Source organism: Ictidomys tridecemlineatus, unplaced genomic scaffold, assembly GCF_052094955.1.
Source record: "Ictidomys tridecemlineatus isolate mIctTri1 unplaced genomic scaffold, mIctTri1.hap1 Scaffold_83, whole genome shotgun sequence".
NCBI classification, from domain to species: Eukaryota; Metazoa; Chordata; class Mammalia; order Rodentia; family Sciuridae; genus Ictidomys; species Ictidomys tridecemlineatus.
Genome location: NW_027526085.1, coordinates 429,319 through 572,892, shown reverse-complemented (window position 1 = coordinate 572,892; position 143,574 = coordinate 429,319). Strand labels below are relative to the sequence as shown.

Sequence of the window (143,574 nt, the reverse complement as noted above, 5' to 3'; positions counted from 1 at the left end):
GACCAGGAATTGAATTGCAAATGGGTAAGAGTAAAGATCTGATATTTAAAAATAAATATTTGACTTATTAAGAAAAAAAAATGGCATTTAAAAAGTCATCCTACATGGTGGGAGATCTTTGCTGGGAGGACTAGGCCTTGTAAAATAATCTGAAGGCATCTCAGGTTTTCCACACTTTAAGAATGTTTGATGTGGCTTTGACATGAAAAACTAATCAAAGAGCAAATTATTTTTCTCTATACCTATAATACAGACCAGTTGTCTCTTAAAGAGATAAAGAGATTTAAAATCTCAATCCAGATCCCTTCCTCTGCTAAATGTCCTCCAACAGCCTTCCCTTCCCCCCAGCATTTTTATAACTAGTATTTCTAATATTTTTACTTACAACTGTCATTTCATGTTAACAATAGCCAAATATTAATTTAGTAACATTTATTTAACTACCTCCTATAATAACCTAATATTAAGCTAATGCATAATATAAGCCACCTTCACACATAAATTTTAGAAATCGACATAATACTACACTATGATATAAAGAAGAAATAAAGGAACATGTGCTTCAGTAGGTTGATTCTCTGGCAGGCACGTATACTAGAAGCTTCTAGAACACAATAGTGAAGCACTTAGTGTGTGAGCCCACAGACAGAATTTTATCATGTGCATAGTGACCAACATAGTTTATTCAGATGGGTGTTGTGTGTTGGGGACTCAAACACTTTGAACAGGAGAGTGAACAGATCTTGGTAAAGTTCAGGAAAATCAGAAATACAATCAAGTCTCAAGCCTCTACTTGTATGATACCAGCATTCCTGGTACCTTCAAGTACATTAAAACTCCTAAGATACTCAGTTTTGTACATAAAATGGAGTGAGGGGCTCAACTTATACTGCCCAATATGGCAGCCTTGGGTCACTAGCCACCTATGGCTATTGAGCACATGAAATGTGGCTGGCTGCTCTGGTTGGTCTAGACCTGGGACAAAAAAGAGAGTACAGTCTACCTCATTAATGATTTTTACATTGATTTAAGTTCAAGTGTATACATTCAGAAAATATTTTAGATATACTAGGTTAAATGAAATATATTGTTAAGATTTGTTTTACCTGTCTATTTTTACTTAAGTAGTTATTTGAGAAATCTTGAAATCATGTATGAGTTCACATTGATGGACAGTGGTTCTGATGTTAGCTGAGCTTAGTGGGACTCTGGATCCCAGGTCATCTCCAACCAAAGCATCCTCAGATGGCTCCATAACATCTAGCCCAGGGCCAGAGGTGCGGCACCACCCATGCTGAGAAATGTTACACCTTGGAGCTGCCTTTTCCTCCTCCACCTTTTCTCACAACTCCTGCCTCACACCTGTGTTTCTGAAGCCCTGAATTCCTTGGGGGACTCTGAGTTTGCTCCAAAGTTGCTTCCCTCTTGGACAAGGTTTTGAATCCCACTGGTGAAACCACAAAGAATGAGGCCCCCTAAGAAAAATCCTCCCCCCTTCCCAGGACCCTCTACTAGTTGAATGTAGTATTAATCAACCAATGCATTGTTGAGTTACTATCAGGATGTGAATTGAGCATTATTAACAATTAACAAAAAACTTTCTTCTTGGGTTATTTCCCCACTTACTTTGTGACGTCACTGAAAGCTGAGACTTTAGATACTATGATTTCCAGGTGTTTAAGAAATCGTTATGGTTGGTTTGTCACAAAGCTATCAAAGTAACATTTTTTTAAAAAATAAAGACCTCTTGCAACACTCCCTCTTTTTAGCCAGACATTGGGCTTCATTGCTCCCCTCCCATCATGAGGTTAGTTCTCTGAACCTCACCTCATTCTTTCCTAACTCTTAAGGATTCTTACCAAATGCAATGGGTAGAATTATTTTCAGATGATTTCAGTTCACGAGTTCGACATTAACGGAGCGCCTACCTTATGGTTCTCAGTTTTAAACAAAACCCAGCCTCCCCAGCTTCACACGGTGAATTAACTTGTATGAAAACACATATAAGAGAGCACAAAACCAACCTATCGAAAGAAAAATGTTTTTGGTTTTTTTTTTTAAACCGGACATGCCACAACTCATGTCAAAAGCTCAAAGCCCAAGCAACTCGCGTACAAAGCTAAAGGAGGTCCTCCCCGTGAAAGTTAACACCCAGGTTTCCACCAGAACCGGGATAACGGCCGGAGGCCCGAGGGGGAGGGGCGGCGGGCGCGCCCCGCGGACGTCCACCGCGCACGGGGCACCGCTGGCTCCTGGCTCAGGGCTGGAAGTGAGAGCGCCCTTCCTTCCCCACCGCGTCCCTACCTTCCCGGCCTCGGGTTACGCCACAGCTGGCAGCCAGACTTTTTCAGGTGGAACACCGAGGCAGCGCACCGCTCGCTCGACCTTCCAGCCTCGCAGGGGCGGCGTTCCGGGAGCAGGAGGGAGGCCGCGGCGCAGACGCCCAGCCTCCGCCGAGCGACCTCCCCGCCCCCTCCAGCTCCGCTCCGCGCCGGCAGACGGCGCCCCCGGGGCTAACTCTGCCGGGGAAGAGGAAGCGACGCAGCGAGAACAGGCTGTGTGGACCGACGGGGGACGGAAGAGACTGTGTGTGCTCGCTGGCAAGGCCCTCTCACCTTCCCTCTGCCGAGCCCAGCCGGCTCCAGTCACTTGAGGAGCGCACAGGGATGCCGCTGCGTAGCTCTCCGGAGTGGGGCGGGCCGCGCGGCGAGAGAGCGGGGCCGCGCCGGCAGGAAACCATTTCCCGGCCCAATCTGATACACTCAGTACACCCTTTCCCCGTCCGCAACGCGACAGCGGTCTGCGCCGCTCCGGGATTGGGCGAGCCTACCTGTCAATCAAGTGCTGTGCTGGATGTTGAGGGAGCTGAGGCTGCGCTATGGTAAAGACAGAGGTTGAGGAGCCCTGGGCCTGGTGGTGTCTAGCGGTTTGCCTCCCCGACCCCACTGGCTCTGACCTTAATGCTCCTGCTTAGCGCTGCTGCAGAAACTCCACAGCAATACCTGACTGCGTCCGGTCCGGAGTTCAGCCCTAAGTGCCTTGGTGGTTACCTCCTGATTTGTGCACCTGAACAGGATCCTCCCAGCTGAAGATTCGTAGCGGGAGGGAGCGACAAAGAAAAACAAACTCCTGGAAATGGAAAACATTTTTTGTAAGACTTATGCTTAATTTGAGCCACAACTAAAATAAACTGAGTCTAAGGGTCCTCAAAGCGCCCTTGTGCGTGTTTTCCACTCTCAGCTTAACAGCCCGGTTAAAAGGACTGTTACCCTCCGATCTAGATCTGCCCATTCTTAACAGCCTGGCTCCAGCCACCTGCTGGGACATCAGTAAATTGCCCCCGCCCCCCATGGACACACGCACACCCCACTACTACAGTCCCATCACCTCTACCACCAAAAAAAAAAAAAAAAAAAAAAAAAAACTTGCTTCATTCCTTCCTAAAGATCTTTGTGATTTAGTTAAGGTGTCGCTGTTCGGGGAAGCCTGCAGGATTAAGAACCTTTCTAGGAACAGGTATTGCCCCATCTGAACTGTAGCCCTTCCTAGATTGTAAACTCCATTAAGTCAGGAACAATGTCAGTTCACTTTTCCCCAGTGCTCAATTCATGACATGTGGTCAATATTTTTGTTGAAGGCATTAATATATTTTCTTTTCTTTTTGATCTTGGACCTGACTGTAAGTCTCAAAAGTTCACAGTTTTCTGTGTTCAAAACTATTCACTTGAGTGCTAATGGATATATGTGGTTAACTTGCCTTATGTAGGATCACAAGGAAAAGCAAAGATTAACTATGGCCCCTACCTAGTCTCAAATTTGCTAGGACAAGTAGACTATAAAAATGGAAAGTAACTACTGTGTGTGTCTACATTCCATCATTAGTATCCAAATTGAATAATGCCTGTGAATTTTGGATTTAAGGGTTTAAAGTTGAGGGTTATCATACCTACCATGGACTGAATTATATCCCTGCAAAATTCACATGCTGAAGCCCTAACCCCCAATATGACGATATTTGGAGATAAACTATATTTGGCGATAGACCTTTAGAAGATATGTAAGGTTAGGGCGGGGCATAATGGCATTGGCCTGTAATTTCAGCGGCTCAGTAGGCTGAAGCAAGAGGATAGGGAGTTCAAAGCCAGCCTCAGAAACTTTGCCAGGCCCTAAGCAATTCAACGAGACCTGTCTCTAAATAAAAATACAAAATAGGGCTGAAGATGTGGCTCAGTAGCCAAATGCTCTTGAGTTCAATCCCTGGTACAAAAAAAAAAAAAAAAAAAGGAGGGGAAGCCAGCGGTATAGGGATGTGGCTCAGTGATTAAGTGCCTCTGGGTTCCATCTCTAGTACAAAAAAAACCAGTAAGGTTAAATAAGGTCATAAGGATGAGAACATAATCATATAGGATTAGAGACTTCCGTCTTTAAAAATAAAAATAAAAAAAAGAACCAGACATGTTCTCCACAATGTGAGAACACAGACAGAAAACAATCTTCTGAAGCCTGGAAGAAAGCCCTCACCCAAAATCAACCATGATCTTGGACTTTCAAGCCTCCTTAACTGTGAGAGAAAAAAATTCCTATCATTCAAGCCATCCAGCCTGTGATATTTTGTTATGGCAGCCCAAATTAACACATGGTTTTCTTGATACACTTTATGAAGTTTATGGGTTGAGATACTATTATAAATTTTGAAGAAACCATTGTTCAGAAGTTAAAACTAGTTCTCCAAAATAGTGAACTTAGCAGAATGTGAGTCAATTTCAATTCTAGTCCCAGATTCAGCAAGTGATGGAAGCAGAAGGTATGAATACAAAAAACAAGAAATAAAATACAATACTTAACTTCACACTAATTAACCCAGAAAAAAATGTGTAAATCATAAATTTAGGTTTTATTTTGGAAGAGAATCTGTATTTTGAAGGAGCCAATGATCTAAGTAGACCCTTTACAAGATTTTGATCCAGATCTGTTGGCTATTATATGCCATCTATTTAAGCAATAAAAGATGTTTTGGGGCTATGTATGGGGTGGAGTCTCAGTGTAGAGTGTTTGCCTAGCTTGCACAAGGGCGTGGTTTTGATCCTCAGCACCATAAAAGAAAAGAAAAAAACAGCTCCAAATGAGCCAGAGGCTCAAGGCCAGTCACCAGAACTTGGTGAGATCCAATCAAAATAAAATATTTTGTTTTAAAAAACACTAGAGGCTAGTCACAGTAGTACACATTTATAATCCCAGTGGCTTGGGAGGGTGAAGTAGGAGGATCACAAGTTCAAAGCCAGCCTCAGCAACTTAGCGAGACCCTGTCACAAAAATTTTATAAGGGCTGGGAATGTAGCTCAGTGGTAAAGCACCTCTGGGTTCAATCTCCAGAACCAAATAAATAAATAAAAGAACTGGGGATGTAGTTCAATGATGGAGCACTTTGCTAGCATGTGCTAGACCCTTAATTCCCTGTACTGCCAAAAACAAAAAGACAGATGTGCATGTGCACACACACACAAGCACACATACACACACACACGCAATATATATACACATATATATATATATATATATATATATATATATATATATATATACACGCAAGAGGAGTTGAAGAAAAGGAAACAGTGAAAGAGAGAAGCATAGATTGGAAGGATAGATAGTCAGAAAGTCTTGTTTGAATTACATTTAGAAGAAATAAAGTCGTGTTCTTATGAGGTAGAAGTTGTCTAAGAGACTTAGTTTCACACACTCTTATCTTCCCAGCTTCCAAACAGGCAAGTGGCTTAAGAATCATCCTTGTTAATTAGTGCTGAATGGACCAGAGACTAACTAGAATTAACCAACAACAAACTTGGGTCAAAACTCAATGACCTGGGCTGGGGATGTGAATCATCCTTGTTAATTAGTGCTGAATGGACCAGAGACTAACTAGAATTAACCAACAACAAACTTGGGTCAAACCTCAATGACCTGGGCTGGGGATGTGACTCAAGCGGTAGCATGCTCGCCTGGCATGTGTGCGGCCCGGGTTCGATCCTCAGCACCACATATAAACAAAGATGTTGTGTCCGCCGAAAACTAAAAAATATTTTTAAAAAATTCTCTCTCTCTCTCTCTTTCTCTCTCTCTGTCTTAAAAAAAAACTCAATTACCTACCCAGGTGTGATGATACATGCCTATGACCCCAGTGATTCAGAAGGCCAAGGTAAGAAGATCATATATTCAAAGCCAGCCTGGGCAACTGTGTGAGACACACAAATCAAAAAGTGGCTGAAAATACAACTCAGTGGTAATGGATGCTTGGGCTCAATCTCCAGTACCACACACACACACACAAAAAAAAAAAACTTGATGACCTATTGACTGGATGTAGGTAGCAAATATCTAAGATAAAGACATGCAGACAACTTCCTTCATTAATCCCAAAAGAAAGTATCACAGAAAACAAGGAAGTGAAAAGTGAACCTTCATGTCTCAAGACCTTTCCCAGGAAATTATTGAGGGCTTATTGTCAAAACTAATTGGAGAGAATAACTGTCAGACATAAGTATTTAGGGAAAAAAAAGTCCTATGTACCAATTAGCAAGGCTGGACTATAAGGTATAGAAATTACAGACTCCTGGTACTAAATTTAATTTTTAGATTCAGCACTGTTATGCTTTTATGGTAATTAATATAATAAAAATGTGTTAAGGGTTCACTCAGTAGTAGAGACTACAGTAGGTACTGGATATCTAAAAAACACTTAAAGCACTTTATAAGTGCTCGCGCCAGTGTCAGAAATTGAGATTTAAGTAGACATTATTATAACAATAAATAACAATATATGTGTATAAGGAGGACATTAAGACCCAAGAGAACAAATTGTGATCAAGCTAGTGAGACAATTAACTAGGCAAAAAGAAAGATTTTCTACTTAATAAAAGGCACTAAACAACACTATTTGCTGGAGAAGAAGATGATTAGAATAGTAAGCAATAGGTTATGGAAGTCAAGAACCTTAATGTTTATCCTAAGGACAATAAAAAGTCATTGAAGGGCTTTCTTTCAGTCCTTTAAAACTTCTCAGGACTGAGTATGTAGCTCACTGATAGAGAGCTAGTCTCATGTGCACAAAGGCCCCAGGTTCCATCTCCAGTATTACCAAAAACAAAACCAAAAAAAAGTCACTCTGTTATTTTTTGGCCTCCAATGTGTCCGCTGAGAAGCTAATTGTAATTCTTGACATTATTTTCCCTATATCATGTGTTTTTCTCTGGTTGCTTTTAAGATTTTATTTCTTTATCTTTGTTTATCAGCAGCCGTACTGATAATAGTAGTTATACAGTTATCAACAGTTACACTGTCTGTAGGTATTATTTCTCTTTGAATTTATGCTGCTTGGGGTTTACTTAGTTCCCTGGATCTCTGAGTTGGTGGGTTTAACTTATTTTCTTTCCTTCTTTCTCTGCTTTTTTCCTCCTTTATTTCTTTTATCAAATTTGGAAAAAGAGTAGTCAATATTTTTACTGCCTCTGAATTTTTTTTCCTGCTTCATTCCCTTTCTTTTCTTCTTCTGGGACTATAGTTACAATTATACCAGATTTTTTACTTCATGTCATTCAGACCCTGTTCTCAGCCCCACACTCCCTTTAAATCTTTTTCTGTCTGTGCTTCAATTTGCAAAATTGCTATTGAGAACCAATGTCTAGTAATCCTTGAAAAATTTAAATGTTGACATTTTCCCAAAGTACAGATGCCTTATAATTAGTGACTGTGAATTCTTTGGAGGAAGATTTGGAGACATATTAATCATGAAAACAAAAATCACAAGATATTATAACAGAGAAAATTTAATTTGGGCTGTTGATGGACAGGAAAAAAGAGAACATGGAGTAACCCAGAGGTGATAACTGCATGGAGCAGCTACCACCCCTATGGCCAGGGAAAAGGATAATCAAAGTTGGATTATCAAGTCTCAGAAGCTCAGAGGAATGAACCAGAGGAACCACAGCTCATACCCCTGAGAAGAGGCTATCAGGCTACTATTTTTTTTTCTTTTGATCCTGCTACTTCTGGGAGGGATTTGATAAGGCTAGTAGTTTGCAGGGAGGGGCAATGCCAAAAGAAGCTCAAGGCTAAATTCAGTACCTCCTTGCTGAAGCAAAGAGTGCTTGCTAATGGCTTGGGTAACAGTGACAGAAATTATAAGCAAAGGAAGTCCCTTCTCCCCTTTCATTTTCCAGTATCCCTCTAGGGTCCTTCATTGCTGGAACTTAGGAACACCAGCTAACATAGGAAATTTGTAGATTGTAGGTCTGTGCCATGGCATTCTGCAGGAAAGTATAGAGAGGTGAGCTAAGAGAATTTGCAGCTAAAAGACAATAGTTTAAAAAACAGGCCCATTTCAACATTTGTGCAGAATTAATAGTGGTGCCATTGCTGGCCTAAAATAAAGTCAATGCTTTTATAGACTTTGGGCCCTTTTGAAAAGGATCTTAGGACACCATGTCAATTTTCTGCTATATTATGATTTTTGTTGGTAATCATCAAAAGAAGTAACTTTGCTGGAGCTCACTTATATACCTGCCATGAAATCATGAACAAGGGCAGATTTGAGAGATAGCTAAGGATAAACAGATCCTGCTCCAATGTTAGGTCTCCCACCATCAGGCACATGAATTATGTAAAGCTGGCAAGAATTCAGCCTTCTCCCTATATCTCTTTCCCATGCATTGCCTAATGTGGCTGTAGCAAGGGGAGGACCAATTTCCTGTTCTAACATTGGACCCTTGTCATTGAAAACCAGCTCCTTTCCTTTGTTCTCTCATTCTTGCTTCAATTCAAACTCTTTTACCCACCTCTGTCATCTCTAGTTTTCTAGTGCAAGTAGATGACAAAATAGCACTTAGTGTTCAACATTTGACCCTATAATATTCTTTTTGCAAATGAAGATTTTGAACATTGAAGGGTTTTGTTGAATATTTTTTTTAAATATGCATGTAGTTCTTTTTGAAACTAATAGCTTTATTAAAGTATAGGGAAAGAGCAAGGACACAATAATAACAGACTTTCTCTTCCTTGTAGTTTTTTTTTTGAAAGAGAGAGTGAGAGAGGGGGACACAGAGAGAGAGAGAATTTTAACATTTATTTATTTTTTCTTAGTTCTCGGCGGACACAACATCTTTGTTGGTATGTGGTGCTGCTGAGGATTGAACCCGGGCCACATGCATGCTAGGCGAGCACGCTACCACTTGAGCCACATCCCAGCCCCCTTTGTTGAATATTTGTAAAACTTTGGATGTGATCATTTTTCAAATTTGGGAGCTTGTGGGACCACAGAAGTTTCACCTGAAAAAGTCACTTCTTGGGGCTGGGGTTATAGCTCAGTAGTAGAGCACTTGCATATGTGAGGCACTGGGTTCAATTCTCAGCACCACATAAAAATAAATAAAGAAAAGATATTGTGTCCATCTTAAAAATAATCTTTAAATATACAGGGCACACATAAATTATCATGAGAAATAAACACATGCATACACATATTTAATCCATTCTTTCTTTAATTGAAGTTACATATAATAATTTATAGTATATAAATACACACAACATATAAATGCCTACTGTATGCTATTCTGGACATTGGGGCTAGAACAGTGAACAATTAAGAGTCTTCAATAAGACAAGGGCTGGGGATATAGCTCAATAGGTAGAGTGCTTGTCTTGTATTACAAGGCCCTGGGTTCTAGATAGGGAAGAGGGGTGGGAGGGAAAGGGAGGGGGCAGGGGATTAGCAAGGATGGTGGAATGTGATAGACATCATTATCCAAAGTACATGTATGAAGACACAAATTGGGTGTCAAAATACTTTATATACAGAGATATGAAAAATTGTGGTATATATGTGTAATAAGAATTGTAATGCATTTCACTGTAATTTTTTTTAAAATCAATAAAAAAGAGAGTCTTCAATAAAACATATTCAGTTGCATGTGGTGTCAAAAGGCATGTGATCTGACTTGTTCATTAGCATAATACTTAAACACTCGTCCAGCAGCTGGTTCAGTTATCTGGGTCTTTCCCAGTTTCCTTAAAAGCAGAGCCCAGGGTTCAACTGTAAGAAACATGGAGTATTTTATTTTATTCATGTGTTTTGGTACTAGGGATTGAGCCCAGGAGTGTTTAACCACTGAGTCACATCCCCAACCCTTTTAATTTTTTGAGACAGGGTCTCGCTAAGTAGCTTAGGGCCTCGCTAAGTAGCTTAGGGCCTCGATAAATTGCTGAAGTTGGTCTCCAACTTGTACTCCTCCTGCCTCAGCTTCCTGAGCCACTGGGATTACAGGTGTGCAGCACCATATCTAGCAACATGGAGTATTTTAAAGCGACAGCTATAAAGGGAGCAAGACAGACAAGGGGAGGGCGCCAAGCAAACACCTGATGTTAATTAAAATCAAGACTTGGCCTGGTGTGGTATGTGGAGGGAAATCTTGTCTCTGAAACACAAATTGAATTACAGAGTTTTTTTCTGCCTTGAGTCAAGGCAACTGGCCTTTTGTAGTTCCTTATCTGTCAGTCTTCTGGAGATGGAGGCACCCCTGGGCTCTGGAGCTCTCAGCAGCCAAAGGCAAGTCTCATAAACAGACATCATGCCATAAAAAAAATCTAAAATCTGCCAAGCACAGTGGCACACACCTGTAATCACAGAAGTTCAAGAGGCTGACACAGGAATATCACAAGTTCAAAGCCAACCTCAAAGGGCTGGAATTGTGAGGCTGTGGCTCAGTGGTAGCATGCTTGCCTAGCATGTGTGAGGCACTGGGTTCAGTTCTCAGCATCACATATAAATGAATAAAATAAAGGTCTATCCATCTAAAAAAATTTTAAAGAATTTGGGGAATGTGGCTCAATAGTTAAACATCCCTGGGTGCAATCCATTGTACCAAAAAATCTCCAACAAACAAATTTAAAATCTGGTTATGCATTTGGGGTTGCCCTTTTGCACCTCTGTTCTTGCCATGAGAAGAACTGTCCCCAGGTAACTATTGCCCTGGCAGCCTGAGACTAAGAATAAACACATATGGAGCAAATTTGAGCTCCATTCTTAATAAGGAGTCAAGAACAGGTGAACCTACAGCTTGAGGCAGAACCAGTCAGCCAAATCTAGCCAAGATCAGCCAATTCCCAGATATAAAAGCAATAATAAATGAGTTTGGAATAATTTGCTATGCAGAATTATGTGACTCTAACTCACTGATTTATACACTGAGAATTTCTGGAGTATTCTAACCTGATAATGTTATTGCACACTTCATACACTTACTAAAACTCTCTTGGCCTTTCCCGCCATTCATAGTGGAAACTGTGTGGCGGGCAAAGTTTGTGAATTGGGTCTCATAGTGTCCTAGCTGTTATGAAGTTCTACCAGTCTCATGAATTTGATTCTCCTCAGGGCTTGCTCTAAGAATCTTTTTTTTTCTTGCCTTATTGGAGATTGAACCCAGGGGTCCTTCACCCCTGAGCTACATCCCCACAGCCCTTCTTGTTTTTTTTTTTTGTTTGTTTGTTTTTAATTTTGATACAGGGTCTTGCTAAGTTGCCAAGGTTGGCCTCAAACTTGCAATACTGCTGCCTCCACCCCTCACGTGATTGGGATTATAGGCATGTCCCATTGTGCCTGGCTAAAAATCAATATTCCTCAAGCCCATGGCTCAAACCCACTATGCTAGTCAGCTCATTGTCACTGTAACAAACATCTGAGATAATTATCTCATAAAGAGAAACGTTTTTTTCTTGGCTCACAGCTGTAGAGGTAGTCCATGATCTTGGCCCTGTTTCTTTGGGGCATGTGGTGGCACATCATAGTGGGATCATGTGGAGAAGCAAAACTACTCACCCTCATGGGTAGGAAGTGAAAGAGAGAGAAATAGGAAGGGCTGGGATCCCACTATTCCCCCAATGACCTTAAAATCTCCTAGAAATTCCTCTCTCTCTCTCTCTCTCTCTCTCTCTCTCTCTCTCTCTCTCTCTCTCTCTCTCTCTCTTTTTTTGTACCAGGGGTTAAACCCAGGGCCACTTAACCACCAACCCACATCCCTAGTCCTTTTAATTTTTTAAATATTTTATTAGAGACAGGGTCTTAGTGAGTTGCTCAGGTCCTCATTAAGTTGTTGAGGCTGGGTTTGAACTCATGATCCTCCTGCCTCAGCCTCCAAATGCCTAGGATTACATGCATGTGCCACTGCACCAAGCTGAAGGTCCATCTTTTAAAGGTTCTAAACCTCCCAATAGTGCCATGCTGAAGACAGGCCTTTAACACATGTACCTTCAGGGGACACTGAAGATCCAAACATAGCACTCATCAAGGTGGTGTTTACAGACAGAAGTTGCTGAATTTTGGAACCTAATAGCCAACCGATTGCAACCACCTTCTTTCTGCCACAGGCCAGAACAAAACCATTGCACTTTCTGTACTTTTCTGTTCTGGAAACCAATGGACAACCTCTCTTTTTTTCTCACCATTCTGACAAGGTCTATAATTATTAAATTATCAAATTGTGGGACCATTGTTAACCATGGTGAAAGCAATTCCAGAGGAGTAAATCAGAAATAAAATTAATAGATTCAGCAAAAATGACAGGTGAGGGCTGGGGGGTGTGGCTCATCTGGCATGCGTGTGGCCTGGGTTCGATCCTCAGCACCACATACAAACAAAGATGTTGTGTCTAATGAATACTAAAATAAATAAATAAATAAATATTTAAAAAATTCTCTTTCCCCCGACCCTCTCTCTCTCTCTCTCTCTCTCTTTTTTTTTTTAAAAAAAATGACAGGTGAGGAAGAGGGTACATTAGCATAAGGTTTTCTGTCTAAAACTTGCCCCTTGACTCTCTCCCTTCACAACCTGGACTCTTTTAATTTCATTCTTCCTCTCACAACTAAAATTAACAAAGTGTTCTACATTTTGCAAAGCTCTTTTTAGGCAGAAAAAAATTCATTTAATTGTCACTTCTAAAAGCTAAGTAAGAAAACCACCTGACATTAACAGGTAATTTACATAAATTATCTTATATTTTGTTCTCAAAGTCATGAAGTATGTTTTACAAAATGCTAGGTGGTCTCCATTTTTTCCAGTGGAGATTAAGAGACTTTGAGTGATATGCCTAAGGTCACCCAGTGGGTTAACAGAGTGAGATAATCAGGAACCACCAGGGTAGGACACAAGGCTGGAACAACTGAAATAAACCCATGGGCACAATAACCTGTCACTCTTCATAGCATATGTCCTTTCCTCTACCCTTGTGTAGAGGAAAGACCCGCTTAAAATCCTCATAAAAACCACAGAAGATAAATGCTTGCACATGATAAAATTGTAACTGGGGGACCACTCTTTCTCCCCACCAAAAAAACCCTTTAGCTTCCCTTATTTCTTGTCAACATAAAAATCACTAATTTTGGAGGTCATACAGCAGGCTGAGACATTATTAGTCTACCACTAACTTTGTTGTAGTTAACACCTCTGATATGTGGATTATGATGATAATGGTTCCTTAGGTCACTTTTTAGGGACTTGAAGGCTACTTTTGCTGAAGAATATTGACTCTTGGTTTGGGCCTGCAGATATCTGGTGGGTGATTGGAATGGGATCTCTGTCATTATATATGTCTGTCTCTTTTGCTCTCTTAATTTTTGGATTAGGCTGTGCCTGTAGACATGTTGATTGCTTGTTGGACCTGGTGTTTTCTTCTACCACACCCTTGTGCCTTTATTGTAGGTATTGCAGCCTAAGCACCCAAAGTCCTTCAGCTCTATCATAAGACCCAGATCAAGGTACAAGTCTAAGATGTTTGCATAGGATAATGATGCCAGCCACAAGAACCCCAAGAAAGTTGATTATGACTTCCTGGTGGTTCAAATCTTATATAAGAACAAACATCTTTTGGAACTTTGCCCCTGGCTAATGGAAATTACCAAATCCTAGCCCACCCCAGCGAATCAATAAAAGCTTGTATCTTCCTTTGTTTAGAGTGTAGCCTGGTCCTTTGATCAATGCTATCTCCCTTTAGCCAAGCCCCAATTAAAGACTTGCCTCTATATTTATGTTCACTTGACTCTTTCATTTCTATTGTCACCAAGTAAAAAGTTTCTGTCTCTGGTATCAGAAGAATTGAACCAGGAATGAGGACTCCTTAATATTGATTAGTCTTCTTACCTCTGCATAAAAGGATTTCCTCCCAAACCAAGGTGTCCAATTCTCTTCACTATTCAGTAGTCACAGAATCTTATTTCCTTACTTCAGAGGACAGATTAAGTGAGATTAATGTGCCAGAAGATCTAGGATTGGAATCCAAACCTTGTGACTCAAGTTGAAGGCATGTTCCAGAGTACCAGGCTGCCCCAGTTCTTGGCAGTTCTTGTCAAGGGAAGAATATTTGTTTTACAAGGTCAGCCACACACTGTAAAAGAAATCTTGCCTGGTGACCATCCAGTGTATCCTCATTTACACATCTGGAGTATCCCTAAAGACTCCCGTCAGCTTTGGAGCACACCAAGTTCTGTGACCTTTGTCATGTCTCCTTGGAGTGTCAAAGTGATCATGTGTTCCACTCAAAACAGAATTTGGACAAAATGGGGACCAATTTCTGTGCTGACCTGGTCAGTTCTGCACCCAACAACTTGCTGAAAGCAGCCTGAATGCCTGCTGCCTGTACTTGCTCACAACCCCTGTTGGCACTGTATCGCATCCATCTCAAGGAGCCAGCAGGCTACAGGCCAGAAGATCCCATTAAGGAACATGAAATGTGCCTTACTGCTTCTTTGTTGCTGTCAAGAAGATGAAACTAACTAATAAAGAATTTTTGGAAGTAGAGAATAGTGACTGAACCAAAAGATCAATAGAAAGCATCATTTTTTTAAAAGGTGATATAATCCAAATTTTAAGAAAGAAGTTTCAAGTTGTTGCTCAGTTGGCTTTATGAGTGATGCCTCTTTCCTTTCTCAACACCCCAAAGTCTGAAAATGTTATTTCTGAGTATTTCCAAGTATTAGGAATATTTTTGTGGGTCTATTTAGCAAACCATTAGAAATTACAATAGAACTTTAAAATTTGGAATTGGAATTTCCTTTTTTTGGTACTAAAGATTGAACCCAGGGATTCTTAACCACTAAGCCACTTCCCAAGCCCTTTTTTGTACTTTTTTCTTTAAGAGACAGGGTCTCCCTGAGTTGCTTAGAGCCTTGCTTTGCTGAGGCTGGCTTTGAACTTATGATCCTCCTGCCTCAGCCTCCCTTGCCGCTGGGATTACAGGTGTGCTCTACCACACCTGGCCCCGAAATTAGAATTTTCAACTATACTGTTTTTTTTTATTACAATGCCAAAGGCTACCTTTTTACATCTAGACTGCTGAGCCAGCTCTGTTGAGATTCTCCTTTGTGAATGTTAGGGATATGATGATCCACCATTCAAATACTCCTTCAATGCAGGATTATTGTTCCAGCTGCTAGGAATGCTGTTGGCAGATAATTCTTCAGCCATCAGCTTCTTCAGGGATTGTCTCATTAGTAGAAATTAGCCTCTCTCAAGGTCATAGTGTTTCAGAGCTAGCCATTTCCAATAACTAAAGATGAAAGAAATAAAATCTGGCCCCTTAGCCCAACTTGGGAAAACTCTGAAGGGCTATTTTCACTCCAGAACATGTCATTACCACCCAAAGTGGGGGTAATGACAAAAGTTAGGTTTCCTCATGGTATTTGTTGTATATTCTGTGCATCTTGACAAATGTATGGTGATATTATATACAATATTATAGTATCATGCAGAGAAATTTCACTGCTCTAAAAATCCTCTGTGCTCTGCCTACTCATCTCTCTCTCATCTCCAAACTCTGGCAACCACTGATTCTTATTACTGTCTCCATATTTTGGCTTTTCCCGAACATCATATGGTTGGAATCAAACAGTATGTAGCCTTTTCAGATTGGCTTCTTTCACTTAGTAATGTGAATTTAAGATTACATCATGTCCTTTCATGGCTAGATATCTTATTTTTCTTTGGTGTCAAATATAGTTGCATTGTTGGGATATTAAAATTTATTATCCATTTATTGACTGAAGGACATATGAGTTGCCTCCAAGTTTTGGTAATTACGAATAAAGCTGCTATCTGTGTGTAGGTTTTTGTGTAGACATAAATTTTCAACTTATTTGGGTAGCTACCAAAGAGTGCAATTGCTGGATCATATGGCAAGAGTATGTTTAGTTTTATAAGAAACTCCAAACTGTTTTCTATGGTGTTCCTTCCAATAATAAGTGAGGGCTCCTGTTTTTCCACATCCCTTCTAGTACTTCATCATATCTGTGCTTTGAATTTTGTTCATTCTAATAGGTATGTAGTAGTATCTCATTGTTATTTTTATTAGCAAGTCCCTAATTCCTTAATATGATGTTGAACATCTTTTCATATGATAAACAGGTGGCTTATTTGCCATATTTGGTGAGGTATGTACTAAAGTCTTTGACTCATTTTCTATTGAATTTTTTATTCTCTTATTATTGAGTTCTTTGTATATTTTAGATAAAGTCTTTTATTAGATATTTCTTTTGCAAATACTTTTTTTCAATCTTTATTTTCACAACAATGTCCCCCATGAAGTAGAAATTTTTTTATTTTAATAAAGTCTAGCTTTCATTGATCATAGCTTTGATGTTGTATCTAAGAAAGTCTGTCCTGCTCAAAGTCATCTAGGTTTTCTCCTATGTTGTCATTGAAGAATTTTATAATTTTCTGTGTACTTTTAATGGCCCATTTTTTATTTAATTTTGAGAATATAAAGGTCTGTGTCTAGATTTATTTATTTATTGTGCATGTGGATCTTGTTTCAGAACCATTTTTTGAAAAGACTATCTTTGTTCCATTGAATTCCCTTTGATCCTTTGTTAAGGCTCAGTGTGGGGTTGTTTCTGAGCTCTCTGTTCTGTTCCACTAATCTTTTTGTCTATTCCTTCATCAGTACCACACTGTCTTGATTACTGCAGTTTTGTAGTATGTTTTGAAGTTGTGTAGCACCTGTTCTCTCTGATTTCATTCTATTCCTTCAATGTTGACTATTCTGGATTTTTCTCTTCATATAAACTACAAAGTTAGTTTGTCAATAATAACAAAATAACTTGCTTTAATTTTGGTTGAGGTTGTGTTGAATCTATAAATCAAATTGGGAAGAAGTGTCATCTGGGTAATATTGAGTCTTTCTATCCACATGTACCAAATGTCTCTCCACAGTTTTCTCACATATACTTTGTTAGGTTTATTCCTATATTCCTTTTTTTCAGGGATGGGGTGTTAATGTAAGTGTGTAATGTAAATTAGTTCCAGAAGCATGTTTCATTTGTTTGCTTTTGTTTTTTATTTGTTTTATGCTTCTTTTGGGTTTCTACACAGACCTGTCATCTCGGAACAAAACCAGGTTAATTTCTTCCTTCTCAATCTGTATACTACCTCTTCTTTCTTTCTCTCCTTTCTTCCTTCTTTTCTTTCTCTCCTCTTACTACATTACCTAGGATTTCCAGTAAAGTGTTAAAAAGTGGTGGTGAGAGAGACATTCTTATCTTGCTCCTAATCTGAGGGTCAAGTTTCAAGTTTCTCATTATTAAGTATGATGGTAACTGTGGGTTTTTGTAGATGTTCTTTATCAAACTAGGAAGGACACCTTCTATTTATAACAAGTGGATTTTGGATATTTTCAAATGCTTATTCTATATCTATAACTGCCTACAAATCAATAAGGGAGACCCAGAAAAGGAAATCCCGCTGACATCTTGTATCATACTTCTAACCTCCAGAACTGTGACAAAATAAATTTCTCTTGTTAAAGACACCCAGTCTATCCAGTCTATGCTGCTTTGTTGTGGCCACTCTAGAATGTAATCTTAAATTCTTTTCAGCTTGTGATGTACCAATTCATTCATTGGTACATTGTTAATGTCTTAGTTGCAGCAATATGTTATCTTTGTTTATGTCAACATATAACATCAAATCATCAGGAAACTTAAATACAGCTGGGTGCAGTGGTGCATGCCTGTAATCCCAGTGACTCAGGAGGCTGAGGCAGGAGGATCTCAAGTTCCAAGGCAGACTCAGCAACTTAGCAAGGCCCTAAGCAACTCAGCGAGATCCTGTCTCTAAATAAAATACAAATTAGGGCTGGGGATGTGGCTCAGTGGTTAAGCATATGGGTCTAATTTCCAATACCAATAAATAAATAAATAAATTTTTAAAATTAAATACAGACATTCTAATAAATTCTACCTCATAGAAGTCCCACCATAAATATTTTATAAGTGTATTAGATATTTATAAATGCAAATGTTACATCATTAAGAATATTTCCAACATTCATGGATCAGAGCAGAATTACCTGTCCAGGAGCAGTGGTGTGAACCTTTAAAACCAGTGAACTTGAGAGGCTGAAACAGGAGGATCAAAAGTTCTAGGCCAGGCTTAGCAATTTATCAAGACCCAGTCTCTAAATAAAGAATAAAAAGGGCTGAGGAAGTAGCTCAGAGGTAAAGCACTCCTGGGTTCAATCCCCAATCACCCCTCCCAAATAGAATTACCTGCTTACCAATGATTATGTGTAATGATCAGTAAAATATTCTGCAGACTAACATTTGGGTATATACATTCCAATCCATATTCTCAGTACCTATACACTTCCATTGCCAGGTTCTGTCCACAATTTCACATAGTGATGCATCCTATAACTCTGAATCTTCATTTGATTAAGCACTGTGGACAATAGGGGTTTCCCTAGAAGCCACTGCTAACCAGGACAGCAAGTAATACTGTTTATGGAGCTCACTAAGGGGCACATGAATACACCTCACTAAATGCAAACTAAATGCATCCCCAACTCAACTTTCCTTTATTTTTTTAATATTTATTTTTTAGTTGTAGTTGGACAAAATACCTTTATTTTTAAATTTATTTTTATGTGGTGCTGAGGATTGAACTCAGGGCCTTGCATGTGCCAGGCAAGCGCTCTACCACTGAGCCACAACTTTCTTTTAACTGAATCCCCAAAGTGCTTTTGAGCACCCTGCACAATTCAAGAAATGTGACAGGAGAATTTCAAATGGAAAGAGAAATTAGTCTTTTATTTTTCAAGGTTTACCACAATATAGGACTATAAGAATACTACTGGGGTTCTTCCTAAAGTTCTTGAAGTCCTGAAGCTTGTGCTTTAATAGTTTTACAATAAGTCAGCCTTTGGCATTGTAAGAGTCTCATGCCTGATGCTAATCAGGAATTTACAAGATGGTCCTCTGTGTTAGCTTTTTCTCATTATAACAAAACACATGCACACTTAACTTACAAGGATGGAAGTTTTATTTTGGCTCATGGTTTTGGAGGTTCCCATTCACAACTGAGCAGTCAAACTTCTTTGAGCCTCTGATAAGGCAGCATATCATAGCAGAGAAGAATGTTCACCTCATCAGCCGGGAAACAATAGAGGAAGAAAAGGCCATGGTCTCACAATCCCCTTCAAGCTCATGCCTACAATGTCTTAAAAGCCTCCCACTAGACCCCAAGTCCGCTGTAACTCACAATAAACAACACCAACCTGGGGACCATAACTATAACACAGAGATCTTTGGGGGCTTTATACAAACTATAATATATTCTCACCTGTTTTCTCCTACCATCTCATGATGGTCTTTTCTCACTCAGATCAATGTTATATTCCACTATAACAGTATCCAAATCAATGGATATGTCAAGAATTTGTGCCTTTGTCTCTACCCACAGCCTCTTTCTGGTTGGGTTTATCAGTCTTCCCTCTGAACCTTTCTAGTTTGCATCCTGATCATCCCTCACAATTCTCAAAATAGGATGTGACACCTTTGTCCCTCACTTTCACACTTGAACAGACCCTGACAGGAGAAGAATCATGAAGGAGTCAGAGTCGCTGTGACCAAGAATGGGAAACTAGAAACAAAACAGAAATAAAACAGCTCAAGTCACGAGGAAAGCCTGGCTGGGTTTAAAATATGATCTTCTCTTATTTATTTTATTTTTAAATTAATCTCATGTGTATAAAAATAATGTAGTCAGGATTTACATGGAAAATAAGAATCTTTCTCACTCCAAAGACCTAATCCTTTACCCCAAAGTTAATCATTAACCACAGTTCAGTGATTTCCTGTGTGTGTATTTGAAGGATTAGTTTTAAGGGAGAGATGATCACTCTGGCTTGAGACATTAAGTTGAGAATAATGATGATACAGCTTGGTGGCAATGTTCCAAGAAACAGTTAGATATTTTAAACAGGCAATTGGAAAAGTGAGAACTAACAGGTAGATCTAGACACTTTTATTTTTTTGCATTGCTAATGGTGTGTGTGAGAGAGAAATGAGAGGTAGTGAGTAAAAGAGGACAATTCTTATCTATAGGGAACACCAACATTTAGGAGACAACCAAGGAAGTAAGTCCCTTGAAGAGACAAAAGCAATAGTCAGTGAAGTGAAAGAAATTGAGAAATGCTTCTTTGTTTTAGTAGCATTGGAAACTTTGCTTCCCTGAGAAAATACAATATACAGATAGCTAGCAGCCAGTACTTCTAGCAACAAGAAAACTTAGAGCAACCATACTGTTTTGGGCGATATTTTATGGTAAAACTTTCTGTTCCTTGCCCTTGGTCACTAGTCCCCTATTAATTTCTATGTGCTAGACTTTGAGCCTTTTTTCTCTCTAGAGATGTGAAGACTATAAGCTCTCCTCAATCCTCAGCTTTTCTTTACTTTTTCTTTTTTTAAGTATATTTTTTTTAGTTGTAAATGGACATAGTGCCTTTATTTATTTTATTTATTTTTATGTGGAGCTGAGAATTGAATCCAGTGTCTCACACATGCTAGGCAGGCACTCTACCACACTGAGCCACAACCCCAGCCCACCTCAGCTTTTATTTTCTGTTCTACCACCATTGCAGAATGTCATATGGTAGAAAGACTCCTAAGGTGGACACATATGGTCCCCAACTCGTAGTATTCAGAGCTGTGCATAATTACCTGCTTTGAGTGTGAGCTGAACTTAGTGATTTGATTCTATGGCAAAGATTATGGGATGCCACTTCTATGATTGTAACAAGGGTCATAAATTTGGTTTTCCTAGCTGATTGTCACTATTGAATTTTGGGTTGACTTTTAAAAAATGTTTTTATTAGTTATAGATAGACACAGTACTTTATTTATTTTTTTAATGTGGTGCTGAGAAGTGAACCCAATGCCCCACACATGCTAGGCAAGTGTTGTACCACTAAGCCACAACCTCAGCCCCGGGTTGACTGTTTTGATGAAGTAAGCAGCCAGGATGGAGAAGCAAGGAACTGAGGTCAGCTTCTGGCAAAGAGCCAACAAGGAACAGAAGCCCTGAGATTAATAGCCCAACAGGAACTGAATGTCGCTAACAACCACTGAATGAACTTAAACCTTCAGATGAGAGTACAGACCTCAGACCAATAGTCCAGGAGAATAATGCTGAGACCCGAATTGAGACAGTGGCTGAGGGAAGAGAAGAGCAGTATATACAAAACAAGACTAGCTGGACTTGATGATCAACAGGATGGTGGGGAATGACAGAGAGGAGTTGACCAGCGCCCCTAGGTGGAGAGTGGGAATGTTTGCTAAGCAGTAGTGCTTAGGGATGAGGCAGGTTTGGGGAGATGGCTTGGAGTGTATGATTATGTTCTTAAGCTAGAAAGAAAAAGTTTATATTTTCCTTGTCTGTTCAAAAGCATATCTGCTGGAAAAATGTGCAGGGGTAAAATAAATCTGAAGCTGGCTCATGGGTGCATGAAAAACAATCTACATCTACAAAATAGGTAGGTCATTTAAATTGACTTAAAGAGAAGATGGAGGGAGAGAGGAAGAGGGAAGGAAGGAGGATAAAAGGAAGAGAGGAAAAAAATGAATATCGTGTTTAGACAATGGAGCTGAGCTCTGTGGTACACACCAGAAATCTCAGCTACTCAGGAAGCTGAGGTGGGAGGATGTCAAGTTCAAGGCCAGCCCTGGACAATGTAGTGTGACCCTGTTTCAAACTAAAATAAAGTTTCAAAAGGACTGGGAATAAGCTCAGTGGTAGAGTGCTTTCAATGGTAGCATGAACAAGGCCCTGGGTTCAATCCATAGTACCACAAAAAGAAAAAGAAGAAAGAGAAGAAGGAGGCGGAGGAGGAAGTAGAGGAATAAGAAGAAAATAGATAGAAGTGAATGCAAATACAGCATAGTAATTTAAAGCAAATGGAACAGGGGGAGTCTGGGCAATACTCAGTTGAAGAAGGCAGTAGCTAAAATTTTGTTGTTGTTGTTCATTGAACCCAGGGCCTCACAAATGCTAGGCAAGCATTCTACCACTGAGTCACATCCTTAGCACTTTAACAATTTTCTTACATTGAGATAGGGTCTTGCTAACTTGCCTAGGCTGACCTCAAACTTGGGATTCTCTCTGCTTCAGCTTTCCAAATAGGTAGGATTTCAGGCATGCTCTACCTCACCAGGTAGCAGCTAGAAATTTTAAGGGAATCCTGTGCCCTTGCCACTAGAGACCCTGAGCCAGCCTGAACTCCCAGCTACAAGGATAGACCTATTCTATAGTAAGAGGCTTAGGACATTTCACAGTAGCAGTATCACCCAGAGCAGGGTTATTGTGGAAGAATCTGCAAACCAGACAGGTAAGAAAATGCCAGAAAATGGGCCCAATTTTAGGAGAAGCATTCAAGTAGGTTCCGATAAACTTCTATGGTGCAAAACTGCCTTGGCATCACTGGTTGAGGAAGGAGAAATGGGAACAGAGCAGACCTTGTAAAATTAAGTGAACAGCACTTACTGCACTCAAAATACACTCGCTTCTGCCACCTCCTCATCCCACCTCTCCTTTCAAGTGTGAATAGCATCTGTGCTCTGCAACTGAGTCCTGGCCTTAGCAAAATGAATTAGGAGTGAGTTGCTGGTATACTTAACAACTAGATCCTAAGGACAGGGTTGGGGAGAATTACTGATTTGCAGCACTTGCAGTTATCCATCATGTAAATAATCTAGACCTCCGCTTGATGTCATAGAATACAAAGTGGGGAAGAGATGTGCACAATTAGCTTTTATGAACTTGTGAAAGCCAGCTCCAGCATGTCAGGGTAAGGCACTATAAAACATTTTGCTGAACCCAATCATCTCTTGAAATTCACATTGCTTATTCTTCATATATTCTAATGGTTATAGTGAACATCTGTTGCTCTTTGCACAGTATACCTCAACTTCTTTGGTTACTTCTCTTCCCTTACTGCTAGGAACTTCCCCTGCACACACTATTTATGGTGTTTCTCAGTGAAACCCCTTGACCTTTGGGGTAGATTCAAGACTCAGGCTAAGATCAGTAAGTACTGTTCACTTAATTTTACAAGGTCCAAATTCTTAATTTTACAGGGTCAGATTCTCTCTGCTTTGTAGAAGAAGACTGAAGTCAAATCATCATTTAATGCAAGCTTCCCAAAAGAGGATATCTGAGATATGTTGGCTCCTGCTGTTTGTGACAACAGTATGTTCCTAAGTTCCTTCCACTCTGTGAGCTACTATGATTTTTTTCTATAAGTAAAATGTTATTGTGAAAATAAATAAAATGGTATTTTAATATTCTAGCTAGAATTTCAGTCAAAGGTCATGTCTTGTTAAAAAGGAAATCAGCAAGTACCAACTATAAGCTCCAAGCAAACTACAAGTTTCTCTATATAATTAGGATTGAAAGTGCATGTCTTGTGTTTGCACTCCTGAAATTATTCCACATTCCATGCTTGCAAAAACATTGAGCTAGATAATGCACACTCTCAAAAGAGGTGTTTGGACTGGCATGCCACCAGTTGGTCCAGCCCGCTTTCTTCCCCTGTTGCTGCATATAAGCAGAGAGGGATAGGAGTCCTTTTGGCTGCTGTCTCAAACTTAAAGCCTCACTTTAAGCTATAGTTGAGAATGACTTTTGGATTTCATGAGCAGTGTCACAGACAATTTATTTCTTTTTTTTTAACGTTTATTTATTTATTTATTTTACATGGTACTGAGGATCAAACCCAGGGCCTCACAGCTAGGTGAGTGCTCTACTCCTGAGCACAATCCCAGCCCCATTTCATTTTCTTTTTCTTTCTTTCTTTTTTCTTTTTTTTTAGTTGTAGATGGACATAATACCTTTATTTTATTTGTTTATTTATATGTGAAGCTAAGGACTTTTTTCTCCAATCCAGGGCCTCACACATGCGAAGCAAACACTCTACCACTGAGTCACAATCCTAGTCCCGGCAATTCATTTCTTATGGAACGACCATGGATTTGATTAAAAGGACAATGTGTTATGTTAAAGTAACATTGCAAAATTGAATTTGCAACTGTTTCACTGATTATGTTGGCTGTTGGCCATTACAGCCATGTCCTGCGTTTGATAACCCGGTTGTGTGCTTCACACATTGATGTATTCTGGTTGCCTGTTGACAGTTGAGTAGCAGCATATTCCCTCTGTCTTCTTAAATCTCACCAATTAATGGCTTTTAGAAATGTGAATGGAAAACTTTTCAAGTTTCTACCTTTAAATTTATTGTGTAAATATAAATTTAGCCTCTTTTGTCAGATACTCAAATGTTTAATATAAAACAGTAATTAAAGTATATAAAACATAGTGATAGGAGGAGAAATACTGATGACAAAAAAATTACAACAAAGTTCTCCTTGTTTCTACTTCATATCTATTTAGGCATCTAGTTCAGGCTGCAGACTCAGTGCAGACAGCGCTGTCTCCTCTGTGTATATCCTTAAAGCCTGGGCCAGGGGAGCAATATCCATCTACTTCTGAGTGGAGGACCACTCTTTCTCCTCTGGCTATACCTGTGCAACTCTCCACACTATGGAAGGGTTTCCACAGACAAGTCCATCAATATGTATGGGTGACTCTAGCAATTCTCTCACCTATGTAGTTCCTCTCAAGGGACTAAGCAGAGGAGCCTGCCTACCCATTTCCACCCCAGCATAGACTTTGCTGTTCTTTTGGAGCTGGGTTCTTGATGGCTCATTCATACTGCCATTGCCCAAGACCACAGCTGCAGTCACTTGTGCTGGCTCCTCTAAGTGGACTATTCTGGCTCTGAGCACATGCTCTAGTGCTTCCTTGAGTAAGAGCCTTCTTCCCCTCTGTCAATCACTTGACTCAATAGGAAAAAAGGAAAGATTCCATCTTTTCATTACTTATAATTGTCAAACACACCACTGAATATTACTGAAAGAAGTGACTGTTATGATTCTAGATAGGCATGACTGTCTACTGCCTTGACAACCACCAAAAAAGAAAGAAAAAAGTCTGGTTCTCCTTTTGTGCCTCTTTCTTAGTAAATGATTTTACTTTCCATTAAGTAGCACCAGTTAGAAATTCCAGAGCAATTCATATTCAAATTATCTTGCCTCTGGGAGGTCAGTTTACTGCCAGATCATCTCTTGAAACCACGTACTGTTTGGTATCTCCTCTAATAAAATACTAGTCCATGCTAGCCTGATCTACATCAAAAAGACTTTTCCAGAAGCCAGGTGTAGTGGTGGTACATACCTGTAATCTTAGCAACTCAGAAGGCTGAGGCAGGAGGACGGTAAGTTTGAGGCCCACCTCAGGAATTTAGTGAGACCCTCAGCAACTCAGCAGGACCCTGTCTAAAAAATAAATAAATAAAGCCAGGCAGGGTGGCTCATGCCTGTAATTCTAGCAGCTTGGGAGGCTGAGGCAAGAGGATCACAGGAGGCTCAGGTAGTGGTTTGAGAGGCTGATGCAGAAGTTCAAAGCCAGCCTCGGTGAATTAGCAAGACCTGAAACTTATTGAGAACCTGTCTCAAAAAATAAAAAGGGCTGGGATATAGCTCAGTGGTTAAGCTCCCCTGAATTCAATCTCTAATACCTCAAAATAAAATAAAGAGGTCTGAGGATGTAATTCAGTGTTAAAATTTCCCTAGTTCCAATCCCCATTATTCAGGAAAAAGAAGAGAGGCAAATGGGGAGGGGGGAGACTGACTTCTCACTTTTACCTTGAATTCATTATCCACACAGCAACTAGTGATCTTTGTAAATATAATCAGATCACTCTCCTGTTTACAACCCTTTGACTTACTCTGTTAGAATGATAAAAACAAGACAAATCCCTCACATTCACTAGATGGAACAAAATGGATGCCCACATACCAAATTTCTAAACACTAAAAGGCCATAAAAACAAGCTGATGATCAGATTTTAAAAATAGTATCTTCCTCTGTGACAAAGAGGAGGATGTATCTTCATGACTGTATAGAAGAAGTCCAGGTTTCCATTTTGAATTCTCAGACATGAAGTTCCTGAGCCAGGCAGAGCTAAGCACCAAGCCCCAACTCTCTCTGCTTTCCTTTCTACCCCAGGTTCTAGACACTCTAATGGGGTCTCACCTGCATATAAGCAGTCACCCAAGTCTACATGTTTCATATTTCTGATATAAGTTGTCCTTTGAACAACTTTTTTTAGCTGTAGATGGATACAATACTTTATTTTTGTTTGTTTTTATTTTTTTTTAAAATATGGCTCCAGGGATTGAACCTAGTGCCTCACACATGCTAGGCAAATACTCTACCACTGAGCCACAATCCCTGCCCGCTTTTGAAAAACTTCTGAATCCAGAAGTGTGTATTCTAGTAACTAGGTCAACACTCAAGAGAACAGACAAGGGACAGGCTCTGGGAGCCAGGCACAGGGACATTTGCTCAAGGGATTTCAGAGTACCTTGAATATGTTCTAAAGAGTAGGGTGGTACAGGCTTTAGGTAGGCATGTCCCTCTGATCTTGAAAATTCCTTACCTCTTTGGAAAAGTGAAGCTAGAGAAGGGCCACTGTGAATTCAGAGCTGTTTTTTTGCATTCTTCTATGACCTTCTGCCTTTTATTCATATTGAGCTTTTAGTTCTTTAAATCTCCATGTTCCCTTCTGTTACAGGGCCTTTGTAGAAGGGGTTACCCCCTCCATGGCAACTCATTTTTTTCAGGTCTCAGCTGAAACATGTTTTCCTTGAAGTTGGTTTCTGATAGTCCTCATATCACTCAAGTGCCTCCATTCGGTAGGCTCATAGAATCCTGTACTATTTCATAGCACTAATAACAACGCTAATAGAATAATTATTACTTGCCTAGTACTCATATAATTATTAAGTTATTATATAAGTAGTTATTACATAATGAGAAGTTTAATGCTTTTATCCTCTGCTAGAATGAAAATCTCCAAGAGGGAAGGGACACTGTGTCTAATTCATCACTGTCTCCCCAATACCTAACATGGTACCTTACATAAAATAGCCAAATATATTTGTTAAATGAAGAAAAGCATGCTTTGTGTGACTGTCTCCAGTCTCAGGTTTTCCCTGCCTTGTTATAAGGGAAATCCCTTTTAAGATTCACAATCTTTGTCTCGGCCTCTGTGAAGCACCTGCAGATCCCCTGAACCTTTCTTTCTAGTGGGGGTCCTCATGGACATTGGCATTATGGCCTGTCCCCTTCTAGTTCTAGATGTTTGCTCATGGCATGTATTTTTAGAGACCATTCATTTAAAAGGATTATTCAAATGCTTTAGCTCTATTTAAAAAGAATCTTTTCAGAAATAAAAGTTAGATGCAATTATTTATTATTATTATTTTGGTATTGGGGATTGAACATGAGGGTTCTTTATTACTGAGCTATATACCCAATCCTTTTTATTTTTTATTTTGAAACAGGATCTAGATAAACTACCCAGGCTGGCCTCTAACTTGCAATTCTCCTTCGTCAACCTCCCTAGTAGCTGGGATTATGGGCATACACCACTGTGCCCAGTTGCAATTATTTCAATAGATCTTTCATCAGTTAAAATATCAATGTTAGTATTTTAATGTCATCTCTTTATATTGTATGTTTTAAAATATTAGATGCAACTGTTTTGCAGCTTTGGAAATAAGTTAAAAATGATGTTTGCAATTCTATTCAGTTTCTAAAAATAACTGCATCAAGATATATAATAGTATTGTTTAGTTTTAAAACATGTTTTCTGTGATTCTAACAGTGTATGTTTACTATAGAAAATTTGGAATGAGCACAAAAATATAAAGAAAATAAAAATTATCTATAATTCCAATACCTTAAGATATATACTGATGATCTGACCACCTCTCAGAGGCCCCACCTCTTGAAACTATCATGGTAGGGATTGAGTTTCATCATAGGAATTGGGAGTGGGGCACAAACATTCAGACCTTGGTGTTATATACTGTTCCCATACGTACGTACTCTAACAGAGGGACCATGATTATTCTTTTGATCTCTAAGTAAGAATGTCAATTCAGATTCTAGGACCTATGGTCCTTGAAGTGTTTAGGTATTCCCATGTTCCCAGTGGACAGTTATCTGAGTAAATGGCTTTAGGTCTAAAGGTTCTGAAAAATCTTTGGGGAAATACTGAGGAAATTGATACTATGCACATTCATCATGGTATTTCAAGTCCATCTTCATGGGAACCTATCTTTCTTTGAGTTCATGGTTTTAGATCTAAAAACAGATTCATGTTTGGAAACTTGTCAAGGAAACATTATTTTAATTGAGGAGACTGCTTCACTCTCCTGGTTATAAATCCTAGAATTCATCAAATGGTACAAAATGAGTAGTATCCTCATTAACTGCCCATTTATTTTTCCCTCAGGATCATCATATTAATTATCTTCATATTATTTTCTGTAGTTCTCTTTTTCCTCACTGCACCTGGGACTTTATAATAATTGTCCAACTTGACTTCTGACAGTGAATAACCACTACGTGGCCTTGATCACTTTAGGACCCTGTTATCCCTATTGCTATCAGTGAAACTCATTCCTCCATGGCTTCTTTTACCATCAGTTCTGTCCTACAGGGAGTCACTAGTCATCATCTTAGAGATACTGGTGCCCCAACAATAGCACATCTTTTTCTTTTTCTTTTTTTTTTTAACCATAGTGCTGGGAACTGAACTCAAGGCCTCATGCATGTTAGGCAAGCACTCTACCACTAAACTATGTTCCCAGTCTGGCATAATGGTGCATTTCTAATGGCCTTGAAATATGGTGTAAATAATGGCCTTATGTAAACTAGTCATCTGGTGGGGTTTCCATCTTTATAAAGTAAATATTCTTCAGCATAATCAAATTCCTGATCCTTTAAATTTATTCTTCTACTCTCTGCCATGGCAATGGTGACATTTTAGCCTCACTTGATATGGGTCATCAATTTTTTCATGCTTCTGGAACCCATTCACACTAACTGTTGGGGGTCTTGATATGGTTTTAGATCCTTAGTACTGGGAGGGTGTTTCCGAATATACTTCTCCCTTATCCAATCTGATGTTCCTTTCATTATCATTAAGCACTCTCAAAATTTAATTCTATGCATTTTTTTCCAGTTTATGCTGGCTGGGTATTAAAGATCTTTTGGGATATAGGTCCTTTCCTGAATGACAATATCCAGCATATTGAGACTTAACACTAGTTAAGGCCTACGGAAAGAGAGAACCTGTGAGCAAATCTTGAGGGCAAAGAGGAGGCACTTATTATTTTAATGAAGAGACATGTGTGAATCATCTCTGAGTAATGGGGGATCATTTCTGGAAATGTCCCCATCTGATTGTCAAGCCCCATTCTTTCTCAACTAAGACTCTGCTCTTAGCTTAATATACCTGTCTTGACTGGAGTTTAGCTCACTCTGACTGAATTCATTCTTTGGCTTATTATGGACTCCTACTTCAGGAGATTTTTTTCTCTTCTTTTTTGTGAGGTACTAAGTAGTCACTTTGAGCTTTCAGTTGGAGATTAATCACTCTCAGCTTTTCATTAACTTATTTCCAGTCCATTCATCCAGCTAAACAATAATCTTAATCACCATGAGCTATTACAATAAAATGCCATAGACAGGGGCTGGGGCTGGGGCTCAGTGGTACAGTTCTTGCCTCATGCATGTGAGGCACTGGGTTCAATCCTCAGCACCACTTAAAAATAAATACATTTTAAAAAAGATATTGTATCCATTTAAAATTAAAAAAAATATATAGTTTTTTAAAAAGCCATAGACAGGGCTGGGATTGTAGCTCAATGGCAGAGTGCTCACCTTACGCATGCTAGACCCTGGGTTCAATCCTCAGCACCACAAAAAATAAATAAATAAAATAAAGGTATTGTGTCCAACTACAACTAAAAAATAAATATTTTTTAAAAATGCCTTAGACAGATTGCTTAACAAAGCGAAATTTTTCACAGTTTCAGGGTCTGAGAAATGCAAAATCAGGGTGCTGGCTCATTTGGTTCCTGGTTAAGGCTCTTTTCTTGGCTTGCAGACCACCATCTTCTTGCTTTGTTCTCTCACATTCTTTCCTCAGTGTGTTCACAAAGAGACACAGCTCTCTTCCTCTTTCTGTATGGCCATGAATCCCATTATATTAGGGCTCACTGCTACAATCTAATTTAACCTGAATTATCTCCTAAAAGCCCTATATCCCAGTACAATCACATTTTTAGTCCAGAGAAATACCCAATTCCATTGTTCTTATAATTTTCATTTTCCCTATATGTACCATTCCACTGGTGTACCAATCCCATTAACCACCCATAAAAATTTTAAGACTTAGACTGTAACCTTGTGATAGGAGCCCTCAATGTCAGGTAGGCATCTAATGGTCATATGCAAAACCCCATCTTATTGCTTGCTCCTTCAGACCTTATTCTTGCCCTCAACAGTTATAGGTTGGGTTTCCTGGGAAGATAATGACAAGACATGAACAGGTAGGGTATTTGGAGAGTGCCCTTTGGATTAAACGCTTGTAGAAGAGTGGGAAAGAAAAAAGGATTGGGGAGAGAGATTGTGCAGGTCCCATAGGGAGTTGTGGAGGTTCAAAATGACTATTATAGTTGTCACAAGTTGGGCAAGTTGGCCAGTCTCTTATATTTCCACTTTAATCCCCAATCGATATGTGGACCAGGCTGGGAGAGGACCTTAGCAAAGGTGACAGTCTGCAAATGCAACAGTTCTAAAGGCACCAAAGACTCGGTCAACAGCAGGCTCAATAGCTGGGACAAATCCTTACTCGAAGGGGGATTGTGGTAGCATATCACCATGTTCATGAAACATTTAAATCTCTTATTGTTTTTTGTTTTCATATCAGGGAGAAAACTTCCACTACCATGAGGAAAAAAATGGTCAGAGCTTAATCCCTTACTTTCTAGGGAAGTAGGAATAATTTCACTAACAGTTGAGATCAGAAGAAGGAACCAAATTTGAAACACTAAGCCCATTCTGGGCTTTTTGTTTCAGTCTCACTTTGTTTCTCTCTGTTTTTTCCCCCTCTTGTTTGTAGGATTTAACAAATTTTCTGTTTTATGTGGCAGACCCAATAAAAATCAATACTTAAAATCTGCTGAGAGGAAATTTTATGGGTTCCTATCACACACAAAAATAATAACTATGTGACATGATGTTGTAACAAATATGTCACAATAAATACTTACAAAAACATCATGTTGTGTATCTTCAGTGTACACAATTTTTGTTAATTATACCCCATCAAAGCTGAAAACAAGAAATATCAGAAAATGACCATATAGATAATAAAAAAACTTTAAAGTCAAGGGTCAACAAAGTGGGGGCTGGGGATGTGGCTCAAGCGGTAGCACGCTCGCCTGGCATGCGTGCGGCCCGGGTTCGACCCTCAGCCCCACATACCAACAAAGATGTTGTGTCCACCGAGAACTAAAAAATAAATATTAAAAAAGTTGTACATAATGATGAGATTTGTCCTTATTTAAGAGAGAGAGAAAAATTTAAAAAAAAAAAAAAAAAAAAAAAAAAGGGTCAACAAAGTAAATTTGATTACCAGTCAGCTCCATTTAATAAAATTCTAAATTTACACAAAACATTACAATGCAGCAATGGCTGTAATGTGTCCAGTTCTTCCTTCATTCAACCACATTCATTGAGCACAGCTTACACAAGAGGTACTACTGGGTCTTGGAGATAACAAAGGAGTGTGACACCAGTCCTGCCTAATGTCACCTAAATGGGTTAGGTTAGTTGCTATAAGAAATGCACAAATAATGTGCTTTGGAACATAAAGAGAAGTAGAATATGGAGTGACAGAGATTGGCAAAGTCTTGTAAAAGAAGAGGCCATGGAGATGGGCCTTAGAAGAATGTTGGGCCTTCTAATATGTAAGAGAAGATCAATCATAATTTTAGAAGAATTTTAGAAGAATTAGAAGAATTTTAATGTTAGAAATGGGAGGTGGGGAAAAATCCAGTCTAAAGCAACAGTGTAAGATAGATCTGAGAAACAGATCTATTAGACTGAAGGAGTATGTAGAGAAGGGGATACAAAGTAGGAAAGTTTAATTGGAGCTAATCTTTTGAACAACTTGACAAGTAAGCTGAGAAATCTGATATTAACTTTGTAACCAATGGAGAGCCACTTAAGATTTTTTAAAGCAGTGTGACCTGACCAGAACTGCTTTTCTGGAAAGATTAACTTGAAATCCATTCATCAGATGAAGCCACATAGAAATCTTATAGATGCCACTGTTTTCTTTGATAGACTCTACCTTAAAGCAAACCTAAGAATCACACTTTTGTGTAATATTCTACCTCCATTTCCATGTATACTTCGTTTGACTCATTTCTAGATGCTGACTTCTGTATTTGACATTTAACACACAGGTTACAATATCCAAAGAAGTTTTCAAAAATGAGCCAGTGCTACCTTGGGGAAGACCAGAGTCATGTTCAATAACCTTCATGCTAAAAACAGCCTAGCCATCACTTTAAGAGCCAGAAGTCTATATTTAGATTCAAGTGCTTTGGTCAAATGATAAGCTTACAGAAGCAAGACTTTTACTGTTGCGAATAGAGAAACCTAGGACTTCAGAGTTGAATGTGATCTCTATGATCCCAAGCAGTTGTTTTGATCTGCACCCCCACCCACCCTGCATGTATTGATTCATATTTGGCTGAATTAACTTGATTGGCTACTTTAGGATTGTAGAGACACTTCTTAATTGACAAAAATAACCTGTTGATTTTATCCAGACTAACCTAGAACGTAATTGACTGTTCTTGCCTTTTTCAGATGGAGCAGTGAGTGCATAGACTAGAGTGTATTTATGAAAGGGGTTTAAGTGTGCTTTCATTAGGCTGAGACTACGTCTCTGGAAATCTTGTAAAGTACGGAACACTTCAGAAATAGAACGAGTTACTTGGGTGATGCCCATGGGAATGTCATAAACTAGAGAGTATCCTGTGGCCAACGCGAGTTTTATCAAATGTCAATGCAAAAGACCATCTGTCTAACTCCTGCTGTTCACCCCTGGCTATTACCGGGATGTCCATGTTGCTTTCAGAACTCACAGCCACCTTACTTTCTCTTAGAACTTTACTCCTTTCCTTTACCCTTTTTCTTTTGTCTTCCCTTCCTCCTTCACTCCCTCCTTCTTCCTTTCTTTTTATTCTTTCTCAAATTGCACATGCATTGGGGGTATTTAGCATAACCCCAGGCTGGAATCTAAATATGTTTCATAGTCAATAACTTTGCATGTCACCTATGATTGCACACCGTGTCTGGGACACAGATTCAGAGCACACAAGATGTGGCCATCTACTATTATCGCAATCAGTGTATTATTGCCAGTACTGACCCCTGCTTTGTGCCAAGTTGAGCTGGTCCATATAGTAGTCTAGTGCCCTCTTGTGGCCTCCAAACTAAGAATCTTGATCTCCTTTGTAGAATTGAGGCTATTTATGAAATCATCAGCCTTCTTATGAAGGCTATTGTGAGTTTACTCATATCTTCTTCTTTTTTTTCATTAGTAATACTATCCTGCCCCACAAAGCACAATAACTGATGGCAGATCCCTCTTTCTCTGAGCAAATGATAATTCTTTGGAATGTGGAGTTTAGTTCAAGGTTGTAGTTTAATAGGGAACTTCAGAACTTAGCAAACTGTGAATATATGGTATGTGACAAATAAATGTTGATTGAAACCTCTTCACCAATTTGGTGGAGTTTCCAGTTTGTCCACTCACTCTTAGACTTACACACTCCTTCTACGATTTCTACCATGACATGGTTTCAAATAATTTGATATATTTAATTTGAAAGCAAAAGAAATATGATGATATAACAAGCAAACTCAAAATTTCAAAAGTTGATCACGTGAACAATTTTTGTGTGTGTGTTCAGAGGCCATGATAAATATTGTACATTCTAAAAGCACAGAGACTTTCATCGGTGACTTGAATTTTATTGACATTAAAATTCAGTTTAGGGGCTGGGGATGTATAGTTTAGTGTTAGAGTGCTTGCCTAGCATGCAAGAGGCCCTGTGTTAACTCCCAGGATCAAAACCCAACCAACTAAGCAAACGAAAACCAAAAAATGGCAAGGGCTGAGGAAACACTGTTGGATCTGTTATAGAAAAGAATTCACAACCTTTCAGAGACAAGTTCAGTAGCATAGTGTGGAAGAAAGTCACTTTATGGTGCATTACACAGTAATTGGATTGTGAAAAATGGACAGCAAGTGAGATTTTTTTTAAACTATAGTCTACAAGTGAAAGATCCTATGGTAGGTGGGAAGAGAGAGAAAGAAAACCACCACCATATGCTTAATAAGCTTTTACCTTAAAAGAAAGTTTCCAAATTGCTTCATTTTTGTAGGACTCAAAGAAGTGCTATAGCATGAAGCCTAGAGGTATTACCCTGGGAGGGCTTACCATATAAAAGTGATATGAAGGACTATGCCCAGAGAGATAAGAAAATGGAGTTATCAATTCAGGGTCTTTCACAGCAATGTCAGCCCAAAAATGATAAGTAAAACATGTTAAGCACAATAACAAACATTTTGAGTACCCACTAAAGTGTTGGGAACTGATCTAAGCACTGTAGATGGTTGTCTTTCATATGTATATTAACCACATATTATCATGTTTCATATGAGGAAAGTTGAGCTTAGATAGGCTTGGAAAGTTCTAACTGCCTCATGGCTAATGAGTGGTTTAAGCTTGATCTTTGATCACAAGCTAGAATTCCATGACCAGTAACTGTCAAGAAAGATGACATTGAGCCTCAAGTGGGAGTTCAACAGTGGCTTTTTTTATATAAGGTAATATCTGTACCTTACTTTAAAATGCTTTGGTGCATGAACAGATGTTTGTATGAATGTTTGCCTGTGTGAATTTGAGCTACCCTGTCTGTTTTCTTAACACTTTTGTCATCAATACCAAGTCTAAAGGAAGAAAGGCCGGGGTTAGCATGTAATCCAAAAAGCCACATTTCAGAAATGGCACTTTGGCCTTCCACAATTTTTAATTCCAATTTCTGCTAGATTTTAAAACATCAGCATAATGAAAGTTAAGGATAAAGGCTATTCATTAGTGAAATCATCAGCTTGTTACTTAGATAATGAATGATGGAAATGGACATTCATTAGAGCGATTAGTGACAATTAATATTTGTGAATTGGTTACAATATTCTAGAAGCACTCCCTGTTCTGGCATGAGTCTAGTGTGTCAGTGCTCACCCGTAGGATGAAGTTGGAAGCGTGGTATTGAACAATTCTCTTTCCAGTTATCTCTTTGGAGAGTTTGGCAGACTAAATGATGGACATAAGGCTAACTGCATCCTGTCTCCAGGATGTTCTCATGTTTGTTTCAGAAATAGCCTTTAACTCAAGGTATGGTGAAGAGATTTCCTTGTAGATTGATTCTCCATGATCTGTTCTCCATTAGGAATTTCCAAGTCCTACTAAGAAAGAAGACTCATCAGGGTGCCTCTCTGGCTCATGATTGTCCTGAGGGTTATTTATTTTTAACCTTTCCTCCTATTGTTTGATGAATCCTGGGAGAGAGTGCTAATAGCTTTACTACTGAAGTCATTAATAGTAAACTTAAAGCACTTCATTAAGGTTTATTGTCCTGAGTCTACTCTAAACCTCCTCTGCTCTAACCTAGGGCACATCTAGCTTTAAGAGAATGGTTTCTACTTTGATGGCACCCAAAAGGATGTGGCAGGCTGCTATAAATTGAGCATTGACCATGTGGTGGACACCGTTTGGTGTGTTTTCTCTGTCATTCAGTCTAGTGGTATCCCATGGGGATGCTTTTCACTCTCTGGGGGCATTGTGGACATTTGCAAAGGTGTTTTTGTTGTCACAATGATTTGGAAGTTTCAATACCAAGACTTCCTGCAAGGTAAGGGACACAATCCTTGTGAAGAATTGGCTATATATGCATATCTAAAGCCCTGTGGCAGTTCCTAAGGGTAAAATTCTGTTTTTCATAAGTTGTTAAGCCTATAATCTTACTTTTCATGTAAACAGAAATTAATTGTTGAATGATTTTGAGATAGTAGTATTTCCAAGAGTGCATCTATTATGCAGATTGAGGGAAGAGTATATTCATTTTATTTGGGACCTTATCAACAACTTTTCTGTGTCCCTGCCTGTACCTCATGATTTGTGATGGCTATAGCTGCTGCATTAATGGTAACTTGTGTGTCTGGATCCACCAATTTATTGAATCTTCTAGAATAATCATGCCTTTTTATTGCCCATGAATACACTTATTAATTTATTATCAACTGACTTTCTTTTAATCATTTTTTTTTCTTTTCAGAACCGGGGATTGAACCCAAGGCCTTACACGTTATTAGGCAAGTACTCTATATTGAGCTACACCTCCAGCTCAAAGTAAAGGTGTGTTTTATTTTTTTATGGTGTTGAGGGTTGAACGCTGAAGTGCTTTACCACTGAGCTATATCCCTAGCCTTTTTTATTTTCTACTTTGACACATGTTCTTTTTAAGTCATCCAGGATGGCTTCAGACATGCAATCCTCCTGTGTCAGACTCCTGAGTTGCTGGAATTACAGGCATTGTGCCCTTCTTTGATTTCTTCCTTATAATACAGTTGAGATATTACATTGATTTTTTTAAAGTATTTTGGTAGACAGCATTATATATCAATTTCATTTCAGGATATTTAAGAGGAAGCACATATGTTTTACAACTCATCTATTTCTTGGGGCCTCAACTCAGGTAGTATGTTCATGAATAACCACAGGATACTTTAATAGTGATATTCCAGGTGAAGCTACTGTATTTGATGCTTATTTCAGATAAGCTCAGGGAATTAACCAGGGGAGACATCAGACTGCCCTAGCTCAGCTCAGATACACAAGTACTTACTACATAGGTCCACTTTGTTCCATAGAATAACACGTACTTCCTCTGTCTGTGGAGTAGCTTACTTTGTCTGTAGTCATCAATGATCTCCATAAGAACAAATCTTGGACTCAAACCCCTTACTCTGGCCCACCAGGCCCTGCTTCATCTTACTGGTTTCTCCAGTTCAGCAAGTGCAGATTTCCCCATTGCTCACAGCTCTCCAGCCTCAAAGGCTTCTTTTGATCACCTCAAAGCCTCTGAATATGAAAATACTTCCACCAGAACAATAAAAGGCTGAGTCTATCATTTTTATAAAACAATTTGTTCTCCATTTAATTATCAACTTCTTAGAAAGGAATCTCTTCCCGAGGTTATCTAATGACCACACCTCATCATCGGTGCTTTCTATTTATATTTTTCACAGCTCTTGTTATCATAAGTAATCATGTCACTCAGTTTTCTAAAGGTTTGGTATGTGCTCCCAGCTCTAGAATGTAATGATGGGGGCCACATCTACCTTGTTTGCTGCTGGTCATTGGTGCTTACAACACTAAGCGGCACAGTGGGCTCTGATAATTTTAGTGGGCTGAATTGAATGTATTATGATGAGTACGACAAGGTCAATAAATAGAAGCCACTGCTTCCAGGAAATTTAAATTGCTCATCAGTAACTGCTTTCTTTGAATTGATATTTAAAGATTTATTTTCTTTATACCTTAAGAAGACATAGAAGGGAAAAGGAGACAAGAACAACAGCATCAGAGTTTGCATAGAAGAGACCACGAACTAAATTGTGCTGCTTATACTGACATCTTGCTTGGTTAAGGTTTGATTTCATTTTCATAGCATAAGTGTAGCATGAACTGTTCTCAAGGAACAAATTATTTTGAGAGGGCAAGTGGTATAGTAACAATTCCTTAATTATTTTATCTTGTCTTACTGCTAGTGCTCCTGGTGCTTTATAATCTTGCTTGCAAACAACCTCACTTCTCATATTTTCTTAAAAAAAGATTCCCTCTCAAAATTAGTAACTTAGATCAAATCCTTTATCCTGAATGTGACAAGTATAAACCAGACATAAATATATAGCCAAGATCAGAAAGATATTTGTATAGTTTCATATAATAATTATATAAAATGCATACAATAAAACACAAAAGTTGAAGAACTACCACTAACTGATATCAAGACTTATTATAAAGCTATAGTAATCAATACCATGTGGATTTTGTCATCAATAAATCAATAAAACAAAATAGTCATAAATAGACCCAATATATGCACAACTTATTTTCTACAAAGGTGTGATAGCAATTCATAAAGAATAGTGTTTTGTGTTCTTATGAAATGGTGCTGGGACAATTGGATAGCCATGTACAGGAAAAAATAAGGGGATTTGACTTGTATCTAAACACTATATAAAATTTATTAAATCCTAAAAGCATAAAATTTCTGGAACAAAACAGGTGAAATATTTCTGGCCTTGATTTAGGCAGTTTTTTATAGATACACTAGAAGTATGATCTATAAAACTACAAATTAGAATTCATAGAAAATAAAGACTCTGCTCTTCAGACAGCATTGTTAACAGAATAAACTTCAGTATGGGAGAGAGTATTTTGAAATCTTATTCTGATAAAGGACTTGTTTAATGTGGGGACAAGTGCATGGAGTACTGCATATGTGGCATATGTTAAGGTGCCTGAGTGGCAAACCACTCCCCTTGTGCTAGGCGTGTGAGTGACAAACCACTTACCCCCTAGGCACAGCACAGGACCATGTGGCCACATGTTTGTGGTCCCAGTGTTTGCTCCACAGTCTGCTCCTTGATTGGTTGCCTCAAGGACAGTTGGCCAGAAATTGTATTGGTGGCTGTCTGTAATCTGCTTAGCTACTACCTGGGTACATATACATGGTAACTATGCAGTAAAATGAGACCTGCTTCCAGCTTGGTCTCCAGAGGACTTGATTCACGACTCTACAACCACACTTTCCTGTACCCTGTTCCATGTACATCCTCACTGGATGAGAGAGAGCCCATGCCATTTAAGACTGTTCAAAACTCAATGATAAGAAAAAATACTAGGAAAAATATTTGAGAAGATACTTCCTCAAAGAAGATACATGGTTGGAAAATAAGAACACAAAAAGATACTCAACACAAATGATTCATTAGTTAGAAATGCAAATTAAATCTACAATGAGATATGACCTATTTGAATGAATACAATGGAAACAGCTGTAATGAGTGTCATTGAGACTATGAAGGGACTAAAATTCTTTTTTTTAGAGAGAGAGAGAGAGAGAGAGAGAGAAAGAGAGAAAAGTTTTTAATATTTATTTATTTTTTTTTAGTTTTCAGCGGACATAACATCTTTGTTTGTATGTGGTGCTGAGGATCGAACCCGGGCTGCACGCATGCCAGGTGAGCGCGCTACTGCGTAAGCCACATCCCCAGCTCAGGAACAAAAATTCTTATTTACTGCTAGTGGTAAAGTAAAATGGTGCAACTACTTTGAAAAACAGATAAGAAAATCTTAAGAAAATTAAAATATATACACCTCATGTTATCTTTAGATTCCATTCCTAGAAATTTAACTAAGAGATATTAAAACACACATTTATACAGATGTTGCACCAACTTTATTTATAATAGCCCCAAACTGGAAGAAACTCAAATGTTCATCAAGAAGTTAATTAATCAACAAATTAAACTGTATGTCTACAATGGTTAATACTACAGAGCAATAAAAAATAACAGGCTTTGTAACACCATGATCCATAGAAAAAACAGAAAATAATCATGTAGAGTTGAAGAAGCCAGGAAAGAGAAGACCTATGTTATGGTTCTATTTTTATTATAATTTTAGGAAATAAAAAGTAATTTATAACACAAGAAGCAGATTAATGGTTCCTGGAGATTGATGTGGGGACAGCACAAAAGTCATCTTGCAGGGATGAACTACCAATGTGAGGAGGGAACATTTGGGAATGAAGGATATAGTCACTAATTTCAGTGTGATAGATTCAGAGATATACACATATGGTACAATTCAAATATATTCAGTTTATTGTACTGTAATTACATCTCAATAAGGCTGTTAAGTAAAATAATAAAATAAGTTAATTTGAAATAAAATGCACAAGGTGAAAGAGAATCTAATAGCAGTGTTTTAAAACATCAGTATGCAGGGGGAGGTTTATCATATGATAAACTAATTGTTGAGAAGACTTGAGTGTATTTCTATGGAAGTTTAAATATATTGGAGATTGAGCAAGTTGTTATGTTCATGTACAAATATATTAAAATAAATCCCACAATTATGAATAATTTGTAATGAACAACAACATCAAAAAGACTTATTGACTAATGAAACCAACTGAGAGGCCACAAACTAACATTCATGGTCAATTGATTTTAAATTTTAAAAGGCACCAAGGTAATTCAATGAGAAATGATTATTTTTCTCAACAAATGACACTGGAGAAACTGAATACCCACATGAATAAAGATAAATGTAAGCCCTTATTGCATACTATACACAAAAATTAATTCAAAATTGTTCTTAGACCTAAATGTAAAAACTATAATCACAAAATTTCTGGAAGATAAAAGAAAAAAATTTAAAATTTTGGTTAGATGGAACTCTTATATGTAGCACCCAAAGAATAATGCATAAATTTTAAATTAACAAATTGAACTGCATAAAAATTTAAAATGTTTCCCCTGATTTCAAGACTTTCTGGCTACAGAAATCAAGTCAATGCTGTTTGTTCAAGACAAATAAACAATGGATAGATCTGATCAGTCCATTTTCAAGGATAATAAATATTTAAATATGAAAAAAACTAAATGTAATGGTAAAAATGGCACATGCCCAGTTGTGGTGGCCCTGGCTAGAGAATCTGAAGAGTTAACTTAACATAGTCAGAAGAATTAAGTTGGTTGTGAAAATCAAATTGTTTGACAGGCAATGCCTCGGCAGTATTTACTGCTCATAGTGAGTGCTCATAAAATTATTTGTTAAATCCCATCCAAAGAGTTTAATATTTGTTTAAGTCTTCTTTCAAGAAGCTGAATGACAAGATGAACATGCTTTGTATTTAAAAGGAGGCCTGTACCTCTTCATACTGAAAGAAATGGAATGTGGAATGAGGGAAAGATTCATTGAGGCCCATGTCTGAGATCCCAGGCTATAATTAAAATCCATTTATTGTTAAATAAAATGAATTAATAAAGTTAATATCTGGTTAGATATTTAAATAAAATAAAAACCCCTCCTAAGTAATCTTGTTCCATTATTTTTTAACTCTGACTATAATTCAGATTCATCTTTATGAGTGAAATAAGGGTCCAATGGCCAGTGAGAAAGCCAAAGGGAAGATTTGTTTTGGAGGAGTTATATAATTTTAGCTGCTCTATGATTCACACATCATAAACATTAGCATCTGGAGGACACATTAAGTCATTTGCATGTGCTGTTTGGAATGGCAGATCTAAAAGGGTAACAGAGAGCTTGCTTTAGCATAGTCTGTGACTTTGAATAAGCTACTATACAGTATTGGGAAACTTAACTTCCATAGGTGAAAAAATAGGATGAGTTAGCATTATACCTCATTTACAAATTGAAGGAAGGAATCAACTATATTTCTTAAAGTGCTTGGGCTTCCCTGCCACCCTCCTGGATATTTTTGGCTCATATGCATAATTTATAGAACAAGGCTGTCTAAAACTGAAAGACTTTGATTGATGTTAAAAGTAAAGTAGAATAAGAATAAAGTAAATCTTTTTTAGGCAATTTAAAAATATTGAGTTTAATTATGTTTTATGAATAATTTAAATGTGGGTTTAAAAAAAAACCTAATGCCTTTGACCAGAAGCCTAAGTGTCCCATGACATAAGTGGGTTTTGTGTGATAGATGAATACTCAGAATTAAAAACAAACATGCACTAGAATGCAGCACACTTTTCCGTGACTTCCATTTTTCTTTCTTAAATTGCTGAGATAGAATCTTAGTGTAATTTTTAAAAATCACAATTATAGGATTGAGTTTTTATTGTGTAAATTCAAAACAGGAATAAATGTAATCCTTCCCAGCAGGCATTTTGACTTGCCTTTTGCTAAATTACAGCCAGAAAATAAACTCTTAGAAAAAATTTCAGGAAAAGTGACAGAATATTATATACCAACTGTTAAAAATAATCTCTACACTGAAGGTAAATTATGATGCAAAGTAAGAACTTTGTATGTTTTCTTCACATTTTCCATGATGGGAATGGAAGTTACTGCATGAGCACTGATTACAGGATTGCAGGAAGCTTGTTGGCAACAAAGAGTTACATTTGCAAAATTAGACTAAATTTAGTCAGTTCCATTACCTGAAAAGAGTTTTTGTCCTAGTATCTTAAAAATAAGAACTTTTTCTGTGCCGCAGTCTGGCTGGGCACAAAATAACCAAGCCACCACAAAATCCTGTAGACTCCAACAGCAACTCTTTATTCCCGAACTCTCACGGACACTCTACACTCCCTCCACCGGGCTCTGCATACCAATTCTCTCAGAATCCCATAAGAACTCAATGGGAACTCAAGGAGCGGGCGCCTGAGGCAGCAGGATATGCCCTAATCCCAGCAGGATAAACCCTAAACCTGGAGCCGCCCTATTCCAGCAGGATCCACCCTAAACCTGGAGCCACCCTATTCCAGCAGGATCCACCCTAAACCCAGAGCCACCCTAATCCCTGAGCAGGGTCACCTTTCAATCCAAAAATGCCATGCGTCATTCCTACTTGGCTATGGCTCTCAGCATTTCTGGAATAAATCAAAGATGTTTCCTTATGCAGGAAAAAAGTTATGCCTTGGAAAATATTGCAATATATATTCACATATACGTTCAGAATATATATATATATATATATATATATATATATATATGAAATTAAAATAACTATAGAACAATGTTGTATGGGTATCCAGTAGAATCCAGTGCACCTCTTTCTATTCCATAGCCGAGACTGTGGGTACAGCTACACCTGACTGCCCGTCAGCATACTTCAACTTTCTTTCTTCTAGAACAATACTATACTGGGTCTCCAGCATATCTTCCCACGGACCTCTTACATTTCTCTTCAGTATAAATATTTTGCTTCACTCAAATGACTGCTCCTCTCTCCTGCAGACAGCCTCTTCTGTTGCTGCAAATTTCTCTCTCCCCAGATTCCCTTTTCTCTTCCTTTAGTTCAAAATCAAACCTCTACTGAAAAGCTGGTCCAGTGATATTTTTGTTTGTACTGAACTCTATATAAAGTACATTATTGTATCATAAATGTGGAATGAATATGCTTTAGTTAGTATACCATAGTGTGCAATCCACAAGGCATCAAGATACAATATTGTATATATATAGTAGAATTCAAACCATGTATATATTGGGGCATAAAAAAGAAACTTGAGGAAAGGATTATGACTTATTTAATTTTTTTAAGTATATGAGTGTGTACATATTTGTGTATACATATGTATATACATGTATATATGTAAGTATTCATATTTAGCTATATAGATAGATTTCATTTTCTACAATGAACACATATATTCAGAGGAAAAAAGAGACCCACTGAACAAAGTCTAAATACCAAGTCATGCTATTTTATAAAGCAAGAGTAAGCACTATGCTTTAAAAAAAACTTAAATGTAATACAAAAATGAAAAGTATTTTTATGCACTTTTAAGAGAGTATGTTGATATTTTCATTAATATTGTTTCATGTTGGTGAAAGTAGGAAAGATAATGTGTATACACATTATTTTAGTTACTTAAAAGAGACAATTTTGTGACTAGTTGTGTAAAAGGTAGGTTATTTAGTTCCACATTGACTTTTTACAAAAACTTTAGGGGTAGGGAAGCCTGAAATCCTATTCTCGACCATCTCCTCCCTCTGTGGAAGGTGAGGCATCAAGGTTCTTGGTCAGAGCATATTAGTGAATCTTTGGGTATTCAAGGGCAGCTCTGAAGAAGAGGAGGTTCAAACTTATTTTATAAGGAATTGAAAAAATGGAGTTTTTTCCGAAACAGAGGCAATCGGAAATGAAGATTTATTGTTTTAGTGGACAAACATTTTTGAGTTCCTAAAATAGGTATGACCCTGTCCTAGGTACTAGATAGGAATTCACTGATACACCAAAACAGATAAAAATTATCTGCCTTAGTGGAATTGATATTCTAGTAGGCAGAAGGACGAAGCCTATGAGATTTTGAGGGGATGCTAGAAGAGTTTTAACAAATTTGCTCTTCAATGTTGTTATATTTGGTGCCATTATGAAAATTCATGTGGCCCCCAAATTTCCAGCAAAGGTACAATGTTTATAAATTCTGTAAGTGATTTGCTGTTATATTTAGGGTTGAGACAGACTAGGGGACAAGGGTGAGCAAGGGGGTTGGCAGCTCAGACAAACACCTTTGCTTACTCTGCCTGCTCAATAGCATGAGTACCTCCACCCTGCCCCACATTCTCCTGACACAGTGATTTGCTGGGTCCTCCAGGAAATAAAGCTGTATGGACTACGTATCACCAAGCCGGGGAAAGACAGTCCCATTTTCCTTTTATGTTCTAATTTGTTGGAGAGTTGCCCAAACCATCTTTTCAGAGTTCACCAAAAGCAGCTGTTTCAGTTTTGATTTATGGCCTCTACCCTTGCATCTCTTCTACTTAAAACTTTTTGATGCCTTTCCATTGACTTAGGAGACAAGTCTAAATCCTTAAAATGAGATATTAGAACTACATAATTCAGTGCCCACCAACTCTCACTTTGGCCTTATTGGAATCAAGTCCATTAAATGGATCCTCTGGGGCTTTACAGAATTCAATCTATCCATCCCTCATCCTTAATGCCTGCTTGTTTAATGTCAGTCTGTCTTGTTCCCGGGGAAGCTTCCTCTATTGTCCCTAGTTAGGCCTCTGTCTTGGCCCATTGGGTCAGTGTTAACAAAATTGACTTGGTAATTTATAGCAGCAAAAGTTTATTGCAACACAAGATCAAATGGCTGACAGACTCGGGGTCTGTTTGGCCTTACTCTCTGCTTCCAATACCTTAGTTTGTTGCTGTATCTTGAGATAGGAGGAGTATCCAGGGATCTCCTTTGAGCCTCCTTCATAGGTCTCTGCTCCCACTCTTGAGGGTTGAGTTCCAATGGTTTAATCACTACCCAGGGTCTTGGATCTTAATATTATCATGCTGGCTATGTGGTTCCAGCATATGAATTTTTGGAAAACATCAACATTCAGACTGCAGCAGGATCCTGTTGAATGTTCTCACAGCATACTTTAGTTTATCATTTGTAGACTGCAGTGCTCTACCTAGTTTCTGTGTCAGATTTTATATTTTTTAGTTCATCTTTCTTTCTTTTGTATGTCATTTATTCACCCAAACTACAATATATCCTAGAAGTCCCACAAACATTTTTTTTTCAATTATTGCAAAAGTTACAACAAAAGGAGAAATCAATAGAGAATAACTTATATGAGACTTGTTCTCCCACTGAAAGCAACCAGAAAGTTGGAATATATATATTGGTACCAGGGATTGAACTCAGGAGCACTTGATCACTGAGCCACATCCCCAGTCTCAGCCCCATTTTGTATTTTATTTAGAGACAGGGTCTCACTGAGTTACTTAGCACCTCACTTTTGGCTTTGAACTTGTGATCCTCCTGTCTCAGCCTCCCGAGCCACTAGGATTAAGGCATGTGCCATCATGCCCAGTCAAAAAAGATTTTTAAAGAGCTATTTTTCAGATAGAAAGCCACAAGGAACATGCAACTGTCACCCCTAAGAGCAGGAGAACGAATAGGTGAGCATTCTACCTGGAGGCACCCTCTAGACCTCAGTTTGAAAAGGGGAACACAAATGGGGCACAACAGTCTCACTGAGGAGAGAGAGACCAGAGTTCCAGGAGATTAAGCAGCCAAAAATATGTAGAGAAAACTACCAGAAAGATGGGAGCCACAAAGAAAAAGAGTTCCAGAAATCTGCATGGAGGTGGTCTTCAGTTTGGGGCTACATTCTAAGCAGTACCTGTGAGGGCCAAGAACAACTATAAGCTAACCAATCCCACAGTTGGCACTGAGCTAGGAGAAGTCCGGATTCCAGCTAGCCAGAGAGAGTTGACATACAAAAACAGTACGGTCAACAAGGTCATGAAGAAGTATTTGATCCTGGCATCATGGCACATATCTGTAATCCCAGCAATCAATCCCAGGTTGAGGCAGGAAGATCCCAAGTTTGAGGCTGGCAACTTATCAAGGGCCTAAGGAAGTTAGTGAGACCCTATCTCAAAAGAAAAAAAAAGTTCACTCAATATCATTAATTATCAGGAAATAAACTCACAAAGACATACCCACTAGAATGGCCCAAGTGCTAGTGAAGATGAAGTCAAGTGGAAGTCTCCTAAATTGCTGGTGGAAGTATAAAATGATTGTGGTCATTTTTTAGCATGGCTTGACAGTATCACATAAGATAAAAACATACATTAAACGTAGGAGGCAATTGCACTCCTAGATATGAGTCCACTTATAGTGGCATATATATGAAACAGTACTGTAGGAAAAATGAATCTATAGTTTAAAAAAAAAGTTATCAATGGTTGCCTGGAACAGGTGGTGAAGGCACTCACTGGGAAGGATCCCAAGGAAACCCCTTTTCTAGTGAAAAAAAAAACTGTTCTATATCTTGATTATGGTAGTTTTTACATGGGTATCTACATTTGTTAAAACTCAGAGTGTGCTTGCTTTGGCAGCACATATACTAAAATTGGAACAATACAGAAAAAATTAGCATAGTCCCCGAGCAAGGATGACACCCACATTTGTGAAGCATTCCATAGTTTTGTGGAACCAACCCTTCAGCAGATGAATGGATAAAGAAACTGTGGTACATATATGAAATGGAATATTACTTATAGCATTAAAAGAGAAAAAAATTATGGCATCTGCGGGTGAATGGGAATATCAGATTAAGGGAAGTAAGCCAATCCCCAAAACCAAAAGCTGTATGTTCTCTCTGAAAGTGGATGCTGACCCATAATGGGGGTGAGGTGGGTGGTAAGGGGCATGGAAAGAATGGAGGAACTTTGGGCAAAGGGGAGGTAGGACACGTGAGGGGGCAGAGGGATAGGAAAGATGGTGGAATGAGATGAACCTCATTACCCGAGGTACATACAGGACTACACGTGTTGTGTACAACTAGGAAAAGTTTTGTTCCATTTATATACAATGAATTGAAATGCATTCTGCTATCATGTATAACCAATTAGAACAAATTTAAAAAACTCACTGATATTGGCTATCAAGGAATTACTGTTAAGTTGTGTGATGGCCCATGGGTTCATTATACTATTCTCTATGCTTTTCTTTAAAGCTTTTCTAATTAAAATTATTTTTTAACTAGTACATAGAAACAAACTTTATAATTATTGAATTAGGTAACATGACATTTTGATGCATGTATACACTATGTAACGTTTAAATCAGTTAAATATATCTACCTCCTCAAACATCATTTCTTTATGGTAAAACTTTCACAATCTTTTCTTCTAGTATTCTAAAATATACAGTATGTTATGGTTACCTATAGTCCCCTACTATTCTCTCTGCTCTTATTTGAAAGTTTCCATGATAAAAATACTAAAAATAATTTTTAAATTAAGATATAACTTCAAATATTTAAAGGATTTCTATGTAGAAAAGAATTCAATTTTATAGAGGAAATCATGTGGAGGAAAATTTGGAGTCAATACAAGGATGAACTAGACAACAGAAGAACATATAGCCTTGTAAGAGAGTGACTCATGCTAGGAAATACTGGTGTACAGGCCTCATAACTATTCGTCAGGGCCACAGTAAAGAAAATAACAGCAATGAGTGAGAAACTAGACTAACAGCCTTCCAAGGTTTCTTCTAACACTAAGATTCTGCTAAGATTCCATTGATCAATGAATCTGATTGGTGCACATCTCCCAAACACATCAGAGCCTATTACTCTCCAGTCCTATCAGATATCATACTACTTGTTTAAGATTTTACATTGACTTGTTCATAATTTTTGCATATATTTGTTAAGTCCTTTTCTTAAGGCTTTCAAAAATCACAATCATGCCTTACACCTGTTAGACCCTTTTAGTCCTCGCACAATGTCCTGTACATACTGGGCCATCAAAATGCCTTTTTGAAATCTCCTTTCAAATCAGTCTCCTAACATTGTGCCTCTTCTTTGCCACTCACGTCTATGTCTTACCTATCACTGTACAATCACTGACCATACCTGCACCACATTCACGTCCCCTGACCTAGACCTAGAGGAGGGCTCTGTGCATACCTAAAAATATGAATAAAGAAATCCTTCCCATATCGTGAGGCTGTTAACTTTCCAAGTGATGCTGATTCATTCTGATAATCAAATTATGACTGTGGAAGACTGCTTTAATCACTGGAAATATAATTATTCTAACTGCCTGGCTCGCATATACCCCTTATGCAGGTGGCTGCCACCATCATGAACAAACATGGAGCCAACTGAAAAATGATTTGTTTCTCCCCACCACATCTTTTCCACCCTGGTGGTCTTTCCTCCCCAGGTATTCATTGTCTTTATACCACCTTCTGACTGTCTACATGAGAATTAGGGCATGTGTAGGGGTAAAACCCTTCAAAATGCCAGATACCTCACCAGACATTTTACCTTGTCAAATCATTTAATTCTTATGATTGGAGTAAGCATTATCTACATTTTACAGATGAGGAAAACTTTTTTCAAAAGTTTAGTTATTTGCCCAAACGTCTAAATGATAACCTTGGGATTTGAAACCAGATCTACCTGGCTTCAAAATCTATACATTTTACAAGGAAAACAACAACATCATCTTTCTTACACAAGCCTTGAAATAATACAACCTACAGGAAACAACTTCAGTTGAGGAGGATTACTGTCACAATGCCCCTAGGACCATCTTATCCTCCAACCTCTAAAAGCTTTCTCATTCCTATAATTAAACTCTAAAAGTCCAATATCAACAAATACCAATAGGGGGGAGGTAAGTCCTAAAATGCTTAGATAAGCTTCTAGACAGATTAAATGTCTTGTTTGGATCATGATTTTCTTTAGAAAGATCAGCCTTAAGTGACTCTTTCTAAGAAACAGTTCTAACCTAATTCCTTTCATTCTTAAAACTTTCTAAGGATCCCCACTATTAATGGTCTAATGCTACTTTGGCTCATGACTTCCTTTAAGATTTGCTGGCCTCTCCAACAGGCCCATCCCCCTCCAACTTCACACTTTACAACACCAACTATTCACATTCTCCTGCCCTCCCCAAATATCCTTTCTTCATGTTTCCATTTCTCTGAACACATTTCTTCTGACTGCCAGCTTCCCCCACCACCCCAGCCTGTCTAATCAACAACAAACCACATGTCAGACTCCTGTTTGCCCTTTTCCTGTGCTTCAAACACATCTCAACCACTTTCTGACCTTACTGATCACCCTTCCAACCATAATAAATGCATTTATGGACAATAATGTTCTACCATCGAATAAATACCTCTCTTTCTGCCATTATCTTACTGTGTTTCAAGTGAATGCTGTTATCTCCCTGCCATAATGAAGGGTTCTGAGGGGAAGAACCAAGTTTTTACAGGTGTGCAAATGTCTAGCCTTGGTAGACAGCAAATCTTCTTCATGTGCTAAACCAAGTAGCCATTAAAGCCACACCCCTATGGCTTTTGTTTCAGGAGCTATCTACTCAAAGGGTCAAGAGTCATTTTCATAAAGACATTTTAAGTTTTTCACTTCATGACCAGAAGCCACTTAAAAACTAATAAATAATCAACATTCTAATTGAAGAAACTATGTCAAACTTACCATCTTAGACAAATAAAGCAAGAATGAATATAACAAGAAAAGTATGTTGTCCAAAAGGGTGGCATCTGCTGGCTCTTCGACCTTTATCTCTAGTTGGTTTTCTGTATCAGCAGCATCAACAGAGTACCTTCTGTTATAAGTAGCTCTAAAATTGAAAGGGGAAATGGCTATTTTATTTTATGCTATAGAATAAGAATTGTCTCTCTTCAGTTTCAATATTCATCGAGTGTTTCACTAAATATATGAGTCACAGTGCCTAGCGCAGGTGAGGCACTGGTAGAACACTTGCTTAGTGCAGGTGAGGCACTGGGTTCGATCCTCAGCACCACATAAAAAGAGATTAAATACTAAAAAAGAAAAACAAAAAAAAAAAACGTTATGCTAGTCACTCCACACCCACATGATCTAGTACAGGTATTTTATGATTAAGAAATTATGTTTAATAAAGCCCTTTTATAATTTTAAGATAAAATGTGTACTGTTAACAGGTCTACTTTTGTGCATTAGTTTCTCATTTATATCTTTCTCTTTTGCTTTTTATAAAATTTCTTATTGAACATGCTAACCAATCCCAACTGTCCTAAAGGAAAAAAAGAATAAGCAATATCCTTTCATGCTGTAGCCCAAAAGAATGAATAAAGGAACATATGAGGCTCCTGAGTCAGCCTTCTTTCTCCTTTAGGCACATGGAAACTGAACAGAACTTTACAATAATACACGGAAACATCTGGAAGAACAACTCCTTTTCTCCAGCCCAAGCCGCAGGCAGGTATTTACCTTCAGCTTTAGCCCAGATTTCCTCTAGAGGAGGCGCTGTTATCAATGGAGCAGTCTCCTCCACTGTGGAGTGCTTGTACCTCACAAAATAAATCAAGTCTTGGATATCATCAAGCACTGCAGCCTCTTCAAATATGTTACTTTCCTTTATTCCTGTGTCTGTATTATCATTCACACGATTATCAAGCATTTGCTCTGCTTGTGACTCAGAGGCACGGAAGACCTTATCTAGAACTTTTTCTAGATAATAGGGCATTAGGTTATAGGGTAGGCTCTCCTGCTGTGCTGAGTTCAGCTTTAAAGACATTTCTTGCAACATGGCTTCCAGTTCTTGGACATCAATGTACTTCAGGAAGTGTTGCAAGGACTTTTGTTCTATAAAGAAGCTGCGGATTATGGGCAAGTCTTCCTCCTGATCGCTAAGCTCTGGCTTTAGGGCTATATGTGGACTCTGTGGGAATATATCATCTTCAAGGTCTGCAGAAGCAGGACCCTGGCTTTTTGCGTCTGTGATATGCCCTATGTCCTCAAGGTCCTCTTTTGAGGTTTCTTTTCCAGTAGCCTTTTCTGTAGACTCTAAAGTGTTCAGATGTTCCTTAGGGTTGTCTTTTTCAAGATCGTCAGAATCTTTATCCTGAAATACTTCACTTATCCCTGAAGTCTGAGTGTTTTCCTCGTCACTTCTGTCAAAGAGTCCCTGGGCTTCCTCATCTGCCAGAGGACTTTCCTCCTTTCTCATTTCCATATCACCTCGTTCCTTGTCCATCATGTCTACCCTTTTGGCTGTGGTTTCAGTTTTCTTTAAAATCTTCCAAATTATACTCATTTCTTGTTTGTTTTCTTTGGTTTCTAGATAAGGATTGATTTCTTTTTTCAAAAGTTTATAAGCATCTGTCATCTCCTGTTCGTTTGAGACCTGAGAAATGTCTACCCTTTTGGCTGTGGTTTCAGTTTTCTTTAAAATCTTCCAAATTATACTCATTTCTTATTTGTTTTCTTTGGTTTCTAGATAAGGACTGATTTCTTTTTTCAAAAGTTTATAAGCATCAGTCTTCTCCTGTTCATTTGAGACCTGAGAAATGTTGCTGGTTTTGTTTTTTTCACTTTCTGGCACTTTCAATTTATCTGGTAGTATTTCTTCAAAAAGTTCAAATGAAGTTTGTTCACCCTGAGCATTATCTGTTTGACTATCTGCATGAGGATGGTTCTTCTGAGCCAAAAATTGTTCCTCAAGATCCACAGTGTTTTCTGAGAATGCACTTTCAATTTGTTGTGAGTTTGCTACTACTGGTTTAGGTTCAGGTTCAAAATCCTGGGAGACTTCAGGAAATTGTCCCACTTTTTCTATAGCTTTCTCAGAATCTTCATTTGCAGAATCATACAATTCCAAAAATCCTAGAAGTTCTTCTACGTTATAATTATCAAAATCATCTCCTCCAACATCAAAACAAACAAAATCTGTCTCCTGTAAGGAAAAGAAAACCATTAATGTGTCAATAACAAAGTATCACAAAAGCAAACTCATCCACGCTCCCAAATTCAGGATTGGTTCTAAAGAATCTTTGAGGTCAACCAGATTACCCTCCTCCAACCCCCACTGCCTAACTCCATCTATGGCTGAGTAAATCTGTCTTTTTCTAGACTACAGTGTTAGAAAGTCTATTCTTTCTTTCTTTCTTTTTTTAACATGGGTCATATTCTTTAAAAAGCATAATGAGTAAAAATGGTGACAATTTGGTTTCCAACTGCCTGACTCTTGGGTCTCTCTCAATTTGCTCTGAACATAAGTAGGGAAAGGCAAGGTATCACTTATAGGATCCTCCAGTTCTTAATATCTACACCTATGTTTCAGAAATTTAATTCTTAATCATTTGCTCAGGAGAAGCTGGAAGATCCTGCAGCCTTGAGAAAGATGAATCAGTTTTAAAGTATCTTACTGAGATACAAGTACATTGGATGGAATAAAGAATGATATTAAGGAGGCTCCTCACATTACTATTACCACAAGAACAAACTGAAAACAAGATTCAACAAGGTATACACCTTTCTCTTCATCAGGGTTTCACAGTCACTAAGATCTCTCTCAGGAATATGTGTATATTATCTAGTCTTCCTTCTTGCTACTAGTTAGCAAATTGATATAAAAGGAGCCATAGTATGAATGGACATGTTTTTAAAAAATTTCCATTCCTAATTAAATCTTCATAATATTCTGCGGGGGTTCCGGGGGTGGGGGAGGCAGTTCAATGTAGTAGGGATGAGTGATTTCCTCTCCTCATCACATGCATTTCTAAGCCATGAGGGATGCATGTAATGGGAAATACAATGAGAAGGCAGAGTTCAAAACAAATGAGTTCTCTGTAATCAGTGAACTGCTGTCACAGCTTAAATCCCAAGAACTCTCTTTACCAACAATGAAGTCCAACAAGCAACAGAAGTGATTTTATGGCCCCTGAGATTATAAAGAAATTTTAGGAACAGCAACAACAAACAGGATGACTTTATCCATTCAGTCCATCTAATCTAAGAACTGTCCTAGCCTAGCAGTTTGCATATTCTACAGCCACTACAAAGAGCTGCCCAAAGATGTTTCAGTGTTGGTGGGCATCAATTACTATACAATTTAAAACTCTAGAAAATAATCAGCTGAAGTGAGAATTCTAGAACACGAAATCCTTTCAGTCACAAAATCAATTTAAGTCAGAGCACCATACAGGAATGTTGTATAAAGGAAGCAGTTGGGGCCTTAAAAGATCTGAGACTGAACATCACCTGAAACGCTCAGGTCCCCTTTTCCAAATCTATAACATGACTATGATCCCATATATGACTAAGAATAAGAAAACCTTTGTAAGTACATATTTCTAGCCTAGTATAAAAGTTAGAGTTTATTAATTTAACCTAAATATACTTAAAATGTCTAATAACTATCCAATGAGTTTTGCCTGTAAAATGAAATTATTTGCCTCTTAGAATATCTGTTTCAATATATTAGACAACTCTCAGATTATAATATAATCACCCTTGAATGCCTTTCAAACTTTTTTTTTACAGGTAGTCTGATTTCAAATGAAAATCTGAAACACAAATGTTAGATTGCCCCCCAAACACATTATAAAACATTCAGAAGCAGTTAACTGAATATAACTGATGGATTTATAAGCCAGTTTACAATTGAGAACAAAAAAGAAATCCATAACTTACATCTGTTGGAATTTGTAGCTCTTCTTTAGTATATTCACGAACTACCTTGATGAAATCTTTTGGAAAGTATCCAAACATACGGCCAACCTATAGTGCAAAAGAGACAAATATCAAATAAATTCTGTACAAGGAATATAAATAAGAGATTTCTCAGAAGTGGCAGGAAATATACACATAATAGATAGGTATATGGTATAACCAAGAAAGAAAGTTGCTATAACAATTACACTGAGATTATTATTCCAAATAAAAATTAAGTACAGAACTATTAAAGCAACATTTCCAACCACTGAAGTTTTCTTTTTTACATTTAGCTTAATTCTCAACACAGAGCATATAAAGTTAAGACTTCTGAAGTAAATAAAAGATCTGCATAGAAGATTATTGGATACTATATGGTTAAAACTATGTAAATCAAAGCTGGTTATAAATGCAATTCCAAATAACCTCTAGCAAGAATTTACCTGTACATTTTGTAGCATTGCTCATAAACCAATATTTATGTCTTTCTTAACCAATACACAACAGTCATAAAAATTAATAAGTAAAAACAGTACAAAAATCTCTAAAATGTATTACCACGATAGCAGATGTATTGATAGTATATGCTTTCCTAGCTTTGTCCAAATCTACTTTTACAAGTACTTGGGGAGTGCTGAGGGCCATTGTCAAGTAGGAATGAAGCTTCAAAATTTCCTTGCCAGCGTACCCCATGTTAAATGGATTTCACTGTTGACATTGCATGTAAGGTGACCTTGCTCAAGGACCAAGGCAGATCCCGGTTTAGAGCTGATCAGGTTTGAGGAAGTATCCCACTCCTTAGGGTGTTCCCGGTTTAAGACAAAAGGAGTTTTAGGGAAGTTGGAGGTTGAAGATTATTGCTGCTGGGAGTAGGGCGTGCCTGCAGCCTGAGTTCCCGCTGAGTTCTCCTCGAGAAAAAGTTTTTAGGAGGTGAATTGTTCGGGAGATTGGATTGCCCCTGAACCTGTGTGGAGGCGGTGTGAGTCGGGAATAAAGAATTGCTGTTTGAATCTACAAGGCTGTGAGTGCCTCCTGATTCTGTGCCCAGCCAAGACTGCGGCATTATGGTGGCCCGTACGTGGGATGTCTGAAGCTTGGGGGTAAGTGAATTTGCTCGCTCCTGAAGGAGAGCAAAAAAATGGGTGACCATTTCAAAAAACAATGTGTTCTTGTTTTGATTTATTTTGTTTTCATTTCAAGTGGCCTGTTCCTAGAACTTTCTCAGGCAAACTAAGGAAAATGGTTGACTCAAGGTTTGAAGTTGTTCGCCTCTGAGGAAGAAAAATTGTTAAAGGAAGGAGGTACCCCAGTAAGACCAAGAAAAACTATGGCATATGTTGCTACAATACAGAAATGTAGCCCATGGCTTTATAAAGATGAGTTATTAAGTATATCAATGGGACCATTATGGTATCCTGTAGAAGGATTTTTCTTCAACAAGAAAGAGATGACTAGTTCTGTTCACTATACTTGTCTTGGTTTTTACAGACAGCTGATTCATTTACAAAGCTAAAATGTTAAAATATCAACCACTAAATATGAAATCAAGTACTCTTTACTTATTAAGTTCCATAAGGTAATATATTTAAACATTATGTGTGTTTTCATAAATTGGCAAATGGAAAAATGTTTAATATTGCTTTGGTCTGTGTCTTTGCTGAAACAAGGTTACTAAGTGTTAAGATTCTATCATGTGTAATTTATATACAGAGAGTATAAGAAGTTTCAGCTGGGTTTCAATTACAGTATAACAGTACCTTAAAAAACATGAAAGTATTTCATCTTATTAAAGTGGAGTAATTTTATAAGGGTTGTTTTAGAATGTGAATTTATAAAAAGGGTTAATGGTTAAAAAAGAGATATAAAAAGATTCAAGATGTGGAAATATATTTTAATATAAAAGGTTAAAGGAAAAAGAAATGTTTCTAGTTGAGATAATCTCTGTGTGGTAAAGTGAAAAGTTGTAAAATGCCATTTAAAAAGATTTTGAGGAAACTAGATTTAATTTAAAAGCCTGAGAAAGGTAGAAAGAAAAAAAAGGTATTTGTAAATGGCAGATTGAGACAAAGCTTCTTAATGGAGTAAAAAAGAGCCTTTGGTTGAAGGGCAGCCATGTAAACTAATATTAAGCGATTTAAACAAAATCTAAGCCTCGTTTAAAAGAGTGAAGCTGTAGGTGGTGAAAAAGTACATTTAAAAGTACAGTATAGATGATAAATGAAATGCTTTAAAAGGTTAAATTGAGGGTTGTTGAGATACCTTCATGGCAGGAAAAAAGATTGCTTTACTTATCAAACTATTAAAATGTACTTATTAAACTAAAAAGAGGGAGATGAGATAATCTTTGTTTGGTAAAGTAAAAAGTTGTAAAATGTCTAAGTACATTGCAAAAAGCTTTAAAAGGTTAAATTTAAGGTGGTTAAGATGCCTTCATGATGGAGGAAAAAAATATAACCCATGAAGAAGATAATAAGATAAAAGATTTAGATAAAGAAGATTAAAAATTTGAAGTGGAAAACTTCAAAAACAGAAGTACAAAAAGGTAAAAAAAGAGAGAAGATGTAGAAAGATAAAGATATAGGAAGATAAAAAGATGTAGAAAGACAAGAATTTTATACCCACAAAATAGGAAATGAAAGAAAACTAGGAGAGAAGAAAGCAACTAAGGGTAAATATAAAAACCTTAGAAGAAAACTAGAAGATAGAAATAAGATGGAAAATGGTTAAAAATGTCAAGTCAAGGTATTTCAGATAGAAAATACAAAGGGCTAAGACAACTATGGTTTCAAACCACATCTAAAAATTAAAAGGACTAAAGTAATTCTAAAAACTAAGGCAAAATGCTTTTGAAAGACTTAAATTTAAAAGGATCTTAAAGGGGTATATATCCCCCAAAGATAAACTTAAAATAACCCTTTTTTACTCTAAACTTTTTAAATTTGAATTCATCAGGACTTAATGCTGCGGAAAGACATATGTATCCAAAAAATGTACATAAGCCTAAGGTACTTTGGAAAGATATTCTAACAGGACATTGGAAAGCTCCTGACCCAGTGTTTGTCTGGAGTCGGGGTTCTGTTTTTGTGTTTCCACAGGGAGAACAGCAGCCGATTTAGATTCCAGAGACACTAACGAAAACAATTTCTACAGACCAAAAAGAAGATAATTTGACTCAAATCCATAACAGCTGATATCCAGAGCTCCAGCTTGGCTATTCTTACATCTGCGACAGTGATTAACCACGGTGCCTTTTTTCAATATCTATTTTATTATTGCATTTTTCCCACATCATAAAGTTCTATTTTATTTTTTGAGCTCATACAAACCTAGGTTAATGTTTTTCTGATCAGCTTTGTTTTTTGACTGTGTTTTATTTTTTGACTGTGGAGTTTTTAAACATTGCAATGGAGATTTTACCTAGGTAAAGCTACAAGGCTGTTATTATTGTCTTATGTGTTGTATGTTATGAGTGCACTGTTTTGTGTTGCATGTCAGTATGTGTGTATGTCCATATTTTTATATGAGGAGCGCTCATGAAAAAATGGATCCGAATTTTCTTTTTTTTTATTCACGTGATTTAAGTGGTTTAATCTAAATTAGGTAAACAGCTGTTAATGATTGTTTTCAAAGGTGGTTAACAGATCTGTTTGCTTACTATTGTTTTTAAAGGTGATTAACAGATCTGTTTGTTTACTTTCACTTTTCCTTTTCATTATATTTAATAATTCTGTTCAGGATAATGTCTCTTTAACATCATTGCCAGAATTCCCATCTCCATCCCAGTGCCAGTGAAGACTAAGAAAACCAAACTACAGCTTCTATGATAGCTATCACAGTAAACTGTATAAACTGATGCATCAATGAATATAACTCAACAAGTAATGCTCAATCAAGGACTTGATTTACTTTGGGAGGAAATGGACATATTGATAGATTCCTCCGATTTGAACTGCTTGCAGAACTTGCTTGGACTATATATGAGTTGCATGCATTGTGAACTATCGTCTGGTACAGCGAATTGTGGTACTGCTGGCATATCCTTGCTGATGGTGTCACCAGTGATGCAATTTCCTTGCCAGCGCACCCCATGTTAATTGTGGTAATGCTGGCATCTTTGCTGATGGTGTCACCAGTGACACAATTTTTCCAAAGGAGCCGTCAATTGGCTTGGTGTCGTGGCATTTCTGTATCCTCCTCCCTTCTACTAGTGATGGTCTAAAATTTGGGGGCCAACAGAGGTGAGGCAAGAACCTCACCCCCCCCACTGGCACCAAGGTTAAATTTGGGGGCCAACAGAGGTGAGGCAAGAACCTCACCCCCCCCACACCGGTGCTTAGGCCTATCCACAAGCATGGCTGAATGCTGGACCGGTAGTCAGTGACGGGTTGATCTGGTTGCAGTGGATTCAACCCAAGACAGGAAACTGACGTCTAAAGGTCAGTTCTCCCATGACGGGTAAGAACCATATGTTGAATTGGACAACCTACCAGGCACGGTCCTTTAGCCACATTGCTTGTTGTTTAATTAATCAGAAGGGGGGAGAAAATTAATGCTGCAGTCTTGGCTGGGCACAGAATCAGAAGGCACTCACAGCCTTGTAGATTCAAACAGCTATTCTTTATTCCCGAATCACACCGCCTCCACACAGGTTCGGGGGCAATCCAATCTCCCGAACAATTCACCTCCTAAAAACTTTTTCTCCAGGAGAACCCAGCGGGAACTCAGGCTGCAGGCACACCCTACTCCCAGCAGCAATAATCTTCAACCTCCAACTTCCCTAAAACTCCTTTTGTCTTAAACCGGGAACACCCTAAGGAGTGGGATACTTCCTCAAACCTGATCAGCTCTAAACCGGGATCCGCCTTGGTCCTTGAGCAAGGTCACCTTACATGCAATGTCAACAGCGAAATCCATTTAACATGGGGTACGCTGGCAAGGAAAATTTGAAGCGTCATTCCAACTTGACAATGGCACTCAGCAGGGGAGAAAATAAAATTACAATATAATGCATATGAAACCACATATCAAGCTTCAGTTTCACCCAAAATAAATCCTCTGCAGAAAAGAACCCCATTTATTTTCAGCACCAACATTTAAATTATATGAAGTTACATAAAGTGTACAAAAGGTATATAAAGTTCCCCTTGAGAAAGACACTCCTATTACTAACTACTGACTAAAAGGAACAGAAGATTCTTGCCAATAATTAAAGGAAACTGATAGGCAAATCAAATGCCCAAAAAAGAAAATTAAAAAAGGCATCTTATCACTACCTCTAAAATATCCCCATTCATGAATGTTCTTGTTATATCTAGAAACCATCTGAGAACCAGTATTAGTGGTAGAATACTGCCATGAAGATTAAATAAGACGGAGCAATTAAAAGTTTCATCACTGCAGATAAAGTCTGAGACTCTAGAAAACCAACAACATTGCAGAATGAAAACTGAAAATTCAAAAGGAGAATCATTTTGAAAACTAAAGAGTTTTTAATTTCTTAAGTATAACACTTATGACATGAGAGGTGAGTCTGAGGGGAAATACACTTTTCCCTTCTGATGAAAATTCTATTAAGGTTAAATTTGGAAAAGGGAAAGAAACCAGAGATGTATGGAGAAAGGGAACACATTTATCTCTTCTTAATCTGTGTCAAATGAGACCATAGATTATATAAAGCTCCATAATTACACACTGGGTGGTATCCCATTTCTTGTGATATGAAAAAAAAATGATGCAGAATCATGGAGGCTCATGACTGGAAATAATTTTTATATCTAATTTTGCTTCCATACATCATCCCTGCCAAGGTGCTATTGATTTGATTTGTGGGTGGGGAGCCAAGAACTGCCACAAGAGAACAAATTCTGCATAAGCTACTATCAGAACAAATGTACTTAAGTGCCACTGCCCTGAAAGGAAATATTCAAAAGGAAGATGGATTAGACAGGGGTCCTTTCCTAACTGAGTTTTTCATTTTATATGGAGCTAAGATAAAACACAACCTGACTGAAGGCAAAGAAGACAAATGAATGCCAGAGGAGCAATGCAAACAAGGTGCCACCCAAACACTCATCAGTCGGCAAAGATCCTTTCTGGTCAGGTGCTGAAAGCAGGGCTCCTCAGGAAGACAGGATGAGTGCTGCCACCCAGAATGGCAAGAGTCCTAGGTATGAACAGAGTTAACAGGCTACAATGTGAGAGGAGACAATGCAAATCAAGCCCATTTATCCAAAAGCTCAAAGAAGGAAAGAAAGATGACTACTACATGAAAAATGCCACTTAGGTACATGGAAAAACAGTTCCAAGTTTAAAGGTTACCAATCCTATTTGGTATACTTGAAAGAAACAATAGATGGTTCTTTATATGGAGTACTGCAACTGGGACTCTGTCTAAATATAAAGTTTGTACCTAGAGGCACCATGTTTCAAGATCATTCCCTAAGAGTCAGAAATGGCAACAAAATGAAACTAGTTTTCCATAGGGATTACTCTTATTTTCTGTCTTATTTTCTGCTGTGTGGTGTTTTATTTAGGGTGAGAACTTTCAAGGATGCAACCTGGAATGTCTCTAAACTGGAACATTCCTACAGTCATCAAAGACCCTTGCTACTATTTTACATAAACAATCCACATATCACATTTTTTTAAATGAAAAGGACAATACTCATAAGCCACTAGGAGGACACTCCTAGTGAATCTCCCCATTTAAAATATCAAAGCATGATATAAACAATGTCATGTCTTTCATCAGAAGATCCATACTACTGGCTGGAAGTAGAACCCCTGGGGGAACCTTCAGGCATAGAATATAGGAAAAGCAGGAAATGGATGACCCAGAAGTTGCAAAAAAGAAAAAAAGGGGGGAAAAAAGCACACAATGAACATAGTATTCTGCTTTTTTAGAGTAAAAACAGCACAAATGATTAGGTAAAATACACAAAAAAATCAACTTTAAATATGCATGCCTGAGTTACTATCTCAGACTTAATTTACAGGATTAACTCTAATGTCCATGAATCCTTCCCTTTTGAAGCAGCAAAGCTAAGAATTGTCAGGTTTTCACCATGACGACCTTTATGATGTGTAGAGCCTTCTGGAACTTGATGTGAGGGGTAGCAACCACAACCAGTTCAGTTCTGTTTCAGAAAGTCTCCTGACTTTCTATGCTGTGCCAGGCCTAAGGTGTGTTAGGAGCACAGGGCCTGGCAAAGAGGTCAGGTTAACTCTACAAACACCCCAAGAAATCAGTCATTTAAATCTACACTGCTACCCATCAAAAGTAAGAATATAACACCTGTCAAACTTTTACTTACACTTCCGGCCCAAAGTTCTGGTGATACCTCTGCAAGTTTATAGTAGACAAATACAGGGTCGCCTTTTTTAAAATTTACAAAACGACAATCTGGTCCTGTGAAATCTTCAACAGCTTCACCTCGATACATTAACACTGTATATGAACATTGAAAAAAGAAAAAAACATTAGGATTTGATTTTTCACAGTCCATATTGACTCCTCAGGAAATATGAATCCCACTATGAACAAAAATCAAGTTTTTCCAGTACTCTCTGGAATCACTTTTAATTCACCTGCTCAAAGTATCTAAAATCCTTAGAGATTTTATTGCTATAAAATACAATATTCCCTGCAATTAGACGAGGGAAAAGGAAGCTTCTCTATTTTTCTCTGTGCTGAGAAATAAAAAGCAAAGTGGCTACCACCAACCATAGCTGGTTTCAGTGAAACTCTTGGTTCTTGCAGGCCTCCTCAATTTTTTTCTGTTTCATAATCATAGAAAGCTTCATTTTGCAAATATGTAAATCCAAGTGTAGACATGGACAGGCTTAAGTATGGTTTCATGCAGAGGTAATAGGGAAGAGGTTAGAATATCCAGGAACCCCCAAGGGGTTAATTAACTTGAACTAACTGCTAAAAGACATTACCTTTATGTGGCTGCAAGTGCTACTATGCAGCCGTAAACACTGTCAATTTCATTTGCAGCAGAGTTGCTGTCTCTGGGTTCAGGATCTGGGTAAATAACCAGGAAATATATTTTCTCTGAGCAAATATTGTTGACTATATCCAACATTAAGATTGTTTCAAAACATCCTCATTCGTATTTTTTTTAATAAACAAAATCAAAAGTGGGTATCCTATCTGACAAGGAACAAGTTTAACCACGAGAAAAGGTCAGGCAATACCTTCATGCTTAAAATGCAGGACTAGAATCACAATTGATCTAGAAACTGGTAGAAGCAACATTTTTCTTTTGGTTGACCAAATAGACAGTTTCTGATTTAAGATGAAATGGACAATAGATGTATGTAAAAAGCACAAAGAAATGGAAATAACACTTTTTCTAAAAGCCAATTAGCAGTAAAATACACGAGAATGTTTGTTTTATAAAAATATATGTCTGAGGAACAAACACAGATTTGGAGAGGGTAACTTGTTTTTTTGAAGCTAAAATAGGACTATTTTCAGAACTGTCAGCATCCTAATTCATACGTAATTAAGAGGCCAAGTTGAAGGTGAGAGACACTTTAAGGTGGGGAATTCTCATCACAAGTGGAAATGGCAATGTTTCTCTTGTTCCCCCTTAGGTCATAGAGGATTTATAAATCAGTAATATATTAGGTGACAACATAATGCATACTATGGAGCACCTATTTAGTTCTTTTTTTTTGGAGCACTTATTTGGAAGGCACACAAGGACACCTTACATACACACCTCACTACTTCCTACAACACAACACAGACCCACCTGTTGTTTTTGGTCACATCTGTTTGGACACAGGCCATTTCTCAAGTTATGTTACCCCACTGAACCTAACCAACACCATGTCTTAGTACTGACGAAGCATCAGTGATGAGATTGTCCAGGTATCCCACGTAGGATAGCGCTCAATAGCAAAGAATAGCAAAAATGAAAGAAAATATCATGGCAGCTGCTTTGCTTCTCTGAGTGTTTATTTATTCCAGCCTTAGGGTTACCTCTAGGAACTTCTTAACATATATTGGAGACATCTTTTTTCTTTATTGGAGTGGAACAAACAATTCAAATTACAAAATTTGGTTTTGGTAACACCAATTTAGACAAAGAGCTCAATGGTAAACTTCTTGGCCTTTTTAGCATGAATATTTTAAAATATGTACTGCTTACAATTTATGGACAACACTGTCATCAAGTTGCAAGGTTACTAGAAACCAAGCGGGAGTCCATAAGAAGTATTCTGGGCCAGTAAATATATAGAGGAAAGAGGTTCCAACAACACTAGTGACTTAGTCTAAAACTGAATTGGCTTATAAAAATCTTGGAGTATTTATTATTGTTATTGCAACAAACCTCTTCATCTGAATCTGAATGGCTACATCCTCCCCACTGCCCACCTCCAATCCAGGACTGGGAAGCAATTCTGTCCGCTTCCTGTGCAGAGAAGAGGCTGCAGTTCCCAGGTGGCTGGTGCAGATCCTTGGCCTCTTTCAAAAGCAAAAGATTATTTGCCCACCTGCTACCCTACCTCAAATATGAAGGGAGGCTTCTATGCACAGAAATGACAGGATTGAAGCAGAGTCGGGGCAGAGACCTGGGAACACATTGCGTGCCTGGACTCGGTGCTCTTCCCAAGCCTAAACTCTAGTCCCTGTTAAAAGGCAAAACCAGCCCAATCCCCAGTGCAGCAAAAGGACAAAGGGGCCAGTGAGCCTTTCCCAAGGAGCCCCACCATCAACCTGCCGCGGGAATTAGGGCCACCGAGCCCTGGAGAGCATCTGCCCTGATACTGCACCGGCCCAGGTCCCTGTAGAGGGAGCAGAAAAGCGCTCTGCTACAGCGTGGGCACAACCCCATCACCCACTGAGATCCTAGGCGAATCCTGGAAGGGAATAAACTGAGAGCTGTCCCTGGGGAATCGTGTTTCCCAACCCCCGCCTCAGTCAGTAGAGAAAAATAAAACGCTGGCAACAAGTGGGAGTCGAAGCCCCCCACAACCCGAGCGGGCTGGCTGGGGCGCCAGCAGAGCCAGAGGGGACACACGCAGGGTCCCGAGGCTCTGTCACTCCTGCTCCCCACCCGTCATCCTGCGACCCCCCTCACCCAGCCCTCGGGGCTGGGGACCGGAAGATCGGAGCCCCATGCGGCCCCAAAGAGCCACAATGGAGACCCTGGGCTGCCCGCCCGCCTGCGCACTCACTGCTGCATTCGTCGTCTGCACAGAGTTTGTTTCGACCAGCGCTGGCCGGTGCTCGGGTCCGGTTGGCCTGGCACTCGCCAGTTCGGCCGCAGCACAAACAGCCAGAAGAGCACCATGAACAGCCAGAAGACCAGCACCTGCGCCACAGCCATGTTGTGGTCACCTGGGTGAGCCGGTGAAGTAGGCTGCGGCGGGCGTCTGTGGGCACTTAGGAGGTAGGGCTCAGGGGGCGTGTGGGTAGCCAAGCGCAGAGGGGTGGCACCAGGGAAGGCTTAAGCCTTTCCCGGGTGACACTTCAGCAGGGATATCTGGGGGTCGGTCCACAGACTCTACTGGATAACGCACGGAGCTGGAGCTCCGTCCTTCTCTAGTCCAGACCTTCTCCTCAACTGAAGACCTTCTCCTCTAGTCGCTGCCTTGGCAACTAGGACTCTCCTTCTCGTCCAATCACCTGCCTTTGCTTCTGTGCCCTCACAAGCGACCCTCCACATAATTCTAGTAGTCACCCACCCATCCCCCCCCCCCCCCCGCCAACTGGTCCTTTCTGGCTTTCCTCAACGTCTCATTTCTGGTTCATCCTGAACTAGCCCACTCCACCATCACTCCCATCCCCCATTCCTGGTCTGGTACCTCCTTTTCTGAACTACCAAATCCCACCCCTGACATGTCACAGCTAGTCTATGGTTCCAGGCTCCCTCCCCTTCAAACTCCTAGAGGTTCCTTGAAGCCCCACCCCAAGATCCCTCTGATTAGGAAAGGGGAAGGTGAATGGTACTGTGAGTGAGGGTGTAAACTGGAGACAGTGGCCTGCTTTTTTTTAAGGCGGGGACAGGTGGGGGCAGAGAGATGGACATTAGTCTTCAGGCTAAGATCTTGATTCTTATCTTTATCCGTAAGGGAAGAAATTATTTAATTCAAAAGCATATTTTTAACTCTCATTTTGTGCTACCATTCATGCCAGACGCTGGACAAAGCCCTAGCATGGTGTGGGTGTGAATGAAAATCAAAAGACAAGATATCTGGTCCTGGTCCAAAAAAGTCCACAACTTAGTGGGAACCAACTGACAAAACCGATTGTCAGAGAAGAAAGCTAGTAGCTAACATTTCTTGAATGCTTTCTTTATGTCCAGTTGTTATTCTGAAGGTTTTATACATATCAATTCATTTAATCTTCATAACAATAGTACCTTACAGTAGTAGTAGGTCCTATTCCAATCCTTATTTTAGAGTAAATTGAGGCAGTCACACATCCAGTGAGTAATGGAGGTAAGTATCAAGCCCAAGGAGTAGACTCCTTTTCATCACAACCTATCAACTAACAAGCAATTGTACTTTCTGACAAGAGGAGCAAAATCTGATTTAAATCATAATATAGCTGAATTACTGATATGTACAGTTAAGGGGAGAAAGGCACAAGCTAGCCAGCCCAAGGAAGAGTGTCTGCAATGCTCCCATCCTGGGTGGAGCCATTCTCGTTTGTCTGTGACCAAGGGCTTGTTACTATAGTCTCTGCTAAGGTTATTCATCAACCTCCAACACTGAACCCATCAGTTGTTTCTCCAAATTAACTGAATCTTTAAAACTTAGAGAAAAGAATGTAGTCCACCATGTTCATAATGTTAAATAAAGAAAACGATGGGAAAAAAAGGTGTGCACAAACATTTGTCTACAGGGCCATGAGAGGTCCCCGTTGGTCCAGTGTACTTCTGCGCTTTCTGGAGAACCAGTGGATCATACAGAGAAACTGTCTATCTGAGTCATTCTTCATTTCTTTTCTACCATGTATTTATTATGTTATAAAATGTATCTAGTAGGCATCTCTAACAACATGTTGAAAACTGAACTCATTTTTCTCTCAAAATCTGCTTTCAGTCTTCCCTATCTCAGAAATAAGAATGACAATTTAATTCCCATTATCCAGGTGCTCAAAGCCCAAAACTTATAAACCACCTTTGATCTCTTTTCTCTCACATTCCAACTCCAGTCCATTAGACAATATTATGTCTTTATTTTTATAATTTTATTGAGATATAGTTGACCTACAATAAATTGCACATTTAAGGTGTAGGATTTGATAAGTTTTGACATGAATATACCCATGAGACTATCGCCAAAATCAAAAAAGTATTTCATCCTTCTTTGTAATCCCTCCCCTCTCCTTTTCTGGGCTGTCTCCAAACATCTCCTGTCATCATAGATTGTTTTGCATTTTCTAGAATTTGATATAAATTATAAAGCATTTTATTTATTTATTTTTCTGACTTCCTTCTTTCCAAATAAGCATTTGAAACATGCCTAGAATCTGACCACTCCTCTGCATCTGCTAAGCCAATATAAAGGCCAAACCCACATCATAAGTCACCTGAATGATTCCCATAGCCTTCTTCTGTCCTTGCTTCTGCCCTCATTTTCCCCAATATCTATTGTCCTGATGGCAACTAGAGTGATATTCTTAAATATAAATTTGATTGTGTCTCTCTGCTCAAAATCTTCCAATAGCTTCCCATTTCCAAATAAAAGGCAATGACTTTAGCCAGGCCTGGTCGTACTCATCTGTAATCCCAGCAGCTCAGGAGGCTGTCAGGAGGATCCTGAGTTCAAAGCCAGCCTCAGAAATGTAGTGAGTCCCTAAGCAACTCAGTGAGACCCTATCTCTAAATAAAATATTTTAAAAAGGACTGTGGGTGTTGCTCAGTGTTTAAGTGCCCCTGGGGGTTCAATCTCTGGTATCAGGAAAAGAAAAGGAAAAAAAGCCATGACTTTATTATGGATTGGCCTGCCTTATTATGGACTGTTCTTATTCAATGTGACTCCCCTCATCCTTTTCTCCCCATTTCCTAACATTCTTCTCTTGTCTGTTAGTTCCATTTAAATACACCAATCCCACCCCTGCTTCAGAGCATTTACACTTGCAACTTTGCCTCAACCTTAACTTCCCAAATCATCTAACTAGCTAACTACCCCCTTACTTTATCATGTCTCTGTAACAGTGGCATTTCATGTGATAAAGGCTTTTCCTGGCCATCCTACACAAAATAGAGCCTCTTTCCATGACTATCAAGCCCATTACCCTGCCTTTCTTTCTCTTCAGACTTGCCTTACCACTTTAGACTTCTCTTACCACTTGCCTTACGTTTGTTTATCTACTTGACTGCTCTGACCCAACCTCAAACACAATTTCCAACAGGAGCAGGAAATTAGTTGTTTTGTTCACTACTGTTACATCAGTGACTAGGGAAATGCCTAGAATGTATGAGAGAGTTAACAAATGATTTGTTGGATAAACTCATGGTTCCAATAATATTATAAATATACTACACTATTAACCTAAACACATATATTAACTATTAAGCCCCCATATATAAATAGTACTGAGAGGAAATAAGCTATGAGAACAAGGCATTTAAGGTCCACCTCTCAGCAGCATGCATCCTCAACTCCAGGAATGTACCCCTGAATGTGTTGGTTGAATAAAAACATACTTGTGTGGAGAGTAGTTGTTTGGTTACATGATACTGGAATATTTAAGTAGATCTTTTAAAACTAGTTTTAATTTTTTCTTATTTTTCTTATTATAGAATATGGTATGTTGTAGATTTTTTCTTATTGTAGAATGGAAATTAATGATAATTCATTGGTGGAAAAATCAGAAGAGCAAAATGTTCTAATTGCATATTACCTTCTTGATATTTACTTTGACTCATAATCAGATATACTTTTATATGCATAGTCAGTGCTTCCAGTTACTGAAGAACTAGCTGCTTAGTTTGTAGAGTTTTCAATATTTTGATTTATCAGTATTATTTTTTAAACTTATTGCCTTAAAGACATATTAACTAGTCTGGTGGATAATGAGAAGAAAATTTCTCAACTGGCCGCAATAAGGTAGTGGTAGTTCTTTCTACCAGGATACATACAATTAGTGAATGAATCAGCATTCACTTTTACTCATAGCATTTAAATATGTGGCATTGATGTTTAACATGTTTAATATAAGGCTATATTAAAAACCTTCAGAAAAGGAACAGGATAGAATGTGGTGGTGATTGTTGGCATGGAGATAAATAATCTCAAGTGAATTATTCTTTAATACCTCAAAGGGAATTCTTACGGGGTAAGGGTTGAGTAATTGTTAAAGGTAAATGTGACCAGTTTGGGTGTAGGGGACATAAAATTCTAAGATATGAAGGGTTCCTAATGTCAGAGTACAATCTAAATGAGACAAGAAAAACATATCTGAAACAAATAATTGGCAGCATAATAACATATACCATTGGAAATTTGTGAAGGCACTTGCCTAGGAGCATTCAGTAGGCCTACCGCTGCTGTTACCAGGAAGAACCTCATCTATTGTAAATGATGTGCCAGAGAATAGTGTTAAACATTTATGGAAGACTAAATCTCTCCAAGAGGGGCAACAGATTTACCCTCGCATATGAAACATTGGAAAAAAAGTGGACAAAATACAAACAACAGTTCTCAGATATTAGATAATAAGCAGCATAAGAGTGATCTCTAAGATAAAGTTAGGCATGAGAGATGAGTGCTAGGATTATCCCAATTTACTCCCTGGAAAGAATTTTTCAGGCCACATCCAGAGAAGGGAAACTCAAATAGAAAATCTCCTGAGTTGAAGAGATGGATTTTAAAGTCTGAAGAGATCGATGCAGCTAGAAGTCCTAGAGCAGAATAAAGGAGAGAGTAGAGAACTGCAGAGGGAGGGAGAGTGTGTACATGCACTAGCTCTCTAGACATCTATGGAGGGTTCCCCTGAAGTCTTCGGCTATGTAACAATGGGCTCACATGTAAGGCCAGAGAAAGAACCTTCAGAAAGGAACAGAATGGAAGGTGGTGGTGATTGTTGGCATGCAGATCAATTTTTGTAATCACCAGCTAGAATGGAAAATCTATAATAAAAGGGCATCAAGTAACATAGTAAGTAAAAGGGACAAAATAGCCCAAGATTGAAGGTAACTCCTGTCTAGCAGAATCTTAAAAAGATAAAAATGTTTCCAAGATAGTTCAGAAAAAAAGCTGTACACAGCTCAAGAATATTTAAAAGAATACAAAATGTTTCCAAGATAGTTCAGCAAAAAGCTGTACACAGCTCAAGAATATTTAAAAGAATACAAAATATCCAGTACTGAACAAGGTAAATTCACAATGTTTGGAATCCAATAAAAATGTATGAGGCATGCAAAGAGCGAGGAAAATATAACCCATGTTGAAAAGAAAATTAATAAAAATGATCATTAATTACACTGTGATAGAGTTATTATACAAGGACATTAATACAGTTGTATACCATATGTTCAAGATGCTATGGAAAAGCATAAGCATGTAAAGGAGAAAAAAAAGATATAAAAATGTCTGAATTAGATAAAACAGATAAAATTAGATAAAATCAGATAAAACAATGGCTAAGGTGAAAATTACACTGAATGAGATGAACAGCAGATTCAACATTGAAGAAGTCAATATCAGCAAACTGAATATGCAGTGATAAAGACTCCAAAATCAAACACGGAGAAAGAGATTGAACTGAACAATGCATCAGTATGCACAGCTTCAACCAGTCCAATATATATGTTATGGTAGTTCCTAAAAGAGGTGGGAAAAACACATTTGAAGAAATAATAAATAAAAATGTTCTATATCTGATGAACACTCAGATTCAAAAAGCTCAATGAATAAGAAAAATGATAAAGATGACACAAATTTACACTAAATGCTTAAAACCAGTGCTAAGAAAAAAATTAAAAAGCATCTACAGAAAACAGATACCATTATGTACAAAGGAGTGAAAGTAAAATGTCAAAATTCATTCAAGAACCATGCAAACCAGAAAACAGTACATCAATATTTTCAAGTTCTGAAAGAAAAAAAAAACTGATATCCTAGAATTGTATTCCAAATGAAAATATTATTTGAAAATGATATAGTCTTTAATGCAAAAGAATTAAGTTAAGCCCTACCCCACATAAAAATTACCTCAAAATGGACCACAGACATAAATGTAAGAATTCAAAATGGACAACACATATATATGTAAGAACCAAAACTAAATGTAAGAAAGCATAGGTAAATCTTGGGGTAGACAATGACTTTGTATTTAAGACACCAAAGGCCCAAGCACCAAAAGAAAAAATAATAAATAATGAACTTCATCAAATTTAAAACTTTTAAAGGCTACCATCGAAGAAAGTGAAAACACAATCATAGAAGAAAACATTTACAATTCATGTAGTTAGAATATATATAACTACCTAGAATATACAAGCAATTCTTATTGTTCAATATGAAAAGACAAATGGCAAGAAATTAGAATAGACATTTCTCCAAAGAAAATATGCAAAAGCAAATAAGCAAATGAAAGGATACCCAGCACCATTAGGGAAATGTACAACCTCAGTGAGATACTAGTTCACATCTATCAAGATGGTTATAATCAAAAAAGATAATAATAAGTTGGCAAGGATGTGGATCAATGGGAGCCTCACACACTACTGGTAGGAATAGACTACAGACCTAAATGTAGCAGCTAAACCTATACAACTTCTGGAAGAAAATATAAAAAGCTGCTTGGCAGAGGCTTTTAAAACTAAGTAGCTCTCTCTGCCTCATGCTCTCTTTTTTCCTCTCCTCAAAAACTTTGTCTCATGCTGGGCATGGTGGTGCATACCTGTAATACCAGTGGCTCAAAAGGCTGAGGCAGGGGGATTGCAAGTTCAAAGCCAGCCTCAGCAAAAGTGAGGCACTAAGCAACTCAGTGAGACCCTGTCTCTAAATAAAATACTAAATAGGACTGGGGATGTGGCTCAGTGGTGGTATGACCCTGAGTTCAATCCCCAGTACCAAAAACAACAACAACAACAAACTTTGTCTATTGTATATTCATTGTTATGGAAATGGAAAGGTAAGCTGACAGACTAGGAAAAAGTATTGGCAAAACATATCTCTCTCAAGAGAATGATATCTAGGATATACAAATGATTCTTACAACTTATTAATAAGAAAAATCACCCAATTTGAAAAGATGGGCAGAAGACTTTTTTTCTTCACCAAAGTAGACACAAATATGGTGAATGTGCACATGAAAGGATATCCAACATAAGTTGAAATGTAAATCAAAACTGCAATGTTATTACACATACAGTAGGATGGACAAAATTTAAGACTCATCATAACAAATGTTGACAAAGATGAAGACTATGGTATCTCTCTTAGAACTGCAAACTATAACATGTAGTATAAACAATGGCACAAACTGTTAGAAAACTGTTTGGCAGTTGCTTTACAAATTAAATCACATCTGTCGAGATATTTACTCCAGAGAAATAAAAGCATACATCCACACTGAGACTTGTGCACAACTATTCATGGTGGTTTTATTTGTAATAGTCAAAAAATCCCCAATGTTGGACTGTGGGAACATGTCTGTCTTACATGCCTCAGAACCCTTATACTCATATTAACCATATAGTAGACATTTGATTACTAACTATTACATGAATGTAGAGATTGATTTTTTACTGTTAATAGAGCTTCTCTTTTATTAAATATAACAAACAAAAGAAAATCACGTATAGCACAATGAATTATCACAAAGTAAACATATCCACTGAACCTTAACCCAGGTCAAGAAATTGAACATCAAATGCACTTTCATGAGCCCTTTCTCATTGCTCCCCTAATTATTCCCTCCACTCCCCCAGACTTAGGCACTATTTTAACTTCTAATAACAAGGATTAGATTTGCCTGTTTTGTTACTTTATACAGTGTAATCATACACATGTGTTCTTTGGTATGTGGCTTTTTTAGCTCCATATGTATTTTTATAAGATTTATCCAAGTTGTTGAATGTGAAGGTACTTCTTATTTTCATTGCTTAATAATTTTTAATATTTAATTTATAATAATTGTATAAATATAACCTGGTTTACTTAAAAAAATCCCCAATGTATATCAATAGGAAAATAGATAATAAATTTTGAAAACATACTTAGTAAGAATAAAGAACTATTGATAATAGCAAAAACAGGGAGATTCTGAATGAAATAAACTAGACAAAAAGTAATATGTATTGAAAATTCTTTTTTTTTTTGTACTCCCTAGTACAAATATCCAGGGGTGCTCTACTGCTGAGCCACATCCCCAGCCCTTTTTATTTTATTTATTCATGTATTATTAATTTTTTTTGCTATCAGAGATGAAACTCTTGGGAACTAAACCACTGAGCCACATCCCCAGCCCTCTTTTGTATTTTATTTAGAGATAGGTCCCAATGAGTTACTCAGGGCCTCGTTAAGTTGCTAAGGTTGGTTTTGAAATCCCAATTCTCCTGTTTCACCATTCTGAGCCACTGGGATTACAGATGTGTGCCACCATGCCCAGTTTAGTTTTTATTTTGAAACAGAGTCTGGCTCAGTTCCCCAAGTTTACCTCAAACTTGCAGTCCTCCAGCCTCAGCCTCCTGAATATCTGGGATTACAGACTCTGCCACCATCTTCCAGCAGATTCAGTTATATTTAAAGGTAGAAAGTTATAAACCAGGTGAATCCTAGTAAAGGTCTTAGTAAAAAAATAAAATAATAGCACTATGCTTGGTCACAATATGGTAAGTCAGAAAATGACAAGAAATATCCATTTTCTGTGAGGTTGACCAGAACAGTATCATTTCTCAATGGATTTCAAAGGGTCTCCTTCCTTCTTTCCTCCCCGCCCGCCCACCTTTCCTTCCCTCCCTCCCTCCCTCCCTTCCTTCCTTCCTTCCTGAGTTTTGGCGAGTGTGTGTATGTGTGTGTGTGTGTGTACATCATCTTCTGTGCCAATGTAAGAGATTCAGGCAATGGATCAACCTTTACACCTGTGCCGAAGGACCCCAATCTTGGATCTATCTCCAAGGGTGGAGGTGACTCTAGATCCTCATTATAATCTCGAGAATGGGAACTCCTAAATTATAAACAGGTCTTTCTTGGTAACACCAGTTTCCTCCTTGGTAAAAGTTAGTGTAGTGGGAGGGTGGCAAGGGCCCTACCCTGCCACAAAATAAATGCTAAAATGTATTTTGGTACAAATTGTAAACACTAAAGAGTTAAAAGTAAGAGATGAGTCTTGGGATTTGAGCTAGACCTGGATAAGTACATAGGATTCAGATTCTAAAAAGAGAATAAAAGGCAAGTGAATTAAACAGCATAAAAGACTCAGCAGAAAGAAGTATGTTTAAAGGACAGTAAGGACACCTCATTTTGCTAAGAGGAAAGGATTCTATAAAGGATGACATATTTGTGTGCTTAGGTCAGATTATAAAATTCCTTGAAAATCAAGCATAAGGATTTAGACTTAATAGAATAAAAATGCATAAAATATTAGACTTTAAGTAAAGGGATCATATAACTTAAGTGGAATTTAAACAAGTATCTTGTCCTTAAATCCAGGGAAGATGGAGGTTTAGGCTGGGCATAATGAGTAGAGCTGAGGCACTCCCCACAATTAAAAAGTCATGTTGAAGTGTACTGTACTAATGGAAGTGAGTCATATACAAGGCAAGGTCTTCTGCCAGCATCTACTGTTTGTCTAGCCCTGACAAATATTATTCCACTTTCAACTGTACAAAGAAAGAAACTCAAACATCTGAAATTGCCACTAATATATGGCATGTATATGAGTTCCTGTTTCTGGTTCTGCCTAATTTACCTTGGCATTCTTTTCACAGAGGTCAAATATTTGGTGTGTTGAAATAAATGCAGAACAGACATTGGGGACTTGTGGCCTGCACATCTCAATTTCCACAGTGCACTGTTGGGCTTTATCCATTTAGTTTTCAGAAATATAAATTACTTCCTTACGAGAACAACAGCAGAAGTAAGGAATACAGCCAAAAGGATTGTAGTCAGAAGTCTAATTGTGTGACTATAGGCAAATCATTAACTTTTCTGAGTCTCAGATATTTCATCTATACAAATATGGGTCAAAGTTAAAATTTTATAATTCATTTTTAAAGAAGAAATAGAGATAATATATGAAAGATTGCCCATTTATGTGGTTTAAATAATTAAACAGCAAAATCCTGGCGGTTACAGCCAATATAGACAATTGACAAAGCAACAAAAGTCTTGGCAATAAATGCTTTCATTACTAAGGAGACATTTTTAGATAGTTCCTACTCTGGAAACTGTTCTCTTCTCACTGAAACAAAGTAAGGCTGATAACATCCTCCCAAAGTGTGCTTGGAAGATCACAAGCACCTCTTGGAGGAGACAGGGAGAGTGGAGGAGAAAATATGTTCTTCGGGATAACATATAGTCTACCAGAGCATACACTGAAGCAAAGCAAACCCTCCTGAATCTTCAGCATTTTAACTGATGCATGCAGTATAAAATTAGAAACAGGACCATAAACACTATTATGAAGACTATACTCAGTGGGGGACACTGAACAAACATATATGGGAAAGTAAGTTCTCTGTGATTAGTATGAAATCTCAGTCTTACCCAAATCCACATGAAATTTGAAATGGTTTGGAATACATAAGAAGATCAGTGAATGACATCAAACCCAAATGATGAAATAGGGAATCTGAACATGATCTTTCTCTTATTTCTCACTGATCCCTTAGAACCACCAATAGAAATATAATATTAACTCTACATGTAAATTAAATTTTCTAGAAGTCATATTTTAAAAAATAAGACAGATGAGCTTCATTTAATAACACATTTTACATAATTCAATATATTCAAAATGTCATCCTTTTAATTTGTAATCAAAATAAAAATATAACTGTTATTTTACATTCTTCATAATAAGTCTTTGATATCTGACTTATGGCACATCTCAGTTCAAACTGGGCACACTTAAAGACAGTCGCAGCATAAGAAAGTAGGGATTGTAAATTAACACTAGGCCATATCATATACTTGCACTTATTTTAAAGAAAAGCCAAGTTTAATAGTATGTTTTAGGTTTTAAAATATTTTTGGCCAACCTCTCTTGGTACTTACGCAGAAGTGAGAAAAGATGATTGAAGGTATCTCAACATCCCTCTTTTTTTTTTCACTCAGAGGTTAAGATTTCTGTTGCAATAGCTAGGGATTGCATTGTCATTTTTGATGAATCTCAAGTCTATAATCAAAAAGTGTAAGTCATCATTAGGTTCCTACACTTGTCATTCTTTTATTATTTTTCATTGTTATCTTAAATATACTTACTTCTTGACAAACATAAAGAAATAAAGAATTATATTTAAATGGATAATAAAAAAATTTGACTGCATAAAATCCCTTTTCGTTTTAGGTAGACCTACTGGTACAAACAAGTCACCTGGGTGGTCTATTTTTCTTTGGTAACAGGGATTGAACTCAAGGGCTCTAGACCACTGAGTCACATCTCCAGCCCTATTTTGTATTTTATTTAGAGATAAGGTCTCACTGAATTGTTTAGGGCCTTACTTTTGCTGAAGCTGGCTTTGAACTCATGATCCTCCTGCCTCAGCCTCCAGAGCCACTGGGATTACAGGCATGCAGCACTGCATCCGGCACCTGCTCTGTTCTCTTACTTAACTGCAACTGTGTTTTCCTTGGTAGATTACTTCTTTGCACCAGGGTTTCTTGATAGAACTCTATTGGTACTTTGGTTTGGACTATTCCTACTAGCTGAAGGTTATATACTATCTATGGGCCTGGCCAAAAAATGTTAGTAGTTTCCTCAGTGATGGTGAAACAACAACAAAATGCCCCCAGGCATTTCTAAACTTCTCTTGATAAGACTAGTATTACTCTCCCAGTTTGAGAGTCACTGCTTGAGAGTCACTTGCAGAGTTAGTTAAACTCTGGTCATTTAACAAAGCACCTTTAGTTGTAAGTATCCTATATTTTGTAGTTTGCAAGTATTCTGTATTTTGTAATTTCTCTTATCAGCTAAAAAGAAAGGATTATAAAATCAACATTTAAGGCCGGGCTTCATGATGCACACTGTAATCCCAGTGGCTCTGGAGGCTGAGGCAGGAGGATATTGAGTTCAAAGTCACCCTCAGCAATTTAGCAAGGCCTTAAGTAATTTATGGATTTCCTATGTCAAAATAAAAAAAAATGTAAAAAAAGGGCTGGTGATGTGGATCAATGGTTAAGCACCTAGATTCAATCCCCTGTGCCCATCCTCCACAAATCAACATTTTAAAAACCAGAATCACTAAAACATCAAAGAAACTCAAAGGTCCTTGTAAACACAACTGACTTTGCTTCAAAGGTTTTTTGCTTTTTGTTTTCCACTTCAAGTTAACACTACCTTTAAAAAAAATCACATTTTTTAATTTATTTTTTCTGACCTCTAAGAGGGATCTTACATTTTTCTACTTCCCTTTCCAAGACTATTCCCTCTTTTGCACTGTGTAATCTTGAATTTAAATCTGAATTAGTTGCATTGATTTTCCATTGTGTTAATAGTCAAATTATGATACAATTTGAATTATTGAAATGCATAGAGGGGTTTCTTTTCTTATTTTTAATGAAAACTCATATCTTTAAAATTAGCACCTAGGGGACTATAGGTGGAGACTTAATATGTAGAGTCATCAGCATGATAATTGTAATTAAATAAACACAAATCAGTTCATGATAGCTGATTTCATTTACTATTATAATCAGCTTTCTCCTCTATAACACAGCACAATTAGTCCTAAATTGACATTCACTAATTGTATATTAGAGTTTCAAGGAAAACAATGAAGAGTTAGTGACTATCATAATGATTGAGATGTGTTTTGATATCAGTAATTATTATTATTTTTAAGATGGGGGTCTTGCTATTTTGCGTAACCTGATCTGCAACTCCTGGACTCAAGCAATCCTCCTGGCTTGGCCTTCTGAGTAGTTAGGACTACAAGTCACCAAACCAGCCCAGTAATTATTGTTTAGTAGATCTCTTTTTGGACACTAAAATCACTACTAATATGATTGTATATGTTTGAAATTGGTTTTATGAGCAACATACAGATTTGATGCAATTCCCATCAAAATGCCCACGAATTGGTGTGAATATACTTTGTATACAAAGAGAAATATGAAAAATTGTGCTCTATATATGTAATATAAATTGTAATGCATTCTGTTGTCATATATAAATTTAAAATAATAATAATAATATGTCATTTTTCCAGACCTAGAAAAAAACAGTCCTGAAATCCATTTGGAAGAATAAAATATTCAGAATAGCCAAAACAATTCTAAGTCAATAAGCAAGCTGGAGGCATCATCACAATACCTGACTTCAAATTGTACTACAAAGCTATTGAAATAACCACTGCATGGCTCTGTCATAAAACCAGATACATAGACCAATGGGAAAGAAGAGAAGACACAGAAAAAGATCCAACACAGTTAACAGTCATCTGATTCTTGACAAAGATGCCAAAAATATATTGGGAGAAAAGACAGGCTTTAAACAAATGGTGCCAGGAAAATTGGTTATCTATATGTAGACAAATAAGACTAGACCCTGTACAAACTTGAAAGAGATCAAAAGCCCAGGAATTAGACCAGAAACTATGCAAATCCTTGGAAAAAATATAGGTGTGAGACTCCAGCATATAGGTACAGGCAATGACTTTCTTATTAGAACTCCTAAAGCTCAGAAAATAATGACAAAAGTTAATAAACAGAATGGCATCAAATTAAAAAGCTTCTGCACAGCAAAGGAAACAATTAGTAACATGAAGAAAGAACCTACGGAATGGGAGAAAATATATTTGCTAACTATTCTTTTTTTTAAAAAAAAGAGAGAGAGACAATTTTTTAATATTTATTTTTTAGTTTTCGGCGGACACAACATCTTTGTATGTTGTACTGAGGGTTGAACCTGCACTGCATGCATGCCAGGCGAGTGTGCTACCGCTTGAGCCACATCCCCAGCCCTGCTAACTACTCTTTGACACAGGATTAATATCCAGACTATATAAGAAACTTTAAAAAACTTAATACCAAAACCTCAAATAACCTAGCTTAATTGGGCAAATGACTTAAACAGATTCTTCTCAAAAGAAGAAATAAAAATGGACAACAAATCTATGAAAATGTTCAACATCATTAGCAATTAGGGAAATGCAAATCAAAACTACAGTGAGCTTTCATCTCACTCTAGTCAGAATAGCAGCCACCAAGAATATGAACGATATGGGGCTGGGGTTGTGGCTCAACAGTAGATTGCTGGGGCTGGGGATGTGGCTCAGGTGGTAGCGAACCTGTCTGGCATGCGTGCAGCCCAGGTTCGATCCTCAGCACCACATACAAACAAAGATGTTGTGTCTGCCGAAAACTAAGAAATAAAAAAAAATGTTAAAATTCTCTCTCTCTCTCCCCCCCCCGCCCTTAAAAAAAAAAAAAAAAAAAAACCAGCAGATTTCTTGTCTAGCACGTGCGAGGCCCTGGGTTCGATCCTCAGCACCACATTAAAAATAAATAAATAAAAATAAAGGTATTGTGTCCAACTACTTAAAAAAAAAGAATATGAACAATAATAAATGCTAGAGAGAATGTGGAGAAGAAGGGACACTTTTTTCTCTGTTGATAGGATTGTAAATGAATATAACCACTATTGAAATCAGTATGGAGGTTCCTCAAAAGACTAGGCAGGAAACCACCATATAACCCAGCTATACAACTACTCAATGTTTATCCTAAAGAATTAAAGTCATAATACTAGAGTAGTACATGCATACCCATGTTTATAGCAGCACAATTCACAGCTGCCAAACTATGGAACCAAACTAGGTGCTTATGAAGGATGAATAAATAAAGAAAATGTGGCATATACACACAATGGAGCTTTATTCAGCCATAAAGATGAATTATGTCATTTGCTGGAAAACGGATGAAACTTGAGAACATTCTGTTACACAAAATAAGCTAAACTCATAATATCAAGGGAGCATATGTTTTCTCTCGGATGTGGAAGCAAGAGAGGAAAAAGGAAAAGAAAGTGAAAATCAAAAGGAGATCAGTAGAGTGTAGGAAAGGGACCAGGAGATGGAGGAGTGAAGGGAAAATACTGGGGAATGATATAGGCCAAACTGGAGTGTTATATTGTGCATGTGGAAATATGTAACGACAAATACTGCCATGATTTACAACTATAATGTATCAACAAAAAAATGGAAAAAATAAAAGAAAGCAAACAAAAGAACAGAATTGCTTTCATGTATGCATGTATGTATGTATGTATACAGCCTAGCCAAACATCTATTGTGAGCATAAACATTAATACTCTGGAAAAGTGATGAGCCTGACACTGTTTTTTTTTTTAATTGTTATCTTTATTCCTTTTTTCCCTCCCTCCCTCCCTCCCTCCCTCCCTCCCTCCCTCCCTCCCTTCCTTCCTTCCTTCCTTCCTTCTTTCATTCTTTCCCCTCTCTCTCTCTCTCTCCCTCCCTCTCTCTCCTGTCTCTTCTCTCCCCTCCCCCCCTCTCTCTTATTTCCCAGGCTGGCCTAAACTCCTAGGCTCAAGTAATCTTCCTGCCTCAGCTTTCTGAGTAGTTGTGACTGTTGGAGCACACCACGATGTCCAACAATAACACTTGCTTTTGTAAACAAAGTTTTATTAGAACACAGAAACTTATATTATTTACCCACAGTCTAGGCTGTTTTGTGCTACACTGGCACTTGAATGGCAATGAAGACTTGCCTACAAAGTCTAATATATTTATTATCAGTCTCTTTTCAGGAAAAGTTTGTTGATCCCTGATTAGATTATAGATTAAAGTCAGCAGAATAAATATATAAACATTTCTTTTCTTATGACTAAAATTGGCTGTATGAAATGAGATAAATGATCTATTAATTGCCAAGATAAAAGTCTCTTCCCTATAGAAAGTGTGTATTCAGGACTAGAAATCTTGGCACTGTGTCATGTCAAATGTAGGAAAAAACCTGGCAGTTCATTTTGATGAGACTTAATAAATTTCTTTTCCAGGGCATTTTGAGGTTTATCTAAACTTTGTAGATAATACAGGGAAGAACATTTTAATCTGCAAATAGATTATGTTCATTATTAGTTTGTAATCATTTCACAACTATCATATAATATTAAAGCATCATAAGAGACTGCCTATCATAATAGAAACTTTTATGCCTCTAGCCATTAACATGTATTTTTCTAGTTATTGTAGACTCATACTTTTAAGTTAGTGCTATTGGTAAAATATATGATTATTTAAGTCTGATTGCCTTACTAATTTTGACCAGTTTATTTTTCAGATATCCTTTTTGGGGTTTACTCTTTCAATTAATTTTTCGTTCCATGGACAATGAAATTGTTGTTGAGTATATAAGATGTTGCAGTTTCTATGTAAGTTGACCTAAGTGTCTCTACCACTATTGATGGGCAAAGATAAAAGTAAGTTAGTATTTTTACTTGAAACTGTAATAGATCTAATGTACTTGATTTGTTTTCCTGACACAAAAGAGTATAAAACTAGAAAAACTAAACATTTTCAGGTATTAATTTCAGACATGACTGTAGGCCTGGTGCACAAAACACAATTAGGGAGATGAAGCTCAAGTAAGATGGTGGTCATACTGAGTTAAGGAGAAAATTATCAAAGTGCAAGATTATCATAGTGGTTGGAATTTTGTGGACAAGAATGTCTGAGCTATTTATGGTGGGTGCAATGTAATTATGTGTATGTTAGAGAGAGAATACTAAAAGCCTGGAGGAAATTCATTTTTGATATGAATGTACCAGATGAGACTCTGTAAGGCTTAGCAGAGTTTGACTGCTATAAAGGAGACTGAAGATGATGCTAAATGGCAATGTTGGAAGAAATGGTTTCTAGCAGAGTCAGGTTGCAGCAGCTTCACTAATATATTAGGTACTTAATTAAGAGTTCAGGAATAAGCCTTAGCAAAAAGAACCACACACAAAAGAGCAATGGGAAAATGGTAGACCTAAATTTAAAATCAAAATTGATTCATGCTGAAAATGTATGTGGCAGCCAGAAAGGAAAAAGGAAAAGAAAGGTGTGTGTGTGTGAAAGGAATCTGACGACAATCAAAGGGAGATCAGTAGAATAGAGAAAAGGGATCAGGGGAGAGAGGAAAGCAGGTAAAAGAGAAATACTCGAGAATGATATTGGCTAAGTTTTATCACTGTATTGTACATATGTATGAAAACATAACAACAAATCCCACCATTATGTACAAGTATAATGCACCATGAAATATGGAAATAAAGAAAAATACCAAACCTAGTGAGGCGAGGTGGAATATGCTTATAATCCCAGTGACTCAGGTGGATGAAGCAAGAGGATCACGAGCTCAAAGCCAGCCTTAGTAAATCGAGGTGCTAAAGCAGCTCAGCAAGACCCTGTCTCTCAATAAAATACAAAACAGGTCTGGGGATGTGGCTCAGTAATTGAGTACACTGAGTTCAATCTCTGGTACCTAATAATAATAATAATACCAAATCTAATATGATCAAAACAATTCACCAGTAATTAGCCTGCATGACACATAAAACAGAATATCCTTTATAGGAAGACAATATAATCCAGACTTCCTATGATGTATCATCTATAAATGACCAGAATATAATTTAAAAAAATTTTTTTTGGTACCAGGGATTGAACCCAGGGGTGCTTAACCATTGAGCCACAACCTCAGCCCTTTTTTTGCATTTTATTTAGATACAGGGTCTCATTGAGTTGCTAAGTGCATCCCTTAATTGCTGAGGCTAGCGTTGAACTCTTTTTTTTTTTTTAACAATTTTAATTTTTAATAATGGAAACATTTTGCTATTCCAGAAAAAATTTCAGGGGAGAAAAATCTTCCCTATAAAAATAAACTCATCAAAATTATAAATATTATAACTTTTTTACTTCTGCAATTTAAAATGCTCCCCTGCAATACCACCCCTGCATATAACACCTTTCCTGTACCATCACATTTTGAAGAGAAAACAGTATTACAACAAAGCTCAGGTTTAATTTAACGTAACATTTGTAAAATGACTTTTTAAAACCTTTGGCCTTCAGAGCCTTTATTCTTATTTTACAACATTAAAAATGATGCTGTAGTAACCAGTGTTTGGGAGAGAACATCACTCTTCTAGAACCATGAACAGACAGAATTTTAATACAGTAACTTCCAAATTGTAACTTGTAGTACACATGACAGGGAGGTTTGGATAAACACAGAGGAGAATATGCCTATTTCAGACAATCTACTTCAAGTAAAAAAAAAAAAAAAAGAATTCACAGTTACCCAACAGCTACTACTTCTGGTTCTAACAGTGTCATGAATCTGAGAAACAAATGCTTCACAAACTATAAGTTTACTGGAATGAGTAATTAAAAGACCAGGTGGTTGATAACAGTATATTCAAACCCAATCCACAGCCTGAATAGGAAAACCAGTATTAAAATCATGAAGGCATTCCCTGAACAACAAAGGCCAAGTGTTGGGTGACAATGTCACTAAAACCTCATTGACGCACTAAAAAGAAGTTACATGCAAAATTAAACAATGTGTGCCATGCATAATTTATTAGCTTTGAACTCTTGATCCTCCTGCCTTAGCCTCCTGAGTCGATGGGATTATAGGCATATAGAATATCATTAAATTTTGCCAGAATGCAAAGAAGATAGAAAAATGAGAACCACAAGAGAAAATGTCACATATAAAAAAAGTTCCGTGAGCTGACCCAGATGTTAGGATTAGCAGAAAAAAAATTTAAAAAGTTTTTATAACTAATTTCAAAGAATTAAAGAAAAGCTTAATCATAATGAATAAGTAGATATGGGTGTCAACATATAAATGAAAAATTTCTTTTAAAAGAAATAAAAAGTATAGTATTTGAAATGAAAAATTCATGAAACAAATCTATCCTCAGATTATATAGTGCAAAAACATCAAAAAGTTAACTTGGAGATAGACCAATAAAAATTATCTGGTCTAAAAATCAGAAAGAAAAAAATAGAGACTTGGTTACTATCATTACAAAGTGACCTAATATACATATAATTAGATTTCTAGAAGAATAGAGGCATAAATTGTACAGAAAAAATATTTAAGACAATGATGGCTAAAATTATCTCAAATTAACAAAAAAGATGTTAACAGATTTAGGAAACTCAGTGAATACTAAAGTTAGTTACAAAGCAAATCACATCTAGATGCATCAGAGTCAACTGTAAATAATCAATTAGGAGGAAAAAGGTCTTGAAGGCAATTAGAAAAAAGTGGTGTGTTACGCATAGGTAAAAATGACTAAAATGATAGCTGACTTCTTATCAGAAATGAGAGATTAAAGTTAACGGAAAGGTTTAAGGTGCTAGAAGACAAAAACTGCTAATCTAGGATAAGTACTCTTCAAAACTGAAAGCAGAATAGACATTTTCAAATAAATAAAAAGTAAGAAAATTCAATACCAATAGATCTCTACTATTAACAATGCTAAAAGAACCTCTTCAGGATAAAAGGAGATGATCCATCAGGTAGAAACAGATGCACTGTGTGTTTTAGTTCACTGTGTAATAAATTTAATGGTTTAAAATAAAAATTCTTTGTTATTTCTCCTTATTCTATGATTTGACTTTACATAACCTGATGGGTCCTTTGCTCTAGGTATTTATTAGTGCTTATGTGGTTTCCTTTAGCAGGGATTGTTTAACCAAAGGTAGAACTGACAAAATAGCTTTGTTTACATGTCTGCTAGCTCAACTGGTTGGGTCAGGCTTATCTCCTCAAATGCTTTTAGTCATTCAGTCATTCTAAAATTTTTTATTTGTTGATTAGATTTCTAGAGGATAAAAGTAGAAGGTATACACCTTCCCAAGGTGTTAGGTCTAGGATTGGCATGGCATCACTTTCACCAAAAATATATTTTGTTCATTAAAACAAGACAAAAGACCAGCCCAGACTCAGCGGGTGGGAAAATAGATATTACTTCATAATGAGAGAAGCAACATGATACAGGAATGTGGAGAATTTGGGGTAGATATTTTTAAAGACAATGCACCATAAACAGAAATGAAAAGTACTAGAAATACTAAAATGTAGGCAAATATAAAAGGCAATATGTATACATATTTATTCTTTTAATTTCTTGGAAACATGACTAAGGTAAAAAACATAGGGTATACAGCTGTAATATGTATGACGACAAAGCACAAAGGACTTGGGGAGATGTGAGAAAGTATCACAATTTAAATTATGAAAACTGTGATAAATTCAAGAATGCATTTCATAATTCCTGGAAACATTGCTAAAACAATAATGTAAAGCAATAAAGCTAAACGCTAATGGATAAATTAAATAAAATTTAATTTTTATTTAATGTAATTTTATTTAATTACATTAAATAAAAATATGAATAGAACGAAAACAAGAAATAGATAAAAATACATCATGAATAGTAAGCCAAGAAGAATGCAGAGGCTATACTAACATCAGATGAATTTAATTCAAGATAAAGAGTTTTATAAGAGATAAGAAAGACATTTCATAATACCATAATGTGTTTTTAAGAACACAGAAACATGACACCATACAACCAAACATTTATATGCCCCAAATATATGAAAGCTGACAAAACTGAAGAGACAAATCTATACTTTGAATTTTTAACACCCTTTTAACAACTGATAGTAACACTATAAAAAAAATCACTAATGATACACAAGAGTCTGAACAAAACTATCAACCACCTTAATCTTATTGACATTGACTGACAATGCCCAACAACTCCAGAATATATATTCTTTTCTAGTCCTCATGGAAACTTGCAAGATAGGTTATATTCTTGGCAAAAAATTTTAAATATTGAATTTCAGTTTGTTTGCTGATCACAGTAGAAATAAATGGGGTATTCTTTAATAAAACTGGTCATTAAATAAAAGCCCTACAAATCATCAATAAACAGTGTTTTAGTTACCTGTTGTTATATTTTTAAAAATTCCAAAATTTAGTGGCTTTAAAAAATAACCATTTGCCGGGAGTGGTGGTGCACACCTGTAATTCCAGTGGCTCAGGAGGCTGAGGTAGGAGGATCGAGAGTTCAAAGCCAGCCTCAGTAATGGCGAGGCACTAAGCAACTCAGTGACACCCTGTCTCTAAATAAAATACAAAATAGGGCTAGGGATGTGGCTCAGTGGTCGAGAGCCTCTGAGTTCAATCCCCACTACCAAACAAACAACCATTTTATTTCTCATAATTTTGTAAGTCAAGACTTTAACCAAGGTTCTGCTCCAGTGTCACCTAGGCTCACCCATACAGCACACGCCTGATTTAGACTACAAGGTCTGAGATGGCTTTGTATGTCCGGAACTAAGGTGCTGACTGTTGGCTTTATATAGTCTCCCTTTCCATGTGGTTTTTTATATGTCAGGGGCTTTCTTCAAATGGACTCTCCCTCCAGTAAAATAGCCTGAGATTCTTTACAGTGTGGCACAGGGTACCACAGAGAAGAAAAAATGAGTTTGTGCCTTTAAAGGATACAGTCAGTCCTTCCTCAAGTCTCAATCTTGGGTAGGATCTTGGTCCATGCATTTTGGGGGAATTTATAGTTGGATGACATTTTAATCTACATTACTATGTGAAATGTCTTTGTTTTTATGATTTCATTTTTGCTACATTGTTCCTTTTCCATACAATTAACTACAATATAGGATAATCTATTAACGATAATGTCTCTTCAATTGGTTGTGTGAAGCTTGCTCTATAATAATTTATATAGAAAGAACTTATGGGAATAATATTCTCTAAATGACAATTTCCTGATTTAAAAACATATAATTTGTAGCCAGTACAATAGTGCATGCCTATAATCCTAGCTACTCAGGAGGTTGACAAGTAGGAGAATGGTAAGTTTGAGGAGAGCCTGGGCAACTTGGTGAGACTCTGTCTCAAGAAAAATAAAAACAAAACAAACATTAATGACTGCAGATGTAGCTAAGTGGTAGAGCACTCCTCAGTTCAATCCTCAGTGCTGGGGGTTAAAAAAGGTCATTCATCACCATACTAAGACACTCCTTAGAGAAAAGTAATTGCAAGAACATTGTTCTCCTTCCTTGGGATATGTTTTTTTTTCCTAGATTGGAATCTAGAAAGCCTTTTGTGTGCTTTATGCTCTCATTATGGTTATGTGGCTTTTTAAATCTTGTTCGTGCCATTGGATGTAATATGAGATTTTGGGGTTTTTTTGGTGGTGCTGGGGATTGAACCCAGAGCCTTGTGCGTGTGAGGCAAGTACTCTTCCAACTAAGCTATATCCCCAGCCCCAGTGGATTTTTTTTTTTTTGGAGGGGAATCTCTTCTCAACACATTTTGTGCCAGATTGTACTTGAGAAAGGGAAGTGATATGTACAGCATGGAACGATATTAGTTTCTGATTTTCCCACTTTTTAAAATCTTTTTTAAAAAATTATTTATTTTTAATTCTAATTTGTTATATATGACAGCAGAATGCATTATAATTCATATTACACATATGGTACACAATTTTTCATATCTCTGGTTGTATACATAGTCACATCAGTTGTGTCTTTTTTTAAGAGAGAGAGAGAGAGAGAGAGAGGGAGGGAGGGAGGGGAGAGAGAGATTTTTAAATATTTATTTTTTAGTTCTCGGCGGACAAAACATCTTTTTTTGTATGTGTTGCTGAGCATCGAACCCGGGCTGTATGCATGCCAGGCAAGCGCGCTACTGCTTGAGCCACATCCCCAGCCCCTAGTTGTGTCTTTATATGTGTACTTAGGGTAATGATGGTAATCTCATTCCACTGTTTTTTCTATCTACTATTTAGATGTATTTGAGAACTTTAAGAAAAATCAGAAAAACTCTTTCCTATTTTCATGAAAGCATGAATTTTTAGCCATATAAAATCTGTCCTGATGGGTTTTGGTTATATTTTTATACCTCATGAAAAGAGAAGAAATGTTCGCCAGGACAAGCCTCTAAACTGGAAGCTAATAGCCATGTTATCTTGTGTGCTCTCTTCTTCCACATAATCACTTAGGTTTGAGTGAGGCTAAAAACTAATGACACAAAGAACAGAAGGAAATTTTCTTGTGATTACTGTATATTGTTTAAAGACAGCAAAGAATCAACTATTTGTAGCATTTTGAAAAATCCACATATAAATTTTTACTAGACTTTAAAATTTCTTCTTTGATACTCTGGTTCTACTCAAATGGTCCACTCTCAGAGGGGAAATTCAGAGAATCCTGGGAGAGTCATTATTTGTGAAGTCATAGTTATGAACAAAAACCTTTCTTGCAAAGACTTTCAAGCTGCCTCCCTTTAGCTTTCACTCATTAGTGCTGGTTGATACCTGATGCTATTAAAAAAAATCTGATCCTTATCTCACACATCCCTCTCACAAATATTGTAGAAGTACATTGTGATCCCACTAATCTTTGTCCATGGCCATCTTTCCCAGAATTCCCCAACTGTCTCTCATTTCACAGGGTTTAATCAACCTCCTTCCATCCTATTTCATATAAAGCAATCAACATTCCTTATAAAAGCTGACAGCACTTGGGTCCACAGAACAATCCTTGTTGAGAAGAAAAAAAAAGAAATTCATGACCAAATAGTAGAGAAGGCAGCCGAGTCACTTAAAAGCTAAAATTGTAATAAAAGAGAAAAGAATGATCAAGGAACCAATTAAAAGACTATTCTGTCCCGACCGGCAGGACACATCAACGTGGGCAGCGAACCTAGATGGGGAGGAATGAAGGGACAAGAGACACGAAGGGTGACAGCAAGACAAAAGTTCTGATCAAGCTGCTAACTTTTATTGTTCACACAGGGGTATTTATGGGCTGGGGATGGGGGGAGCTCTCTTATCGGCAGTTGCTAGAAGTCTTCACAAGGCGAGACAGCGCAGGATGTCTCAGGGAGATGGATGGCTGCAGGGTGTCTCCCAGGCGAGATGTCTCCTAGGGGGCTGTTTCTTGTAACTGTCAGGCTATTCTTTGAAGGAGAACTCCCTTTTGGTCCCTGGCATCTCCCCCTTACTTATATAAAATATATGACCATACCTTACCGGCCTATGTCTAATAGAGAAATCTTTAATTCTGTTACTTAAGGCTGGATAACCATACTAGCAAACATTAAGCCTACCTGTGTAGGTTAGAAATAAAGGCCTTAAACTAAAAACTATTCTGGCAGTCCCTTTTGATGGTTATCAGGCATTCCTGTCTGAGAATCTCTTTTGCAGCTTCCAGTTTACTTATTTTTGGAAGTTACATTTAACTATTATTATCATTTAAAATGCCCAGGAATGGCAGTGTTTAGGCTTTGACTGTCTTTGCTAAGTGTTTAAGATGAAGCAAGTCAAACTGATTTTTGTTTCTACCTATAGTTAAGTCAGCTGAGTTACTCTGGAAATCCTTGGGAACTTCACAGCAGCTTCTCAGTTCTGCTAGTGCCATTTGCGCTAGGATGGGTCCAGGCCTTGCTTGACCATGTGGCTTCCCTTGGAAGCATCAGGGATGTCTCCCTTTTCTGATAACCCTCCTCTTCACAGCAAATGCACTGATTGGCTTTCTGTCCTCCACTGGTCTCATTAATCTCCCTGTTCAGGAGGTTATGTGGCCTAGGGTTGCAGAGCCCTTTGGAGAAGTCCCCTATTCCCTGGCTCAGACTGACTCTGAGGGCAAGAGCCAAATATTGGTTTTCTTGGCCCTTTTAATTTAACTTTAATTTTAGAACTTAATCTTAAACATCCAGCAAATAAGTTTTAACAGCCTTATATTAATAGTACTGGGCTTTAATGTCTCTCTATCCTGTAGGTGATAACTCCTTATCTTAAATTAGCCCAGGTTGTGTGTTCTTAAATCAGTACCTCTGTAGAACAGCAACAAGCAATCCTTAGACCACCTATAAGCAAACTACAAACTAAAATTAACTAGGGTAAAAGCATATTTAGTTTATGTAATAGCTACCTTGAATTCTGGCAGAGTTATATATTATAATCCCCTGTTTGAGATCCTGGTAATCGTGACAAGAACCAACTTTTGGACACAACTTTTAAATGTACTGAAATCTGGTCTGCTTCTTTCATAGTCGCTCTCACATGTAGTGAGACGGGACATACAGCCTTATCTCAGGCAAGGCAGGGCTCTTTATAAATCTTAAGTACTATAGTTCTGAAGCTGATCATTTTACAAAGCCTTCATAAATTGTTGCTCAAGTTTACATGAACATTAGCTAACACATCACATCTACAACATGAACTAAAGGCTGAAAACTTCTACCCCCCCCCTTTTTTTTTTTTTTTTTTTTTTTAAGTAGCAAAGTACTTTTGTGTTGTACAATAAAACCTTCACACAGATTAGGTTCCCATTAACTAGAAAATACATTTAAATTGTATCTCAGTGTAAAGTAACATGGAACTTTACATATCTTATTGATAACAAATCCAGTTAGAGAACACAAATGATATAAATAAATCTCCAAGATTTTTTTTTTTTTTAAGCCTAAAATTACCATATAACTTCAGAACACCAGCTTGATATAATGCTCTTTTGAAGCTTCTACCTTACAGACTTCTATACCTGGAAGATATGAATTAATAGCACCATAATTACATTGATGATTTTATATTGACCAAGTTTAGCTCTTAAAGAAATAACATTACAATATTGAAGAAATAACAGTTGTTATTTAACCATAGTTGTATAATTTTAAAAACTTATACATATAACCAATTTACACAGACCTTTTTCATCACTTGCTTAAACCCTTTTGTTAACTTAATCATATAGACTTTTTTTTTTTTTTTTAATCCAGAAACACATTTTCCCTCTATTAAATCCATATCTAGAACCTTTTAGTTTTTCTTTTTCATCTGTTAACCTTCTTTTTTTTTTTATTTTGAAATAATACTTGTAAATTTCTGAATTTAAGCAATTATTTCATAGACATCAACATTTTATTAGGTTTTATTTTTGAATACCTAGAAAAACTTATAAGCTTAATTTTAAAGACATCTTTACTTCTATCTGTTTACCCAGTTTAAATTGAACCATTTGAATCATGTGAATCAAAGATATTTGGATCCCCTTTTTTTTTTTTTTTTTTTTTTGAGCGCTCTTTGTATATCTGCCAATTGTCATATAACTGCATGATATATGGACATACACACACACAGACATAGGACATACAACACATAACATGAGTGTAACACATACACAAGGCCTTGTAGTTTTTTTTGTTTGTTTGTTTGTTTTAATCTCCATTGCAATGTTTAAAAACTCCACAGTTCATCAAAAATAGAACTGATCAGAAAGCATTAACTTGTCCATGAGCTCAAAAAAATACAGAATCTAAGGAAAAAACAAGAGTCAAAATGACTGGCCAGTAATTAGTAAATATCATACAATTTACTTTTTGGTTTGGTCTTGTTTGTGTTCAGGTAAAAGGACACTTTTAAGAAAGGAGGATCTGTGGGGATGTAAACTTAAGAAATAAACCTGTAAGAAGGGTATAGCATCCTTTTAAATGTTGGCAGCGCGGTCTTCCATCTCCAGACGATGATAGTGAACCTGTATGGGCTTAGAGGCTAAAATATTAATCTGTTCTTTAATAAATTGAACCAGCCTGTTTATAATGCAGGGTCCTATGGACATTATTAAAAGTAAACCCAACAAAGAGCCTAATAGTGGAAGAAGGTAGGGTAAAAATCCATTAAGCCCAGTCCAGAGGGGATTTTCAAATAGTTCCCTTTGTCTCTTTTCTAGATCTTCTTGAAGCTGCTTAATTTTAGTTCATACTATGCCTGATTTATTGGCATAAAAGCAGCATTGTTCCCCTAAAGCCAAGCAAATACCTCCCTGGTTAGCTGTCAGCAAATCTAAGCCTCGTCTGTTTTGAAGGACCACTTCTGCCAGGGAGTCTATTTGGTCCTGTATATCTTTAATGGTTTCTGATAGAGTTTGTACATCATCTATAAGTTGCTGAGATAGGCGACGGTAAGAGTGTATAGCCGTGCCTAAGCCACCTGTACCTGTGCCCACAGCAGCTGTAATTCCAAGGGTGGCAAGAAGTGGTAAGGCCTGTATTGCCCTCCTATGTCTTTTAACTAAGGTGTCTAGGCTAGGAATGGGTAGAGGTTCATCTCCTGGGACAATAGTTATATCAGGGAGTAATAAGGCAAGAACACAGCCACCGGTCCAATTCGCTGGAAGCCTGGGGAAGGCTGAGTTTCCTCCACACATAAAAACTGTGCCATTGGGGGGACAAAGAGATGGGGTGGGTGAGGAATAATTTTTTACTGTTGAGCAATTTCCAAAGGAAGTAACTCCAACATCAATATCATAGGTATTATTCTGCATCGTGCCTAATTTACCTATGCAGGCCTCCTCCACCAGGTGCTTGCTGATAGTTTTAGTGCGGCAGTTCACTGCAGGGTTCCGGGGACCAAAGGCTCACTCCGAAGCCTTGGAACGTCTCACGTTGCACACCCCCTAGAGTGGCTCTCCAGCCCGGAGCCCTGGAGCCTGGAGCAAAGGCCGGCTTCAGAATTTCCAGCAGTCTGGTCTTGTGATCTGGTTGGGCAGGGTCATCTCGCTGGGGAACTCCAAAATGTTAGACCAGGATGCAAGAAAAGTCCACTGACTCCAATTAAAATCAAATTAAAGCAAGCTTATTATTTCAACCGGCCGGGCTGCCTCTCCCTCCCAAAACAGCGGGAACAAGACAGCCCCCACCTTTCCTACAGCCCAGCTTTATAGCCCAGAAAGTTACACAAAAGGGGGGTTACAGATAACAGAACTCTGACAAGCATCACACTAATGGTAGTTTACATTTTTTGCTGGCCCCAACATCAGAATTTATGAGGACCATTAGAGCCTCAGAGAGGGTCGTTGTCTGGCCAAGGAAGGCCAAGATTTACGAGGTGTCACTAAAGTTTCAGAGAGGGCTGCTATCTGGTCAGAGAGCCAGGCATGGGTGAGTTCAAGGCACGGGCAGGCATTCCAAGCAGGTTCAGAATTTGTAGTAATTTATAGTAAATCTGTCTTGTTCCTGCTGGGATGGCTGCAACTCCATTAATAGCTGTGGCCAGTATTTTTATTTTTCCAGTGAAATCATTATCAATAATACCAGGGAAGACCTGAACACCTTGTAAGGTAGTAGAGGCTCCTCCAAGAATAAGGGCACAAGTATGAGATGAAGGGGGACCCATAATTCCAGTGGGTATTATCTGGGGCCCTTGCATGGAGTCTAATATTATATCGGTGGTGGCACAGAGGTCCAATCCTGCGCTGCCTGGGGTGGCTCATTGGAGGGAGGCAATCCTGGAGAAGGATTTTGAGGTAGGTTGGGAGTTTGGGAGGGAACAAACCTTATTGCTCCTGGGTTTGTCCTGGGGGAGGTCGGGGCCAGGGGCCGGCCCCGCAGGGAGTTTCCCCGGGAAGCGGGAAGAAGTAGGCTGTCCAAGGGCATTTGTCTTAGATCTACACTCACTAGCCCAGTGACGACCTCTACCACATCTAGGGCAAGGGGTGGCTGGGGGCAGTTTAGCCCCGGTTTGAGGAGACACCATCCCTAGGCTTTGCTTGCCTGTCGGACAAAATGCTTGCCTGTCGGCAAAATGGCCAGGCTGTTTACAAGTAAAGCAAGTACGTGAGCCAGGATTGCGAAAGGCCTTGGAAAAGGCAGCACCTATGGCCAGACCCATGGCATGGGCTGCACCCACCCCTGCACAGAGTCTAATAAAGTCAGAAAGTTCCCCTTTGTCCTTATGTGGTCGAAGAACATCCTGACATGCGGGGTTGGCGTTTTCAAAGGCAAGATGTTTTACAAAGGGGCTTTCGCTTTCGCTTGGTCCAAGCAGGCGCTCCGCGGCTAGGTTAAGCCGGGCAACAAAGTCGCTATAAGGCTCGTCAGGCCCTTGTCGGATTTTTGCCAGGGAAGTGGTAGCCGAGCCCTTTTGAGGGAGGCGTCTCCAAGCCTGTAAGCCAGCCGTCTGAATCTGCGCCAAAAGTCCAGCAGGGAAACGCACCTGTTTAGGGTTAGTGTCAAAGGGCGCATTGCCCACTAGCTTAACATAAGTCCAGGATTTAGAGGAGGCCTTAGTTAAATTTTTTTGAGCAGTTTCCCGACAGTTCTCTTTGAAATCTGCATTCCATAACAGGAAGTCTCCAGCACTGAGGGTAGCTCGGGCTAAAAATTTCCAGTCATTAGGAGTAAGCCATTGTGCGCTGTGACTCTCTAGTAAAGCCAATGTGTAGGGCGCAGTGGGACTGTAGTGAGCACAAGCCTTTTTAAGTTTTTCAAGAAAGCGCAGGCTTAATTTTTTGTAAGCACTCTGGGTTCCTTCCTGCCTAGGGGTGAACTCCTCATCCTCTGAGTCCTGATCTTCCTCTTGCCCTCCCCCGGCTTCATCCCCTTGATCCGTTTCCTTGGCTTCCTCCTCTAGATCTGTTTCCTCCGCTTTCACCTCTTTGTCCACAGCCTGCGCGGGCTTATCTGTCTGACTGCGGGTGACTGGGAAGGCGAGTACAGGCCGAGGGCGCGGCTTAGCCTTTGTATTAGACCACCTTGGGCCAGCTCGGGTTGACTCCGTGCCTAAGGCTAATGAGCAGAGCTCAGAGTCAAGGGATCTTATTTCTTTTAAAAGTTGGATCTGTTCCCGTCTGTGTTGGAGAGACTCTCGCAAGGGAGCCAGGTCAGGCAGGGGAAGTGGAGAAAAAATGTCTGAGGGGGCAGTTGGCCCCTGAAGGGCCGGAGCACAAAAGGCAGGAGGGACATAGGAGGGAGGTGGATGTGTGAGTCCTATAGATTGTGGCAGGGTCCTGAGAGGTGGCGGGTCTTCTGAATGGTGGGGAGCTGCTTCCTTCTCCAAGGTAGCCTCCTCCCCAGGGGTCAACGTGTCTCCAGTATTTAAAACTGGATAAAGGTGGTTGGTAACCCTTGGAGCCTTATTTATTAGGGCGGGGTTTTGAGCGGGACCAGGAAGGTTCCCAGAGTCCTGGGGAGACTGAGAAGGGTCTGTGTCTATACTAACTGAAGGGCATGCCGAGGGGGGACGAGAGGTCTTTTGCATAGCCTCTTCCCCAATCCTGACAAGTTTTAAGGTGCCGTTGTCAAAGGGTGAACTTTTAAGAAGTTCATTAATTAAGTTCCAGTAAGAAAAGGTGGGAACAGGCACCTTTTCTGGGCCAAAGGATTCATAATAATCTTTTAAACAGTCTCCTACTCTAAGCCGTCTTTTACCATCAATGGTCCCTTCAAGGGGAAACCACGGACACAATTCTACGTATGAAAAGAATAATTTTAAGGCCTTTTTCTTAACACGCGCCCCCCGTGTCTTGAGGGCCTCCTTGAGGCTTGACAAAAACAACTCATGTGACGAAACTGCTTGTCCCATGGTGTGTCACTCACCTCCCGTCGTCCTCGCTCTCCTCCCGGATCTGTCGGTCGTGTCTGCCGAGGCGATCTCACGCTCCCGCTTGGCCAAGTCTTCCCGGAGGACGGCGTTCCCCCTCAGTCAAAGGCTGGAGCCCCACACTGGGCGCCAAATGTCCCGACCGGCAGGACACATCAACGTGGGCAGCGAACCTAGATGGGGAGGAATGAAGGGACAAGAGACACGAAGGGTGACAGCAAGACAAAAGTTCTGATCAAGCTGCTAACTTTTATTGTTCACACAGGGGTATTTATGGGCTGGGGATGGGGGGAGCTCTCTTATCGGCAGTTGCTAGAAGTCTTCACAAGGCGAGACAGTGCAGGATGTCTCAGGGAGATGGATGGCTGCAGGGTGTCTCCCAGGCGAGATGTCTCCTAGGGGGCTGTTTCTTGTAACTGTCAGGCTATTCTTTGAAGGAGAACTCCCTTTTGGTCCCTGGCACTATTCATGTATTTTTCTCCTAAGAACCATCAGCCATGCTTCCGTTTGCACAGGTCGTTGGAAAGCAAAGCAAAATCCAAAGGACCACCAGGAAAAGTAACATCTTACTCCCCTAGTCCAGCTGCTGACCCCTCTCCACAATCTCTATTTGCAATGGAAATCTTACACCTTCTGGATGAGACAGAATGATGTAAACTGTTGGCCAAACAAATGGGAAGGCAGCAGCCTATTGTTAGTTCCTGGTTCACTTCCATTAACCAATACCGGCTCAAGGGGCGGGCAACTCCATTTCCACCTTCAAAGGAGGAGTTGGGCGGGGCTAGGTTTTGCGCATGCTCCCAAGGCAGGTTTCTGGGCATGCTCACCTTACCATATAACTGTGCTTTTTAAAAAACTTGGCATTAAAGATAAAGCAACCTTACTTTATACTTAATTGTGAATGGGCTGCTCTAACTACTCCTCTTTCATATTCATTTGATATTTTTAACCATGCTTTATGTCCTCACTCTGTTTCAAAGAGGCAGCTGGAGCCCACAGGTCTAGACCCTCATCTGGGTCCTGCCAGAGGAACCATCTACCACAAAGAGAATCAAGACAGTCATCGAAGACAACATTCCAAATTTTTATCCAAGTAGAGAATCCAACAGTTAAACTGTCTGCAAAAATGTATTTGTTTTGTAGGTAGACTGAAAACACTGCAATTTTATTTTGTTCTGAAAACACTGCAATTTTATTTTGTTCTAGTAAATAAAGTCAATCTAGATGAGTACAGAAAAGCGTGGAAACTTGGTACTAAGGTAATCAAATACAACTTAAAAATATGACCACACACATCTATTTTTTCTCTCACCTGAAACAGCTAAAGGACAATACACAGATTTCTAAAAAGATATATGAGGCAATGGTAGATGAAACAGTGCACGAATTCTTTGGAAGATAAAAAGTGGATAAGAAGAGGACAACAAATTCAAAAGAGCTGTGGAACCAAAACACTGGTATCTAGCTGGGGCTGACTGCAGGAACTGAAACCCTTTCAGTTCTCCAAAAACTCAGATGCACAAGCACAGGCACCACAGTATGGAGGAACTGAGAGGATCCACACACCAAACACCAAGAGTACCACGTGCCCTCAGCTCCCTGTCTTTCCAATTTAAACCACCAATTTCACTGTAATGGTATAGGACTCGTCTTAGGATACAATGATTTTTCCAGTGAAATCTTCAAATATGACTCCCCCAGTGCAAAAGCTGGCTTGCCAACCAGTGCTGTTGGCATGAGGCCCAAAGGCCACCCACCAGTTCACAACAGAGCTGCCTGTCAGCTTTGGGGAATTTCACCAGCACGATGATCAGAGGACACCAGATGTTTCAGATAAACTGCTAACAAGAACGAGAGACTCCAAAACAAAACTTTTAAAAAGAGGAGGAAGAAGGAAAAGCAAATAGAGGAAAAAGAGATAATACAGTGGGCAGGGTAACACTTTCTGAAAAGATATAATAAATATCCTCCCTGAGATATATTTTAAAAAGCTATAATAAATGTCCTCGGGGAGGATATTATATCCTTGAAATGGGAATAAGATACGATTAAAACAACAAGCTGAGAACAAGAAAGAGTTCTTGAAGAATATAAATGTGATACTATCATAACAAATTTTAAAGATAAAACACAAGAAAAGTCCAAGAACTGTGTTCTGTAAAATAATGCCAATTGCCTAGATTTTGAATTCTCCATATATTCCATAAAAACCACACCAGTCAACAAGGATAATCAAACCACCCCTAATCTAAGCCTACCACAAAATTAGGAGTCGGGAACTACTATAAACTTCCACTTGAAGGTAAACAGAGAATGAACATCCCAAACCAGCTGAGCTCTGAAGCCCTCACTGGTCTGGGGAGGCAGAGACTGCACAGGAGCAGGACAGTGGGGCTCCAGCAGTGCCAGACAGATGAAGTTCATCCTCCAGAATGAGGTCACCCCAGGATGACTGAGATTGGTAGTTCAGAGCAGTGGCTGCTTAGGAATTCAAAGGAAGGGCTGGAAGGAGACGCAGTCAGACATCTAGGGACGCTCTGCTCTCGGGTGAGAAAGGGGTAATGCAGACAGCCTTCGACAGTCTATGGCAGGGAGAAAGAGAGAAGCAATGGGAGGAAATTCAGAAGGACAAAACCAAAAGCCTCACCCAGCCCTTTCCCTACCAGTAAAGGAAGCACCCTACTGAAGCCACTGTGCTTCTCTGTATTGATGAGAGAAAGAATTCTTTTTCGTGGCGGGGTGGGGTGGGGTGGGGAGGGAGGTACTGGAAATTGAACTCAGGGGCATGAACCACTGAGCCACATTCCCAGCCCTATTTTGTATTTAATAGAGACAGGTTCTCACTGAGTGCCTCGCTTTTGCTGAGGCTGGCTTTGAACTCATGATCCTCAGCTTCTGGAGTCACCGGGATTACAGGTGTGCACCACTGTGCCAGGCTAGAAGGAACTCTTGAATTAAGAAGCTCAGTAAGGGTGAAAGATATATATAATGAAAATTATAGAACCTTAAAGAAAGAAATCAAAAAAAGACCTTAGAAGATAGAAATATCTACCTTGCTCTTGGATAGGCAGAATTAATATTATCAAAATGACCATACTTCCAAAAGCGCTATACAGATTTAATGCAATTCCAATCAAAATCCCAATGACATTCCTCATAGAAATAGAAAAACAATCATGAAATTCATCTGGAAAAATAAGAGACCCAGAATAGCTAAAGCAATCCTTAGCAAGAAGAGTGAAGCAGGGGGCATCACTATATCAAACCTTAAACTATACTACAGAGCAACAGTAACAAAAACAGCATGGTATTGGCACCAAAACAGACTTGTAGACCAATGGTACAGAACAGAGGATACAGAGACTAACCCACAAAACTACAATTATCTTATATTAGACAAAGGTACCAAAAACATGCACTAGAGAAAAGATAGCATCTTCAACAAATCTAAGCCTACCACAAAATTAGGAGTCGGGAACTACTATAAACTTCCACTTGAAGGTAAACAAGAGAGAACTTGTTGCTGGGAGAACTGGAAATCCATATGCAACAAAATGAAATTAAACCCCTATCTCTCACCATGCACAAAACTCAACTCAAAATGGATCAAGGACCTGGTAATAAAACCAGAGACTCTGTGTTTAATAGAAGAAAAAGTAGACCCTAATCTCCATCATGTGGGATTAGGCTCCAACTTCCTTAATAAGACTCTTTTGGTGCCAGAATTAAAATCAAGAATCAATAAATGGGATGGACTCAAACTAAAAAGTTTCTTTCTTTTCAGCAAAAGAAACAAATCTGTGAGGTGAATAGAAAGCCTACATCTTGGGAGCAAATCTTTACCCCTCACACATCAGATATAGCACTAATCTCTAGGGTATATAAAGAACCTCAAAAGCTAAACACCAAAAAAAAAAACAAATAACCCAATCAATAAATGGGCCAAGGACCTGAACAGACACTTCTCAGAAGATAATATACAATCAGTCAACAAATACATGAAAAAATGTTCATCATTACTAGCTATTAGAGAAATGCAAATCAAAACCACTCTAAGATTTCATCTCACTCGTCAGAATGGCAGCTATTATGGATACAAACCACAATAAGTGTTGGCTAGAATGTGGGAGAAAAAGGCACACTCATACACTGCTGATAGGACTGCAAATTGGTGCAGCCAATACGAAAAGCAGTATGGAGATTACTTGGAAAATTGAGAATGGAACCACCATCTGACCCAGCTATCCATCTCCTCAATCTATATCCAAAGGACTTAAAAAAAGTATACTACAGGACACAGATGCATCAATGTTTACAGCAGCACAATTCACAATAGCTAAACTGTGGGACCAACCTAGATGCCCTTCAATAGATGAATGGATTAAAAACTGTGGGGTGTGTGTGTGTATGTGTGTATACACACACATACACACACACACACACACACACATACAATGGAATATTACTCAGCAATAGAAGAAAATAAAATCATGGCATTTGCAGGTAAATGGATGGAGTTAGAAAAGATAATACTAAGTTAGCCAATCCCAAAAAACCAAATGCTGAATGTTTTCTTTGATATAAGGAGGCTGATTCATAGTGGGATAGAGAGTGGGAGATGAGAGGAACAATAAGCTCTAGATAGGGCAGAGGGGTTGGAGGGGAAGGGAGGAGGCATCAGGTTATTAATGATGGTGAAATGTGATAATTATTATCCAAAGTACAGGTATGAATACAAGAACTGGGTGTGAATATACTGTGTATACAATCAGAGATATGAAAAATTGTGCTCTATATGTATAAGAATTATAATGCTTTCTGCTGTCATGTATGAATAAAAATTTTTAAAAAAGGTCAGTAAAACCCTCTCACACCAGCCCATATTGACTCCCTCTTACTGATACAGGAGAACAGTCATTTTAAAAATAATCATGAGAAAAAAAAAACCCTTTCAAGTCTGAAATTCAAATATTTCAGAACAGAAAATGGACAAAAAGATAAATATTGGGGCTAGGGTTGTAGTTCAGTGGCAGAGTGCTTACTCAGCATGTGTGAGGCACTGGGCTCGATCCTTAGCCACCACATTAAAAAAATAAAATAAGGGCATGCTGTCTATCTACAACTAAATATAAATATATATATATATATATATATATATATATATAGAGAGAGAGAGAGAGAGAGAGAGAGAAAGAGAGAGAGGAGAGAGAGAGAGAGAGAGAGAAGGGAGAGACACCAAATTTGAGAAAATAAAAAGGAAGACAAAATGATCTCCTACACCTCATGGGTCTTTTTTTTTTTTAATATGTATATTTTTAGTTGAAGTTGGACACAATGCCTTTATTTTTACTTTTGTTTTTATGTGGTGCTGAGGATTGAACCCAGGCCCTTGCACGTGCGAGGTGAGTGCTCTACCGCTGAGCCACCACCCCAGCCCCCCACCTCATGGGTCTTAAACGACTTAAAGCACATGACATAGTAGTACTGTTGATGAACACAATAAATGTCCATAAATATCAGTTGCAATTTAAAAAACATTCTACTATTGAGAAGAGGAATCACTGTGCAAAGCACCATCATAAAGATAGGAGGTTTACCAAATAAACTCCAGAGAAGATGTCTGCGTCAAGGGAGAAAAGGTTCAAATTTAATCCTTGAGACTGACAGGACCATAAACATTAATATCATCACTTGGATTCAAAGTCCAGCTTCAAGGGAATAAGGATTATTCTGGCAGTTCTTGGACCAGGAAGCCTTAAGAATGTCATCAGATGACTACAGGGCTGGGTAGGAAAGAAAGGTCCCAGAGCAGGACACAGGACTTCCTGTGGGGACGCATCTCACTCACACCCTACCTTGAGGTGATGGAGTCACTGGCTCACCTAACCCCAACTCACTTCCTTCCTCCTGCTCTCTGATCCCTCCTCCAGCTGCAGGCAGGGCATCAGAGGCCCACTGGCTATTCTCTGTCTCTCCCAGGATGGACTCCAGGTCTCCCTCCTCCAGGGTGCTCCCCTCAGAGGACAGCAGTTTATCCAAGCCAAATTTCAGTATGTCACTCAACTTGAATGAAGAAAACGAGAGATCCAGTTAGTTCTCATGAAAACACAGATGAGGATGTGTGACTTGCTAAGTGTCTAAATGATACCTGGTAATTCTTTCCCTGTGGACTTTCTTCTCTTCCATCACAAATGACACCTGCCAGGCTGTTTTGAAGCTGGATGAGGAATAAGCAGAGAGGTGATAAATGATGATCAGAGATGTTGACTTTGACAATTATTTACAATACCAAAAAAAAAATTTGGGCCTCCAATTTTTTTGAGGAGTGGGGGCAGATAAAATGATTCCAGCATCTTCTATAGCACTTCTCACCAGCATTTTTTACAGGCACTTCCAGCAGTCCTGAGAGAACTCAGAGAACCTGTTGGCTACCTTCTTACCTCTCCCACTGCCAAACTCTTATAAAGAGAAGGTGCCACTGAATACCTCATCTCACCATGAGCTGCCACCTGTCCTTGCCAAGCCGCTTTGCTACTACAGTGGTTTATGGGACCTACTTTGGCAAAACCATAACCACCCTGATCACCAGACCCAAAAGCCCTTTCTCAATTTCAATCTCCCTGGATAGTCCTGCAGCACTCCCCATCCTGCCCTCTTGCTCCCCCTAGGGGATATACTCAGCCTACTTCCTACGGCTACAAGAACCAGAATCTTAGATAGTGTTACCTGGCTTTCATTTGCTACTTGCAACTCTCCACCTCCCTAAGTACTATCTCTTAGGAATTCTGAACCAATTGGGATCCACATCATGGGACTTCATTTTCATTTTGCCCTTTTAGATTTGGTTAGTTATCTCTAGATTGCCTATTCTGTAACTTGGAAACTTTAGCTTGAAAATACCCGAGATGAAAACTATGACAAAAACTAAGCAAAACCATACCTGTTATATTTATATTTAACTTTGGTGTACATATATATATATATAAAACCAAGCCAAATGGCTTTGGCATTTAGTACCCAAAACAGAAGAAAGCCAAGTATTTATGATGAGGCTCAGTCCATACTGGGACCCTTCCCTCTTCCACTCCTTGGACTATGTCTCCTGGCTTCCCTCGCTACTGCTCACTCACAACATGTCTTTAAGGAACTACCCATTTTTTAAATGAAAACCACTTTATTATAGTAACTAAGAGCATGTAGTTGGAAGTTAAAGAGTGCTCGGATTAGAGTCATGAATCTGATGTTTGGAAAATTTCTTAAGATGGAGGTAAAGACAACGTCTATCTCATTTTTTTGTTATTCTTCTTCTGAAACAACTAGAAAAAGTGCATGTCACACAATGCTTAGCACACAGTACGCATTCAATAAGTGTTCACCGCATCTGTATCTGTTCTCTGTTTCTGTTGTGTTCTCCTTCTAAGACAAGGAACCTGCTTTCCTTTATCAGGACTTCACAGCTCTATACTGCTTAGATTTATCAAACCAGAACCACGTCTTTTACTATTAGATTCTTTTAATAACTTAAAAAAATGTCCTGCTGTATTTTGAGACAAGGCAGTGAGTTATCACCCTTGTTCCTGGCAACCATAAATAACTCACAGTCTGGTGGGGAGGAAAGAATCAAGACAGAACCAGAGTGTGATTTCTTGCCATGGCTTGGGCAGGAAGTTCCACCGAGGTCCTCTCCACCAGCCCATAGTTTGTTCTGGCCCCAGGATCTGGTCCCATGGCAGAGTTTGTGCCTGTGCATTTCACAATGATGTGCTAGCAGCCAATATCACAGGAAAACCCCTGACTGAATGCCTGGAGCTCCCTCCACTGGGGAAGCATCTCCTCTAACTCCTGACACCTGTGCCTTCACAACAGCCCATGATGAGCTCCTCTCCCAACGTCCTGTAAAGAAGTATATTTAGACACCTACAGTGTACACGCACCTCTCTCTCAAGCTTTCACCTTCCATTTGAAATTGCCTCTTCAATAGTGTGAAAATAAAATGCACAGCCTGCCTGGCCACCATGACAGATGAGCATGCAGAAGACTCAAAACACAAAAGGCCAAAGACTCCAGTTACTCTCTAAGATAAACTAAAGTTAAGCAAACAAACAAAACCTAGGGTTCTTCTTTCGGGTTCTAGTACCCCCAAATCTGTGACCCTTTCCTGCAGGTCAGTGACTCCCTAACAAAAACAGCACCTTCCCTGTCTGCAATGCTGATGTGTAAGGATACAGATGTGAGAAAACTGCCATTTTTAGACTCATGCTTGGGCTAGTTGTAAATTTGATGATTCTGCTTGTAATACTGTGTAATTTTTTCCCTTTCATATACCTCTTGAATTTTTTTTTGATAAGCTGATCCTTTTAAAGCCTGGTTTTTCTTGCAAACTTTTCTAATTCCTTTCTTTTCTGAGTCTCCCTCTAACAATAATGTATATTGATTTTTACTACAAACTCTGTTGACTAAAGCCTACATTATCTTCATCTTTCTAATTTCTATCCCTATCTTCCTACTTTCTACTCTCATCTTTCAGGCTTAAAGGCTTAAAACCATCTTGGAACTTGCTCTCTCTCACTACCTGCCTCAAAAGAATAGCCAACTCCTGTCATTTCTCTGCAGTTTCCTACAGCAGACTTTCCCACAGCTACTACCTTTTCTCAGACATTTATTACTCTCTTCATGCTTGAATCATACTAGATACTAGGGGTTGATCTCTTTGCATCTAATCCCTCAGAAGGACTTGGGGTATATTATAATATAGGTTCAATTTTATCTCAAAGGCTGCTGCTAAGGAATAACTCTAAACCTCCTACCAAAAGAGAGCTCTCTAGGATATTCTAAGACAGCATTTGACTCCCATCTAATTTTTCCTTCTTCAACAAATAACTCTAGTGCTTTCATCCCTATATCCTATGGCATAATTTTGAATTCCTAATCTTGTTCACTCATCTCTGAGTATGGAATGAGTACTGTAAGTCACTACTCAAAGGGTCTGGGATTAAGGAGGAGGTATGGAACTAATCATCACTGATTAAAAAAAAGGAAGAAAAAAAAGAACTTAAACAAATTCTCTCTGAGGTAACTCGTGGCACACTCATCTTTAGAAGCCATAAAGAGATTAGATCCATGATGTTCAGTTACATGCTCAAAGTCATACATCCAATAAGGGATAAGATGTGAATTTCAATCCAAGTTAGATGGTTCAAAGCTCATTCTCTTTATTCTATTTTCTCTGCCTTTAAATGCCACCCTCATTTTTAGCTTGTATGGCACCTTGCATGTAGTTAGGTACTGAGAGGGTAAGAATTAGGCCAATGAAAAAATGTGTAATTTGCAACAATGGGTGGTTAATGCTGGTCTTTTTTATTTGCATTCTCATCCACAGATAGTACTGGTTATAAATCATGAGACTCTAAAAAGAACACATTTTACCTGGAGGTCAGGATCAGCCAAAGGTTTCTGGGCTCCCAGAGTAAAATGGTCTCTTTCTATGATCGTGTTGGTGAGCTGCAGTTTGGAGGCTGCTTTCCTATAAACTATTTCTTCCACAGTGTCTCGGCCAATCAGCTGGATCACTTTCACAGCCCTGTACGGGAGTCAAATGAGAGCAGTGTTAGAAGTCTGCAAAGCTGGGGAAAAAAGCATGCCAGGAAAATACACCCAAAAGGAAGCAAAACCAAATGCCACATTCAGGGAACAATGAAAAGGACACTGCTCATTGGGACCTGAGCATTTGTTAGAGAAATCTGGCCTCAAATTCTTCCTGAACTTTTCCCCAAAAGAGGAAGAGGAAGGAAGACGAACTGACCACTATTGGGCCTTCATCTGTAGCCAGGATAACCCCTGGCAGGCATGTTACCTCAAGTCAAAGGGTAGCTGAACACAACTTTGTTTCCTCTTTGTGGTACTGGGAACCCAACCCAGGAGAGCTTTACCATGAAGTTATAATCCCAGCCTTAAAAAAAAAAAAAGTTTTGAGACAGGGTTTAGGTAAGTTGCAAGGTTGGCTTTAAACTTGATCTTCCTGCTTGAGTCTCCCATGCTGATAATGATTACAGGCATGTGCACCCACTGGCTTTAACTTCATTTTTAAACTGAATTAGGATCTAACGTGAGAAACATGAACTAAATAAATTCTAAGTTTCTTCTAATCATTTTGGAATTTAACTGTTCTTTTCAACAAAGTGAGTCTGAACTGATCATGGGACGACTGATCCCCCAACATGATTCTACAAGCCAGCAGCACAACGGGGTTCAAACCCAGTGGACTCTAACTCCATCGTGGCATTGTTGTCAGGACTACACGGTCCACCTTCCTCCCCAATCCACAGCTGCAAGCCAACAGAGCAGAAAGGTGCCAATGTCTAACTCACTCACTTGTTCTGGCCAATTCGGTGAGCTCTGGCAGCTGCCCGCAAGTCATTTTGAGGATTAAAATCACTGTCAGAAAAAATAACAGTATCTGCTGCTTTTAAGTTCATGCCAACTCCACCTGAAAACCATACAAAAAAGGAGCACGATCAGCAACACACAAATAAGGAACTAGAAAACACACAAGGCAGGACTGGGTCCTACTGAAAATCTGAAATCAGTCCAACTGACTGGTTTCATCCTTCAAACTGAAATTTCTGCCCCAAACTTCAGGTTTTGACCACCCTACAGTGGTCAAAAGTGCTACCTCACCTTTCATTGCATGAACTTGGAAAATTTAATTATCAAATATAACAGAATGAGAGGTAAGCAGAAGAAAAAGATGCTTAAGTTAATTGCATAAAGACATTTAATATTTGTTTGAAAACCTTGATTGGATTTTGCTTCAAACAGTCTGTGAATAAGGACACAAGTTCTTTCAGAAAACAGCTCCAAAAATAAGAGGTCTGGGGGCTGCAGTTGTAGCTCAGTGATAAAACACAAGTGATAGAACACGTGAGGCACTGGGTTCCTTCCTCATCACCACATAAAAATAAATAAAATAAAGGTATCATCTGTTATGGTTTAGATGTGGTGTCCTCCAAAAGCTCACATGTGAGACAATGCAAGAAGGTTTGGAGGAGAAATGACTGGGATATGGCTTTAACCTAATCAGTGAATGAATCGCTGGGGCAGGTGGGTGTGGCTGGAGGAAGGGGTTCAGCAGGAACATGGCTAAGGGGTATATATTTTGTATCTGGACAGTGGAGTCTCTCTCTCTTTGCTTTCTGATCATGATGTGAGCTGCTACCCTCAGTCACACACTCCTGCCAGGATGCTGCCTCCCCTGGAGCTCCAAGGAATGGAGTCGGCCTTCTATGGACTAAGACCTCTGAAACCATGAGCCCTCCAATAAACATTCCTCCTCCACAGTTGGTTCTGGTCACAGAGGTGAAAAAGCTGACTAAAACAGTGCCCATCTACAACTAAAAATGTATCTTAAAACAAAGAGAGGTCTGCAGTGGGCAGTAAGAAACACACATGACCACACTTGCAGCTTCAACAAGGTAGGAAGACCTGACACTAGCTATGATTAGAGCAGATGATACCTGCCTCTGAGTGGAGAAAACCTGAGAGTGTCTTCCTGTACTGGTTTCCACACTGATCAAAGAAGATGTCGTAAAATCAGTTCAAGACAAGAACACTCAATGCAACAACTCTCTGGTCTTTCTCCAATGGTGCAGGAAAAGGCCAAAAGAGCACTTTGGGTTCAGGAATTTAGAGTACTAAGAAGCAAACCACAGGCTTCTCTTTGATAAATGTGGAAACTGTACAGAACACACTCTAGCCAGGGTCACTGGAGGTCATTGCTAAAACAGGCCTGAAAGGGCTTGTTCCAAGAACTGAATGAAGGGTTCCTTTCTACAGGACTACTAACTCCTGGCTGGATGTAAGACAAGCCAGGCAGGAACATTCTCATTGAAGTCTTCCTATAAAATCAAAGTTGGAATAAAGAAATACTAATGACTGAATACGGAGAAAGGCTAAGTTATACCCAATAATAAGAGCTACACTTCTGTTTTACTACTGCCAAGCACTGCTCATGGCACTTTACATGTGTTGACTCTTCTAACCCTCACAACAACCCTGTGTCCTTGCTAGCACTATTCTCATTTTGCAGATGCTGAAATGGAAACAGCTAGATTAAGGGATTTATTTGAAGTTGCACCAGTAGAAGGTAAAACAGTCAGGATTCCATCCCATATTCCAGAATCTGAGGTCATTACTCCTGGGACAGAGACAGGGTCTCACAGTGTTGCCCAGGCTGGCCTTGAACTCCTGGGCTCAAGCCATCCTCCTGCCTCAGCCTCCTGAGTAGCTGGAACTGTAGGCATGCACTACTGTGCCAGGCTCCAGAACCTTTTTGTCCACTGTATGCTAATTATCAAGGCAGTCATCTCATTTGAAAATGTGTTTGTGTTCCATAAGAATTATCTTTCTTGGGCTGGGGATGTGGCTCAAGCGGTAGCATGCTTGCCTGGCATGCATGCGACCCGGGTTCGATACTCAGCACCACATACAAACAAAGATGTTGTGCTCGCCGAAAACTAAAAAAAATAAATAATTCTCTCTCTCTCTCTCTCTCTCTCTCTCTCTCTCTCTCAAAAAATAATAATAATAAAGTTGCTTTGTCATCACTAAAAAAGTTAAAAAAAAATTATCTTTCTCTTGAGTTAATAGTGGCTAGTGCAGCCCTTCTTCACCAAAGATGATATTTTAAGCTGCATTTAGTTGTTTGGGACATATTCCTAAGCTATCGCTGCCATCTGCCGGCAATATGTGGTAACAACCTCGTGGAAAGCTGGAAGGAAACATTAAATGAAAACGCGGCACAGGTATAGCTACAACACGATGGCACGTATGACAGTTAGTGCATGGAAAAGGCTAATGTCCAGGACTGCTTCAGCTTCTAGATAATCTACTCTGAGGCCTCCAAGGAGATTAACTAATTTTAGATGTTTCAAACATTATTTGCTCTCTAAATATGAAAAAAAAAATCTTAAAACGCGGGGATGGGGATGTGGCTCAAGCGGTAGTGTGCTCGCCTGGCATGTGTGTGGCCAGGGTTCGATCCTCAGCACCACATACAAACAACGATGTTGTATCTGCCGATAACTAAAAAATAAATATTAAAAAATTCTCTCTCTCCCTCTAAAAAAAAAAAATCTTAAACACATAAATGGAATTCCTCTCCCAACACTGACCATGCCTTTGACCACATCCTTTGAGCTTCCCCAAAGACTAATCATGAGACAATGGGACTGAATGTGGTATGTGACCTGGGAAGAGACTGGACCAAAGGAATCTGATTGTATCTTATTATTGGCTTTAAAACACAAACTAGAGAAATGATCTCCTGATACTCAAGGGTCATATCTAACACTTCTTTTATAGACCCATATAGTACAAAGCAATTACTAAGTGCTTTCTACATAAGGATGACCTTTCGTTCCATAAAGACATTAATTTCTTTATCATCAAGGACACAATTCCTGTTTGTGTTCCTATATCTATTCTATCAGGAATACCATCAAAAAAGTAAGATCATGAAACTCAGACTATGAATTCAAAATTAATTTAGGGCTTTTTGATTCAGAATGTAAGAAAAATTCCATTTCCCCAAACCGATTTCAAATTATTTAATACTATGTGAAAGCAACTGGGAAAACCACAAGTGTCATTTATTTATGATTAAGTCATATGGACAATACCATGATAATTATAAATAGCTGTCAGTTTCACTTTAGTCACATTTTAAACAACAAATCTTTATTAAACTTTATAACACTCTTTCAGAGGTACTCCTGGAGGAAGGGAAACTAGAAAATAGATTATCTTATTTTCCAAATTCATGGCTAGGAAGGAGAATGAATGAATGTGAATAAAACTTTCCCCAAAATTAAAAACAAAACAAAACAGGACGTTCCCGGTCAGTGGTCTAAGTGGATTAGAATTACTTTCCAACAGGCCCAGGTTTCAGCCTCCCTTCTCATGATCACAGCTTCACAGGTTGAACAGAAAAGAGCTCCACACGTGAAGTCCAGTACTAGGCTACGTAAGTGTTTTGATTCTCTCCTTTTTCAATACTCCTTGGTAAGAACCTCTCCTTTAAGAGAATTAGGGGAAAACGTACCAGTGGTGGGATGACTGTCTGCTTCCTCAACACCCATAGGCTTACCTGCCCTGGTGCTCAGGAGAAAAACAAAGATGGGCTGCTGACCAAAGTTCTTGATGGCCAGGTGTCTCTCTTCGCCTCTCACAGAACCGTCCACACGCTCATAGCTGTAGCCTTTACGTAGAGAAGACAACAACCACACACAGGTCCTTACTCTTTGCAAGGACTCTTAGGAAATAAAATAATCGAGTCATTCCTAAGCCAATGCCTATTTGTCCTTTCCACACCCAAGCCTGCCCTACTTTCAATAAAGCCCAAAGGAAAGATCTCAATTGTTTTATAACCTGATCTTGTTTCTTATTTTATGTGGTACTGAGGATTCAAACCATTGTCTCTCACATGCCAGGTAAGGGATCTACCACTGAGCCACAACCCCAGTCTGAAAGATCTAAATTTAGGGGAACAATTCATCACTTCAGTCAAGAGCTTTGTAATGTTGTGAACAACCAAAAAAAAAATTCATCACTTAATCCCTTTCACCTTGCATAAAAGTCAACTCAAAATGAATGAAGGACCTAGAAATTAAACCAGAGACTCTGTGTCTAATTGAAGAAAAAGAACGCCTAATCTTCATCATGTGGTATTAAGGCCCAACTTCCTTAATAAGATTCCTATAGCACAATAATTAAAATCAGGAATCAATAAATTGGATTGAATCAAACTAAAAATTTTCTTCTTAGCAAAAGAAACAATCTGTGAGGTGAACAGAGAACCTACATACTGAGAGCAAATTTTTACCCCCTCATACATCAGATAGAGCACTAATCTCGGGGGTATATAAAGAACTCAAAAAGCATTAAAAAAAAAACCCAATCAACAAATGGACCAAGGACCTGAAAAGACACTTCTAGAAGAGGATATAGAGTCAATCAACAAATATTTGAAAAATTATCATCTCTAGCAATTAGAGAAATGCAAATCAAAACTACTCTTAGATATTATCTCACTCCAGTCCGAATGGTAGCTATTATGAAGACAAACAACAACAGTGTTGGTGAGGATGTAGGGGAAAAGGGCACACTCATACATTACTGGTGGGACTAAAAATTGGTGCAGCCTATTGGAAAGCAGTATGGAGATACCTTGGAAATCTGGGAATGGAGCCAGCATTTGACCCAGCTATCCCTCTTCTCGGTGTATACTCAAAGGACTTAAAAACAGCATCCTACAATGACACAGCCACAACAATGTTTATAGCAGCACAATTCACAATAGCTGAACTATGGAGCCAATCTAGATGCTCTTCAGTGGATAAATGGATAAAAGAAATGTGTCATGTATACACAATGAAATTTTACTGTTCAATAAAAGAGAATAAAATCATGGCATTTTCAGGTAAATGGATGGCGTTGGAGAACATAATGCTAAGTGAAGTTAGAAAATCCCAAAACAACAAATGCTGAATGTTCTCTCTGATGTAAGAAGGCTAACTGATAGAGGGGTAGGGATGGGAAACATGGGAGGAATAGATGAAATCTATATAGGGCAGAGAGGTGGGAGGAAAAAGAAGGGTCAGGGGACTAGCAAGGATGTTGGAATGTGATAGACATCATTATCCAAAGTAAATATATGAAGACACGAATTGGTGTCAACATACTTTATATACAACCAGAGATATGAAAATATGTGCTGTATATGTGTCATAAGAATTGTAATGTATTCTGCTGTCATTTATTTTTTTAAATCAATTTTAAAAAGACTGGCAAAAAAGAAAAAGAAAATGCAAAAAATAAAAAGAAAGAAAAAAGAAATGAGAGAGTATATGCTAAAAACCAAAACCAAAACTAACAATAAAACCCCAGAATGCTTCCAGTAATCATACTGTGGAAGTATTGCAATTTTGACTGATATGTATTATGGGACAAAAGAAATGAGCATTTATGAGACATGAAAATTAAATTATTCCCTCTATGCTTCCAAACCAGAGTTATCAATATGGAAGAAACAGTATTCAAAAAAATAAAGATGATAAATAGAAGCTCTAGTCTCAATTAAGTATCAATATACACATGGAAGTATAAAGTTCATAAGCATGTATGTATATACACACATAAAATATACACACATATAAAGACACGATAAACATGTAAAATATATACATATATACATACATATAAAGATATATAATAAGTAAATACTTATATATACACACATATTAAAGTATATCCTCAAATCCTCCCATCCCCCTCCTGTCTCTCCCAGGTCCAGTGGAACTGAGGGGTCCCTGAGTGCTGACAGAAGGATGCAGTAGTCACTGTGAGCTAGCATGCCTGGTGCAGTCAGCCAATGACTGCACCTCCTAGCAAACCTGGTGAGTGGTGCTGGTAGGTGGGTGAGAGGCCATAGGTCAGATTGGCACTCCCCCCTGTAGACCCATGCTCCACTTCCAGTGGCTGAGAAAGTGAGTGTTGCATTTGTTAAAAATAATGTGTCTCTGGGCATTGATCCCTAGATCCTCCCTCACACCATGGCAGGTGAACTGGTGCTTGTCTTGTATCTTCCTCTGATGTAGCTGGGACAGGAAGCTCCTTGCTTGCCTGCACAGGGTGAGTCAGAGTGCTGTCCGTCCACCCGTCTGTGACATGGGCAGATTTCTGGAGAGTGACCAGGATGCAATATTTCTATTTGTGTATTTATATAATCTAATATAGAAGAGTATTTTAAAGCCACAATTAAATATCAAACTTTTTTCACTAAAATATATTTCTTCTTATACACATCAAATTTTGTCTCTTGTTATTATCCCATAGATTTCTTGTATGCTAGATAAGCATTATGAACTTTCGTAGATTATTTTCACTTATATATCTTTTGCTAGTATACACAAACAATCCATGGTAAGGTTCTATTTACATTGAAGCTAATTATATCTGATCAATATATTAGTTTTCTTTGGGGATGCACTCAAGTAATTTTAAATGATACAGAAAATTAAACTCACACTGCCCTTAACAGAACACTTTCTCTTCTGGTATTTAGTAAAAATGGATCACAAAACTAAGCAACTTGAAGGTTGAAGCGGGAACTGCTTTATTGAGGAGAAACTCAAGAGGGAACTGAGCAGGAATTCAAGGTATCGGGTACTCAAGGTAGCAGGCACCACTTTATTGCGGAACAGCAGAGGTATATATACCTAACTTATTACACACAGCTTGACTCAATTAGCATTATCTAGATACAGCAGTCAGCCAATAAAGAATCCTTATCATCTTAATGGCTCCATGGCATTGACTCACAAACCACTCCTCCTGGCAAACTGCCAGATGCCATCTTTACTTGATTTGTGGTCCCCAACATTTTAGAAGTTGTGAGAAAGCAATTTAGATGTTCCTGATGATGTCTAAGAGGCCTGGGTGCCTAGAATCAATCTAAAATCTAAAACTAATTCAAGGATATTGAATAGGAACACTGTGTCCCCTACCATTTTTGTATTTGTCTTTGCTTGTTGATCTGCAATCACTCTTAAGACATTAATTATTTATTATACTGTTCCATTTAAAGAGTCAGAGAATGAAGACATAAATCTCCAAAGACCAAAGTGATGTTCCTGAACAGGAAGTTTCTCTATGTGTCCTGTATCCATGACTACTTTTTAATTTTTCATTATATTTCAACTATAATTGGAAAAACTCTCATATTACTTTCAGGTCTATATTCATGTAAGTTTTGACTTATCTCTTTAATGTCCCAACTTCAAGAGATAAGTCAAAACTAATAAAAATAATTTATTATTTACCAAAGACATATTTAGCCTAAACTTCTATGATAAATATGTCTTTGTTAAATAATAAATTAAAACACCTCATGATGTATAAAGCCATAAATAACTTTCCACATCATTTATTATTTACTACCAGCAAGACATCTGTTAAGAGTTTACACACATTATCTAATTTAACCCCTATGGTTCCTAATAGGCTCCATTTAAAGATGCTCAAAGATCACTGACTTTTCCAAGTTCTGAAATATTAATGGAGAAAATGGGCATTTTAACCCAGTTCTTCTCAGGCTGAAAATCAAGTATATTATTGTTTAAAATATTAAATACAAAATCATAACTGTGTGAAAAATTTAATGGCCAATTTTTAATTTTACATTGAATTGGCTTTATGTAGAAAAGGCTAATGTAAGAAAAGGTAATGAGAGATTTGACTGCAAAATTATTTTAAATGATTTCACAAAAAAAGAATCCATAAATTGCAGATAAAATTAGTATTATATCTATCAAATAGTAAAAATTTACATGAAAAAGTGATATTATCAATTGAAAAAAAATAATGCTTGTACAATTAGGAAGAGACAGGGCACATACCTTACTAAATAAGAAATACAGAAGCAGCATTAACTTATAAAAAATGCTGAAATACATAATAACTAATATGTAAAAATTTTTAAGGTGAAAAACCATTTTAGAATTTGGAGATGGGCAATATTTTTTTAAAAAAATCTAAAAATATTTGTAAAAGAAAAAATTGCTTTGAAGGAAAGAAAAGAGAATTCCAGGTTTTAGATATGTTGAAAGGGAGAGAGAAAAAAAGGAAAAAGGAAGAGTAACCAATATGAAAATCACTCAAATCAGTCAATGTAATGAAAAACCAAAAAAAAAAAAACAAATAAAAAACACCAATGCGCAACAGAATGATCAAATTTACTGGATTTAAAGTCCACTACTTATGGTGAAAAAAGATAAATTTATTACCACCATATATTACAAAGGTAATATATTACCTTAGATTAGAAAAATGAAGAATAGTGTTACTGTATTAGATAATTAACAACTTATGCAAATGCCTGGAATTTTATTGAGTTTGAAGCTGAGAATTAAACCAAGTGTCACAAAGATTTATAGATTATCTCTTAGTGATAACATTTTTTAAATTTTTTTGCCTACTAAGAGTTGTTTCAGAGTAATGTCTTTATTGTTTCCACAATTAAATAGCTGAAAACAACTGTGTTGTAAAAGATGGAGGACAATGGGAAAAGTTTAAGCTGCATTTGGACTAATCAAAGAGCAAATTAATGTATTTTCTGATTTTAAAAAATACTAAAAAATATGAACACCTTTTAGCTCATGAATATTCTTCCAAAATATAACAAGTATTATATATATATATAAACTATATATGAAGATTACTGTGACATTGTTTATAGCATCTGAAAATTGGGTGTAGATTCTACAAGTCTATATAAAGGAATGGATTTAATTTTAGCATATCCATTATGTGAAAAAAAATTATTAACTTAAAATTATTATGCCAATTTATTTACTCTAATAATAGGTAAAAAAGGTAATAAAGTTGAAATAAGCATGTTTGATTCTGGTTTTGAAAAATGCTAATTCAGTAGTAATGATTCATAAGATTATATAGAAAATATTAGCCATAATCAAGAGGATAATTCTTTTTTATTTTACACTGAACTTTATGAACATAAAAAATTGACATCCTATTCCTAAAGTATTGTTAGATGTTTGACAATAGGTAGAAATAACACAAAATTAGAGAATGAGTACTAATGCTAAAATAAATTCACATAGGTGGGAATAAAGCTACAACTTTATTCCCACCTATGTGAATAATGAAACACATTATTTTTAAGTGTTCCTCATTCTTTGGTCATTTGAAAATGTAAGGCTGTATATGAATATACTTTGAACATGAAATAATATTTATAAAATTACTTTTTTTCAGAATAAAGTTTTAGAACCCCTAAATTTTCTTATGCTTCATAAAAGCACTATTGTTGTTCTTACCAGGCCAATAATAATAACACTAATAATAAAAAAAATTTTCAAGGCTGAGATTTCCCTTTCATGCTCAGAAGATAAACAGACAATTGGCACCAAATTATAGATTTGGGACAAACAAAACCTTGAATCTGTCAGTACAAGTAGAGAAAGTGAAGCTCAAGTGCTGCAAAAGGATTTGATACTACAACAGTTTGTTTCTTTGTTTGTTTTGGTACCAGTGATTGAACTCAGAGGCCCTGGACTACTGAGCCACATCCCAGCTCTATTTTGCATTTTTTAGATATTTTTTTTAGTTGTTGATGGACCTTTATTTATTATTTATTTATATGTGGTTCTGAGAATAAAACACAGTGCCTCACACATGCTAGGCAAACACTATATTATGAGCCACAACGCCAGCCCTCATATTTTGTATTCTTATTTAGAGATGGTCTCACTGAGTTGCCTAGCGCCTTGCTGTTGCTGAGGCTGGGTTTGAACTCATGAGCCTCTAAGCCACTGGGATTACAGTTGTGCACCACCGTGCCTGGTTGATAGCACAACAATTTATTAAAGCAGAAGCATCTTCTGTGAATTTATTGGACAGCTTCTGCTAACACCCTTTCAAGTGCAATCATGGGTTTCTTTCATTCTAACTGATGACTGATTCCTTTCTCTTCTTCTGTCCAGATAACTTTAAGCTCCTTATCTTTATTGAATCTAACTTAGAAAACAAATGTGTTGTATTCTAATATCAAATATGAAACACATTTTTGTAATAGAACATTGTTGTCTTTGATTTTCCATATTATATCCCTAAAATCATAGACACTTCGAAAAGACATTACATTGTGTTTTATGAACATTCCAAATAATAAGTAGCTAAGATAAATATTTTCTGAACTCTGAATGTTAAAATCTGGTACTTCTTTATATTCTCATATTCTAAAATAGCTACTATTACTTCTTTGTATTTTCATATTCTAAAATAGCTAATATGATGGGCATAGGTGTTCAAACTGGAGAGATTGAATAGGGGTTGAAAATTGTTCGCCTTGGTTTCTTCTACTTTAATTATCATTTTTAGTTGAGTTCCCCTTAATTTTATGTTGGAATACTATAATAATATCCTGACTCTCCTGTGTGTGTGTTTGTGTGTGTGTGTGTGTGTGTTTTTCAATTTACTCTTTAAGCTCATATGTCTGATATCAGCACCTCCTTATATAAGCACCGTAACTGTTCCCAGTAAAAAGCAAAAGCAGACACACTTAAAATTTTGCATCTACAATTTACCCCTTTCCCTCAAATGTTACTTTCAATACATCATCATTTTGTTGTTAACAAGTTAAATATTCTCCAATTCTCCTTCTTCTATCCTCTTTGTTATTACCACAAATCAGTGTTCTGGGGTGGGAGACTCCCCTGAGAACATCTGAAAATGCCTAAAGATATTGAGATGTTGTTATACTGGAGGTGAGGGAAATATTACTGACATCTAGTGAGTAGAGGCCTTGGTTACTGATAAACTACTACATTTTTACAGCAAAACCTCCAACAGCACAGAATTCTGCAATGCAGAACCATAATAATGCTGAGGTCCAGAAACTGCCTGAGATCAAGACATCATTAACTGGTAAGTAGACACCTGAAACAACAGAATGAATGAATGATCTCTCTCTGTTGCTCTAGCTCCCATCCAAGACAAATTTCCACACTATAGCAGAGCCAGTCTGTCCAAAATGTAAAAAGAGCCTGTATTTTATACTTGAAACTTCAATTACTTAGTACAAGGGATGGAAGGCATTATAAAATTCTTCATAAATTATTTCCTCATTAACTCTTTAGTTTCTTCTCACCTCCCTTTTTCTTTCTATACCAAACTTCAGCGCTACTGCAGAGTTTTCTATTATTTAAACGTTCATCTTCTATCTCTGTTGTCTGATTTCTGACATTTTGATATGCTGAAGCTTCTGCATGATTGCTATGACACTCAATTGATAGGACTTGTTCCCTTTGGGCATAGGTCCCCCTCTGAGGAAAAAATAGAATATAATCAGGAAAATGCAAATAACCACTGCATCACTGTAAATTCTGAGAGAGCTTATTAGACTATTTTGGAAAATTAATTTAGTACATTTTATAATTGAGTTGGATTCCAAAAAACAAACACCCACCTCAGTTTGTTATTTTTGCCATTTTAACACACAATAAAATACTTCTGAGACAAAGTTTTTCTCCTGATTTGTTTTGGCAATGGAACCTGGAGTCATCCCCTAGGACAGAGTGGTTAAGGAAGATGGACTTCCCTTCATTTTCAGATGCCCCAGTTGTGTGAGCATTAAATATTATTCCATCTACTTAATAGCCAGGAAGTCACAAAATAATTGAGAAAAAATAGCAGGTTTTGAGACAGTGAAGAATTTTTCCTGCTTATACTTTAAGAAAGGCAAATCAATATGAACAAAATTTCTAGTGATGTTAATTGGCTTAGGTAAGGTAGGGGATAGCCATTTGAAAAAGTCACTGACATATCAAATGTTACCTTTTGGAATTTTAAGCAATTTTATAACAAAGGAAACTGATTTTGCCAATCTGAGAGATAGTGGAGACTTTTTCTCTTTGAATAAAATCATCCTACTGACTTACACAGATAGATCTCAAATTTTTGTATCATGCTGCTTGATTTTGCAAATCAAAAATTGATTTGTCCAATTTCCCTTAGATTTTTTTAAGTTCTCCTGTGTAATATTTTGGAGTAGTTTCTTGGCCTGATGGGCCCAATTTACCCTTTGTGACACAGTGAAAAAAAGGATACTGGTAATAGACATCAATAAGTTCCATTCCAATTTTTAAAGAATTAGCATTTACATATTTAGCTTTCAAAAAATAAAAATCAAACAAATGTTATTCCTCATAAAAGACTTGTGACACAAAATATTTAATTTTTATATTTTGCTGTTTCCTTCACTTATCCACAATAACATACTCTTTTTTAGAGTGGAAGAGATAAAAGCTTTTGTATTGATGACATATTAAAGAGAGAAAGTGAAATGAGCTTAAGTTTGATTTAAAAAATGTGTTTTTCAGAATATGTGTAAGTTCAATTTTTATAAGCATTAAAACCAAGCATTTCTAAGTGATCAAACTTAACTCTTCTTTTAAATTTATTCCATAGGTAATAGCAGGCAATTAAAAACTACTCCCCTCCTCCACAGAAGCATTAGTTTACACTTGAGAAACTCAAGTACCTTTGTTTCATTATCTATTAGAGGATAGAGAAATAGTAGGTCTGACAAAAATAGATGTATATATAATATATATGTATAATAGATGGGCGTATTTAAGTATGTAAATTGTATCTCTGCCTATCTTAAAAAATGCTAATTAAAAAGTGAATGCCATTCTAATTTTATTCTGTTTAAGAGGTAATTTATTCAAGAATATTCAGAAATCATCTATCTAATGGAAGGTTAGATTTTATTAGCATAATCCAAAAGTAGCATTTATTACTGGGGAAAGTAAGTGATGTGGGGCTTTCATTTGGACTTTAAAGTTTATGTCCACCTGCACTGTAGAATTATTGTAAGAAGTTGCTTGTCACAAAATATAGAATTAATATTATAGCTCTGAATATTGGATATAATACACAGTAACTAGAAACTTTAGATATATTTTATATTTAGATTATTCTTTCATTCTTCCTTTTATATACTAGATGTTGATGATATAAAAAATGATACAATATAATACCAATCCTGAAAGAATTTGCATCATAATGGAGAAGATATCTATTTGTAAAAACTGAGACCAAGCACACTTAATGTTATGATTAAAGCTTTTGAAAAAGTATATGAAAATTAGATTAATGAGCTCTCACTTCTATTAAGATGGGAAAGTAATGATGATGCAGCAGAAATTCTTTGGGGCATGAAAAAAAGAGAATTCAATGTGGAACTTAAAGAGCGAGAGGCAATGGAGGATATGTTGGCAAATGTTAAGCATAAATAGAGACAGAGAAGCAATAAAGATCAGAAGAGGTAGGAATTGTGTGAAGCGAAGGAATTATGTGAACAAGTATTAGTGGGGCTGAGTTTGTTCCTACAGGGAATTTGGAAGACTATTTGTGATCATGCTTGGAAGAGCTGGGGGACATATGAATAAATATTGAGTTTATTACATAAATAATAGAATATTTTCTTACTTTTGTGGGTATGGCATGGTTAAATGTTTATTTTAGAAACTAATGCTTGTGAGAGGGGAGAATGGCACACTTGAGAGAGGCTCATGACAGGAAGAGCAACTAGGGGCAGGTCACTGTTCTCTAGGCTAGAGATAAGAGAAAGGAGGGTTGTAAGCACTGGCAATAATGACAAAATGAGAACTCATTCAGAAAGCAGAATAAACAAAACATAATAGTAAGGATTTGATTTTTATTTGGTTTGTTGTAGCTAAAATCACAAAATTTAGAGATTTAAAATTGCCTATAGTTATGTCTCAATTATGGTAAAAACTGTTTTAAAATAATTGAATACTTGGTGTGTCACAGCAACTCATGTGGTGGGAACAGCAGCAGTGGCCAGGCAGCACAGTTTCAGAAGGTTCCTGAGAGCCACTGCCTGCAGCACCTGCATGAGCCTTGTGCTCTCAGCCAGGAAGCTCCAAAGGAAGGTCAGCTCTGAAGAATGTGAGGCTAAGAAGAAGCCCAAGAGGAGGTCTTCCAGGCTGTCTTCTCTGACTGCTGCTGCCAAGGCAGATGCCAAAACCAGAAAGGTTTTCTTTCATAGTCAGCAAATGGAAATAGTGATGTGAATGAATAACTGTGATATGAGGTAATAAATGCAGTTTTGAAAATGTTTCCAAAATAGAACTGATGGGAAGCAGCAAGTCATCAAGGAGACTGTATAAAGTGTATGTTCACAAAAGGGAGATTTTTATAAGGATCCCAAAGAGGAGTTGGATATTTCCAGATGGAGCAGGGTGAGACTGAGAGGTCTGTGAAAAGAAAATAGGATTTCAGGAGGTGCATCATCATCTGCCTAACTACAAATATATTAGACAGTTAAGGGAACTGAAAGACTTTAATTTGATTGAAATGCACAATATAATTCTATAACAAAGGGAAAATAGGCAAAAGAGAAATTAGAGAGTACATTGCTTGGTCCTTTAATAAGTAAAGACAAGAATAACATAGGGACATTTACATTTTAGAATAATCTCATTGGCTTTATTGCTGACGATGGGATAACAGATGTAAGACCTATGAATGAGGGGCTCAGAGTAGAGTTTACTATATTTTAGCAGAGAGATGATACAAATTTTACTGTCATTATCAGTTACCAGACGATGTTATTTAGAGTCAACAAAATATGATTACATAGAGAAGTAAATTGAGAAGTAAAGTTGATATATGTTTGATTTGATATATTTTGACCTGGAATTTATATATTTTAAAAAACCTTTTATAATTTACACTAAGTGTTTGCTGTGCCTCTATAGATGAAATATTTGAAGGATTTACTGAGTCTGACAATTTTAGTGTTTTAGCCTCCTTATTCATTAATATAAAATGTTACATTTTAAGTAAGGGAAGTATTTTTTGTTTGAATTACTGCTGTCTAAAAAAGATATTTAAATGATTATATCAAACAAGAATTTATTATGTCTGTTTTTATTATTTAATTTTCCTTTTAATGTGTTATGGAAAACAAAAGTTTAATAATGGAAAATTACATTTATTTTACATAATTTTGGAATAATTTTTAGCTAAGTTATCTAAGGCAAAAAATAAAAAGTAAAGTTTTAGAAAGCCTGATATGTGGTAGGAGGTGGGAGAACTAGAGGTGTGCAGAATTTGTGGTTAGACACTGATCCTTCCCATCTCTTCCAGATGCTTCCCTTATTCTTACAATTTCTCCAAATTTGATATTGATAATCTCTTCTCACATTTTTCCGAAGAGGCAATTACATTACTTTCTATGATTGCAGAAAGTTATGATTACATTATATTAGATTTTGACACTAAATCATACACTGGTGAGAAGGCCATACTCTTCATTTGGTTTTTATTTTCATCACTAAGACAATACAAACGTGACTCCCATTCTGTAGTCACAAGTTACTTCAATATTCTTAGTAAAACATAACAGAAACATATATAAGTTTTATTTCATTAAGATCTCCTGAAGGGAGACAATTCTTTGTTGTATACTAGAGCTTTTTTCCCCAAGTTTTGAAAAGCAAAATGTCTCCAGGTATTGTCAACTATCTCCTAGGCTATGAATATGGGGGAAGAGGCAAAAACTTCCGTGATCCAGATGCAAAAGAAACATTAAATGTTTAAAGATATTTCATCTTTTAAATTCTAATGAAATGCCCAAACAGAATTCTTTTTTTTTAATTTAACTTTTAGTTGTAGTTGGACACATACCTTTATTTTAGTTATTTATTTTTATGTGGTGCTTAGGATTGAACGCAGGATTAGGATTGAACTATCTAAGCAAACACTGTATCACTGAGCCACAAGCGCAGCCCCTCCTAAATATAATTACTGTCTAAAGAAATATGGAAAGAAAAAAATCATCACTTTATATGCCTGTAGATATAATAGATCTACAAGTGGTTTTGTTATATCATATTTGTAGAAAAGAGGAGAATGAAAGATAAAGTTTTCCCATTCAGTTTTCTCAATCTGAATGCTCTTGTACTCTAAGCAAGACTTGTTGATTTTCCTCATAATTAAACATAATCTACCTTCTGTTACAGCAACACATTCAAGGAGAGAATAAGGTACCAATCATTTACTTGCAGAAAGAAAATTAACAATTTGCTTCATGTTGCTATGAAGTAACCATTTAGGTTTTTAAAAAGTACACAAGGTTTTCACCCACTTTCTCCTTACATTATCATCACTGAACATAATAGACAGCTAATAAAAATGTGACCTTATATGGGGGAGATATTATTTTCAATAAATCACTCCTTTGGATAAATGTTTTGAGTCATTCAATGGTAACTGAGTCCTTCTGCTCCACTGGCATATATGGGAGACACAATTAGAATTACTGTAATTATCAACTACTTCCTATAAGCAAATAGAAATGATAGCTAAATAATCTTTAAGTGAATAATATTAAATATCACAATTATGAAAAAAGTAAAGAATATGAGTTATTTAATATTTTTTTTCGAATTCCAACTCACTGTTTTGCCTGGAATTACACTACATTATGTTGAAGTAATTGGTAAACTATACTATTATGAGTGTAAATTTTACAAATATTGAAATTACTGCATTCTGAATAAAATCACAAACTCTTAAAATGGGATAATTAAAGACGGGAAAATAGTAACTAATACAACTATCTAAAAAAATTAATTATACTTTACTGGGCAGTCATAGTCATAGTAATCTTATAAATATTTTTTAAAATATTTTTTGTAGTTGTAGATGGACAGAATGCATATATTTTATGTTTTTTTTATATGGTGCTCAGGATCAAACCCAGTGCCTCACACATGTTAGGCAAGCATTCTGCCAGTAGCTTCAGCCCCAATCCCAAGGCATTCTTTTTAAGTATCATTAAGTTTTTTGGAAGGGATTGAGTATTTGTTCATCTATGATCAACACTTTTAGGCTAATTTTCTGTTTTAACTCAAGTTTTAAAAAAACCTGCTTTTATTCACATTAAAAACAAACGGCTTGATATGTACTCAATAATTAGATGATGAATTAAGATGTAATTATTCCAATAAGTAGGATGTGGATGCACTGGAGCAAACACCAGCAAGAGTGAGGACATGCTGCTAAACAGTCTCACCTACTTTTATCATGCTATATCCACTTTAGGAATCCAATTTATGTGGTAAACAAAACTTTCAACAAATTCATTTCATCCTCACAACAATTATACAATGGGGAGATCAACTTAATCTTCATTTTACAACTTGGAAAACTGAAGAACAAAAATATCCCATAACTTATATAAAGTGGCATGCCAATAGTGGCACAGCATGGATCTGAACAGTCTTGCTTCAGTAGCAGGATTTTTCCAACCTCAATAGACACACAATTCAGTTAGCAATCTTATTAAATTCAGATTCGAACTCAGTACTTCTGGTTAGGGGAAAACAACATTCTGATTTTTAACAATCACACCTGTGATACAGATGTTGCTAGTCTGAAGATCACCCTTTAATTAGCAAAGTTCTAATCTACACTGGACAATAGAGATATGGCAACCATCAGAAACAAAGTTTATCCTCAGAAAATTATTCTTATGTGCAAATTGCCAACTTCTTATTTAGAACTTATGCTACTTCTTTTTCTTTCTTTTAAAAACAAAAGTTAAGGGCTGGGGATGTGGCTCAAGTGGTAGTGCGCTCGCCTGGCATGCGAGCAGCCTAGGTTCGATCCTCAGCACCACATACAAAGGTGTTGTGTCCGCCGATAACTAAAAAATAAATATTAAAAAATTCTCTCTCTCTCTCTCTCTCTCTCTCTCTTTAAAAAAAGGGAAGTTAACAAAATTTGCAAGTATTATAATATTTACAAGTATTATAGTAGCTAATTTCAGGTTTTGATAGTCAACATATGATTAATATAAACTTGAAACTGTAATATCTACCCCCCATAAGGCCTTCCCTTCATCCAAAAACGATTCATAATTACTCTTAAATATCTTCTTTAACATAGATTCAGTCCAAACCCATTAATATTTAGGAGTACATGTTTGTACCCTCTATACAGGAAAAGAAATTCAAGGTTAACTTAGAAATCCAGCACCTTTCCAAACTTTTGCTGTTTACACAAGTGCTGACTCTAAGTGGAAAAGGAAGCACATCTTTGATAAATAGAACGTAAATGTCAACACATTACTAAACAACTCTCGTCCATAACTTTCTGTAAAACAAAGGGATGTTCATAATAATTTCCCTTCATGCTCACTGGTGAATTGATTTTTATACCGTAATCTAAAATATAGAATGTAAAAAGTATAAAAGTAAACCAAAAAACATATATTATTTCCCTGTGTTTAAAATGCATTGGCCCACAGGCCTTCAATACTTAAAACCTAAAATACCATCAAATCATTAGAAATTAAATCTTTATCAACCTTTTTTACTAAAAGAAAAAGAAGTATTCCTATTGACATATAATCAAACACTTTTAAAGTCATGCATTTAATTTGACAATGATATCTTCCAAAGGCCGTCCTGGATGTGTATATTAGACCTAATTATGTAACTAAAGAATAACTTATTAATTAAAACAAAAGATGGGATTTAAGACAAATCTCCCTAGTACAAGTAATTCTGGTTTTCCTATATCTCATTCAACATTTTCCTGAATGTACCCAGATACACTTAACATTTCTTCCCTGAGGGATAATTAACTGCCACATACTTTGACAAGTTTACACACACACACACACACACACACACACACACACCTCTTACCAAAAGCCATAATTAAATAATTGCACCTGGAAGTAGCAAGCATAAGGTTTCAAAGGTCTCATGCAATATTAACACACAAATTCTAAATATACTTATGATTGTGGAATCCCATTTTTAATTACAACATAAATTAACAAATCTAAATAATACAATTACCATAAAGCTAAAATTCTCATTTATGCAGCTATGAGTTAAAAGAAATATAATACCACAATCTATTGCATTTTCTGGCATGAAAGCAAAAACACAATACAAATGTAGGCTTTTCTATCAAAATTACAAGAACTAACCTTTTACCCAGAAAAATCCAAAGACACACAAAAGCATCTGCATTATTTTACATATGAGGTGTATGGAAAAAAGTCTCTCCCCAAAGTAGTAAGAAACAACTTCTAATTTCCTAAGAAACTTGTGTTTTACATTTGTTTTTTTTTTCCTGAATCACTTACACAGCCACAAAGAAACTCAGATATTAAAGAACTAGAGAAGTTAAAAGATGTCCTTTTCAATAGCCAACAGTCACCAAAGACTGTGACAAAAGAAAATAGATATAAGTATTCCATGTTACTGTGCACAAGCAAGCCCAAAGTTTTACTGCTTCACTAGTTAAATCACTAATATTAAGCATTATTTCATGAACCTAAATGAAATCTGGTATATAAAGAGAAAAAAAATATGTGATAAGTGAAACTTACTTTCTATTTCACAGAAATATTATTATTATTTTAGATTATTTTACTTCATCTAAAATAATCCTGTGACCTTGTGGAAACAGTCCTGGGTTAAACACATAAAGTACATTCCTTTACCAAATGTACCAGTACATTACTGCTCTGAAAGTATTCAATATGTCTACTATGTTCTCTAGATGTAAATTCATACACTGGTTTAAGCCATTTGCAGAAAATCAACAGAAATTATGAGAATATATTCTGAAAGTTAAGTGATTCTTCCACAGAGCAAATTTAACTTGACCTCCTAAATGGTACAGATTTGACACACCATTTAGAAGGCTAAAAGAAATACTGATTTACTTCTTCTCTAAAGCAATACTGTTCAACAAAATTATAATACAAGTTACACACATAATTTTGGATTTTCTAATAACTATGCTAAAATGATAAAAATACAATTTTTAAAACACTTACTAAACATGCCAAATATTATTTCAAGATGTAATAAATATCTTTAAAATATTTATTCTTTTACAAATATTTTAAAGATATTTATTACAAAATTAAGTTTTCAAAATCCAGTATGCATTTCACACTTACAGCATATCACATTTTCAACTAACCACAACAACCTGGTCCATAGTCAGAATGTGGCTAGTGGCTACACTATTGAGCAGTATACTTTTTAAGTAATATTTTGAGATCTGACATACCACTCTGTTTATAATTAGTTCACATTCCTGTCTCCTTTTTAAACTGAAATGACTGTGACTACAAATATAAGCAAAACTGTTAATTCACTGGATAAATCAGGATCAGATCCCCCTTATCTGGGAATCTGGTTAACACACATAATAAGTAGCAAATGGATTTTTCTTTATTATGTCTCAAGTAGACTTCAGAGATGGTGCTGATCAACATGAGCAAATACAATTTGTAGCAAAAACACAGGTTAAACACCAAAATATTTTTATATCAAATCATAACACTGCCTTAATTCTAGCATCCCTTCCCGTCTCATTCTTGAGCACATACTTCTATGCAATTTATTTATAATATTGCTCTCTAAATTTGATAAATTTTGTCAACCACACAGTCATCATTCAAAAATGAACAGAACACTATATAAGACACAAATGAAAAAAAGTCAACCAGCTACTTTTAATACAATTTGTCAACCAATCTTAAATTCTGAGTTTCACTGAATTTGATTCTTCTCACAATTCCAATTAATTTACTGCTAAGAATTTTCCCAAGTCATTAGGATATTTGTTTAAAATATAAATAATTCCAACAATGTATTTTCTAGAAAATAACAACTATAACCATAGCTTAGCACATAAAATTTGTCCTTTAGGCAAGTTACTGAATAAATCAAACAAAAACAACTATACTCCTGTTTAATGCTTTTACATTTTGTAACACCATATTCAACAATTTATAAATTTGGAAAATCAGTTCAGATTGCACACAAGCACTAACTTTAAAACTTAAAATCTTACAGGTTTCTACAAAATACTTGTGAATAAATGTATTCCACAGAAAAACAACAGAAAAATCAACACCAGTCAAACAATTCTCAGCAAGAAGCACAAGATCAGTATATTCATAAGTACAGAATATATGATACATGCTAAAGAGTATTTTTCCCCTAATTTAATTTAATTCACCTAGGCAATTTTTGTTTAAAGCACTTGCAAAGCTTTAAGGAAGCAAACATAGCTAGCTAGCCTCTTCTGCTGCAAATACATACAAGGATAATACATTCATCTCCTGATATCGTTCCACAATTTAGAAATCAAAATAACAAAATTTGTTTCTTACCTGCAGTTAGGAGAGGGTTAAGGGTTATTTCAGCTAGTTCCTTCTGAATTCTATTAGTGAAATGGGAACAGACTAAAAGGATTTCAGACAGTCTACAGAATAACCAGAAAATCAGAATGCCCTCTACCATCATGCAGGTAACTGCAAGGCTGGTTTTGCCTTCAGTAATCCTAACATGGCTGCTTCCTCTTTGTTCTCAGAGGCATAACCCAAACTCCTTAACAGAAAATTGCAGCTTTTTTCTCACTTGCTACTGTAAATAGGTAAGTCATTTACACCTGATTTGAGAAAGTCCTCCACTACTACTCAACAAAATGATATAAAATCTATTTTAAAACTCTTTTTACCAAAGAAATTCTCTTTTCAAGCTTATATGCAAATGAGACAAAACGGAAGGAGGAAAAGCACTAGAATATTTTTGACAATGACTTCAATCCACTTTTACTGTGGTAAAAATTAGAAAGCTATTGCAAGAGCACATTAATAGTTTTGTCAATATTTTATCTGTTTAAAAAAAGTTTAAAATTTACAAATACCTTTATCAATGAAAAACTTCCAAAGACTATTTTAGCAGTCTTACTTAACCATTTATTTTCTCTGATCTTAGGTACAGCACGTAAATTTAAATTTCATACTCTTGGAGGAAAGAGGGCCTTAAGGTAAGGGGAAAAAGAGCATTTCTCTGATTTTCTTGAAATTTAAAATGTTTTGAAAAGTTGTTTAATGTTCTCTCCACAAGATTACAACACACTGAGAAGAATTTTAAATTATTTCAAAGACTGCTGCTATTCAATATAATATTCTCAAGTTCATTAGTGTTTGATTAATGGTGCAATGACTGTGAAAATGTATAGAAAAATAAGAACATGAATCACCATAAAATGCAATAATTGATCAGTTTTTATATTTCCTTTTTCTTTTAGTTGTGATCAATGAAAAACCACAAAACATCAACATTAGGTAATGCTATAGGTACACTTTATGTTTGATACAAGAGTTCTACTCAATACAACCACTATCACTGATGGAGTCCCATTGATGGATTTTTTTTAACCATCATAAAAAATAAAAGTCAGCAGGAAACAAATAATCTTTCACTTATAACCAACAAAATGGTTTTTTTCCTGCTATTGATTTTCACTACTATGTCAAGAACATCCAGGAGTTTTAAAGATGTGCAAAGTTTTAACAGCAAAGTGACACTTGAGATTGTTAATGGCTACTTTTCCATTTTATTTGTTCTCACAAGAACAAAGAGGGATAACTATAACTACAAAAAATTATACCTATTATGCAGGATTTAAAGACTTGTTTGTAAAACTAAGCAAATTTAAAATCTGCTTTCAAAAAAAGCCAAGGCCTGACATTCAACATTTTTTAGCAAATATAAACTTTTTTGATCATTTCCTTTCATGAAAAGTGACATATTTCCTTTTATGAAGTTGCCACCACAGATGCCTGGACTGACACCCACGTGGACACGAGCTAATTTCACTCAAGAGTATAACTCACAAAAGGAAACATCCCCAATGTACCATCTAACTCAGTTTCACAAATTTTCCTTGCCAACTCCTTAAACTCTCAGGATGAGAATTCAGTCTCTAGGACTCTTGCTGAAATTACCAAAGTACAGAATAAGTTTGCTTAGAAGCATAATTTTAGTGAGGACGTTTTCATGCTCCCTAAAGGATGACAATTCATTCAGGTACAAATAAAATTGTTCATGAAGTATTTCTGGAGTATTGTTCTTGATGTAAAAATAAAAGCATCCAATTGCTTGAAAGACAACCTGACAATGTTACCTTTTAGCACTAGTGGATAACTTAGCAGTGGTTTTGCTAGAGAGTTTGGTGCTCTTCTTCCACTGGGTGGCAGAAGGTTCTTTCTTCATGATCTTCAGGCTCTGGAGTAGCAGGGTCTTGCTGGTCGGAATCTGAACTGCCACTGCTGGTGCTGGGGCTGTCATCATCGGACATTTGCTTATCACTGGCCATTTGATGAATTATCACTTGGAAAACTTTTTTAAAGAGGAAAGAGAAGAGGGAAGAAATGTTAATCTAAGAAATCAATCAACAGCTTTTCCTTATCTTAATATCATTCTCAGATTGTATCTCTATAAAAAGGCTTCAAAGTGTTCACATTTATTGTATGAAAATGTTACTGGGGATAGGATGAATCTTACAATGCCAGCTCTCACGGATTGTCCGAAATCACCCACTCACATTTTTTTTCCCATTCCTTGGATAATCTATGAATTGTCTACTTTCTCAGAAGGCATGAAAAAGATTTGCCGGGGAACTTAAGGCAAGGAGTATTAACAACATAACTGTAAATAACAGACTGTTATGAAAAATGTTAAAAAGTCACTACACGTCTAAATATTCACAGACTGACATGGGTCAGAGCTACCAAATTCCCTTTCCCAGAGGAAAACATTCCCTGTTAACCACTCATATGCTTATTTAAGGTGCACATTCCTCTTCTATGCACGTAAAACCTTTAAACACAACACTGGGAAATTTAAAACTCAACTAACAATCTTCCCTAGCCTTTTCCACAGCCAGCAGTGAAGATTCATCCAGCCGCCACCATTGGAAAAGCAGAATCCAACTGCACTTTCTGCAAAGCTCCCCACGTCACCAAGGTTCCTTGCTCAATATTTACATCACGGGGAACATTTTATCCAAAATTAATGAAAAGAAGGGTAAAAGCCCAAGGAAAAACAACAAAGCCCCAAGAACTGCAACAAATGTCAGCGCCCTCCTAGGCCAGCTGCAGCTGCTGCTGCCAGTGTCCACGCAGCTCCGCGGCCCTTTGTGGGAAAGGCCGCCCACGGACAGCTCCCCGCCCCAGCCGCCAAGTAATAGGAGCAGCCAAAAGGCCCCGCAGCTCAGGGACACCGGCGTGGACGCCTGGTGTGAACCTAGCTGTCGCCCCCCTAACTGCCCACGCCCCAGGACCCCAGCCCCACCTTCCTACCTTGCCGCCTGAGGGAAGCTGCCGCCGCCCCTACTGCCACCGACATGGAACCCAGCCCCCCCCCTTACCTCGCAGCGGGAATGAACCTGCCGCCGCCACCGCCCCAGCCAAAGCCCACGGGGACACCATCCCCGCTGCCCTACTTCCCGGCGGGAACGAAGCTGCCGCCACCGCCGCCCTAACTGCCCACGCCCAAGGACCCCAGCCTCGATGCCCTACCTTGCCGCCTGAAGGAAGCTGCCGCCGCCCCTACTGCCCCCCACGTGGACCCCAGCCCCACCGCCTTACCTGCAGTGGGAATGAAGCTGCCTCTGCCACCGCCTCGGCTGAAGCCCACGCGGACACCATCCCTACTGCCCTACTTCCTGGCGGGAATGAAGCTGCCGCCGCCGCTACCACAACCCTAGCTGCCCCCAAAGCCGACCGAGGCGGCGGCGGCAGAACCGAGAACGAGGCGGCGGCGGCGGCAGGAACGATGCGGCAGCAGCAAGGCGAGGCCGCTGAAGTCGCCCCTCGCCCCCCTGGCTGCCACCCCCACGCTGACCCCCACGCCAACCCCCACCCTCCCTCTTCCTCACCCCGCGGCAAGAAAGAAGCAGCTGCCACAGCGAGGCGGTGGCAGGACCGCGACCGAGGCGGCGGCGGCAGGAAAGCGAGGCCGCTGAAGTCGCCCCCCCGCTCCCCTGGCTGCCACCCCCACGCCGACCCCCACGACGACCCCGACCCTCCCTCTTCCTTACCTCGCGGCAAGGAAGCAGCCGCCACAGTGAGGCGGCGGCAGGACCCAGAACGAGGCGGCGGCGGCAGGACCGAGGCAGCGGCGGCAGGAACGCAAGGCCGCTGAAGTCGCCCCCCGCCCCCCTGGCTGCCAGCCCCACGCCGACCCCCACGCCGACCCCCACGCTGACCCCCACACCGACCCCGACCCTCCCTCTTCCTTACCTCGTGGCAAGGAAGCAGCCGCCACAGCGAGGCGGCGGTGGCAGGACCGAGGCAGTGGCGGCAGGAACGCGAGGCCGCTGAAGTCGCCCCCCGCCCCCCTGGCTGCCACAACCACGCTGACCCCCACGCCGACCCCCACGCTGACCCCCATGCCGACCCCCACGCTGACCCCCACACCGACCCCGACCCTCCCTCTTCCTTACCTCGCGGCAAGGAAGCAGCCGCCACAGCGAGGCGGCGGCAGGACCCAGAACGAGGCGACGACGACAGGACCGAGGCAGTGGCGGCAGGAACTCGAGGCATCTGAAGTCACCCCCCGCCCCCCTGGCTGCCACCCCCACGCTGACCCCCACGCCGACCCCCACGCTGACCCCCACACCGACCCTCCCTCTTCCTTACTTCGAGGCAAGGAAGCAGCCGCCACAGCGAGGCGACGGCAGGACCCAGAACAAGGCGGCGGTGGCAGGAACGAGAACAGAGGTGGCGGCAGGAACAATGCGGCAGCAGCAAGGCGAGGCCGCTGAAGTCGCCCCCCCGCCCCCCTGGCTGCCACACCCACGCTGACCCCCACGCCCACGCTGACCCCCACGCCCACGCTGACCCCCACGCCGACCCCACCCTCCCTCTTCCTTACCTCGCAGCAAGAAGGAAGCAGCCGCCACAGCGAGGCGGCGGCAGCAGGAACGGGAGGCAGCTGAAGTCGCCCCCCGCCCCCCTGGCTGCCACCCCCACGCTGACCCCCACGCTGACCCCCACGACGACCCCGACCCTCCCTCTTCCTTACCTTGCGGCAAGGAAGCAGCCGCCACAGCAAGGCGGCGGCAGGACAGAGACCGAGGCGGCGGGGGCAAGACCGAGACCGAGGCGGCAGCGGCAGGAACGCGAGGCCGCTGAAGTCGCCCCCCGCCCCCCTGGCTGCCACCCCCACGCCCACGCTGACCCCCACGCCCACGCTGACCCCCACGCCGACCCAACCCTCCCTCTTCCTTACCTTGTAGCAAGAAGGAAGCAGCCGCCACAGCGAGGCGGCGGCCAGACCGAGAATGAGGCGGCGGCGGCGGCAGGACCGAGAACTTACCTCGCTGTGGGAAGGAAGAGTCTTCTGCCGCAGTCCTGGCTGACCACCAAGCAGACTCCAGGCTCCTCCCCGCCCCTTACCTCAGGGCGGGAACGAAACTGCCGGCCGCCTGGCGCCGCAGGGGCCCCCCTGCCTCTGGCTGCCCTCCACGCGGACCCCAGCCTTGCTACCTTACCATTCCTCTTCAAGCAGGCTGCCTCCGCTGCCCAGGCTGCCCCTCACGCGGACCTCAGCCTTCCTCCTTACCTTGCCACATGAACTATGCTGCCGCTGCCACAGTCGCCTTCGCAGTCGCTGCTCCAGCTGCCCTCTACACGTACCCCAGCCCTGCTTCCTTACCTCACCGGGTGAGTAGTTTTGCTTGTTTGTGTATGAGTACCCCACAATAGACTTTTGTTATTTAAGAGGGCTACAGGAAATCTTCGCCTGTTCTTATATTTAGGAATACAGTGACAAGGAAAGTGTGAGTTTCTGCATGGGTGCACTCATAGCTATGTGAATTGAGTGCTTAACCCACCACATTCATTCACTGACTGCAGAACCATGTCCTGTGCACATGACAGAAAGTATGTGCAATATGTATCTCAGCAAAGCTAAAACCATCACCCATCACAGACTACCCCAACTTCTGAGAAAGTGTGAGAATCAGTGATCTTTATATTCTAAGGGTCTCCCTATCATATGTAACATAGAAATATATATGTGATATAATTAATTCTAAAATATGCTTTTTATCATCTCTAAAATCAAAATGTACCATCCAATAAATGATGTTTTCAATCACTCTTAGACAGGCAGCAATTGTGATGCAATTACATTGCTTGGGACTGCATGAACTTGTCCATTGCTCTTTATATTGTGATGTACAATAAAAATCCAAGAACAAATAAGTTTAAGAAAATTATTTCAATAAACATAAAATAAAAATTCTAAGTAACAGAAAATATTATTACAGTTTAATTGGTAATGATTTTTCATTTATAATGGCAAATAAAATGTTGCATCTTTGAATTAACTCTTTAACTTGATATTATAACTTATGCCATTGTTTAACTGACAACAATTTTTCTTCAAGGCAAAATAATGATTATAATCAAACTTTCAATTTCATGTCATGGCAAAAGCACATACTAATTTTTAAGACTAGTCATTTATCAATTTGTTTACTATGTTAAAGAACTCAGAATTATTGATATAGTTAAATGCATTTATCTATTAACTAGGCAGTAGACATTACAAAATGTTTATACTAGATCTGGAAAGATGATTATAGCTAATAGTTCTTAAGCACTTACTATATATCAAGCACTATTCTCAGTTCTGTACGTGTCCTAGGACTTAATCCTTTTGCAGCACTATAGGGTTAATATTATGACTATCCCCATTCATTTTATATATTAAGAAACCAAGGCATTAGAGGCCAAAAAATTGTCCAAAAGATACATAATAAGTGTGGAGACAGGATGTACGTTAAGATTGTCTGACTGCAGAAACTCTGATCCACTTAGACACTATAGTCACAAATGTTTGTCCTTGCCCTTAAGCAACTAAGTCTAACAGAAGAAAAAAATATACCAATTAAGTTTAAGGGTAATGTCATAATGGAGTTAGATATAAAGATCAAGAGATGTGCAGGAGAAGGATCATGTAAGTTCGTTTGTCACGACATATTTGTGTATCGTTATCTAATAAAATGTCTGAGTACTTTAACTTAAAAGTCCAAATTATCAGCAATTTACATTTTGTAAAAAGAACAACACTGTCCTTGTAACTATTCCTGCTGATCCTGCAAGATCAAGTACCAGAGAGGCCTCCCAGGCATTTGTCAGTGGTTGCTTAGTTGAGCCAAATTGAGAGCTCTGCTCCATTAGTGAAGCAGCAGCTTTGTAATTTTCTAAATCATTAATGAAAACACTAACTCACAGTTCTCCTAGCTAAAATTTTTGTTGGAATTGATTTTATTAGCATACAGTTCTTTAAAACTTTATCTAAAAATATTAGATTCAATTGCCAAAACTCTAAATTTCATTCAAGGAACTACATTCATTATGTTTAAGTAAACATAAATTCATGCCAGGACATCATAGAAAGAAGATAACACATACATTTTTGATAATTTTGGCCATAGATTTTCTTTATTTATTTCAGACAGACCCTGATTCCAAATTATATGGGAAGTTTACACTTTGAACATTGTCATTGTTTTGTTTGTGATTTGTGGGATTAAAGAAAAAAAAACACCTGGTATAGTTTTTTTTTTTTTTTTTTTTTTTGCGGGGGGGGTATAGTTTGACTTTTTAAAAAATGTTGGATTTTTTTTTCTGATATATAAGTAAATAAAAGGATGAATTACCTTAGAACTTGATAACTCTTTTCCAGGGGAATATGAGTTTTCTAAGATTCATTTTATGATCTGTATATGAATATTTTGAGCATCCTTCTGAGATTATTTAGTTGTAAGATTTAAGAAAATTTAACTTTTTAACCCAGGTTATCCCAGATTATAGCCAGTGTAAGATTTAATTTAGATATTTTATTTTCAGAATGTGTTACAGCAAAAAATAATAGCAACAACAACAACAACAAAACAAACAAACTCAAAATTATATGGTAATTTGCTAATTTATTTTTTATTGCAAATAAATTGCAAATAAAACTGTATAATTTCTCAAAAATTATTTTTGAACAATGCATTTATTTATTTTTCCAACAATTCAAGTAAAATATATGCCAAATATACACACACACACATATATATACAGATATACATACACACACACATATATATACAGATCTAAGTCTTTTCCTTGAATATATGTATATATTTGGGAAGTAAAGCATATTTTTGTTTAAACATAAAGCATGTCTCAATTCCAGATTTTTCTTTCATTAGTATGTGGTTCTTAAGATATTGATGTTGCCATTAAAACATTATAACATTTCTATGTCCTAATTTGTATGCCTTCTATTAATATTTTATAGTCACATCTAAGTAGAATTATTTTGCTTTTGTTTATCTTTGCATTAGCATATAGTACTCATTTGCTTAATCTTTAAAACCACTAAACATTTACCTTTAATTAATGTTTTAAGCTTATTTAATTTAGTTCATTAATCAGTAATCACTTAGCTTTTAGCCAAATGACTTTTCCATAATCATGGCACTTTTTCTCAATGTACTATACCCACAAGCCATTCATCTCAAAATGTGGATATTTATTAAATAATAAAAGCACCTCTTCTATGATGATGTTAGTTTGAACATTGCTACTCAGGCTCCCTTTGTACTGTTTTTGGAGCAAAGTGTTCCACCATATCCCATTGATTAAAATAGCATTTTCTTTTCCTCACCATTAACAAATGTTCATCCCTTCCCAACCTCTTTCTTGTGCATTTGGAAGATTTATTAGCTGGAGACAGGAAAAGCCCTTGTAGCAGTATACCCAGGAAATTATTGTTGTTATTATCATTCAGTTATTGTGATCCCGTTTGAGAATGTCACTGGCCAAAGTAATTTGAATCGAAGTGTAGAGTATGTTATTCCACTCTAGATTCTGCAAACTGCACATTAAATAATAGGTACAATAAGTTTCTCCTTTAACAGGGGCTCCTAATTTGTGTGAAGTTCATAGAGATTGAGGGTCTACTTGTTCACTTTTCTATTGTCATGGTTCAATTTAGTTAGAACAGCAATGTTCATTGGTATATTTATTGTGAAGCTAAATTTTATGTTATAATTATATGTTTTTAATATAAAATCACATGTTCAATTGTATTTTTCTTGAGATATTATCAATCCAGAAATAATATAGACATGTAATATGTATATTCTGATCTAATGATGCATTAATGAATATTAAGAGCATTTTCCATAAAGATACACATTTATATCAGAGAGTGATTAGTTTCTTTATAAAAGAGTTTTATATCATGCTTTTTAAAAGTATATTCTTCTAAAATTTCTCAATTTTCACAAAACTGTCAACTGTACTTCTAGTTTGGCCATAAATCAGTACTAACTTACATTTTGTGGGGATTACTGGGGATTGAACTCAGGGACACTCAACTACTGAGCCACATCCCAGCCCTATTTTGTATTTTTATTTAGAGACAGGGTCTCACTGAGTTGCTAAGTGCCTTGCTTTTGCAGAGGCTGGCGTTGAACTTGCAATCCTCTTTCCTCAGCCTCCAGAGCCTCTGGATTATAGGTGTGCACCACCATGCTGGGTTACCATCTTCCATCTTGATAGGGGACATGTAATACTTGTTTTGCCAGAATATTGGCAAAGGAAGATAACAACTAAACTAACTCATGACAAACACAAAGAATGACTGAAAAACAAATGATTATGTTAATAGTAATAATACTAATGTCCAAAGTAATGATAATAATAATGATGATGATTGAGAAATACATTATTTTTATGCTATTTAATTGGATTGCTATAAATATTTTTCCTGGATCCTGGCAGAAAAAGTGAACATGTATCTTTTTTTTTCATGCTGCATTTACAGAATTGTTTTTGATATGTTATCCTGGCTCCTGTTGTTAGGAAGAGAACTTAGTTTATTTCAATTCACAGACAACTTCAATTGTTTTATATGGTTAATCTTTTTAAGTATTCTTGCATTTGTGAAAATTCAAATTTTGTTTAAATAAATATAAACTTAAGTTAATAAGGAAAAATTATTAGACAGTTTAATATTTGAAAGAATATATGTGTTTAGAGTGATTTAGAGATACAATTTTACTATTTTCATAACTTATACTTGTATAATCTTAAATATTTGGAGATAAAAAATTATGACACTTTTTAAAAATCGAAACAAAATTTCAAATACCTGATATAAATTGACTAATTAATGCTACCTAACTAGTAATAAAAAATATTAAGCTGTATGTGGAATATGAAGACCTAGAAATATGTCAAAAACAATAGCTATAATTGTGTAATATTAGAGTATTTGTGAGCATAAATTATAAAGTATGATGTAAATGAAATCACTAGATAAACATAAAAAGTTTTGTGGTAGGTTGCATATGGCCACTGAAAGCAACTGAAAGAAAAGTAAAGGCAAAGATCTAGTTAGGTGCTTATTTTCAATTGTCCTAACTGCTAAAAAAAAAAGGAAGAAATCGACACCATCAAATTCCCAAAATAATTTAGTTAATAAGCATTTTAAGGCTCCATATACTCAAGAAGGTTAAGTGATTGACTTTCATTGTTATGATTTTAACAACCACAACAAATAATAATTACCAAAGAGAATTTGCTAAATATTTTAAAGTTGAAGCTATTTTGTAGTATAAGATAAAGCTAAGACCAGTACTAAAATAATCAAATTGACTAAATTCTATTTATTTTCAGAATATTATGTTGCTTCTTATGAGAGCCTTAACAAGTGTATTCTCTCTCTCTTTTTTTTTCATTTAATTTGCTATATCCATCTTTTTATATATTTATTGTCTTCCAATTTCTAATAGTTTTTTTTTCTTGTTGTTGTTAGATTCCTAAGTTAGTTACCTTCAGATATCCCAAGACACAAAAGACATATCAAGTAGGAAACCTACTTCCCACCTGCTTTTTCATTTAACCTCATTAAAAAAAAATCCCTCACTGGAGATCAGATTAAACAAAATAAGCCAAACTCAAAAAGATAAGAATCATATGTTTTTCCTCATATGTGGAATCTAGGAAAGAAAAAGAAAAAAAGATGTAACAGGTACACTATTGAGGAAACAGGAGGAGATCAGGGAGAGGGGAGGAAAGGGTGAGGGAAGGTAACTGTAACGAGATTACCTGGTGATTCGAGTGCAAATTGAAGTTGAACAAGCACTCTCCAAATCCCAGTTGGGTCGGCAAGAAGCAAATGGTCCCAGAATATTTCTACTCATTAAACGTAATAACCCCATTACTGAGTATTCAGTGTGAACAAGCATTTCATGTTAATTGTGTCTTCTTATTGCTAGAGTCAGTCAGGATAACTATCTTTAATCCTCTTTTTCAGTTGAGAGAACTGAGCCTCAGAGAGATTAAGTAGTGTTGTAATGACAAAGCCAATAAATGGAGGTTCCTGAATTTGGACACAGGTTCATCTTCTGACAAAGCTGTATAATTTCCCAATGTTATTACTGATTTTTGAAGAATTGTTTTTGACAAAGTATGTGTTATGGTTTAGATATGAGGTGTCCCCCAAAACTCGGGCATGAGACAATATAAGAAGGTTTAGAGGTGAAATTATTGGGTTATGAGAGATTTAACCTAATCAGTGCATTAATCCTCTGGTACGGATTAATTGGGGGGTAACTAGGGCATGTAGGGTAAGACTGAAGTAGGTGGGTTATTTGGGATGTGCCTGTCGAGTACATATTTGTCCTTGGTGAAAGAAGTCTCTCTCTGCTTCCTGGTGCCATGTTGTCAGGTGCTTTCTTCTGCCACACCTTCCAACCATGATGTTTTGCCTTACCTTGGATTTAGAGCAATGGAGTTGGCCACCTATGGCCTGAGACCTCTAAAACCGTGGGCCCCAAATAAACTTACCCTCCTCTAAAATTATTCTTTTCAGGTCTTTTGGTCACAGCGGCAAAAATCTGACTAAGACAGTGTGTTCTGAGGTCATAAAAACAACAGAATTTTGCTCATTTCACTCTTTCCTGGACGGAACTTCTCTGACTATACATTTCAGGTACAGGATTTAATAAAAAATCTTCCATCTACCTAGTGAATTAAAGGACTGTAATAAATAATGCAGAAGTCAGTAGATAGTCTTAAATGTTATATAAATAATTATAATTGTGATTATTATTAATAATATATAATCATTAATAGTATAATGTCAACTTATTATATCAACCATATTATATTAATATAATAAAGTATATTAATAATATTATGATTATTAATAATAATATTATTGTGTACTAATCACAATTATTATTATTATTTTACTTAGATTAGGTTTTTAGAAACACTGATGAATATCCATTGGGTTTTAATCCTTCCAATTCCCTGAAGCTAAATATGGCCTTTGGAAAAGCCCTGTGACTTCTAGACCCACCAGTAGATGGCGGTGTTTCTTTGGACACCACAGCAGTTGCAGTTTTTTTCCTATCCATCTTCATCACAATAGAATGATTCTGCTCCTTGAAAAAAAAAAAAAAGAAACTTTGCTTTAGATTAATCACATGAAATCATTTGACAGGTATTTTAAGAGACTTACTTACAGGTATCTGAAGAAACTTGCTTTCCTGACAAGGGAGGTTATTAGTAGCTTCTAGTGAGGGATAAAAATTCTGAGAGGGATTAAATAAAAGAAACACTTTCTGAATCATTAGATGCTAGACAGGTTAAAATACCAGAAAAGTACACTGTAGCACTCAATTTGGCACTAGGTAATGACTTAATGGTTCTCTCGATTTCTAATATTCTATGTGGAACATTTAAAACCTGTGGAGGCTTGATTAGCAAACAGTTTTACTTCACTTTGCAAAAAGAGGATGCAATCGGTTTTGGGTTGGAAAATTCAGAAGTGCTTTAGGATTATTCACAATGCCTGTTTTATAATTTGGTAATTTTGTAGATTGATGCTAAGAGTCATTATGTTCAAGAAGTTTGAAAATTTAGTAGTTTTAGTGTTTCTGAGAACCTAATGTATTTTTAAGCTAGATTTTTTTTTAGTTTAGTTTAGTATTTTATATTGGTTGAGAGCACATATTTTGGAACTGGATTTACAGCTTTACAATTTACTAGCTGGGCCACCTTTTCAATATTCCTTAACTTCTATCAACCTCAGCTTTCTCAGTTGTAAAATAGGGTTTTGGTTTTTTTGTTTTGTTTTGTTTTGTTTTGGTGGTAGTGGTGGTAAAATGGGGATTTTAATTCTTGGTTTATAGGATGACTGTGAGGTATCCATCGTATAACTGGGAAAACATCTTTTCTCTCTCTCCACATTTCCTACCCCAAGGGCTGGTTTTAGACCTGTAGAGAGAAGTTGGCCTTCCTAGATTTGATTTATTTATTCAGCCATCATCTATAATGTACATACTGTATACCAGGCAGTATTTGATGAATGTGAAGATACATCAATGAACAGACCAAGAAAGCTCCTGAGCTCATGTGACTTCCATTCTAAAAGGGGTCCCAGAAAGTCATCAATTAAGCAAACAAGTAAGTATATAATGATGGAGAGTAATGCATGTGTTGGAGGGAAAAAAAGTGTTTAGGAGAAAAATAAGGTAGATGAACAGGGAAAAAATGAAAAAGATCAAGGGAAGTTACTTTGAGGAAGTGACATTAAAAGAAAATGATAATTTCAGAGCTTTAGCGAGGAGGCCTTTGATAATTAGAGAAGGCCCTGAGAAGATGAATGGATACACAGGATTTCTGTTCTCAAATGCAGACAGAGCCAAAGCACAGTCTGAAAAATGAGAGGATGAAAAAGGAACAATGTCCTATCTGACAACGTCGTATTTTTCCCCTCAATGGCAGATTGGAGGAATATTAACAGATCATGCTTCATTTAAGTAAATATTCTTCTTTAATAAGAACCATTGTTTCTAGTGACAAGCAGGTAACTGTGGATGTTCTTTCTAGAGAGGGCACTGTAGAACACAGCCAACTGACTGTCACCTCAGTATGTCCCTCTGCATCTGCTCAGAACCACTGTTACCTCTGGGCTGTTTGCACCAGTGATGGATCATGGTGGGTCCATTTGCCTCAGGAACGATTCCTCTAATGAACAACTTTAGCTCAAACCACCTCCCCGACTGCATTGTTCTGGTCAATGATTTTCTTAGAGAAGCACTATAAGAAGAGCCTCTAATCCATTCTTCCCCCTACCCTTCACAGATGGCAAACTTGCACTGGGTTCTAAAGGCTCTCCCTAGCTATAGTTTCCCTAGGCCCGTTTTTTTTTTCTTTTTTTTTTTTTTTTTGAGAGAGAGAGAGAGAATTTTAATATTTATTTTTTAGTTTTCGGTGGACACAACATCTTTGTATGTGGTGCTGAGATCGAACCCGGGCCGCACGCATGCCAGGCGAATGCGCTACCACATGAGCCACATCCCCGGCCCCACCCTAGGCCCTTTTATCTGCCCTAAATATTGCATCTAATAAGCATCTTAACCATCTAATGCTGTCTTGGCTTCTACTTCTTAGAAGATCTGAACAGACACAGTTGGGACCAGGAGTGGTCAGAGAAAGCAGATGGTAAGATGAGTTCCATAGGCCAAGGCTGACAGTAGGCAAGGCAGACACAGAGCTGGGCTTGGTTATAAGTGTGAAGATGAGGCCATGTGGCATCCCTTAGCTATCAGATGCCAGGGAGCCACCATGACGGTAAAGACTGGCAAGGATGAAAGGGCCTTCTAGGGGGCTTGACTCTCAGGACATTGTGGAGATGAGTCATAGAACCTGGCTTCTTTCAGGGCAAAATACAGAATTAATCAACAATGGGCCTTCTTAACTTCAACAACCAGAGGAAAGAAAGAATGGAGGAGCCGGAGGCAGGTGGCAGTCACCCAGTAAAAAAGTTTTGATCCCTTGCTTAGTTTTCTTAAGTCAACTTTCAGATCTAGACACATTGACTGAAGAGATATGGGGTAGCTTAAGAGAAAGAACCCTGCAAATGCTTCAATAGTAACTTCTGTAACATGTCCCAAGTCCTTCAAAGGGACAGGGTCCTGCAGCCATTTATTGGCGTAACTGCACACTGGGGAATGAGAGAATGCCTAGACCTTTTGAGGACTTTCAGACACATGGTCACAACTGACAATAGTATCAGAGATCCAAAGGAGCACCAAACTCTTGTGTTAAATTGGAGGATTATAGGGGTCAGGAAGCAGTCTAGAAAATGTCTAGTTCACAATGGGCCCACTGGTACTTTTTCTAGTCCCTGAGTGTATTGTTGAAGCAACATACTTGAAAGTTTAGGTGTCTCCACATTGAGACAGACATTGGCCTATGAGGTAAGAGTTACCATAGTAGGAAAGACCAAACAGAAGTCTATGAATCTTTCTCCCTTCACCCTTCATCTAGGGTAATAAATCACAATATCACATCCCAGGGAAATAGCAAAAATAAACGCCATCATTAAAAAACCCAAAAGAATGTGGGGATGGGGTGGGGGGTTCTATCGTATCTATTTAATCCATTAGTCTCTGAGCCTTGCAGAAGCTGGCTAGATCCAGCAACATGAATGGAGATTACTGCACATTCAGCCAAGTAATAGCCCCAATTTCAGCTGCTGTGCCGGACATGGCAGTGTTGTTAGTGCAGAAAATTCCTCAGGTAAAGGATGTGCTCCATTAATTTAGCAAATGTCGTTTGTATTTTTATTTTACTCTATTTGTCTCAGAGCAATCTGTATTCCCATAAAATAGACCGAAACATTAGTTTACAGTTTTGCTTCAGCTTCTTTTCACTCTCCATTGTCAGTTGTGATGTAATCCAAAGATATCTAGACATCCCACTGAGCATCCCATTGATCCACTCCATCAATGCCACTATGCTGATTGAGCAGGACCGGGAAGTGAAGTTTAGTGTCCCCTGGTAACAAACATGCTCCAGAGGGTCAGATAAAGGTCCTGGGAAGAGTCAGGGACCTGCCCCTTCAATAAAGTATTAGAGACTCAGTAGTCAGGGGTATACCTGAATATTCTCTCTAGAGTGAAAAAGAATAATGTAGCTGCATTTCTTTTCTTCAGAGAACAGCACACCACTGGCTAGATCCCTTTGGGCTATGGGAGCAACATATTCCACACATAAGTCTCCCTCCCCAGTTCACATCTGTGGTCATCTGGGCAGAGGTGCCAACCAACTGAAAGAGAAATAACTTGAGCTTGGTTTACAGGTAGGTTGGCTCAATTTGTGGGTCTAAGTTGAAAATTTAGAAATGGTTGCTGCCAACCATTGCTGCCACATTCACAAATGATCTTAAAAGATGGTGGAGATGGTTGGGGAGATGTCCCAGTGATAGGATACATGAATAAACTTGGCATGAAAGGAGAAGTAGCCCAAAAAAAACTACATAGAAATATCAGGGCTGAGAGCAACAATGTCTGGCTAGTCAAAGACCTAGAAATAAATGCACTGGGCTATTGGACAAAAAGAGGGCTGGGGAGGAGGCATGTGGTTCTGAAAGCCAAACATAGGCCTGAGCATGTCGAATTCTTGAATAGAACAGACTGGAACTGCATGGATGACATATTCTGCTTCCACTTTGCTCTGTCAGTTTGAAGAAGAAGAAAAAAGAAAACCAAACTCAAACAGTAACTCATAGGCTTGATAGGTGACAACACACAACAGGCAGAATGATTTGCTAATGCTCCTGGCAATTGGAACAAAAACTGCCTGCTTCTGTCAGATCCCACAGGGAGAAACATTTTGAAATGAAATTTGCCTTGGGTAGATTGTATTGTTTCATAGGCAGTTCATCCTATCTACCACATGGGGAAAGCTTCAACCTATCCGTTTCTTTTCTCTCATAGTAAACCAACTTATGATCAATGAATCACGGAGGGAGAGAGAATTTATTTGGAGGTAGTGGGGAGAATGTTCAATTATCTGACTATACTCCCAACCCTGCACGTGTTCCATGACATAACTGCAGCTTATAGTACCTGTATTTAATTGGAATTGTGTTGTGCACAGGTTAAAGAGTCAATGAACAGGAAAAGAAAGACTTTAAAAATTGTCAAACATAAGGCTAGCTTCCTAAAATGAACTTTAGACTATATATATATATATATATATATATATATATATATATCTCATATATATTCATAGTGAACAATTAGATACAAAATTTGTGTATTTAATAATCTTTAGAGAGTGAGAAAGGGACATTAAAACTACCTAGTCATCATTTCTTTTCTCCAAGGAGGGACTTGCTTCAAGTTTAAGATGAAAGTGGCCAGAAAGAGAACATTGGGCCCATAGTACAGAAAGCCAGTGGAATAAAACTAGTATATAATGATCCCATTTCCATGTTAAAAACCCATAGTAAAAT

The 143,574-nt window shown here is 37.9% G+C and overlaps 1 protein-coding gene, 1 long non-coding RNA gene and 1 other non-coding gene across 9 annotated transcripts; 1 reads left to right on the top strand and 2 right to left on the bottom strand.

Annotated features, from left to right (window-relative positions):
- Positions 1–47,031: 47,031 nt before the first annotated feature.
- On the top strand, positions 47,032–47,138 carry LOC144374717 (U6 spliceosomal RNA). The gene has a single exon (XR_013434048.1). It is a non-coding gene; the product is annotated as a U6 spliceosomal RNA (small nuclear RNA).
- A 4,355-nt stretch (positions 47,139–51,493) lies between these two features.
- On the bottom strand, positions 51,494–131,163 carry LOC144374713 (transport and Golgi organization protein 1 homolog). 7 transcript variants are annotated; one of them, XM_078037459.1, is made up of 10 exons: positions 131,122–131,163; positions 128,369–128,583; positions 126,567–126,616; positions 108,888–108,998; positions 105,116–105,230; positions 104,171–104,324; positions 100,642–100,807; positions 61,482–61,615; positions 54,148–54,234; positions 51,494–52,408 (listed from the first exon to the last, which is right to left on the bottom strand). In XM_078037459.1, exons 2-10 carry the CDS (start codon positions 128,533–128,535, stop codon positions 51,929–51,931), a joined length of 1,464 nt encoding a protein of 487 aa, XP_077893585.1. In that variant the 5' UTR covers positions 128,536–128,583; positions 131,122–131,163; the 3' UTR covers positions 51,494–51,928. The 7 variants fall into 7 exon arrangements, with proteins under 7 accessions (XP_077893585.1, XP_077893588.1, XP_077893586.1 ...); XM_078037462.1 differs by lacking the exon at positions 131,122–131,163 and adding an exon at positions 130,691–130,746; XM_078037460.1 differs by lacking the exon at positions 131,122–131,163 and adding an exon at positions 130,286–130,350.
- Positions 88,124–95,458, bottom strand: LOC144374712 (uncharacterized). The gene is made up of 2 exons (XR_013434045.1): positions 94,741–95,458; positions 88,124–91,923 (listed from the first exon to the last, which is right to left on the bottom strand). It is a non-coding gene; the product is annotated as an uncharacterized LOC144374712 (long non-coding RNA).
- Positions 131,164–143,574: the final 12,411 nt, after the last annotated feature.

What these genes read in the sequence shown, in the direction of transcription:
- LOC144374713 (XM_078037459.1), bottom strand. Translation starts at nt 128,535, where the DNA reads ATGATGACAGCCCCAGCACCAGCAGTGGCAGTTCAGATTCCGACCAGC. An exon ending in TAACCCTCTCCTAACTGCAG is followed by an intron (nt 108,999 to 126,566) that starts GTAAGAAACAAA and finishes CTCTACGTAAAG; the next exon opens with GCTACAGCTATGAGCGTGTG. An exon ending in CACCGAATTGGCCAGAACAA is followed by an intron (nt 104,325 to 105,115) that starts GTGAGTGAGTTA and finishes ACTCCCGTACAG; the next exon opens with GGCTGTGAAAGTGATCCAGC.